The sequence below is a fragment of the Anomaloglossus baeobatrachus genome, chromosome 1 (genome assembly GCF_048569485.1).
Source record: "Anomaloglossus baeobatrachus isolate aAnoBae1 chromosome 1, aAnoBae1.hap1, whole genome shotgun sequence".
Lineage (NCBI taxonomy): Eukaryota > Metazoa > Chordata > Amphibia > Anura > Aromobatidae > Anomaloglossus > Anomaloglossus baeobatrachus.
The window spans coordinates 489,345,789-489,489,967 of record NC_134353.1 but is presented as its reverse complement, the minus strand read 5'-3'; positions in this window follow the sequence as shown (position 1 = coordinate 489,489,967).

The following is a 144,179-nucleotide window of genomic DNA, read 5'->3' as shown; positions in this document are numbered from 1 at the left end:
GACCGGGAGTCATTGTTTTGGTATGGTGGCTCTCGGTTTCCAGGATGTGGCAGGCACGGGGTTCTGCCAAAGTGTGGGGGTCAATCCGTGGGTGATTGGCACCTCGTCTCTGGGTCGGTGTGTTGCGGCCGGGGACAGGGGGAGTAGTAGTTAGTGGACTGGGCCTACCCCGGGGGTATTGTAAATGTGATTGTCTATTGTTACCTTTATGTGGTTGTTTTGGGTCGCCCGTTGGACGGCGTCCCTAAGGTACTAGTTTGTAAACAATAGGCAATAAAAGGCTGCTGTGGCCATTTCAACCAAGTCGCATGCAGTCCGTGTGTTTATTCTTAGAGGAAAAGGGGGTTTGGTTACACAGACATCACGACCGGAGAATCCTCCCTCAGCTGGTCAAGAAAGCCACGGACCCACTTGGGGGGGTGGGGCGACATGACCAAGGGGGAGGTAGGGAGTGATGGGGTTAATAGGGACAGTTGGGTGTATGCCTAATATGGCATTGGGGGATGGTCTTAGCCTGGGAGGAAGAGGAGGAGCAGGGAAAGGGTTAGTCTGGGAGAGGAAGGAGTTACCTCCTCTTCTGCTTCCGGACGCCGAACAATCCCCGCCCACCCTCCCTTTGTGTTGTTATGTGGGGGAAGTTTTTTTTTTGGGTAGTTGGGATACTCTTTGTCACAGCAGCGGGGGGGGGTAGGTCTGGTCCAGAGGTTTGGAAGTGATTGGTGGCTGGACCGGGAGTCATTGTCTTGGTATGGTGGCTCTCGGTTTCCAGGATGTGGCAGGCACGGGGTTCTGCCAAAGTGTGGGGGTCAATCCGTGGGTGATTGGCACCTCGTCTCTGGGTCGGTGTGTTGCGGCCGGGGACAGGGGGAGTAGTAGTTAGTGGACTGGGCCTACCCCGGGGGGTATTGTAAATGTGATTGTCTATTGTTACCTTTATGTGGTTGTTTTGGGTCGCCCGTTTGACGTCGTCCCTAAGGTACTAGTTTGTAAACAATAGGCAATAAAAGGCTGCTGTGGCCATTTCAACCAAGTCGCATGCAGTACGTGTGTTTATTCTTAGAGGAAAAGGGGGTTTGGTTACACAGACATCACGACCGGAGAATCCTCCCTCAGCTGGTCATTCAATCTCACTAGTCCCTTATTGGCCGAGTTTGGACCATAAAGTCATTAAAGTTCTTATTGGTATATGTTACAGATACTAATAGCCAGGTCATCACCAACTGGATATGTTTCTGGAGTTGTCTTAAAAGCCAAATATGTGAATCAATGAACATGATATTACTTATGCCAAACTTTAATTCTACCAGAAAGAGAAAAAAAGTACATCTACATTGAAGCTACAGAATAAACATATATTTATTAAATCTACAGTGTGATTGTCCTTATTTTAGTGTTCTAGTTTATAAAAGGATCCAAAGGATCTTATCTTTTTAGACTCTCTTGTAACAGGGTTGGTGCCTCAGGATTGGAGGATTGCTGATGTGGTACCGATATTTAAGAAAGGTAAGAGGGTAGATCCAGGCAACTACCGTCCAGTAATCCTGACATCAGTAGTATGCAAAGTTATTGAGGGCATTTTAAGAGATGACATGCAAAAATATATTAGAGAAAATAATATAATAACTGACAGACAGCATGGATTAATGAAAGATAAGTCGTGTCTAACCAACCTGTTGGGGTTCTATGAGGGGGTAAATGCAAACCTGGATATTGGTAATGCAGCTGATGTGATTTATTTGGACTTTGCAAAGGCTTTTTTTACTGTACCACACAATAGCCTTAAGCGGGCTTTACACGCTACGACATCGCTAATGTCGTTGGGGTCACGGAATTCGTGACGCACATCCGGCCGCATTAGCGATGCCGTTGCGTGTGACATCGATTAGCGATTTTGCATCGTTGCAAAACAGTGAAAAATCGCTAATCGGCGACACGGGGGTCCATTCCCAATTATCGTTACTTCAGCAGTAACGAGGTTGTTCCTCGTTCCTGCGGCATCACACATCGCTGCGTGTGACGCCGCAGGAGCGAGGAACGTCTCCCTACCTGCCTCCCGGCCGCTATGCGGAAGGAAGGAGGTGGGCGGGATGTTACGTCCCGCTCATCTCCGCCCCTCCGCTGCGATTGGGCGGCGGTTCAGTGACGTCGCTGTGACGCCGCACGGACCGCCCCCTTAGAAAGGAGGCGGTTCGCCGGTCACAGCGACGTCGCCGGACAGGTAAGTATGTGTGACGGCTCTGGGCGATGTTGTGCGCCACGGGCAGCGATATGCCCGTGTCGCGCAACAGATGGGGGCGGGTACGCACACTAGCGATATCGGGACCGATATCGCAGTGTGTAAAGTAGCCTTTAGGCTACGTGTCCACGGTAGAATGTTGCTGCAGATTTTTCTGCATGAAAATCCGCGGCTTTCCCGCAAAATCCGCACCTTTTCAAAAGTGCGGATTTGCCGCGGATTTACCGCGGAATTGCCGCGGATTTTGGTGCGGATTTTTTTTTTCCCAATTCTGAAGCCAAAATCCGTATCAAAATCCGCAACAATAATTGACATGTTGCAGATTTTTCCGGATCAAAATCCGCACCAAATCCGCCACGGAAAAATCCGCAGCATGGGCACAGCATTTCCAAAAAGCCATAGAAATGGCTGGGAAGTGCCGCTGCTGCAGATTTTCGGGAAATCCGCGGCTTTTCCGCGAGAAATCCGCGGCAAAATCCGCGCATTTTCCGCAGCGTGGACACATAGCCTTAGGCTGCTGTGATTGGGTGCAGTGAGACAGCTGTCACTCAGCATGGGGGGCGTGTCTGACTGCAACCAATCATAGGCGCCGGTGGGCGGGGAAAGCAAGGAATACGAGATTGATTAATGAGCGGCCGGCATATTCAAAGTAATTGTTGACGCGTATTCTCTGCACAGCTGTTCCTCGCCACGCTGGTGATCGGGGAGCGGTAAGTATGAGACAGGGCTTCTCACTTCAGTCACTCGGGGGATTAGCGGTCACTGGTGAATCCTTCACAGGTGACCGCTAATCAGTATGCGGCACACAGACAGAGCCGCGGCATGACAATGAAGTCGGGTGAAGTTCACCCGAGTTCATTCTCATCGCGCAACTCTGTCTGCTGTCAGCCGACATGTATCAACGACATTGTGCGACACACAAACGGACATTCCACACGGACATTCCACGTACACATACACAGGCATTTTACACACAAACACGGACATTTTACACGTGCACACGGCTCGCATACGCCATCACACGGATGCCATACGTACCGGAGAAACGCCCCAAAAAAACGGAACACGGACCCGAAAAAAGGACCGTAAGATACGTATGTTTTTTTTGCGGAAGTGTGTTTTAGGCCTAAAGAAGAAATGCTGACTTGCAATGAACACTGGCAAGCAGCCTGCATTCACAGGAGGTTTTTCATGACAGGGAAAGGGGTCATCAGTATACCCCTGGCTGTCATGACAACCCATCGGTGCCCCGCGAATCACGTCACAGGGCCGCCGATGGGAGCATGAATGATTGACAGCTAGATTTAACTAGATAACAGTGGCGGGTGGATCTTCCATTTGCCCTCCGCTGTTAAGGCCCTGTCACACACAGAGATAAATCTGCGGCAGATCTGTGGTTGTATTGAAATTGTGGACAATCAGTGCCAGGTTTGTGGCTGTGTAAAAATGGAACAATATGTCCATGATTTCACTGCAACCACAGATCTGCCAAAGATTTATCTCTGTGTGTGACGGGGCCTTTACAGGCACATATTGGCTGATCAGATCAGCCGACATAGGCAGATAATGGTGTGGGCTCAACGTGCGAGCACACACCAGAGGGCGGGATAAGACCTTGGACGTACCAGTATGTCCAAGGTCTTAAAGGGGTTAAAGTTGAAGGTAGATTTAAGTCCATCAAGTTCATTTTGTAGCTTAACATGTTGATCCAGAAGTATATCTCCACATTAGGGGAGACATTCCTTCCCGACTCCACATACAACAATCAGACTAGTTCCCTAGACCCACGCCCTATCACAGAATCTAGTGCACATAACCAGTAATATTATATTTTCAAGAAAGGCATCCAGGCCTCTCTTAAATTCTAGTAATGAATCAACCATTACTACATTATGTGGCAGAGAGCTCCATAGTCTCACTGCTCTTACAGTTATGAATCTGCATCTGTGATTATGATTAAACCTCCTTTCCTCTAACCGTAGTAGATGCCCCCTTGTCACTGTTGTAGGCCTAGGTGTAAAAAGATCATTAGAAAGAGCTCTGTGCCGTCCCCGCATGTATTCATACATTGTAATAAGATCCCCTTAAGCCTTGATTTTTCCATACCAAATAACTCTGAATTTAATAACCTACCTTGGTTATTGCAGTCCACCTATTCCTTTAATAACCTTGGTTGCTCTTCTCTGCACCCACTCTAGTTCAGCTTTGTCCTTCTTATACATTGGAGACCAAAATTGTATTCAGTAACATAACTGTGGTTGCACTAGTGACTTATATAGGAGTAAAAAAACTATGTTCTTCTCGTAAACATCTATGCCTCTTTTCATGCATCCCATTGTTTTATTAGCCTTGGTAGCAGCTGCATGATGCTGGTCAGTATAGTTCAGTCTGCCATCCACCCATACACCCAAGTTGTTTTCAGTGACAGTTTTACCGACTATTTTACAATTAAAGGGAATCTGTAGCAGGTTTTTGCTACCTTATCTGAGACCAGCATACTGTAGGCAAAGAGATTCTGAATCTAATTATGTATCACCTAGATTACTAGCTGCAGCCGTTCTGACATAGTGCAAGGTATTAAAAGGGCCTCTCAATAAATTAGAATATCATCAAAAAGTTAATTTATTTCAATAATTCAATACACAAAGTGAAACACATTTATTATATAGAGTCATTGCACACAGAGTGATCTATTTCAAGTGTTTATTTCTGTTAATGTTGATGACCACATAATCAACACACTCCTCCACAGCGGCTCTTACAGCTGGTATTTCCCCAGAGCAGTGGTGCTCATTTACCTCCAATACTAGATCCTGTTAAGAGGATTTATTTCCATTATTTCCCCACTATTAGACAGTGTTTCACCTGAGTTGATTTGTGGATGCCAGTCCTCCCTTGAATCATCATACAGATCTAATAGCAACTGTACGAGTAAGACCAGTAATAGGTAAAAATGTCACACTTAAGGTGACCAGGTTAAGCAATTCCAGCACTGTATGTTTAAACCTTCACTTTATTAAAGAAACACTGCATTTCCAAATCCAGGAGTGTTGTCACGGCCAGGTGGACGGGCAGACCCAGGAGGTGGATCCACTGGGCCGAACTCCTAGATGGTAGTAAAGAGTCCGGTAGCTGGAACACTATAAACAGCAGAACAGTCCGTGCACACGAGTATAGCGGAGAAGTCCCTGGGACCACGGAGTCACGGGTGGTAGTCCGGGTGACGCAGCTCAGGTTCGGAAGCCGAGATGACGTTAGGCGGGGTCCGGAACCTTTGGAGCGAGATGACGGGTCACCGCAGGGATCCGAGATGGTGCGGACTGTCAGGATGGCAGATGGACAGCGTTCGGGGTTCAGGATACGGCAGGACTGGATGGCAAGGCAGGCACGGCTCTACAAGAGAGATAGGTGAGTATATGCACAGAGACACCAGGAGACCTGACTCCTAGCTTAGGAAACACGAAGATCAGGCCCCGCCCCCTTGGACAATAAACCCCTTTATACCCTGTACCTGTTTAGCCTCATTTCCTGTTAATGGACGCTGGCCCTATAAGAAAGGGTCAGTGACCGCGCGCGCGCCCTAATGCGCATGCGCGCGGCTCGGGTGCCAGAAGCCAGGGAAGGAAGCTGAGAGGAGGACGCAGGGGAGCCGGCCAGGGCCTGGGAAGCCGTCGGGCGCCGGGATCGGAGACCAGGGGGCCTGGGAAGGACGGGCCCCGGAGGCTGGGGAGCGGGGAGCGTGGCAGGTGAGCCGGGGAGCGGGACTGAGGACCCGGGGAGCGGAGCAGAGGACCCGGGGAGGGGAGCCGAGGACCCGGGGAGCGTGACAGTACCCCCCCCCCCCACGCCCCCCTCCCCGCAACCGGGACATGAAGGCACGTATCAGAGGAGTGCCCACGTTCTCCCTGGGCTCCCAGGACCTATCCTCAGGACCATACCCCTCCCAGTCCACCAGGAAGAACTGTCGACCTCGTACGGTCTTCATGGCCACGATATCCCTTACCGCATAGATGTCGTCATCGGCAATAGGAGGAGGAGCCGGACTGGCAGCAGCGGAGAAGGGACCCAGGACAACCGGCTTGAGCAGGGAGACGTGGAATGAGTTGGGTATCCTCATCGTGGCCGGGAGCTGTAGCTTGTAGGAGACCTCATTGATCTTGTTGAGGACCTTAAACGGCCCAATGTAGCGAGGGCCCAGCTTGTATGATGGTATCTTCAGGCGGACGTACTTGGAAGCAAGCCAGACGAGATCTCCAGGAGAGAAACACGGAGGGTCCAGACGTTTCTTGTCTGCGTGTCTTTTCATCCGCAGGGAAGCACGTCCAAGGGACGCTTTGACAGAGTCCCAAATGTTTGCAAAGTCACGGGCTACAGTATCTGCAGCAGGGACATCCGAAGAAGGGGATACAGGCAATGGGATGGAAGGCTGAAGTCCGTAAACGACATGGAAGGGAGAGCTGGAGGACGACTCACTGATGTGGTGGTTGTGGGAGAATTCAGCCCAAGGAAGAAGAGCGGACCAGTCGTCGTGATGGGCGTTAACATAGTGACGTAAGAAAGAGGTCAAGATTTGATTGACCCTCTCTACCTGGCCATTAGACTGAGGATGGTATGCAGATGAAAAGTCCAGTGTCACTCCCAGATGTTTACAGAGAGCCCTCCAGAAGCGGGAGGTGAACTGAGTTCCTCTGTCGGATACGATGTGTAATGGAAAGCCATGCAAACGGAAGATGTGTTGTATATAGGCGTCCGCGAGTTCCTGAGCAGAGGGCAGTCCAGCCATAGGGACGAAATGAGCCATTTTAGAGAACCGGTCCACCACGACCCATATGACTGTGTGTCCGGAGGACAATGGCAAGTCCGTAATAAAGTCCATTGCTATGTGTTGCCACGGAACTGAGGGTATCGGCAGAGGCAGAAGACGGCCATATGGGAGGCGTTTGGGCGTCTTGTTCCTGGCACAAGAGGAGCAGGCGGATACAAAAGCAGCGACGTCCGTGCGAAGGGATGGCCACCAATAATGACGTACTATCGCACCCCATGTCTTTTTCTGACCAGCATGACCGGCTGTTTTCGAGGCATGACCCCAGTGTAACACTTTTTTCCTGTCTACCTCAGAGACATAGGTCTTCCCGGGCGGTATCTGGGCCAGGGTGACAGGGGCCACCGGAATGATTTTACTAGGACAAATGATGGGTTGGGTAGTCTCTTCCTCCTGCTCCATGGGCATGAAAGACCTGGACAAGGCATCAGCGCGTACATTCTTGTCCGCGGGTCGGAAGTGAAGCTGGAAATCAAACCTGGCAAAGAATAGGGACCACCTGGCTTGCCGTGGGTTCAGACGCTGAGCGGACCGTAGGTATTCCAAGTTCTTGTGGTCCGTGTAAATAATCACGGGGTACACTGCACCTTCCAGGAGGTAGCGCCATTCCTCCAAAGCCAGTTTGACTGCCAAGAGCTCTCGGTCACCGATGGTGTAGTTGCGTTCAGGCGCTGAGAAGCCCTTGGAGAAGAATCCGCAAGTCACCATCTTCCCGGAGGAGGATTTTTGCATGAGCACTGCTCCGGCTCCTGAGGAGGAGGCATCCACCTCCAAGGTGAACTGGCGGTTTAACTCCGGACGGTGGAGTACAGGAGAGGAAGCAAAAGCCCGCTTCAAAGAGCCAAACGCGGCGTCGGCCGCAGGTGACCAGTCCTTTGGATTAGCCTCCTTCTTAGTCAAAGCGGAGAGAGGAGCAGTCAAGGCCGAGAAGTGAGGGATAAACTGGCGGTAGTAGTTGGCGAATCCCAGGAAGCGTTGGATTGCCTTCAGTCCAGAAGGAGGAGGCCAGTTGAGAATGGCGGAGACCTTCTTGGGATCCATCTGCAGTCCAGTATCAGAGATGATGTACCCCAGAAAGGGGAGAGAAGACTGCTCAAAGACACACTTCTCATACTTTGCGTACAGACGATTCTCTCTCAGTCTTTGTAGAACCAGCTGTACGTTTTGTCTGTGGGTTTGGAGGTCTGGAGAGAAGACAAGGATGTCATCTAGATACACTACCACACAGATGTAGAGAAGGTCCCGGAATACGTCGTTCACCAGTTCTTGAAAGACGGCAGGAGCGTTACACAGGCCGAAGGGCATCACGCAGTATTCATAATGTCCATCGCGCGTATTAAACGCGGTCTTCCATTCGTCACCAGAGCGGATGCGTACCAGATTGTAAGCACCCCGAAGATCCAGCTTGGTGAACACACGAGCTCCTCTAAGCCGGTCAAACAATTCGGGGATGAGCGGCAGAGGGTACTTGTTTTTTACGGTGATTTGATTCAAACCCCGGTAGTCTATGCATGGGCGTAAGTCGCCCTCTTTCTTCTTGACAAAGAAGAAACCTGCTCCAGCAGGAGAGGAGGATCTCCGAATGAATCCCCTAGCCAGGCTCTCTGAGATGTAAGCAGACATGGCCCTTGTTTCGGCTGGAGATAAAGGATATATCCGTCCTCGTGGTGGTGTTGTTCCTGGGAGCAGGTTGATGGCACAATCGTATGGACGATGTGGCGGCAGTACCTCGGATTCCTTTTTATCAAAGACATCTGCAAAGGACCAATAGGCCGAGGGCAGCCCCGGTAGGTTCTCTGGAACCGGAGGTCGTCGGATGGGTTGTATGGACTTTAGGCACCTCTCATGACACGAAGAGCCCCATCGGGTGATTTCGCCAGTGCCCCAGCTGACTGATGGTTCGTGTGTCCGCAACCATGGAAGTCCCAGCAGGATCTGATGGGACATGTGTGGGAGGACGTAGAAAGCGATGTTCTCGGTGTGAAGGGCACCGATACGCAGTTCGACCGGCCTGGTGATCCAGGTGATGGTGTCAGAGAGGGGTCTCCCATCCACAGAGGCAATCACTAGGGGCTTGTCGAGTGGAATAACAGGCACCTGGTACGTGTCCACCGTGGCCTGCTGGATGAAATTGCCTGCTGCCCCGGAATCGAGGTAGGCATCAGCCGTGAACCGCGTCTCTCCCGTTGTCACTTGCACTGTCCATGTAACCGGGTCAGAGAGAGTCCCAGCACCTAGGGTGGCCTCTCCTACCAACCCTAGGCTTTGGAGTTTCCCGGCCTCTCTGGACAGGAGCGTAGCAGGTGTGTGCCCTCACCGCAGTAAAAGCAGAGACCCTTGGCGAGCCGCTCTGCTCGACGTTGTTCAGACTGCCGCACTCGGTCGATCTGCATGGGCTCGTGGACGGGGACCCCAGCTGTCGATGACTGAAGTACGTGGGTTTTCTGCGGAGGAGAGGAATGCCGTACCGGACGTCTCTCACGGGACACTTCCTTGGATCGCTCCTGAAAGCGAATGTCCACTCGAGTTGCTAGGGCAATCAGGGCATCCAGGGTGGTCGGTACGTCACGACCCGCCAGCTCGTCTTTAATTCGCCCTGAGAGTCCTTCCCAGAAGGCGGCGGTTAGGGCCTCGTTGTTCCACCCGAGTTCTGAGGCCAGGGTGCGAAACCGGATCGCGTATTGACCCACCGTCAGAGTCCCCTGACGTAACCGGAGAAGAGACGAAGCAGACGCGGAGGCGCGTCCGGGCTCATCAAAGGTACCACGGAATGCCTGCAGGAACTCCTGGATGTTCGTGGTCACAGGATCGCCCTTCTCCCACAAGGGGTTCATCCACGCCAGTGCCTCACCCTCTAGATGGGACATGATGAAGGCGACCTTGGCTTGGTCGGAGGCAAACAAATGCGGCAGCTGCGTGAAATGGAGGGAGCATTGGTTTAAGAATCCCCTGCAGGTCTTGGGGTCTCCGGCGTACCGGGGTGGTGAAGCCAACCGAAGTCTGGTGGTATCTGAAGAAGTCGCCACAGGAGCTGGATCCGTGGATTGACTAGTGGAAGCCCGGGATGTTGAAGTCGTAACTGCCACTTGTAGCGTGTTCAGGCGGGCGTCTACAGAAGACATGAATTGCAGCATGCGAGTCTGTACTTCACGCTGGCGTTGGAGTTCCTCCTGTACGGCTGCTAGTGCTGCAGCGGGATCCATGGCCTGATCTTACTGTCACGGCCAGGTGGACGGGCAGACCCAGGAGGTGGATCCACTGGGCCGAACTCCTAGATGGTAGTAAAGAGTCCGGTAGCTGGAACACTATAAACAGCAGAACAGTCCGTGCACACGAGTATAGCGGAGAAGTCCCTGGGACCACGGAGTCACGGGTGGTAGTCCGGGTGATGCAGCTCAGGTTCGGAAGCCGAGATGACGTTAGGCGGGGTCCGGAACCTTTGGAGCGAGATGACGGGTCACCGCAGGGATCCGATATGGTGCGGACTGTCAGAATGGCAGATGGACAGCGTTCGGGGTTCAGAATACGGCAGGACTGGATGGCGAGGCAGGCACGGCTCTACAAGAGAGATAGGTGAGTATATGCACAGAGACACCAGGAGACCTGACTCCTAGCTTAGGAAACACGAAGATCAGGCCCCGCCCCCTTGGACAATAAACCCCTTTATACCCTGTACCTGTTTAGCCTCATTTCCTGTTAATGGACGCTGGCCCTTTAAGAAAGGGTCAGTGACCGCGCGCGCGCCCTAATGCGCATGCCCGCGGCTCGGGTGCCAGAAGCCAGGGAAGGAAGCTGAGAGGAGGACGCAGGGGAGCCGGCCAGGGCCTGGGAAGCCGTCGGGCGCCGGGATCGGAGACCAGGGGGCCTGGGAAGGACGGGCCCCGGAGGCTGGGGAGCGGGGAGCGTGGCAGGTGAGCCGGGGAGCGGGACTGAGGACCCGGGGAGCGGAGCAGAGGACCCGGGGAGGGGAGCCGAGGACCCGGGGAGCGTGACAAGTGTGCTGCAATCTATATATTTCTGGATGTAGAGGGGCCTAGGACACCCCTTTTTGCATGCACCTCCGAGTCCAAAATCTCTGTGCACGCCACTTTTTCCTTAATAATGATGATTATTGCTTACAGCCAATAAAAACCCAAAAGTCATTATCTGAGAAAATTAGAAAAATTACCACAAAACACCTGCAAAGGCTTTCTAAGCATTTAAAATGGTTCCTTAGTCTGGTTCAGTGGGCTCCACAATCATGGGGAAGACTGCTGACTTGACAGGTGTCCAGAAGGCAGTCATAGACTCATTCCACAAGCAGGGTAAGCCACAAAAGGTCATTGCTGAAGAAGTTGGCTGTTCACAGAGTATAGAGCATATTAATGGAGATTTGAGTGGAAGGAAAAAGTGTGGTAGAAAAAGGTGCACAAGCAACCGGGGTACCCGCAGCCTTGATAGGATTGTTAAGAAATGGCCATTCAAAAATTTGGGGGAGATTCACAAGGAGTGGACTGCTGCTTGAGTCTGTGCTTCAAAAGCCATCACACACAGACATATCAAGGACATGGGCTACAACTGTCACATTCCTTGTGTCAAGCCACTCATGACCAATAGACAATGCCTGAAGTGTTTTACCTTGGCCAAGAAGAAAAAGAACTGGACTGTTGAACAGTGGTCCAAGGTGTTATTTTCATATGAAAGTAAATTTTGCATTTTATTTGTAAATCAAGGTCCCAGAGTCTGGAGGAAGAGTGGAGAGGCCACAATCCAAGCTGCTTGAGGTCTAGTGTAAAGTTTCCACAATCAGTGATGGTTTGGGGATCCATGTCATCTGCTGGTGTAGGTCCACTGTGTTTTATCAAGACCAAAGTCAGTGCAGCCGTCTACCAGGAAATTTTAGAGCACTTCATGCTTCCCTCTGCTGACAAGCTTTCTGGAGATGGAAATTTAATTTTCCAGCAGGACTTTGCACCTGTCCACACTGCCAAAAGTACCAATATCTGGTTTAATAATTTAATATCCATGCCATGCCGCAGTGATGCAGTAATTCATGCAAAAGGAGCCCCGACCCATTACCCAGACATTAATGTACTTGGATGTGAAAAATAAGAAATAGTCCAAGAACAACTTCTAATGACTTTGTGAACATGCAAGAAGAAAGAGATACTGTGATTTACAGATACAGTAAAAAAAAGCAACTGGGGACAAAGATTTTATGTTTAGTAGCGATGGGCGAATCCGAACTGTGAAGTTTGGGGTCTGTACCAGATGCCTAATGTTTAGTGTCTGTGCACAGACACCAAATACAGACTTCTCAAGGAAGTCCATGTTACTGTTTAGGTTCAGCCACCCAGATAACAATAGTATTTAAAAAAAAGGAAAAAGAAAGAAAATCAAGAATAAAGCAGGGCAGTTATACTTACCGACCTTCCCTACAGCTGGAAGGCTATGTGCGTACGCTGCGTAATTTCATGCGTTTACGCTGCGTATTGCACTGCAGTGTAAACGCATGCGTCCTGAGTCCCCAGCACAATCTATGAAGATTGTGCATAATCCATCCGCATGTTGCGTTTGAGAGCGCAGCGATTTGCATGCTGAAATTTTGATCAAAATCGCTGCGCTCAAAAAAGCAACATGTCACTTATTTTGTGTGCTTTGGATGCTGCTTCCACTCTGTCTATGGGAGAGGCAGCATCCAGAGCGCATGAAATCGGCATCTATTCTGCAGACACACTGCATCCATTACACAGTGTTTCTGCAGCCATTTGAATCGCACATGCACTGCCAAATCGCTGCAGATTTTTCAGCATGGACACTATGCAACATGCGCACATAGCCTAACACTACTGCCAGGTCCACTCATTACCTCTTATACAGTTGAAACCAGATGTTTACATATATAACACTATCTAAAAAGACACATATGCATGTTTTTCTCACTATCTGACATGAAATCAGAATAAACCTTTCCCGTTTTAGATCAATTAGGAACCAAAATTATTTATATTTGTCAAATGCCACAATAATGAAAGAGAGAATGTTTTAAGGCATTTTTATTACTTTCTGCAAAGTCAAAAATTTACATACACTAAGAGTTCTATGCCTTTAAACAACATATGATGATGTCGTGTCTTTGTAAGCTTCTAATAGATTTAATGGCAATATCTGAGTTAATTAGCAGTAGAAGTCCCAGAAATTTCGAGCTCCCCCCTGAAGTCCCAAAAGAGGGTCAAATGACCCTTAAGGCCACGTCTCACTAAGCGACATTGCTAGCGACATCGCTGCTGAGTCACGTTTTTTGTGACGCAACAGACACCTCGCTAGCGATCTCGTTATGTGTGACATCCAGCAAGACCTGGCCCCTGCTGTGAGGTCGCCGGTCGTTGCTGAATGTCCTGGACCATTTTCTTCAAAGGTGATGTCCTGCTGGGCAGGACACATCGCTATGTTTGACACCGTGTGACAGGGTCCCAATGATAGCAGAGATCGTTATACAGGTCGCTACTGCGACCTGTATCGTTACTGAGTCATTGGTAAGGTCTGCCTGTGTGACATCTCACCAGCGACCTCCCAGCGACTTACCAGCAATCCTTATCAGGTCGCATCATTTTCAGGATCGCTGGTAAGTCGCTAAATGTGACGGGGGCTTTAGTCCAAACTGACAACTCTGATGGCTCCAATTAGCATCCTTTCCTTTGTAAATGTGGCCATTGCCTGTGGAATCTGCTGGGGGCAATTGTGTTGATCCACCTCAACAAAGGTCTTGTAAGAGAGTGTAAACAAAAGAATGTAATTCGACCCGTCTCTGGGTTCCAAAGGTAGAAATGTTAAATGACCCCTCTCTGGGACTTCTAGTGTTAGAGACACCTGTGGATGTATTATGAACACTTGAAACATACTGCATCTGTGTAGCATCATGGGAAAGTTAGAAAAAAATCAGTCAAGATCTCAGGAAGAGAATTATGGACTTGCACACATCTGGTTCATCCTTAGGTGTAATTTCCAGATACCTGAAGTTGCCTCGTTCATCTGTACAAACAATTATAGACAAGTACAAAAAAAAAACAAAAAAGATGGCAATGTCCAGCCATCATACAGCTCAGGAAGGAGACAGGTTCTGTGTACCACAGATGAACGTGCTTTAGTCAGACGTGCATATCAACCCAAAAACAAAAGCAAAAGACCTTGTGAAGATGCTGGCAGAATCTGGTAAGATTATGTCATTATCCACAGTGAAACGAGTACTGTATCAAAAAATATTAAAAAGCCAGATTAATGTTTTCAAATCGCTGGGGAATCAATCACTCGGCACTCGCGACTCAGTCTAGGCTGCACGTCAATTCTGTGACGCCCCCAGGGGTTCAAAGTTCTCACCAAACATCTAGATAAATTCCTTAAGGAGGTCTGTTTTACAAAATGGGGGTCACATGTTGGGGAGCTCCACTGTTTAGGCACCTCAGGGGCTCTCTAGATGCAACATGGCGTCTGCTAATGATTCCAGCCAACTTTGCAGTCAAATGGTGCTCCTTCCATTTCGAGCCTTGCCATGTGCGCAAACAGTTGATTTCCACCACATATGAGGTATGTGCATACTGAGGAGAAATTGCACAATATATTTTATTATGAATTTTTTTCTTGATACCCTTGTGGATAAAAAAAAGCTATCTGATTGAAGTAACAATTTAGTGGTGAAAATGTATTTTTTTTATTTTCACGGCTCAAAGTTATAAAATCCTGTGAAGCACCCGGGGTAGTCACCAAAAACATCTAGATAAATTCCTTGAGGGGTCTAGTTTCCAAAATAGGGTCACTTGTGGGGTATTTCTGTTGTTTAGGTACCTTAAGGGCCCTACAAATGCAACATGGTACCTGCAATCTTTTTCAGCCAAATTTGCTTTCCAAAATTCAAATATTGCTCCTTCTGTTCCAGGCCCTCCCATTTGTCCAAATAGAGGTTTGTGACAACATGTGAGATATCAGCACACTCATAAGAAATTGGGTAACAAATGTTGGGTTCCATGTCATTGTGTGTGTCTAAAAGTGAATAAATTGGGTCGAGCAACATTTTTAGGTAAAACGATAATTTTAGTTTTTTTTTCATTCCACATCGTTTTAGCTCCTGTGAAGCACTTGAAGAGTTAATAAACGTCTTGGATGTAGTTTTGAGTACTTTGAGGGGTGTAGCTTTTAGAATGGTGTCACTTAAGCTTGAAAAATGCAAAACTTTTGTCATATTTCCGATTTTTCACAAATAAAAGGAAAAAATATCATCCTAAATATATAACTATCCTGAACTACTGAACTGAAATATTTCACAAAAAATAGTGTCAGAATCATTGGGATTCGTTGAAGTGTTCTAGAGTTATAACCTGTGAAAGTGACACAGGTCAGAATTGCAAAAAATGGCCTGGGCATTAAGTACAAAATTGGCTTTGTCGTTAAGGGACAAAGTCAATGTTTTGGAGTGGCCATTACAAACCCCTGATCTCTATCCTATTGAGAATTTATGGGCAAAGCTGAAAAGGCAGGTGCGAGCAAGGCAACCTACAAGCATTGCTCAGTTACACCAGTTCTGTCACGAGGAATGGGCCAAAATTCCTACCAACTATTGTGAGAAGCTTGTGGAAGGAGATCCAAAATGTTTGACCCACCTCATACAGTTTAAGGGCAATGGTACCAAATACTAATGAAATGTATATCGACTTTTGACTTTGCAGAAAGTAATAAAAATGCCTTAAATCATTCTCTCTCTCATTATTCTGACATTTTGAAAATATAAGTAATTTTGGTTCCTAATTGACCTAAAACAAGAAAGTTTATTTCATGTCAGATAGTGAGAAAAACATGCAGATATGTCTTTTTAGATAGTGTACATAAACTTCTGGTTTCAACTGTACATATTCACTATTCCCCCAACAACCGTCAGTCCCGGCATCTGTGATTGGTTGCAGTAAGACTGCACCCCCAACCAGTGTGACAGCGTCTGTGATTGGTTGGAGTCACACACGCTGTAGTGGTGTAATAATAAATAATAAAATAATTTGTTCAGGTTGTGTTTATTTCTGTTCACTTTCAGGATTAGTAATCAGGAGTCACATAGACCTTAGCCATTACTAATCGAGGGCTTAGTGGCAGCTATGAGCGTTCTCATTAACCTCTTATATTAATTAGATTGCCACCGCACCAGGGCAATCAGGTTAAGCTGAATAAAGTGTCGGAATTGTTGCATCTAATGGATATGACAATTCTGGGCTGCTGCAGGCTGCTGTTTTTAGGCTAGGAGAGGCCAAGGAACATGGCCCTCATGCTGAGAATACCAGCCCCCAGATGTCAGCTTTATCTTGGTTGTGTACCAAAATTTGTGGGGGAGGTCTGTTTTTAAAAACTATTTATTTAAATATGTTAAAAAAAAAGCTTCATGCTGTCCCTCTTATTTTGATACACAGCCAAGAAAAGCACAAAGCTAGGGGCTGCAGTCTGTAGCTGTATGCTTTAGTTATGCTGTGTATCATAATAGGGGGAAACCTATGCCAATTTTTTATTTATTTATTTTTACATCGCTGTAGGGACGCAGACAGCATGTGTGATTCCAACCAGTCACAGTCGCATGGACTTACAGCAACCAATCACAGACGTCGGGACTGACGATGGGCGGGGAAGTGACTATGTATGAGAGTTAATTATGAGACCTGGAAGCAGTATGACTGCCGTACGGGCCACTTGGTAAGTAGAACTGTCCTGCTTTTCAGCCCCCTATCCCTATACCTTTCTGCTACCTTTTACAGCCAATGTTTGGGTAGCCAAAAGACTTATAGGGGGTTTGGTGTTCGGGCAGATGTTCGGATTCAAGCCAGTACCAAACCGGACTTTTTTTTAAGTCCGGCTGGACCCGCCGAACCCGAACATGTGCAGGTTAACCTGTGCAGATTAGTCCACCTTTATACATGTAGAGAAATGTTCTCATGAAAGAAAACTGTTTGGCCTTCATGTCCAACATTATATAGTAAGAAAAAATGACGAGGCTTTCACGCCAAAGAACTCAATTGTGAAGTATGGTGCCAGCGTTACGTTGTGGAGTGCTTTAATGCAGGAGGGACTGGTGCATTTCACAAAATTGATGGTATTATGAAGAAAGAATATAATGTGGAGTAATTGAAGCAATATAATAAGGCATCAGTGATGAAGCTAAAGGGAATCTGTCACCAGGGTTTTGCTACCCATCTGAGTGCAGCATAACGTAGAGAAAGAGACCCTGATTCCAGCGATGTGTCACTTACTGAGCTGTTTGCTTTCATTTTGATAAATCCAGTGTTTTCTCTGCTGCAGATCTAGCTGATATACAGAGCTCATGAATATGCTGGACTTCTGTGCCGCCCCAGTGTCAGCAGCCGGTGCTGCTTAGATCCAGATCTATGGTACGGCTCGAGGGGTTCTCCGGACCTGGGGGTCGCGTAGACACTCCGAATAAAAAGGGACGTATTTATATGGGATTGGTTGAAAAATGTCTGTGACGCCAACCACGGTGTGTGGTGAGATGTAGCACCACCGCTGCCGTTGCGGGGCTCCCGGGGACATTGGGCTGGTAGCTGGATGTTAACCCCTTCATGGGTAGGGATGGATGTCCCGGGGCCCAGTGTCTCTATGCTGAGGATGGTGATTGCAGAGGACGGCGCACCCGGTCAGGCCGGGGATGTTACGGTCGAATAAAGCACACAAGTCCTGTGGTAAACGAAGGTGATGGTGGCCGGCTGCCGCAGACAGGTGTATCAGGTCCCACACCCGGGCTAGTAGTCAATGCCTTTCTCCTCTGCACTTTGTGTTGCTCTAAGATAGACTTCCCGGTGTGTAACACGGGGAGTCCGCTCCCGGTCCTTTGGTTGGGAGCCATGCCCGTCTGACGCTGACCCTTGGGATCTACGGACCCTGGCGGTTGTCCTATCCCTCTCGGTGGGTGGTTGTCTACTTTTCGGGACTTAGGTTGGGACAGGACCTAAAATCCTGCCCTCAATTGGTTAATTAGCTAGGCCGTTGGTGCCGGTCCTGGCTTCAGGGTCCAAGTCCCCTCTCTGTGCACGGTTTCCGGGTCGGTTCTCCGGTGTCGGCACCGGCGGGCTACAACCCTGTCCCGGTCCACCTCGGATCTCCGGCAGCCGTCTTCCTGTCTCCTGCTGGTACTGGCTACTGTCTGCCACCTAGCCATGGTGTCAGGACTCCGACCCTAGCACCTGTCAGCTTGCAGTTCAGGCCTTGACTGCCTGAGCTCGCCTCCTTCACTCCACTCTGAACCTGACTCTAAACTTATCTCTGACTGTTTTTCCTGCCTGGGGTCCTCCAGACCCCTAGGTGGGCATTCCCTTACCACCTGGTCCCGCCCACTGGTGTGCCTGTTCTACCCTGAGGGGGGTGACTAGGGTTTCAGGTCGGCTGATTTAACCCTTTGTGTTGTGCGGGGGCCTATGTATACATCTACCTGGTTTTCCAGGGCATTACACTACCTGGCAGCATGCCAAGTAGTCCTCTAATGATACTCTATTGCTAATTAAATTGTGATTTTATCAAAACTACACTAAGCAGGCCAGTAAGTGAAAAATCGCTGGAATCAAGAGGTTAGGTGCCTCTGAGATTAGGTGGCAAAAACCTAGTGACAGGTTCCTTTCAAAACTTGACACAAATGGACACTGGTTTAAGAGTTTAAGAGTAATAAAATAAAGGTAATGATATGGCAATCAAAAAGTCAAGACCTTGATCCCATAGGCAATAAATAGGCACAACAGATATAGCATGTGTGAGTAAGGAGGCCCTCAAACCTGACTCTGGTACGTCTGTTCTGTGAAGAGGAATGGGCCAAAATTCCAACAACTAATTGTGAGAATCCTCTGGAGGCTTCTGGAACTGTCTGACCTACATTAAACAATTTAACCCCTTGGGGTAATAGCCATTTTCTTATTTCTAATGTAGCTTTCCAGGAGCCATAACTTTTTTATTTTTGGGTGAAAGCCATATGAGAACTGTAAGATGGTCAATGTTAAAATCCTGGAGAGTAGAAATGAGTGAATCCCCCACGGTGGTTCGGTTCACCAAACAAGGGGTGTTTTCACGAACCTTTATCGAACCGAACTTCGAACCTTTATCGAACCTTTCTAAACCCCATTGGCTTCAATGGGAGGTCAAACATAAGGCACAGAAAACACCTTTAGGGGGGTCGAAAAGCTTCCTAAACATCAAAATTATGTTTTACAGTTCAGAACCACTGTTTTGGCATAGCAATTAGCTTCCTAGGCTATTGACAGAAGAAATATAGAGGTGGATGAGACACAGATATAGGGCTAGTTCTCACATACCCCTGCCAGTACAGACAAGACACAACTTTGAGATCTATGTAGTACTTTCGACATTAAAAATCCTTCCAGCGATACAGTGGTACAATAGCATCAATTGATCCCCTCTAATTGCTACAGAGAATCCTGGCACTACTCACAAGACATAAGTTTCCCTCCACATTTTATAGTCTGGACATTAAAAATCCTTCCAGGAACACAGCAGTACAATAGCATAAATTCCCCCCCTCTACATGACACAGTGAGCGATCTAGGTCTTTTGGTCACACAATCCTAGCTACCCACCAGAAACACTACCAAAAAGACATAAGTTTCACCCCCATTTTGGAGTCTCAATATTAAAAATCCATCCATGGACACAGCGGTACAATAGCATCAATTGCCGCCTTCCCCATAAGGCATTAAAATAGTGTGACGCCCTGGACTAGCCAGGTAGTCACAGGTAGGCCCTTGCACAAACACCAGACCCCTAACAAGGTAACAGCAGAAAACCTAAAAACCCTGAGTCACCCCTCTCAGGTCTTGACGTTCACACCAGGGGGTGGAGCCAGGCAGTTGGCCACGCCCACCGAGGAGTTTGGATAGCGTGAGGCAGAAAAAACACAACAGATCAGTTTTGGATGTGAAAGAGAGTAGTAGTAAAGAGTAAACGTCTGTCAGGGGTCTGGGTCGTAGCCTAGATACCCTGTGGTCAGGAGGTAGACGGTGGTTGCCGCCTGCAGGAGCCGGGAAGGCAGCTGGTGGAACCGTAAGGGACCGGGACAGGGTAGTGGCCCGCCGGTACTGAACCGGGGAACCAACTGGAACCGGAGCACCAGGAGGGGTACTCAGACCCAGGACGAGGTCCAGAAGCCACTGGACCACGCCGAATTTACTGATTGAGGTCTGGACCTTAGGTCCTTTCCCGTCCCAAGACCCGAAAGACGGCAACAGCCCACCGAGGGGGATAGAAAGCCACCGCACAGGCAGAGAGATCCCATGGGCCAGCGCCTGCGGGCAAACGGGTTCCCCGACACACATAAAGCCGGGGAGCGGACTACCATCGCTGAAGCGTAGGCAGTCAAATTCTACAAAACAAGGTGCAGGAGAAAGGCGGGAACCACCGAACCGGGTGGGGGACCAAGCGCAGCCGGCTGCGGGCACTGACCACCATCCTTTTGGTTTACCAGAGACTCCGGTGTATCTGTCATAGTGAGTACAACAGTGCCCTCGGGCCGCGCACCGCGCCGCACCAACACGCTCGCACCTCGCGACCACCGGGCCCCGGGACCATCACCCCCTGCCCACGGAGGGGTCAACACCAGGCTGCACAACACCGGCCCCAGTAGTCTAGTTAACGGCAGCGGTGGTGTCCATATTCACCACAACCCGTGGGTGGCGTCACAAACTTACATCCCTAAACACCACGGCCCCGGCCGTGAACATCCCTACCGAAGATCACCCTCCTTCACGTAGCGCCAGCTTCCCTTTAGAGCGACGTGACCCCCAGGTGCCGGAGGTGCTCGAGCCACCCACCGAACGAGCCCGGACCCGAGCGGCTCGGCTGCAGCCGAGCGCGGGGCGGTACAATGAAAGGGAGGTATGGTACGTGCAATACACTGGCCTGTGGGCCGGCATTACAAACAGAAAAAGAAAGACATGCTACAGTGACCGCTCTAGGCCTCTTGGTCACAGAATCCTGGCACTAACCACAATACATAAGTTTTATCCCCATTTTGTAGTCTGGACATTAAAAATCCTTCCAGGGACCCAGCGGTACACTACCATCAATTTCCCCCTCCCCATAGGGCTTTATAAGAGCAGGGGGGTGCGGTCCATGAAACACACAGACTGCGGGCCTTTAATCGTTTTTTAGATAAAAACATGCATTAGTGGCAGGCATAGGCCTCTGTTACCAAGAACACTGGCAGTAATCTCTACACAACATTTGGAGATACATCTTGTAGTCTCTGCCTTCCAAAACAGCAGTACAGTACCATCAATTGCCCCCTCCCTCACAGGGCTTTAAAACCCTAGGGAGTTATGGTGCATGCAACACAGGCTGTATACCGGTATTTTAATTTGAAAAAGTGAGCACACACCAACCGTGCCTTCTACAGCAGTGCATTCAGGATATAATACTGCCCTAGAAATTGCTGTACAACCAGGTTGATCCATGCAGTGCATATGTTATGTCACCCAGACATAGTGTCACGTAGCCGTAGTGCCAATGTGGCGCCCTGGACAAGCCAGGGGCCACAGGTAACAACACACACACACCCCCCACCCCCAGCAGTTTCACAGCAGACATCCCCAGTGAAACTTGATTCCTTTCCTCTGGCTCAGACTGACACACCAGGTGGGCGGAGTCAGGAGATGGAGACGCCCACCCAGGAGTTAGCTGGCCTGAGGCAGGAAACAAGCCCAGACAAGTCGAGGAGAGAGAGAGAGAGGAGGTCTGCAGAGAGGCAGACGCAGACTGGGGCCTAGGATTGGAGCCTAGGGCCCTCGTGCAGCAGAGAGTCAGGCAGACGGTAGTGGCCGTCTGCAGGGAGCCGGGGAGACAGTTGGTAGAACCGTAGGTAGCCGAGGCTGGGCGGTGGCCCACCGGTACTGAATCGGGGAGCCAGCTGGAAGCCGGAGCGCAGGAGGAGTGTACGGAAGGTGCAGGAGAGGACTTACACCACCAAACTGGGTCAGGGGAAAACACCGCAGCGTCTGTGGGACCCGTCCATCCAGCCGAGTGTTTTACTAAGAACTGTGTCCTGATTTCTGGCTGAGTGAGTACCACTGTGCCGTGCGGCACAGCGCTGCCCCTGCGACCCTGCACCTCACCAGGCCCCGCAACCTACCTGCCATCATCCCCAGCTTCCCCATCACCGGGCCCCGGGACAACCAACCCCCTACCCACGGAGGGGAGGACTAACATCTAGCTGCTCCCTGTCACCGCTCCCGGGATCCCCATACAGAGCAGCGGTGGTGTCCACACAATCACCACAACCGTGGGTGGCATCACGGACAATAAATCTCCCTTACCAAATCCCCTTTTACTGTGGAGCCTGGGATTACAGACCGGGTCACGCCACCGTGATACCCACAGAAGTGACCCCGTGGCCCGGATCTGAGTACCCCCTGATCCACGGGCGACACATATGGCGTCACGAACAGGATCTTACCGCTCTGCCGTCTGGTAGAGGTGCGCCTTGTTACTGCCGGAGGTGTCCGGCCGGAAAATTTCAGAAGCCGCCATCTTTGGCGCGAAGAGTTCCCGCTCGAGCGTCTCCTCGAGTAGTGGAGGCGCGAAGGCCAAAACCCTGCCCCCTGAAGAAGGAAGTGCTAAAAAGAGACTAAGGGGGATGGGATGGCGTCCGGCCGCATGTGAACCGCGGCTGTGGAAGCAGGGACGCCAGGACTCTGCCAGTGTTTGGTTCCTGGAACACCGCTGCACGAGATGTCCCGTCCGTCCAGGCCCGGCTAAAACCTCAGTGCCCGTGCCCGCGAAGTGGCAGAAGTGACCCCGTGGCCCGGATCTGAGTACCCCCTGATACACGGGCGACACACCGCCACTTAGTTTGCACACTAATCCACTACAGACAAGACCCAACTTCGAGACCCATCTTGGAGCCTTGAGATTAAAAAACCTTTCAGGCAGACAGCAGAGCAGTATAGTAGCATCAATTGGCCCCTCCCCATAGTGCCTTAAAACACCAGGGAGTTATGGTCCATGCAACACATAGGCTGTGGGCCAGTATTTTTTTTTAAATCAAGACATGCATTAGTGGCAGGCGAAGGCCTCTCTTTCCAATAACACTGGCAGTAACCTCTCTACAACATTTGGAGACACATCTTGTAGTCTCTGCCTTCCAAAACAAGCAGTACAGTACCATCAATTGCCCCTCCCCATAGGGAATTGCCCCCTCCCCATAGGGCTTTAAAACACCAGGGAGTGACTTCCGGTTCTGGCACTGAGGATGTAGGACGCGAGGTGAGGAGCTCCTGCACCTGCAAGAGACCAAACTAGGGGCCAGGGATAGATCTGTGTGCATCAAACACCCCAAAAACAGACAGCTGCTAGATGATATCTGCCCCTGTACGAGACCTCCCCGAGAGAACGTCCTTCACCAGATTGGGGCCCGAAAAGGAGGTTGGAGATTGTGTGACCTAGCCTGGGAGGCTGGAAAGCTGAGCAGGAAATTGGCTGAGGATCTGGCAGACCAACGTGGGGAGAGACTGGAGGCGCCCCTCATCCAGAACCCCTGCTGTGGGGACTGCCACTGATACACCCCTGCTTGATCAATTTATACTGCGGAAGGCAGTGAGGGGAGAGTGAATGCAGCAGTGCAGGACTGGAGCCCAACAGAAGGAACTGAGGTCGGAGACTGAGCCTGGATCTGGGGTAGGTTGGGGTCTCCCCCTATCCCCCTTTGGGCAGTACCACAAGCGCAGATTGTCAGACAGCTGGATAAGGTTCCCTGTCGGTGTCCCCCTGCCCCCCCGGGTCATGCCAAGTGTGACGCCTTGGACTAGCCAGGTAGTCACATACATACCAACATACACACCCCCACCCTAGGCAGTTACAACAGTCAGACAAAAACCCTTGTTGCCTCCCTCCAGGGCCTGATGTCCACACCAGGTGGGGCGGAGCCAGGCAGTTGGCCCCACCCACCGAGGAGTTTACAGGCCTGGAGGCGGGAAAAGTGTCAGTTCAGTCTTGGAGGTGAAAGTGAGAGGAGTCAACACTTGAGGTGTCTGGGTAGGAGCCCAGGCACTGACAGCAAGGTTGGCAGACGGTGGTGGCCGTCTGCAGGAGTTGGTGGAACTCCGCAGAGCCGTAAAAACCGGGGTCGGGCGTCGGCCCGCCGATACCGGACCGGGGAATGGAGTGAAGCTAAGCACACAGGCAGGGCCATCGGACCCCGACCAGGCTTGGAGCCGCCGTCAATAGTCAAATCCGAGTGTGACAGGAACCCCAGGGGTTTCCTAACAACCAAGTCCCGATTAAAGGCAACCGTCCACCCAGAGAGGATATACAGCCACCGCCACAGGCTAGAGATCCAAGGGCCAGCGCCAGCGGGCAAAACGGGCTCCTACGGCACCTATACGCTGGGGAGCGGACTACCGGTGGGCAACCACAGGGGTCAGAACATTTCTAAAAGGTGCAGGGAAAGACAGCCACCATCAGCCATACGGGGAGAGCACAACAACAACACTGCAGCCAGCTGCGGGACCCATCCATCCGGCCGTTTTGGTTTACCAACGACTCTGTCAGTGATTGTCTGAGTGAGTACACCAGTGCCGTCCGGCACCGCAGCGCGCAGTCCCTGCACCCCAGCCATCCGTCCTCCCCGTTACACCACCGGGCCCCGGGATCACCAACCCCCTACCCACGGAGGGGACAACATCCTAGCTGCACCCTACCATCTCTCCCCGTTACCAGCAGCGGTGGTGCCATCATCACCACGTCCCGTGGGTGGCGTCACGAACAATCTCCCTAACCAAAGCATCCCTTTTCACTCACGGGCGAGGAGCGCTGGTCGAGTCCCCGGGTCCGGTGCACCGCTCAAGCCACTGAGCAGCAGCAGCAGAAGCTCCGGACCCGAGCGTGGTGAGCGCGTCCCCACCGCCCGCGACACAAGCTGCATCCTTACCTTGTGACTGGTGATGTAGTTTATACCCTTTCCCGCTTTCGTTTACAATGGTCTGGACTTTTCCCCAAGCTTAATGATAAACTGACTGACATAAGAAGTCTTTTAAAATTGCCAAATAAATACCCCTTATTTATCCTAGATTAGCTCAATGAACTATGACAACAAATGCATATAAAACATTTTTATTAGTACAAAAAGTCATTTAGAGCAATAAAGGGGAACATAATTATTACAAGGTAGTATAATAAAACCAAGTTCACACAGACACAGGAGGGTGGAAGAAACCCCCCACCGGTCTACACATCAAATATGTAAGCATAGTATCTTTGGACCATGTACTTGCCACATACAGAAAAATAGATGAATTCCCAGTTAGAATAGCTACAAACCTCTCTGTTACTGCGTTAGTAAAGTACTGCACATCACAGCCAGAGAGTTACTACTATAGTGGGGCAAAAACACATAGTGGCATACAGGTACACAAAGCAAATACTATGCAAACTGCTTACCAGAAGTAAAACGTGTAGACAGGTGGGGGGACAAGTCCCAACATGTGTTTCGTGTGTTGCTTCGTCGGGGGACGTGTTGCTACGGACGTACGGACTTTACACTCACTGACAGAAGGTCTGTCGCTTATCCATGTTATATAAATAAAAGCTTATAACCTGACTTTAAATTCATCCATTGGTTTTATAAATTACTCTTTTGAAAGCTGAAACCCTCCCAAATTTGGTATAGATTATGAAAATAAAGTTGCTGCAAAGCTGAAATATTGATCATTTAATGAACACAGAAAGGTCAGATTTTGGCAAGACAAAAGTTTTGTGGTCAGAGAAAGTAATGTGAAATTCAAATAAATAATTAACTTCTAATACAAAGATATGTTGCATAACATTGGTAAATGAAGTTGTGGTGCTATTAGAGCCTTATTTAATATTTTGTGTGACTTCCATGAGCTTGAAGGACTGCATCCATGCGGTTCAACAATGATTCATACAATTTATTAATGAAGTCATCAGGAATAGCATAGAATGCAGTCTTACATGCCTCCCAGAGTACATCTAGATTATTTGGTTTTGTCTTCCAAGCTTCCTCTTTCAACCTACCCCAAACATGCTCAATTATGTTCATGTCTGGTGACTGGGCTGGCCAGTCCTTGAGCACCTTGATCTTCTTTGCCAGGAGGAACTTTGTTGTAGGGATGGATGTATGAGATGGAGCACCATCCTGCTGCAGAATTTGACCCCTTTTATGATTGGGAATCTAAGAGGTAGGTAATACGTCTTGATATTTTAGCCTATTGTTATTGCCTTCTACCTTGCAAATGTTTTGCACACCCCCATACTGAATGTAACCCCAGACCATGATCTTTCTACCACCAAACTTAACTATTTTCCGGTTGTATTTTGGATTCATACGGGCTCCAGTAGGTCTCCTGCAGTATTTGCAGCGGCTGTGGTGTAATTCAACTTAAGATTCATCAGAGAAATCCACTTTCTGCCACTTTTCCAGCGTCCATCTGTTTAGCAGGCTGTGGGACTTGGCAAATGCCACACGGTTTTTTAATTGCCTTTTCTTTAGTGCTGGCTTCTAGGCACTGATTCGCCCATGGAGACCATTTCAAGACAGACTCCTACAAACTGTTCTAGTTGACACAGGGACTTGAGGCGACTAGGCCTGTTGGAGCTCTGCTGCAGTGGAAGAGGGTCTGGCTTTGGATTTTTTAACTAACAAACGTTCCTCCTGAGCAGTTATCTTGCGGGGTCTGCTGTACCTGGGCTTGTCAAAAACATCTCCAGTCTCTTCAAATCTTTTTTTAATTCTTTGTACTTGACACTGAGGTCTCCGTGGACAATAACTTAAAAACAAAGTTGCGGTGGAACAAAATCACTACCCCTGCATGTCTCCCCTGTGCTGTCGAACCCACTACTGTCCCCACCTAGAATCTATTACAGTGAACCTGTCACCAGATTTGGTGATTATAAGCTGCGGTCTCCACCAGTGGGTTCTTATATACAGCATTCTAACATGCTGTTTATAAAAGCCCATGCCGCTGTATAGAACATAAAAATGACTTTATAATGCTCACCTAAACGGTCGGTTCGGTGCAGAATGGTCATGGGTGTCTCCGTTCTCCGGGTGCGACACCTCTTCTTTCGGCCATCTTTATCCTCCTTCTTCTGGAGCCTGGGTGCATGACGCGTACTACGTCATTCACACAGGCCGGCACTGAGGTCCTGAGCAGGGCAGATCAAAGTATCGTAGTGCGCCAGCGCAGGACCTCAATGCTGGCACGTGTGCATGACGTAGCACCTGTCATACACCCAGGCTTCAGAAGAACATGGACAAAGATGGCCGAAAGAGGAGGCACCGCAACCAGAGAACGGAGACATCCATGACCATTCTGCACCGAACCGACCGTTTAGGTGAGTATTATAAAGTCATTTTTATGTTCTACACAGCGGCATGGGCTTTTATATACAGCATGTTAGAATGCTGTATATAAGAACCCACTGGTGGTGACCGCAGCTTATAGTCACCAAATCTGGTGACAGGTTCACTGTAATAGATTCTGACAACAGGGGATATTCCAGGTAGATCCAAGGAGACGTACATCAAAGTAATACCAGAGCAAGGCAAAGACCCCTAGGAGGCTGGCTCCTACAGACCCATTTCACTTATTGACTTAGACCAAAAGATTATATAAAAAAAAATGGCGGACTGCTTAGCAATGGTGCTCCCTCAATTAGTGAAGCCGGCTTAGGTGGGATTTGTTAAGGGAAGAGCTGCAGTTAAAAACATAAGAAAAGTCTTAACAGTTTTGGATGAGGTAGGTTGACAGCAACATTCAGAAGACAGACCAGCCCTCCTAAAGGGTGCTTTACACACTGCGATCTCGCTAGCAAGATCGCTAGCGTGCGTACCCGCCCCCATCGATTGTGCATCACGGGCAAATCAATGCCCGTGGCGCACAACATCGCTCTGACCTGTCACACTACTTACCTGCCTAGCGACGTCGCTGTGACCGGTGAACCGCCTACTTTCTAAGGGGGCGGTTCGTTCGGCATCACAGCGACGTCACTAAGCGGCCGCCCAATAGAAGCGGAGGGGCGGAGATGAGCGGGACGTAACATCCCGCCCACCTTCTACCTTCCTCATTGCCGGCGGCCACAGGTAAGGTGAGGCGCCTCGTTCCTGCGGTGTCACACATAGCGATGTGTGCTGCCGCAGGAACTACGAACAACAACCTACCTGTAGCAGCAACGATATTTGGGAACTGGACAGCGTGTCAACGAGCAACGATAAAGTGAGTATTTTTGCTCATTAGCGCTCGCTCGTACGAGTCACACGCACCGACGTTGCTAACGAGGCCGGATGTGCGTCACGAATTCCGTGACCCCCAACGACATCGCGTTAGCAATGTCATTGCATGTAAAGCGACTTTAACTCTTGATTCAGGGAAAGCATTTGATAACACTAGTTGGGAGTGGCTGGGGTGACGTTGGACTCGTTCAATTTAAAAGGTAAATTTAGAACATTTTTGGATTGGGTGTACAATAGTCCTACAGCTAGAGTACATACACCAGGATTCCTCTCTCATCCTTTTCACTTGCACAAGGGCACCAGACAGGGATGTCCAATGTTGCCTGTTGTGAATGTTAGTTATGTTTTGGCTGCTGGGAGGCTCCCTCTGGTGGCCAGGAATGGTTTGGACTTGGACCAGGTGTGTTGTGCAGTGGGTATTTCCTTTGCTAACTCTCTGCTTATTTAAGTCCTGGTCTGATTGCAGGCTGTTGCCGGATGTCAGTTGTTCTTTGTATCTCCAGCCTGCTTAATCCTGCTTTAGGCTTTGTGCGCACTAGTGCGTTTTGCCCGCGGATTTACCCGCGGATTTGCCGCGGAAATTTCTTGAGAAATGTCTGCAATCTTTGTGCAGACATTTCCCAGCAAATTCTATGATAAAAAAAAAAGCTGTGCGCACTGGTGCGGATTTTTCTCAAGAAATTTCCTTGAGAAGAATTTCTCGAGAAACTTTCTTGAGAAAATGAACATGTCCATTATTTCCCCAGGTACCCTGCGGATTTCGGCAGTACAGCCTGCAAAAATCCGCAGGGAACCACCCGCGGGCAAATCGCGGCAATTCCGCGGCTAATCCGCGGCAAATCCGCGTCAAATCCGCATGCGGATTTGGTGCGGATTTTTTACGGAGGTCCGGAAATCTTTCACACCCAGAAGTTTCTCAAGAAATTTTCTTGAGAAACTTCACATTTCTAGTGCGCACATAGCCTTACACCACATCTACTCCAGATAAGTGCTTGCTCTTTATTTATTGTCTGGTTCTTTTGCTTATCTGGGTTTGTCATTTGTTGTGGTTGGTTTCAGTTTATTTCCTTCCAGGGATTTTCCCCCTCAGTGAATTGTTGATGAACTCCCTGCAGTTCTGTGTGGAGTATAGCTCCTTTGGGTCCATGTGTTTGTGGCTTGTTGAATTTGTTATAATTCTTGTTTTTTGTTCATTGGTATGACAAGGGCACCTGGTATAGGACGGAGTTCAGATCGAGCGATCTGAGGGCTTTTTGTACTATCAGGAAGTTGGTATATTGCAGGGTTTTTCTCTGGTCACCATCAGTCCCTTTCCTGTCCTTTCCTATTTTAGTCAGCGGGGGCCTCACCTTTTGCTAATCCTGTCATCTACCTGTGTATTGTGTTTTTCCTATATCACCGCAGTCTTTGAATGTGGGGGGCTTGCTATTCTTATCTATTTTCTGAGGCAGAGAGTTATTCATCTTTCCTACCTTTAGGATAGTTAGTTCTCCGGCTGGGTTTGCGGTGCACAGGTTGTTAGTTCACCCCTTGGCTACTTCTAGTTGTGTTGGTTAGTAAGGGGATGGCGGCCAGATTAGTTGCCAATGCTCTTGTCACCTTTTGCCAATGATTCGTGGTGGTCTTCCATGGTTCCGGATCATAACAGTACATCCGGCCAACAAATTTAAAGGGTACTCTTAAGAAGGGAAAAAAAAAAAAAGGTGCTGAGAAAATATTTTTTTGGGGTTTTTTGGGGGGTTTTTCCTCTTCTTCCTTGGGTTCTGTGGAAGATTTCTTTTTCTAGCATGGATGAATTGGGTGAGCGTGTTGCTCATCTTGATGCTAAGGTTCATCATATAGAGTCTTATCTTGCACAGACTCCCCTTGCAGAGCCTAAGATTCCTGTTCCTGAATCTTTTTCGGGAGATAGGGCGAGATTTTTGAGCTTCAAAAATAATTGTAAATTATTTTTTGACCTGCGCCCTAAGTCCTCAGGGAATCCCGTACAGCAGGTTAAGATTGTCATCTCCTTGCTGCGTGGTGACCCTCAGGACTGGGCCTTCTCTTTAGCGTCTGATGATCCGATTCTCAATGATGTGGACTCCTTTTTTCAGGCCTTGGGATTATTATATGACGAACCCAATATTGTGGACCAAGCAGAAAAGGTCTTGTCCTTAACTCAGGGTTTGGATTCTGCAGAAACGTTTTGTCAGAAATTTCGAAAGGGAGCGGTCCTTACCAAATGGAATGATGATGCGCTTGCGGCTCTTTTTCGCAAGGGTATTGTGGATGCTGTGAAGGATGTAATGGTAGGATTTCCCGTCCCTTCTGGTCTTGATGCCTCTATGACCTTGGCCATTCAGATTGATAGGCGTTTACGTGAACGCAGGAAGATACCTGCTGGTTTTGTGCCTGTGGAACAGCCTTTGGAGCCTATGGAGTGTGATAGGGTCCTTTCTAATGCTAGTCGGCAGGGGTTCAGACGGAAGAATAGACTGTGCTTCTATTGTGGAGACGCTTCTCATAACATCTCTGTCTGCCCTAAACGTGAAAGGAGATTGGCTACTTCTGTTACTGTGGGTTCTTTGCAACCAAAGTTTCTTTTGTCTGTCACATTGATTTGCTCATTGTCTTCCTTTTCTGCATTTGCCTTTGTGGACTCAGGGGCAGCGCTCAATTTGATGGATTTTGGGTTTGCTAGGGATTGTGGTTTCCCCATGGTTCCTTTGCGAACTCCTATTCCTTTAAGTGGCATTGATGCTACCCCTTTGGCAGAACATAAACCCCAATTTTGGACCCAGGTGTCTATGAGAGTTGCACCAGCGCATCAGGAAACTTGTACATTTTTAGTATTTCATAATCTACAGGATACCTTGGTACTGGGATTTCCGTGGTTGCAGACCCATAATCCGGTTCTTGACTGGAGATCCTTGTCGGTAGCTAGTTGGGGTTGTCAAGGTGTGCATCAGGACCTTTCCGTGTCATCCACGTCTGCTCAGGCAGTTGACGTTCCGGCCTTCTTGTCTGATACCCGTGATGTATTTAATGACCAGGAATCTGATTCTCTGCCCCCACACCGGGACTGTGACTGTGCCATTGAGTTGGTGCCTGGTTGTAAATTTCCCAAGTGGCGGATTTTCAACTTGTCTGTGCCCGAACATGATGCCATGCGGTCATACATCCGGGAATCATTGGAGAAGGGGCACATTCGGCCCTCATCTTCTCCTTTGGGTGCCGGCTTCTTCTTTGTTGCTAAGAAAGATGGTTCGTTGAGGCCTTGTATTGATCACCGTCTTCTTAATAAAATTACGGTTAAATATCAGTACCTTTTGCCTCTGATGTCTGATCTGTTCTCTAGAGTGCAGAGTGCCAAATGGTTTACGAAACTGGATCTCAAGGGTGCGTATAATCTCATCTGTATTAAGGAGGGTGATGAATGGAAGACGGCTTTTAATACTCCTGAGGGGCATTTTGAGTACCTAGTGATGCCTTTTGGGCTCACTAATGCACCCTCCGTCTTCCAGGCCTTCATGTATGATATTTTTCGGGACCTTATTGGTAAATTTTTGATTGTGAATTTGGATGACATCTTGATTTTTTTCTGATGATTGGGACTCTCATGTTGGGCAAGTACGGGATGTTTTTCAGATACTTAAGGATAATGCACTGTACGTTAAGGGGTCAAAGTGCCTCTTTGGGGTGCAAAGGATTTCCTTTTTGGGCTTCATCCTGTCTCCCTCCGCTATCGAAATGGACCCGGTTAAGGTTCAGGCTATTTACGACTGGGTGCAACTGACTTCTCTAAAATCCCTGCAGCGGTTTTTGGGGTTTGCTAATTTTTACCGTAAATTTATAGCCAATTTTTCTGCCATTGTCAAACCTCTGACGGATTTGACAAAGAAGGGAGCTGATGCGGAGCATTGGACCCCTGAGGCTATTGTGGCCTTCCAGGAGCTTAAAAGGCAATTCACTTTTGCCCCAGTTCTGCAGTAACCTTATGTGTCTCGCCCATTTCAAGTTGAGATCGATGCTTCAGAGATCGGAGCAGGTGCTGTTCTGTCTCAACGAGACGCTACTTCGGGTAAACTTAAGCCCTGTGCCTTTTTCTCTCGGAAGTTTGCTCCTTCTGAACGGAATTATGATGTCAGGAACCGGGAATTATTGGCTATGAAGTGGGCATTTGAAGAGTGGAGGCATTGGTTGGAGGGGGCTAGGCATCAAGTTGTGGTGCTTACGGACCACAAGAATCTCATCTATCTGGAATCGGCCAAGAGGTTGAATCCTCGGCAGGCCAGGTGGGCTTTGTTTTTTACCCGGTTTAATTTTGTGGTCTCTTTTTTGCCGGGCATTTTTTGCTCCAAATTGGGTGTTCAGCTGTCTTTCTCCTCGGCGTTTCATCCTCAGACCAACGGTCAGACTGAAAGGGCTAACCAGACCCTAGAGACCTATTTACGGTGTTTTGTTTCTGCGGATCAGGATGACTGGGTTTCGTTTTTGCCTTTGGCTGAATTTGCCCTTAACAATAGAGCTAGCTCTACCACATTGGTGTCCCCCTTTTTCTGCAATTTTGGGTATCACCCTAGGTTCCTCTCAGGGCAGCTTGAGGCGTCTGACTGTCCGGGGGTGGATTCGGTGGTCAATAGAATGCAGCAGATTTGGGGGCAGGTAGTGGATAAATTGTTTCAGTACCAAGAAACTGCCCAAAAGTTTGCCAACCGGCGTCGGACTGTTGGTCCCCGGTTTAAAGTAGGGGACATGGTGTGGTTGTCCTCTAAAAATATTCCTATGAGAGTTCCATCTCCTAAATTTAAGCCCAGATTTATTGGACCTTATAAGATTTCGGAGATTATTAATCCTGTATCTTTCCGTTTGACTCTGCCTGCGTCATTTAAGATTCACAATGTCTTCCATAAGTCCTTGTTGAAGAAATATGTGGAGCCAGCAGTTCCTGCAGCAGCGCCTCCTGACCCTGTTTTGGTACAAGGGGATCTGGAGTATGAGGTTGAAAAAATTCTGGATTCCCATCGCAGTAGGCGTCAGCTTCAGTACCTTGTGAATTGGAAGGGTTATGGGCAGGAGGATAACTCTTGGGTCGTGGCTTCTGACATTCATGCGGACAGGTTGGTTCGCGCCTTCCATCATGCTCATCCCGAGCGACCCGGTGGCGTGGTGGGAGGGTTCGGTGACCCCCTCCTAAAGGGGGGGGTACTGTTGTGCATGTTAGTTATGTTTTGGCTGCTGGGAAGCTCCCTCTGGTGGCCAGGAATGGTTTGGACTTGGACCAGGTGTGTTGTGCAGTGGGTGTTTCCTTTGCTAACTCCCTGCTTATTTAAGTCCTGGTCTGATTGCAGGCTGTTGCCGGATGTCAGTTGTTCTTTGTATCTCCAGCCTGCTTAATCCTGCTTTACACCACATCTACTCCAGATAAGTGCTTGCTCTTCATTTATTGTCTGGTTCTTTTGCTTATCTGGGTTTGTCATTTGTTGTGGTTGGTTTCAGTTTATTTCCTTCCAGGGATTTTCCCCCTCAGTGGATTGTTGAGGAACTCCCTGCAGTTCTGTGTGGAGTATAGCTCCTTTGGGTCCATGTGTTTGTGGCTTGTTGAATTTGTTATAATTCTTGTTTTCTGTTCATTGGTATGACAAGGGCACCTGGCAAAGGACAGAGTTCAGATCGAGCGATCTGAGGGCTTTTTGTACTATCAGGAAGTTGGTATATTGCAGGGTTTTTCTCTGGTCACCATCAGTCCCTTTCCTGTCCTTTCCTATTTTAGTCAGCGGAGGCCTCACCTTTTGCTAATCCTGTCATCTACCTGTGTATTGTGTTTTTCCTATATCACCGCAGTCTTTGAATGTGGGGGGCTTGCTATTCTTGTCTATTTTCTGAGGCAGAGAGTTATTCATCTTTCCTACCTTTAGGATAGTTAGTTCTCCGGCTGGGTTCGCGGTGCACAGGATGTTAGTTCACCCCTCGGCTACTTCTAGTTGTGATGGTTAGTAAGGGGATGGTGGCCAGATTAGTTGCCAATGCTCTTGTCACCTTTTGCCAATGATTTGTGGTGGTCTTCCATGGTTCCGGATCATAACAGTTGCCATTGCTATTCAACCTGGCCATAATCCCCTCTGCTAGATATATGAGGAGTCGGATCTATTTGATGGAATCAGAATAGGCAAAGGTAAAGTTAAGATTGCTCTTTTTGCGGATTGCTTCATACTATTTCTGTCAAGATCACTTGAACAGCTGAGGAGGATCTTTGACTTTATTCAGAAATTCAGGGAATATTCAGGCTATAGGATTAACATCAACAAAAGCGAACTTCTAGAATTAGAAGACAAAAGGAGCAATGGGTCTGGAACTACGTGTTTCAAAGTCATACATAAGGTATTTGGGGATAAAGATAGGGAGGAGACCAGACCAACTCTACTCACTTAGTTACACCCCCCTGATAGGTAAAATATTGAGAGAACTACAACGGTGGCATCACCAATATATCTTCTGGGTAGATGTCACCTGGACAAAATAGTTAGCTTTGCCAGATTCATATAACCCTTGCAAACCCTGTCCCTGATTTTAAAACATTTAGACATAAATAGACTAAAGAAGGCCTTTACACATTTTATTTGGACAGATAAAAGACCCGAATTGCACTAGAAAAACTGATGCTATTGAGAAGTGAAGGCAGGGTTAATTTTCCAAATATATAAGCTTATAATATTGCCTCTTTATTTAGACATGTAGTGACCTGGATATACGACACTACAAGGGGCAGCTGATAAGTCTTTGGCTTTGTGACCATTTTTTGTTTCTATGCTAATGATTGTTACATCACATGAAAGCTTTATGTGTCTAATATATGTTTTCAAAATTTTGTGTTTGTAGCTTATGGCAACAGTGTTATACGTATGCGGGAAAACAAAATGGCGGAGTCTAATTCTATAGTCACAGCAACTGAGAGCAGAGTGATAAAATTCTTGTTTCTGCAAGGAAACTCTGCAAAAGATATTCATGGCGATATGTCGCAGACATTGGGGGATCAAAGCCCTTCATATTCCATAGTTAACAACTAGGTTGCCAAATTTAAAACAGGCCACTTCAGCACCAATAATGAGGAACGTCCTGAACGACCGAGAGTGGTTGTTGTTCCGGAGATCGTCGATGCTGTGCAATAGCAGACACCATGGGAATTTCACGTGAATATGTTTGTGTCATTATCCATGAACATCTGGACATGAGGAACCTATCTGCAAAGTGGGTCGCCAAATGTTTGACAACAGATCAGAGAAGCATGCGAGTGAAAACTTCCCGGTCAATTTGTCTGCATTTCCGGACTGATAACAACTTCCTGGATCGACTGGTCACTATGGATGAGACCTGGATTTATTTGTATGAGCCTGAAAACCAGGAGCAGTAAAAAGAGTGGAGGCACAGTAGTTCTACTCATCCAAAGATGTTCAGGGTGCAAAAATAAGCCATTTCAGTGATGGCATCTGTGTTCTGGGATAAAGAGGACGTGCTGCTAGTGGAGTACCATCAAAAGGGTTCCACCATCAATGCAAGGTATTAGATTGAACTTTTGGACCAATTGAAGGCAGTTCTGAAGGCCAGAAGGTGCGGCTTGTTCCTGCAAGACAACGCCTCCGCTCGCACTGCACAAGCTGGCAGAGTTGGGCTTCCAGCTGGTTGAGCACCCACCATATTCACCAGCTCTAGCTCCCTCCAACTATCATCTGTTTCCAAGCCTGAAGAAACACCTCAAGGGTACCAAATTTCACACCATTTCTGAGGCCATGGCTGCTGCAGATGCCTGCTTAGGAGGCACAACCGAAATCTTTCATTTTGCTAGGTTTACAGAACTTGGAATATCGATGTAAGAAGTGTGTTGACATCAGTGGAGAGTATGTGGAATAAATGTAAAATTTCATCATCCTATCTCATTTCTTTCTGGATAAAGCTAAAGACTTATCAGCAGCCCCTGGTAGTTGCTACTCAAACACACATCTACAATGACAGTTAGCCGACCCTTGGAACCTAATCGCTCTTACCCACACTAAACAAGCCAAATTGTCACAGCTGGTGAAATCCTGCTTTTTACTAAATGACACCACAATATGTTGGAAAATAGTGAGCAAATCCTTTCAGCTTCCCTTTCTCGTTTCCAAACATGTCAATATTTGGTCACCCTGAATTCACCCAAGGAGCTGAAATTAAGAGGGTCATTGACTGGAGCAATGATCAATTACGGACAGAAGGGTCCATTATATGCCAGGAGCAGGAGCGTACATGGAAATCAAGGGTCCACATAGCAAAAGTATGAATGGGCCACCCCCCCTCCCGAATAATAAAAAAATACAATAAAATGTTAACGTAATAAACAGTATATATGTTACTGAAGGGCCATACAAGTTACTGGGGAGCCAGTGGGGGGGCATACAAGTTACTGGGGGTGCATATGTGACGCCATGGCCTATCAGGTCATCACAGGGTATTGTGCAATCTGCCCTTCTGCACAGTATCCAACCTCCTTGGTTACGGATCCTGGTCCTTTGGTGTTGTTAACAGCTTAGCCAATCAAAATCCTAGGAACACTTCCCACTTTAACCCACCAGACACACTATTCAGGGGCCTGAAGGGAATAGGGCCGCCCACATGGGGCGTTCATAAGGGGAGAGTGAGGACAGTGACAGTTGAGCAGGGAGAGTTAAGCAGTGGAGTTGAGAGAGAGTGGAGCAGAGGAGTGGAGGTGAAGTGACTCTCTGGGAGAGAGAGGTCACGGAGCAGGGCTCCTGAGTACTAGGTGGCAGACGTTGGTCTGGGCCTAGTAGGAGCTGGAACCCCGGTCGCAGGGGACAGTGTCAAAGGGCACGGACTGCCAAGGAGGGCGGCCGGTAGCCTTGAGCTATCACCGGGCAGGGGCCAGGGCACGACGGGGTACGTGGATCCCAGGTCTGAAAGTACTTCACGCGTTACGGTAATTTACCCGACAGGGCTAAAGACTTCAAGTGGGATGGGACTTTCCCACTACAGTCCAAAGAAATCCTATGCGGGAACCCTGAGAGCAAGCTCACTCATTGGCCATACAGGTGAATAGGGTCCGAAGAGTTTTATACCGACAGGTCCAACAGAGATGAAGGTGCCAAGGAAAGGGGCACAGGCTAACAGCAACACCAAGGGCACGGACCCAAGCGTGCTCCCTACCGGCTGCAGTGGTGCTCAGAATTCTGGTTTACAAGCTGTCAGTGTAGTTATTCCAGGACTGAGTGAGTACATTGAAAACCCCTGTTCCTATTACCAACGGCACACAAAAGAACCATCCCAGCATCAACGGGCCCTGGAACATGAACCCCCTACCCACGGAGGGATTAAACATCAGGCTGCCACACCATCGTCACCGGGCTCCTCAATGGCAGCGGTGGTCCCGTACAATACCACGCACCGTGGGTGGCGTCACAAACTTTCCAAAAAACCCCTGTACATACACCCCCTCTTTTAATCGAGTGGCCGCTCAACCCACGGGTCCGGAGACCCCTCGAGCCACCGCAGATCTGGATTCGAGCAGCAGCGGTAGCCCGGCTGCTGGCACGGGGGTGGTACACATATACAGTTAGGTCCAGAAATATTTGGACAGTGACACAAGTTTTGTTATTTTAGCTGTTTACAAAAACATGTTCAGAAATACAATTATATATATAATATGGGCTGAAAGTGCACACTCCCAGCTGCAATATGAGAGTTTTCACATTCAAATCGGAGAAAGGGTTTAGGAATCATAGCTCTGTAATGCATAGCCTCCTCTTTTTCAAGGGACCAAAAGTAATTGGACAAGGGACTCTAAGGGCTGCAATTAACTCTGAAGGTGTCTCCCTCATTAACCTGTAATCAATGAAGTAGTTAAAAGGTCTGGGGTTGATTACAGGTGTGTGGTTTTTCATTTGGAAGCTGTTGCTGTGACCAGACAACATGCGGTCTAAGGAACTCTCAATTGAGGTGAAGCAGAACATCCTGAGGCTGAAAAAAAAGAAAAAAATCCATCAGAGAGATAGCAGACATGCTTGGAGTAGCAAAATCAACAGTCGGGTACATTCTGAGAAAAAAGGAATTGACTGGTGAGCTTGGGAACTCAAAAAGGCCTGGGCGTCCACGGATGACAACAGTGGTGGATGATCGCCGCATACTTTCTTTGGTGAAGAAGAACCCGTTCACAACATCAACTGAAGTCCAGAACACTCTCAGTGAAGTAGGTGTATCTGTCTCTAAGTCAACAGTAAAGAGAAGACTCCATGATAGTAAATACAAAGGGTTCACATCTAGATGCAAACCATTCATCAATTCCAAAAATAGACAGGCCAGAGTTAAATTTGCTGAAAAACACCTCATGAAGCCAGCTCAGTTCTGGAAAAGTATTCTATGGACAGATGAGACAAAGATCAACCTGTACCAGAATGATGGGAAGAAAAAAGTTTAGAGAAGAAAGGGAACGGCACATGATCCAAGGCAAACCACATCCTCTGTAAAACATGGTGGAGGCAACGTGATGGCATGGGCATGCATGGCTTTCATTGGCACTGGGTCACTTGTGTTTATTGATGACATAATAGCAGACAAGAGTAGCCAGATGAATTCTGAAGTGTACCGGGATATACTTTCAGCCCAGATTCAGCCAAATGCCGCAAAGTTGATCGGACGGCGCTTCATAGTACAGATGGACAATGACCCCAAGCATACAGCCAAAGCTACCCAGGAGTTCATGAGTGCAAAAAAGTGGAACATTCTGCAATGGCCAAGTCAATCACCAGATCTTAACCCAATTGAGCATGCATTTCACTTGCTCAAATCCAGACTTAAGACGGAAAGACCCACAAACAAGCAAGACCTGAAGGCTGCGGCTGTAAAGGCCTGGCAAAGCATTAAGAAGGAAGAAACCCAGCGTTTGGTGATGTCCATGGGTTCCAGACTTAAGGCAGTGATTGCCTCCAAAGGATTCGCAACAAAATATTGAAACTAAAAATATTTTGTTTGGGTTTGGTTTATTTGTCCAATTACTTTTGACCTCCTAAAATGTGGAGTGTTTGTAAAGAAATGTGTACAATTCCTACAATTTCTATCAGATATTTTTGTTCAAACCTTCAAATTAAACGTTACAATCTGCACTTGAATTCTGTTGTAGAGATTTCATTTCAAATCCAATGTGGTGGCATGCAGAGCCCAACTCGCGAAAATTGTGTCACTGTCCAAATATTTCTGGACCTAACTGCACACATTATGAATTAATCTTTATCCTAGCCAGGCTCTACGTCTACCAGTCCAGTAAGTAGACTATTATACCAGGCCCGGCTCCATCTGCAGAGCACCAGTCTAGGCAGTGCTGTGTGCCTGTGCTGCTGTCTTGTGAATATGTGCGATGCACTGAGCAGCGCACTGCCTGACTCGCTCTGAGCACCGCAGCACCTGATGCCCGCTGAGCACCGCAGTGCCTGACAGTTGCTGAGTACGCTCGCTGAGCACCGCAGTGCCTGTTGCTCGCTGAGCACCGCAGTGCCTGATGCTCTCTTAGCACCGCAGTGCCTAACGCTCGATGAGCACTGCAGTGCTTGCAAACAGTGGAATCAGCTGCAGCCAACAAACCAAACTCCAGATTAAACAGGACTAAAAAATAGTCCTACCAAAGTGTCTCACAGTAATTAGTGATACATTTACTGTAGTACCAGAATGCTACCTCAATTCAAATCTCATAAAAACACTATTTATTGAAATTCATTAAAATTCAAAAAGTTCCACCTGTGAGAAGATACAACACACACAAAAAACATAATCCCAGGACCATGGGACAGCTCCAAGATATCAGCCCAGAGGAACAAAACAATTATTCCATAATTAGTATCAGTAATAACCCTGCCAAGGTATAAGATCTAAATGACCCTCACTCTCTCTTTCCTCTACCTGCCAATGGAGGTGCAACATAAAGTCACAATACACCCTAAAGGTAATGAGGTGCCCCCATTCCTCGGCGGCTTTCCCTTCTATGATGTCCCTAGTCTCCCTTGTGTTATAATATAGTCTAGGGGTTATAGCTTCAATTGTCAGGAAAGATAGGAATAATAAACTTATCTGAGAGATACTTGAGTCAAAGAATAGTAGTCCCTCAGCAGTAGAGTTGAGCGCGGTTCGTGGTTCGTGGTTCTCCAGTTCGCGGCTCGAGTGATTTTGGGGCATGTTCTAGATCGAACTAGAACTCGAGCTTTTTGCAAAAGCTCGATAGTTCTAGAAACGTTCGAGAACGGTTCTAGCAGCCAAAAAACAGCTAAATCTTAGCTTGGTTTCTGCTGTAATAGTGTAAGTCACTCTGTGAATCAAACTATTATCACATTTCAGTGTATAGTGTGCGTGAACAGCGCCTTCAGATCACTGCTGTTTCTATAATGGCGATCGCCATTTTTTTTTTTTTTTTTCTTGTCTTCCTTCCCTAAGCGCGCGCGTCTTGTGGGGCGGGCCAGCATGTCAGCCAATCACAGACACACACACACCTAAGTGGACTTTGAGCCAGAGAAGCAACGGCATGTGTGATAGGATCTGCATGTCACATGTCCCTGCATTATAAAACCGGACATTTTCTTCACGAACGCCATTATCTGCCTTCTGCGTCTTTGGTGTCAGACATCAGTGTCGCAGCTCCGTCCTCCTGAGTCCTATAGCCGATACAGCTGTATGCGCTGCATACACAGCGTTAGACAGCTTAGGGAGAGCACATTCTAGCAGTCCTTTTAAGGGCTCAAAGCGGCAGGGTCAGAGCCATAAGTGACAGGTCCTGCAAACAGCAACAGCGTCTGTGTAGCCCAGGTCAGGGATTTCCTCCCTGCATTTCACCATTAGGAGGGAATAGAAAGGCAGGCTTCCATTCCTCTACCCAGAGCACCACAATCCTGCCACTGTACCCTCTTGTCCTCTGCACACTCCAACTCATTCTAAGTAAGCCATTATACTAGCAAACACTCAGTGTACCTAGTGGCATCCTAAACGTGGCTATTGGACTTTGCTATAGTCCCACTAGTGCAAAGACATTAGCAGAGCACATCTGCCTGCATTGCACACTCCAAGTTTTTTAAACTAAGCAATTTTACTAGCAAACACTCAGTGTACCTAGTGGCATCCTATACGTGGCTATTGGACTTTGCTATAGTCCCACTAGTGCAAAGATATTTGCAGAGCACGTCTGCCTGCATTGCACACTACAACTTTTTTAAACTAAGCAATTTTACTAGCAAACACTCAGTGTACCTAGTGGCATCCTATACGTGGCTATTGGACTTTGCTATAGTCCCACTAGTGCCAAGACATTTGCAGAGCGCATCTGCCTGCGTTGCACACTCCAACAAATTATAACTAAGCCATTATACTAGCAAACACTCAGTGTACCTAGTGGCATCCTATACGTGGCTATTGGACTTTTGTCAATTTACAGTATTGGAACGTTATTTGCAGCACGTCTGCCTGCATTGCACACTCAAACTTTTTTAAACTCAGCCATTATACTAGCAAACACTCACTGTACCTAGTTGTATCCTAAACGTGGCTATTGTACTTTTGTCAATTCACAGTATTGGAACGTTATTTGCAGGACATCTGCCTGCATTGCACACTCAAACTTTTTTAAACTCAGCCATTATACTAGCAAACACTCACTGTACCTAGTTGTATCCTAAACGTGGCTATTGTACTTTTGTCAATTCACAGTATTGGAACGTTATTTGCAGGACGTCTGCCTGCATTGCACACTCAAACTTTTTTAAACTCAGCCATTATACTAGCACACACTCACTGTACCTAGTTGTATCCTAAACGTGGCTATTGTACTTTTGTCAATTCACAGTATTGGAACGTTATTTGCAGCACGTCTGCCTGCATTGCACACTCAAACTTTTTTAAACTCAGCCATTATACTAGCAAACACTCACTGTACCTAGTTGTATCGTAAACGTGGCTATTGTACTTTTGTCAATTCACAGTATTGGAACGTTATTTGCAGGACATCTGCCTGCCTTGCACACTCAAACTTTTTTAAACTCAGCCATTATACTAGCAAACACTCACTGTACCTAGTTGTATCGTAAACGTGGCTATTGTACTTTTGTCAATTCACAGTATTGGAACGTTATTTGCAGCACGTCTGCCTGCCTTGCACACTCAAACTTTTTTAAACTCAGCCATTATACTAGCAAACACACAGTGTACCTAGTTGTATCCTAAACGTGGCTATTGGACTTTTGTCAATTCACAGTATTGGAACGTTATTTGCAGCACGTCTGCCTGCCTTGCACACTCAAACTTTTTTAAACTCAGCCATTATACTAGCAAACACTCACTGTACCTAGTTGTATCCTAAACGTGGCTATTGTACTTTTGTCAATTCACAGTATTGGAACGTTATTTGCAGGACGTCTGCCTGCATTGCACACTCAAACTTTTTTAAACTCAGCCATTATACTAGCAAACACTCACTGTACCTAGTTGTATCCTAAACGTGGCTATTGTACTTTTGTCAATTCACAGTATTGGAACGTTATTTGCAGCACGTCTGCCTGCATTGCACACTCAAACTTTTTTAAACTCAGCCATTATACTAGCAAACACTCACTGTACCTAGTTGTATCCTAAACGTGGCTATTGTACTTTTGTCAATTCACAGTATTGGAACGATATTTGCAGCACGTCTGCCTGCATTGCACACTCAAACTTTTTTAAACTCAGCCATTATACTAGCACACACTCACTGTACCTAGTTGTATCCTAAACGTGGCTATTGTACTTTTGTCAATTCACAGTATTGGAACGTTATTTGCAGGACGTCTGCCTGCATTGCACACTCAAACTTTTTTAAACTCAGCCATTATACTAGCAAACACTCACTGTACCTAGTTGTATCCTAAACGTGGCTATTGTACTTTTGTCAATTCACAGTATTGGAACGTTATTTGCAGCACGTCTGCCTGCATTGCACACTCAAACTTTTTTAAACTCAGCCATTATACTAGCACACACTCACTGTACCTAGTTGTATCCTAAACGTGGCTATTGTACTTTTGTCAATTCACAGTATTGGAACGTTATTTGCAGCACGTCTGCCTGCATTGCACACTCAAACTTTTTTAAACTCAGCCATTATACTAGCAAACACTCACTGTACCTAGTTGTATCGTAAACGTGGCTATTGTACTTTTGTCAATTCACAGTATTGGAACGTTATTTGCAGGACATCTGCCTGCCTTGCACACTCAAACTTTTTTAAACTCAGCCATTATACTAGCAAACACTCACTGTACCTAGTTGTATCCTAAACGTGGCTATTGTACTTTTGTCAATTCACAGTATTGGAACGTTATTTGCAGGACGTCTGCCTGCATTGCACACTCAAACTTTTTTAAACTCAGCCATTATACTAGCAAACACTCACTGTACCTAGTTGTATCCTAAACGTGGCTATTGTACATTTGTCAATTCACAGTATTGGAACGTTATTTGCAGCACGTCTGCCTGCATTGCACACTCAAACTTTTTTAAACTCAGCCATTATACTAGCAAACACTCACTGTACCTAGTTGTATCCTAAACGTGGCTATTGTACTTTTGTCAATTCACAGTATTGGAACGTTATTTGCAGCACGTCTGCCTGCATTGCACACTCAAACTTTTTTAAACTCAGCCATTATACTAGCAAACACTCACTGTACCTAGTTGTATCCTAAACGTGGCTATTGTACTTTTGTCAATTCACAGTATTGGAACGTTATTTGCAGGACGTCTGCCTGCATTGCACACTCAAACTTTTTTAAACTCAGCCATTATACTAGCAAACACTCACTGTACCTAGTTGTATCCTAAACGTGGCTATTGTACTTTTGTCAATTCACAGTATTGGAACGTTATTAGCAGCACGTCTGCCTGCATTGCACACTCAAACTTTTTTAAACTCAGCCATTATACTAGCAAACACTCACTGTACCTAGTTGTATCCTAAACGTGGCTATTGTACTTTTGTCAATTCACAGTATTGGAACGTTATTTGCAGCACGTCTGCCTGCATTGCACACTCAAACTTTTTTAAACTCAGCCATTATACTAGCAAACACTCACTGTACCTAGTTGTATCCTAAACGTGGCTATTGTACTTTTGTCAATTCACAGTATTGGAACGTTATTTGCAGCACGTCTGCCTGCATTGCACACTCAAACTTTTTTAAACTCAGCCATTATACTAGCAAACACTCACTGTACCTAGTTGTATCCTAAACGTGGCTATTGTACTTTTGTCAATTCACAGTATTGGAACGTTATTTGCAGGACATCTGCCTGCCTTGCACACTCAAACTTTTTTAAACTCAGCCATTATACTAGCAAACACTCACTGTACCTAGTTGTATCCTAAACGTGGCTATTGTACTTTTGTCAATTCACACTACTGCAAATCTATGTGCAGCACCTCTGCATGACAACCTCGTGCTCTGTTTTTAATAAGCTATAATGATAGCACAAAATACTGCCATTTTGTGGCATCATAGAACTGGCTGTTGTATTCCATTAGTGCCCCACTGGTGACAAGCTATTTCTAGCACCTCTACATCACACCCTCATGCACATTTTGCTACGCTAATGTTATAGCAAACTCATGGAATTCATTGCTGCATTTCATAATTCGGAGGGATAGAAAGTCAGGCTTCCTTTAGCTTTTCCTTCTGTTCATAGACAGCATCTCCAAGACAAATTTCCCCTCCACGTCTAAGTGTGGAGAGGCAGCTAGTGCGCATGCGTGTGCCGATGTACCCCAGCTGCAGCATAATTACAGTGTTTCGCCTAGTGAGTATGCTCAGCCTGACTGTGCCATTCCTGACGCTAAGTTTTCATTTCGGGATACAGCGCATGCTCCCACACTAAGTGTGAAAAGCCTCTTTGCACAGGTGCTTGCATTCCGTGCCGGGTATAAGTCCTGTTTTGGGCATAGACACCATGCTAAAGCTGATAGTCTTTTTTCAGAGACTGTATTTCATGCTACTGAGCATGCTCAGGCACTTCCTGCATCAGAGACTAGGTCCGGTAATGAACTCTTTGGCCCTGGCCCTGATGTGGGGGTCCCATATAGACCACAGGGCATCAGGTGTACTCCCAAATGGCTTGCAGAGGCCCACACCTATGACTTGTCACCGCATTATTGATGCTCAGACGATGACTGGTGAGGTGTTTGGGTCATGGCAGCCATGAGGTCATCATTGAAGTTGCGTTTCCAAATAGGACGCTAGTTATGCCACTCATGACGTGTCACTCTACTTTTGTCTCCAGGAGGTGCATTGTGGTTCACCCTGGTTTGGGGCGGACCCAGGTTATAAAAGGGGCTGGAGCCAACAAGGAGGTGCGCAGTCTTCTATTATGCTCTGAAAGAGCACACCTCCATGTGTTGAACCCATTGCGGCTTTAGGCCAGAGGTAGGCAGGGATCGGGTGGTGGATGCAGGCCACCACCACAGTTGGTAACGCAGAACGGTTAAGACCAGCTCCTGTCCTAACAGTCCTGCTTGTGCAGCCCAGTGGCATTAACAGGCCTGCTGCTGCTGATGCGCCTGCTGTCCACAGGTGTGGCCCCTACGCACACGGTCAGCGTACTCAATGGCCCCTGTGTTGTTAACAGGGAGTTCCTGGGCTGGGTGGGCATGTGGACCCTGTGACGCTAACAGGGCTCACAGTCTCCAGATCCGAATGGCGTCTAACTCGGTTCAGGCTACTATTAGTTTCATAGCCACACAGCTCTGTATCCTCCACCAAACCTTCAAGTTGCCAACCTCTCCTTTTCCAACTGGGAGCACGGTGGACACTGACTGCTGATGGGGATATATACCTTTCTCTTTCTTTTCTTATTAATTTTCGTTATATAGCGGTCACAGATTATATACCACTTTATCCAAATCTGCCAGTCCCACTGTAACAGATGTTGTTTCTTCAGCAAATGTTACAGTTGCTTAACCACCAAATCCACGGACCAAAACTTTTTTCCCCTTTCCAACACACCTGTTCCCCTTTCCAACAGCATCTGTCCTTTTTCAACTCATTTTGGGATATGACCAAAAGTGCAACTGTGCAGGGACACCGTACTCAACGCCATCTCAGCACAGCAGCCATCCCTCGGTCCCTCCGATGTGGACAAGTAAAAGACCATTTCCTCCTATCCATGACAAAGCGTTGAGATTCACTCTGTGCAGCACTGGTGTTTAGTGGACAAGTAGATCTAAGATTGCGTACCACATTCTGCAGATACTCCTGTATACGTGCGTCTATTTCTATGGCAGGAATTAGTTCGCCAAATTTTGTCTTGTACCGGGGATCTAACAGTGTGGCAACCCAGTATTCAGGATTAGTTCAAATTCATACAATCCGAGGGTCATGTAGGTAGTGCAGCAAGAAGGCGCTCATGTGTCTTGTGCATCCAGGAGGACCAAGTCCTTGGTGTGTTGGTGGCAGAGAGGTGAGAATCGTGCATCCTTCCTCTGCCCTCTCCCCCCAACCTCGCACAACCGAAATGTGAGCAAGCTCTCACTCATCTGCTGAGTCTTCCATGCCCATCGCCATCGCCATCGTCCTCCATTTCTTCATGGGCTCCTGCACTTTCATCAACACTTTTTGCTGATACTATGCGCCCTTGTTAATCCCTCTCCCTCACCATGACTGCCGCATAGGTGCCGCTGACCATCTGGACCTCGTAGATCTTGTTATCCCTTCCGCATATGACTCCTCCTGTACTTCCTCCCCTTCCTCTTGTCCCAACACCTGACTCCGAATAATAATTACAGTGTGCTCCATCATGTAGATGACCAGAATTGTCACGCTGAGAATGACATTGCCAGTGCTAAACATCTTCGTCGACATTTCAAAACTGTGTAGCAGGGTACATAGGTCCTTGATCTGACACCACTCCAGCAGCGTGATCTGCACCACCTCTGGATCAAGTTATCCCAGGCTATATGTCTTACCGTATTTCAGCAGGGCTCTGCGGTGCTGCCACACACGCTGCAACATGTGCAGATTCCAATTCCTGCGTGTCGAAACATCGCATTTACGGCGTTTAACTGCCAGACCCTAAGACTTCCGGAGTGATGAAAGTTGTTGAGCTGCTGTGTGCGCACGATGGAAGTGAGCACATAGCGAGCGTGCCCACTGCACAAGGCCATGTAGGCCGTGATGGTGTTTTAAAAATTGCTGGCGAATTCGGTTCAACACGTGAGCCCTAAAAGGCACGTGTGTCACATTGCCCTGAGGATGGCCCGCAGCCAGGTTTGCATCATTGCCGCACACGGCTGTTAAGTCACCAACGGAGTCCGCTCCGTCAATTTGTACTCCGGTCGCCAGGTGACAACGTGTTCCTTTCATGAATAGTGCTGATGATGGGAGAGTAGTCGATGCCAGCGGCGCAGGTGGACGCAGGTTATGCTCACCCACTGGGCTGCATTACCTTGACAGATGCAGAATCTCTGGCTGAATGTAGCTGGTGGGTATCTCACAGATGAAATACCATCATTCAGCTACAACCAATGGGAAGACACCACACCCTTTTTTATGCCCATCCTGTCTGCAGACCACTGCCAGACATAGCTATGAACCTCTGGTTAATTTTACCCCCAGTTCAGTTTTATGATTTTGTGTGCTTGTTACCTGACTACTTTTCCTGCTTGCTGTTTATGTACCTTGTTGGCCGATACGCATTTCACCTCTGCTTGTTTTCTGATTCTTTCCTGGCCGTCCCATTCTGTTCCTGTTCCTCAATTAATGTTTTGACCCTGCCTGACTACTATTCTCTGTAATAGCGGTGTGACTCACATTTCCCATACATTTCAAAGTAAAACTTTGACCGCCTGATGGCATTGAGCTCTGCTGCCAGCATAGTAAGGAGGTGTGTGGTAGTCCTTGTGCGCAGTTGCAAGGAAGGGTGGCCTGACCACACAGGGTTTGCGCCAAGGTAGAGGACCCACACGAGGTTGAAGAGGCAGAAGCAGTGTATTAACTTCTACATACAGAACAAGGATTGAAACAACTCGTGGGGACGGCAAGACTTGTACAGCAGACCCTTCTCCATCTCTCACCATAGTTTGCCAGTGCCCAGTCAGTGACATGTAATGACCCTGTCTATGCTTACTGGTCCAAGTATCTGTGTTGAAATGCACCCTGTCGCACACAGATTTTCTCAAGGAAGTGGTGATGTTGTGTGCGACATGCTGGTGTAGCGCGGGCATGCTTTTCTTGGAGAAGCAGTGGTGATTGGGCATCTGGTACTGGGGCACAGCGACAGACATAAGGTCTGTAAAATCCTGTGTGTCCACTACGCGTAAAGGCAGCATTTCGGTAGCCAACAGCTTACAGAGGGATAGAGTCAACCACTTAGCTTTGTCATGGGTCGCAGTAAGTGGCCTTTTATTTGACCACATCTGAGGGACAGAGATCTGGCTGCTGTCTGTAGACGGTGTTGAGTAGGGTGTCCCTGGAAAAATGCAGGTTTGTGAGAAAAGTGCAGGCGGAGACATGATGTTGCCTTCATCTTGCCTTCAGATCTGTTCATCTTGTATCATTTTTAAAAAACACAGCAAGCAAGGGTTACTCCAAGCGGAGTCTACCTTTTTTCCCCAAATTGGGCACACAGACACCCCATCAGTGGCAGGACTTGTGCCCTAGTTGCAAACAGGATGTTTTGATTTGCATCAAGCACATTCCAAATCCACAAGCATTTACTCTCCCCAGGATGACACAGGGGTAGTAAATTCCTTCTGGATCCATGACTTGTTCATTTTGATGAACGTCAGTCTGTCCACATTGTCACTGGACAGACGCGTGCGCTTATCTGTCAGCACACACCCAGCAGCACTGAAGACACGTTCAGAGACAACGCTGGCAGCTGGACACGACAAAATCTTCAAGGCGTAACTGGAGAGCTCTTGACATTTTTCTAGATTTGAAGCACAAAAGGAGCAAGGCTCCATTTGCAAAGTAATTGCATCGATGTTCATTTGGAGATACTCCTGTATCATCCTCTCCATCCGTTGACTATGTGACACACTTGATGTCTCTGGTGGCCTTGCAAAGGAGGGTCTAAAAAAATTATGAAAAGATTCCATAAAATTGCTGTTACCAGCACCAGATACGGTCCTACTGGTACGGGTAGACTGTTGAAGATGACGAGGCCGTCCCATGTTTGTCAAGTTACAACTGGGAGAATCACTCCCTTCACCTGCACGGTTGTTTGGTGGAAAAGCCGAGCTAAGATCGAGTAACAGCTTCTGCTGATACTCCTGCATACGTGCGTCCCTTTCTATGGGTGGAATTATGTCACAAAATTTGGACTTGTCCCGGGGATCTAATAGTGTGGCAAGCCAGTAGTCATCATCACTTCTAATTTTGACAATACGAGGGTCATGTTGGAGGTAGTGCAACAAGAAGGCACTCATGTGTCTTGCGCAGCCATGCGGACCAAGTCCACGCTGTGTTTGTGGCATAGAGGTGCTAACCGTTCTTTCTTCCTCTGTCATCTCCCCCCAACCTCTTTCAACTTAAATTTGACCAAGGTCCCCCTCATCAGCTGAGTCTTCCATGTCCATGGACAGTTCGTCCTCCATATCTTCATGTCCTCCTGCACCTTCCTCAACATCTCGCCTGCTACCATGCGCCCTTGTTGATCCCTGTCCCCCATGGTCCCATGCCTGCCGCGTTGGTGATGATGAACATCTGGACCTTGGTGATGTTGTTGTGTCTTGCGCATATGAATCCTCCTGTAGTTCCTCCCCTTCCTGTTGTCCCACCCCCTGACTCCGAATAGTGTTTAGCGTGTGCTCCAGCATGTAAATGACTGTAATCGTCATGCTGATAATGGCATTGTCAGCGCTAAACATATTCGTCGCCATGTCGAAACTGTGCAGAAGGGTGCATAGGTCCGTGATCTGAGATCACTCCATCAGGGTGATCTGCCCCACCTCTGCATCTCGTTGGCCCAGGCTATACGTCATGACGTATTGCACCAGGGCTCTGCGGTGCTGCCACAGTCGCTGTAACATGTGGAGAGTTGAATTCCAGCGTGTCGCAACATCGCATTTCAGGCGATGAACCGGCAGGCCGAAAGACTTCTGGAGCGATGCAAGTCGCTCAGCTGCGGCGCTTGAACGGCGGAAGTGAGCACTGCAGACAGTTTCCGTGCCCTGGTCAGAAGGCCATCTAGGCCGGGATAGTGTGTTAAAAATTGCTGGACAACAAGGTTCAACACGTGAGCCATACAAGGCACGTGTGTCACCTTGCCCAGGCGAAGGGCCGCACCCAGGTTTGCAGCATTGTCACACACGGCCTTACCAGGCTGCAGGTTGAGTGGAGACAACCATTTATTAAACTCGGACCGCAGAGCTGACCACAACTCCTCAGCTGTGTGACTCTTATTCCCAAGACATGTCAAGCTAAAGACCGCCTGATGCCGTTGCGCTCTGCTGCCAGCATAGTAATGAGGGGTGCGTGATTCCTTCTGCGCAGTGAGAACGCTGGTGGCCTGACCAGGCAGGCTTGGGGTGGAGGTGGAGGACCCAGATGAGGTGGAGGATGCAGAAGCAGTGGCGGAACTTGGACAGACAGAGGATTGACACACAAGTCGTGGGGACGGCAAGACTTGTGCAGCAGACCCTTCACCATCTATCACCATAGTTACCCAGTGCCCAGTCAGCGACATGTAATGTCCCTGTCCATGCTTACTGGTCCAAGTATCGGTGCTGAAATTCACCCGTTCACACACAGAGTTTCTCAAGGAAGCGGTGATATTGTGTGCGACATGCTGGTGTAGCGCGGGCACACCTTTCTTAGAGAAGTAGTGGCGACTAGGCATCTGGTACTGGGGCACAGCGACAGATATAAGGTCTCTAAAATCCTGTGTGTCCACTAGGCGGAAAGGCAGCATTTCTGTAGCCAACAGCTTACAGAGGGATAGAGTCAACCTCTTCGCTTTGTCATGGGTCGAAGGAAGTGGCCTTTTATTTGACCACATCTGAGGGACAGAGATCTGGCTGCTGTGTGTAGACGGTGTTGAGTAGGGTGTCCCTGGAAAAATGCAGCTTTGGGAGGAAAGTGCAGGCGGAGACATGATGTTGCCTTCATCCAAAGTTGGTGCTATCGATGTCTGAGAGAGCTGTACACACTCACTTGTTTCCCCTTCCAAACCAACTGACGACCTACCAAGCAAACTGCCTGTTGCGGTTACAGTGGTGGAAGTTGTGGGTGGAAAAACAGGTGTGACAGCTGTCCCCACAGTCCTAGAAGATGACGAGCGCGCGGATGCCCTGGAAGGGGCAGGCGGTGGATGGTTGGCTCCACTAGGCCGCATTGCAGCACGGTGAGCTTCCCACCAGGCCATATGATATTTATTCATGTGACGATTCATGGAAGAAGTTGTCAAACTGCTGAGGTTTTGACCTCTACTAAGATAACCATGGCAAATGTTACAGATCACATAATTTGGCCGATCTTTTTTTATGTCAAAAAAGGACCAGGCTAGGCAAGGCTTAGAGGCCATGCGACCTGTTGATCCACCCCGAATAATGCTCAGAGGCAGAGTGGTGGCTGAGGATGCAGTTGTAGACGTGCTACCAGTGCTCCGACTGTGTCCAGGAAGGCGCCAGGTTACTTCGACGTCGGTTGCATCCTCCTCCACCGCCTCTATTGACCTCCTCGAGTGTCTGACTGTGGGTTGACAGTAGGTGGGATCTAGAACTTCATCATCAATTGTTGTGTTTGCACTCCCCTCCCCCTCAGACCGAGTTTCTTCTTGCCCTGACCGAATATTTAAGTTGTCATCCCAATCGGGTATCTGCGTCTCATCTTCATCAGTATGTTCCTCATTGCCTATAACCACAGTTGTTGGAAAGGCAGCATTTTGGTAGCCAACAGTTTGCATTTTATGAAAGTCAACCTCCAAGCCATGTCATGCCCTTCTAAAAGCATGTATAACACAGCGAGGGGACTCCAACCACAGTCTCCCTCGTTGCCACTCACTGGGCCACACACACCCCACTTCACTGGCATCGGTTGAGCCCCCTTTTGAAAAAGAAAAAGATGCTTTGCATGAAGCACTCTCAAAAATACGCGTGCCTTTCCCGTCCCCTGGCTGACCCCGGGGAAGAAAAGTCCTCTGAGAGCCATGACTTGTTCATCTTGGTTCTTTTAGAAACACAGCGAGGGGACTCCAACCACAGTCTCCCTCGTTGCCACTCACTGGGCCACACACACCCCACTTGACTGGCATCGGTTGAGCCCCCTTTTGAAAAAGAAAAAGATGCTTTGCATGAAGCACTCTCACAAATACGCGTGCCTTTCCCGTCCCCTGGCTGACCCCGGGGAAGAAAAGTCCTCTGAGAGCCATGACTTGTTCATCTTGGTTCTTTTAGAAACACAGCGAGGGGACTCCAACCACAGTCTCCCTCGTTGCCACTCACTGGGCCACACACACCCCACTTGACTGGCATCGGTTGAGCCCCCTTTTGAAAAAGAAAAAGATGCTTTGCATGAAGCACTCTCAAAAATACGCGTGCCTTTCCCGTCCCCTGGCTGACCCCGGGGAAGAAAAGTCCTCTGAGAGCCATGACTTGTTCATCTTGGTTCTTTTAGAAACACAGCGAGGGGACTCCAACCACAGTCTCCCTCGTTGCCACTCACTGGGCCACACACACCCCACTTGACTGGCATCGGTTGAGCCCCCTTTTGAAAAAGAAAAAGATGCTTTGCATGAAGCACTCTCACAAATACGCGTGCCTTTCCCGTCCCCTGGCTGACCCCGGGGAAGAAAAGTCCTCTGAGAGCCATGACTTGTTCATCTTGGTTCTTTTAGAAACACAGCGAGGGGACTCCAACCACAGTCTCCCTCGTTGCCACTCACTGGGCCACACACACCCCACTTGACTGGCATCAGTTGAGCCCCCTTTTGAAAAAGAAAAAGATGCTTTGCATGAAGCACTCTCAAAAATACGCGTGCCTTTCCCGTCCCCTGGCTGACCCCGGGGAAGAAAAGTCCTCTGAGAGCCATGACTTGTTCATCTTGGTTCTTTTAGAAACACAGCGAGGGGACTCCAACCACAGTCTCCCTCGTTGCCACTCACTGGGCCACACACACCCCACTTGACTGGCATCGGTTGAGCCCCCTTTTGAAAAAGAAAAAGATGCTTTGCATGAAGCACTCTCAAAAATACGCGTGCCTTTCCCGTCCCCTGGCTGACCCCGGGGAAGAAAAGTCCTCTGAGAGCCATGACTTGTTCATCTTGGTTCTTTTAGAAACACAGCGAGGGGACTCCAACCACAGTCTCCCTCGTTGCCACTCACTGGGCCACACACACCCCACTTGACTGGCATCGGTTGAGCCCCCTTTTGAAAAAGAAAAAGATGCTTTGCATGAAGCACTCTCAAAAATACGCGTGCCTTTCCCGTCCCCTGGCTGACCCCGGGGAAGAAAAGTCCTCTGAGAGCCATGACTTGTTCATCTTGGTTCTTTTAGAAACACAGCGAGGGGACTCCAACCACAGTCTCCCTCGTTGCCACTCACTGGGCCACACACACCCCACTTGACTGGCATCGGTTGAGCCCCCTTTTGAAAAAGAAAAAGATGCTTTGCATGAAGCACTCTCAAAAATACGCGTGCCTTTCCCGTCCCCTGGCTGACCCCGGGGAAGAAAAGTCCTCTGAGAGCCATGACTTGTTCATCTTGGTTCTTTTAGAAACACAGCGAGGGGACTCCAACCACAGTCTCCCTCGTTGCCACTCACTGGGCCACACACACCCCACTTGACTGGCATCGGTTGAGCCCCCTTTTGAAAAAGAAAAAGATGCTTTGCATGAAGCACTCTCAAAAATACGCGTGCCTTTCCCGTCCCCTGGCTGACCCCGGGGAAGAAAAGTCCTCTGAGAGCCATGACTTGTTCATCTTGGTTCTTTTAGAAACACAGCGAGGGGACTCCAACCACAGTCTCCCTCGTTGCCACTCACTGGGCCACACACACCCCACTTGACTGGCATCGGTTGAGCCCCCTTTTGAAAAAGAAAAAGATGCTTTGCATGAAGCACTCTCACAAATACGCGTGCCTTTCCCGTCCCCTGGCTGACCCCGGGGAAGAAAAGTCCTCTGAGAGCCATGACTTGTTCATCTTGGTTCTTTTAGAAACACAGCGAGGGGAATCCAACCACAGTCTCCCTCGTTGCCACTCACTGGGCCACACACACCCCACTTGACTGGCATCGGTTGAGCCCCCTTTTGAAAAAGAAAAAGATGCTTTGCATGAAGCACTCTCAAAAATACGCGTGCCTTTCCCGTCCCCTGGCTGACCCCGGGGAAGAAAAGTCCTCTGAGAGCCATGACTTGTTCATCTTGGTTCTTTTAGAAACACAGCGAGGGGACTCCAACCACAGTCTCCCTCGTTGCCACTCACTGGGCCACACACACCCCACTTGACTGGCATCGGTTGAGCCCCCTTTTGAAAAAGAAAAAGATGCTTTGCATGAAGCACTCTCAAAAATACGCGTGCCTTTCCCGTCCCCTGGCTGACCCCGGGGAAGAAAAGTCCTCTGAGAGCCATGACTTGTTCATCTTGGTTCTTTTAGAAACACAGCGAGGGGACTCCAACCACAGTCTCCCTCGTTGCCACTCACTGGGCCACACACACCCCACTTGACTGGCATCGGTTGAGCCCCCTTTTGAAAAAGAAAAAGATGCTTTGCATGAAGCACTCTCAAAAATACGCGTGCCTTTCCCGTCCCCTGGCTGACCCCGGGGAAGAAAAGTCCTCTGAGAGCCATGACTTGTTCATCTTGGTTCTTTTAGAAACACAGCGAGGGGACTCCAACCACAGTCTCCCTCGTTGCCACTCACTGGGCCACACACACCCCACTTGACTGGCATCGGTTGAGCCCCCTTTTGAAAAAGAAAAAGATGCTTTGCATGAAGCACTCTCAAAAATACGCGTGCCTTTCCCGTCCCCTGGCTGACCCCGGGGAAGAAAAGTCCTCTGAGAGCCATGACTTGTTCATCTTGGTTCTTTTAGAAACACAGCGAGGGGACTCCAACCACAGTCTCCCTCGTTGCCACTCACTGGGCCACACACACCCCACTTGACTGGCATCGGTTGAGCCCCCTTTTGAAAAAGAAAAAGATGCTTTGCATGAAGCACTCTCAAAAATACGCGTGCCTTTCCCGTCCCCTGGCTGACCCCGGGGAAGAAAAGTCCTCTGAGAGCCATGACTTGTTCATCTTGGTTCTTTTAGAAACACAGCGAGGGGACTCCAACCACAGTCTCCCTCGTTGCCACTCACTGGGCCACACACACCCCACTTGACTGGCATCGGTTGAGCCCCCTTTTGAAAAAGAAAAAGATGCTTTGCATGAAGCACTCTCACAAATACGCGTGCCTTTCCCGTCCCCTGGCTGACCCCGGGGAAGAAAAGTCCTCTGAGAGCCATGACTTGTTCATCTTGGTTCTTTTAGAAACACAGCGAGGGGACTCCAACCACAGTCTCCCTCGTTGCCACTCACTGGGCCACACACACCCCACTTGACTGGCATCGGTTGAGCCCCCTTTTGAAAAAGAAAAAGATGCTTTGCATGAAGCACTCTCAAAAATACGCGTGCCTTTCCCGTCCCCTGGCTGACCCCGGAGAAGAAAAGTCCTCTGAGAGCCATGACTTGTTCATCTTGGTTCTTTTAGAAACACAGCGAGGGGACTCCAACCACAGTCTCCCTCGTTGCCACTCACTGGGCCACACACACCCCACTTGACTGGCATCGGTTGAGCCCCCTTTTGAAAAAGAAAAAGATGCTTTGCATGAAGCACTCTCAAAAATACGCGTGCCTTTCCCGTCCCCTGGCTGACCCCGGGGAAGAAAAGTCCTCTGAGAGCCATGACTTGTTCATCTTGGTTCTTTTAGAAACACAGCGAGGGGACTCCAACCACAGTCTCCCTCGTTGCCACTCACTGGGCCACACACACCCCACTTGACTGGCATCGGTTGAGCCCCCTTTTGAAAAAGAAAAAGATGCTTTGCATGAAGCACTCTCAAAAATACGCGTGCCTTTCCCGTCCCCTGGCTGACCCCGGGGAAGAAAAGTCCTCTGAGAGCCATGACTTGTTCATCTTGGTTCTTTTAGAAACACAGCGAGGGGACTCCAACCACAGTCTCCCTCGTTGCCACTCACTGGGCCACACACACCCCACTTGACTGGCATCGGTTGAGCCCCCTTTTGAAAAAGAAAAAGATGCTTTGCATGAAGCACTCTCAAAAATACGCGTGCCTTTCCCGTCCCCTGGCTGACCCCGGGGAAGAAAAGTCCTCTGAGAGCCATGTCCACATTGTCAGTGGACAGACACGTGTGCTTATCTGCCAGCAGACCCACAGCAGCACTGAAGACAGGTTCCGAGAGAACGCTGGCTGCAGGACACGACAAGATCCCCAAGACGTACGTGGCGAGCTCAGGCAATTTATCAAGATTGGAAGCCAAGAATGAGCAGGGCTCAAGTTGCACAATAATGGCATGTTTCCTTGCATATACTCATATATCTGTGTGTCCTCCTCTTTTTCCTTGTCCAGCTCTTTTGTTTTCGCATGAGTATATGTCCTTGTCACTTTCCCATGTGTTGTGAGTTGTTTGTGACCTTTTGGACACCTTTGAGGGTGTTTTCTAGGTGTTTTTCTGTGTTTGTGATTGCCTGCCATTGTTTCCTATGCAGTTCGAGTTCGGTTCGTCGAACGTTCGACGAACCGAACTCGAACGGGAGGTCCGTTCGGCGAACCAACCTCGAGCCGAACCGCGACCGGTTCGCTCATCTCTACTCAGCAGTCCTTTTTCATAATGTAGAGGCGTCCGGGCTTTCCATGGTCCTCAACCCAATAACATAGATTCACATAGTCTCAACGCGTTTCTCCCCATAATATTAGTTAGGGTTCATCAGGAGACAAATGAAAAATAACTGGCCCAATCGCCTGATAGCTGTTAAGGGGGCTACTCATTCAGCAGCACACACCTCTCCATGTGGATATATATAATGGGAGACTAGGGACATCATAGAAGGGAAAGCCGCCGAGGAATGGGGGCACCTCATTACCTTTAGAGTGTATTGTGACTTTATGTTGCACCTCCATTGGCAGGTAGAGGAAGGAGAGAGTGAGGGTCATTTAGATCTTATACCTTGGCAGGGTTATTACTGATACTAATTATGGAATAATTGTTTTGTTCCTCTGGGCTGATATCTTGGAGCTGTCCCATGGTCCTGGGCTTATGTTTTTTGTGTGTGTTGTATCTTCTCACAGGTGGAACTTTTTGAATTTTAATGAATTTCAATAAATAGTGTTTTTATGAGATTTGAATTGAGGTAGCATTCTGGTACTATATTGATTTTCTACCTACGCAATAGGTTTCTAAGTGTTTAAATAAGCTGATACATTTACTGCCAAGATAAAATAAATTAAATAATACAAACCTATAAATGTCTACCTTTTTTTTTCTAGTAATGCTCTGACAAAATAGTCATACAATTACCGAATAACACACACTATATAGTGTTAATGAACAGCATCCACCATACCAAGACCAATAATACTAATATACCATATTTTTCGGACTATAAGACGCACTTTTTTCCCCCCAAATGTTGGGGGAAGGTGGGGGGTGCGTCTTATAGTCTGAATGTAGGGCTGCGGGGAATAAGGGTGCTGCAGTGGTGCGGGTCATCGGGGGCACGAGCAGGCTGCAGCAGCACCTGCCGTGACCACGTGGGCCTGCTCATTACATATGAACGCCCATCCTCCCGCCCATCTCTCAGCGCTGAAGCCGGCACTGACAGGTGGGCGGGCTGATGGGCGGGGGTGCGCGCATATTAAACAGCCTGCTCGCATGATCACCCCTGGTAACTACAGCCTGGAGTGATCATGTGCGGCTGTATTCACTGCCCCTCTGCATCATGATCAGCGCGGGGTGCAGTGAATCAGTATACTCACCATTCCCCTGCAGGACCGCGATGTCCTCCTGTCTGCCGGCCGAACTGTGTGGAGACAAGCGGTGCTCACAGCGATGACGTCATCGCTGTGCGCACGTGTCCACACAGCCACGCCGGCACAGACAGGAGGACATTGCGATGCTGCAGGGATCGTGGCTGGCTCCACACAGCGCTGCCGGCACAGACGGAGGAGGGGGCGATGCTGCGTGGAGCGTGGAAAGGTGAATATAAATGTTTGGGTTTTTTTCTGTGTGTGCCACAGGATGCAGGACATATTGCAGGATGGGGGTATATGAGCAGGATGATGGCATATGAGCAGGATGATGGCATATGAGCGGGATGATGGTGTATATAGAAGAATGATGGCGTATATAGCAGGATGAGAGCACATACCAGGATGGGGGTATATAGAAGCATGCGGCCATATGCCAGGATGGGGTATATAGCAGGACAGGATGCGGCCGTATACCAGGATGAGGTATATAACAGGATGGGAGTACATACCAGGATGGCAGTATATAGCAAGATGGGGCTATACCAGGATGAGGGACATTATATATATATATATATATATACTAGAAGGTGGCCCGATTCTACGCATCGGGTATTCTAGAATTTACGTATTGTGTAGTTAATGTATGATTTTTGTTATATATATATATATATATATATATAGATGTTGTTGTGTGTAGTTACCAAGTGTTTGTGTAGGGGCTGTACATGTTCTGGGTGTTGTCTGGGTGTAGCGGGGTGTGAGAGCGGTGTTGTTTGTGTGTTGCGTTGTGTGTCGTTATTTGTGGAGCGCTGTGTGTCTGTATCGTTGTGTATGTGTGTTGCGCGGTTTGTGTGGGTGTGTGTGTGTGTTTTGGGGGGAGGTATGTTTTGTGCAATGTGTGTGTTGTGCGGTATGTGCGTATATTTGTGTGTGCCGCGGTGTTTGTGTGTTGGGTGTTGTGTGTCTGCTGCATTGAGTGTGCGTGTGAGTCTGAGTGTGCGAGTGAGTCTGAGTCTGAGTGTGAGTCTGAGTGTGAGTGTGAGTGTGAGTCTGAGTGTGAGTCTGAGTGTGAGTCTGAGTGTGAGTGTGAGTGTGAGGCTGAGTGTGAGTCTGAGTGTGAGTGTGAGTGTGAGTGTGAGTCTGAGTGTGAGTCTGAGTCTGAGTGTGAGTCTGAGTGTGAGTGTGAGTCTGAGTGTGGGTCTGAGTGTGAGTCTGAGTGTGAGTCTGAGTGTGAGTCTGAGTCTGAGTGTGAGTGAGTCTGAGTGTGAGTCTGAGTGAGTGTGAGTGTGAGTGTGAGTGTGAGTCTGAGTGTGAGTCTGAGTCTGAGTGTGAGTGTGAGTGTGAGTCTGAGTGTGAGTCTGAGTGTGAGTGTGAGTGTGAGTGTGAGTCTGAGTGTGAGTCTGAGTCTGAGTGTGAGTCTGAGTGTGAGTCTGAGTCTGAGTCTGAGTGTGAGTCTGAGTGTGAGTCTGAGTGTGAGTGTGAGTGTGAGTGTGAGTCTGAGTGTGAGTCTGAGTGTGAGTGTGAGTGTGAGTGTGAGTCTGAGTCTGAGTCTGAGTGTGAGTCTGAGTGTGAGTGTGAGTCTGAGTCTGAGTCTGAGTGTGAGTCTGAGTGTGAGTCTGAGTCTGAGTGTGAGTGTGAGTGTGAGTGTGAGTCTGAGTGTGAGTGTGAGTCTGAGTGTGAGTCTGAGTGAGTGTGAGTGTGAGTCTGAGTGTGAGTGTGAGTCTGAGTGTGAGTCTGAGTGTGAGTCTGTGTCTGAGTCTGAGTGTGAGTGTGAGTGTGAGTGTGAGTCTGAGTGTGAGTCTGAGTGTGAGTGTGAGTCTGAGTGTGAGTCTGAGTGAGTGTGAGTGTGAGTCTGAGTGTGAGTGTGAGTCTGAGTGTGAGTCTGAGTGAGTGTGAGTGTGAGTGTGAGTCTGAGTGTGAGTCTGAGTGTGAGTGAGAGTGTGAGTCTGAGTGTGAGTGTGAGTCTGAGTGTGAGTCTGAGTGTGAGTGAGAGTGTGAGTCTGAGTGTGAGTGTGAGTCTGAGTGTGAGTCTGAGTGTGAGTGAGAGTGTGAGTGTGAGTCTGAGTGTGAGTATGAGTGTGAGTCTGAGTGTGAGTGTGAGTCTGAGTGTGAGTCTGAGTGTGAGTGTGAGTCTGAGTGTGAGTCTGTGTCTGAGTGTGAGTGTGAGTCTGAGTCTGAGTGTGAGTCTGTGTCTGAGTGTGAGTCTGAGTGTGAGTGTGAGTCTGAGTCTGAGTCTGAGTGTGAGTCTGAGTGTGAGTCTGAGTCTGAGTGTGAGTGTGAGTCTGAGTGTGAGTCTGAGTGTGAGTGTGAGTCTGAGTGTGAGTCTGAGTGAGTGTGAGTGTGAGTCTGAGTGTGAGTCTGAGTGTGAGTCTGAGTGTGAGTCTGTGTCTGAGTCTGAGTGTGAGTGTGAGTGTGAGTCTGAGTGTGAGTCTGAGTGTGAGTGTGAGTCTGAGTGAGTGTGAGTGTGAGTATGAGTGTGAGTGTGAGTCTGAGTGTGAGTCTGAGTGAGTGTGAGTGTGAGTGTGAGTGTGAGTGTGAGTCTGAGTGTGAGTCTGAGTGTGAGTGTGAGTCTGAGTGTGAGTGTGAGTGTGAGTGTGAGTCTGAGTGTGAGTGTGAGTGTGAGTCTGAGTGTGAGTGAGAGTGTGAGTGTGAGTCTGAGTGTGAGTGTGAGTCTGAGTGTGAGTCTGAGTCTGAGTGTGAGTCTGAGTGTGAGTGTGAGTCTGAGTGTGAGTCTGTGTCTGAGTGTGAGTCTGAGTGTGAGTGTGAGTCTGAGTGTGAGTGTGAGTGTGAGTGTGAGTCTGAGTGTGAGTCTGAGTGTGAGTCTGTGTCTGAGTCTGTGTCTGAGTCTGAGTGTGAGTCTGAGTGTGAGTGTGAGTCTGAGTGTGAGTCTGTGTCTGAGTGTGAGTCTGAGTCTGAGTGTGAGTCTGAGTGTGAGTCTGTGTCTGAGTCTGTGTCTGAGTCTGAGTCTGAGTGTGAGTCTGAGTGTGAGTGTGAGTCTGAGTGTGAGTCTGTGTCTGAGTGTGAGTGTGAGTGTGAGTCTGAGTCTGAGTGTGAGTCTGAGTGTGAGTCTGAGTGTGAGTGTGAGTGTGAGTCTGTGTCTGAGTCTGAGTGTGAGTGTGAGTGTGAGTCTGAGTGTGAGTCTGAGTCTGAGTGTGAGTCTGAGTGTGAGTGTGAGTCTGAGTGTGAGTCTGAGTGAGTGTGAGTGTGAGTCTGAGTCTGTGTCTGAGTCTGTGTCTGAGTGTGAGTCTGAGTCTGTGTCTGAGTCTGTGTCTGAGTGTGAGTCTGTGTGCGTGTGAGTCTGAGTCTGTGTCTGAGTCTGTGTCTGAGTGTGCGTCTGAGTCTGTGTCTGAGTCTGCGTCTGAGTGTGCGTCTGAGTGTGCGTCTGAGTGTGCGTCTGAGTCTGAGTCTGCGTCTGAGTGTGCGTCTGAGTCTGCGTCTGCGTCTGAGTGTGCGTCTGAGTGTGTGTCTGAGTGTGCGTCTGAGTCTGCGTCTGAGTGTGAGTCTGAGTGTGAGTGTGTGAGTCTGAGTGTGAGTCTGAGTGTGCGTCTGAGTCTGTGTCTGAGTGTACGTCTGAGTCTGTGTCTGCGTCTGAGTGTGCGTCTGAGTGTGCGTCTGAGTCTGCGTCTGAGTCTGCGTCTGAGTGTGCGTCTGAGTCTGAGTCTGCGTCTGAGTGTGAGTCTGAGTGTGAGTGGCGGCCAATCCGTGCGGGGGGGTCGGATCCGAGGCGAGGCGAGCGGCCAATCCATGCGGGGGAGGAGCCGAGGCAAGGCGAGCGGCCAATCCGTGCGGGGGGGCGGGGCCATGGCGAGCCCAGCGGCCAATCAGCTTTGTGTCACCGTAAGGACACTTAGTGTCACCGTAAGGACACAATTTTGGAGCATGACAGACAGACAGACAGACAGACAGAATAAGGCAATTATATATATAGATATATATATATACACACAAGGCAGGAGGATCATTACCAGGATGGGGTACCTTAGTAGAGAATTTGGGGACATTACTCCCATAATAGTGTCAACAGCAGATCCTCGCCCCATCACAGTGTGTCATGACTAGAGATGAGCCACCGCCCTAGAGTTCGAGTTTGATTCGTCGAACAGAGGACAAGTTCGTCGAAAGTTCGACAAACGTTCGACGAACCAACTCGAACTCCATTGAAAACAATGGCAGGCATACACAAACACATAAAAACACATTATACATGTACACATACAGTTAATAAACATTGCCATTACACTTACAGGTCCCCGCGACGCGTCCTGTACTCTGTCTCCCACCTCTTTTCCTTCTGATAATCGCTGCATCCTCCCGATAACCAGCACTGATGATACGACCTTTCATGATGTCAAAATAGCATGTGACCAGTCACGTGTCTATTATCTCATTGGCTACAGACTGGTCACATGGCTAGATGTCATGCTAGGTCCTGTCAGTGCATCTCTCCAGTACGCGGTGCTCATTTGTGCATCTCCGTGTACCGGCGAGATGCTCTGGCACATGGTCGGCTTCCCCGTTCCTGCATGTGTAGTCAGCTCACATGCAAGGACCGGCTGCCACAGCAGGTGAATTGCGGAACCGGGAATCACGTGATCGGAGCACCGATGCTATAGTAACCACCTGTCAGAGTATTTTAGCAATGGTGGCAGCGGTGACATCACCGCTTACAGCCCGCAGCCTCTGCTAACTCTCACTGAGTGATTAGACTGCACGGAGCAGCAGCGTCTTCCTCCCATACAGTGCTGTCTGATGTAGCAGAGCTGCATGGGTTGAAGGAGAAAGAGGACAGAAGACCAGGATCGGTGAGGGATGACAGGGAGTAATAAACATGGAGTCTCTAAGTGTGTCTGCGTATTTATTTCTAAGGCCAGAATCACACTTGCTAGTGCCTCGCGTGTAACTCGCGTGAGTCTCTCATGGAGAACCCGGCTTGGCCGCACACTCCTCTGACAGGAGCGGGTCGGTTGCATGTATCTCTATGCAGCTCAGACGCTCCTGTATGCATAGTGTGCGGCCATGCCGGGTTCTACCATGAAAGACTCGCGCGAGTTACACGCGAGGCACTAGCAAGTGTGATTCTGGCCTAATAAAGTATTTTTTCTCTGTGTGGTGTCTTTTTTTTTAACCCTTTATTGGAGATTCTTAATGGCCGGGTCAAACTTGCCTGACATTAAGAATCTCTGGCTTAATACTAGTTAGTAAAAGAAAGCTAGTATTAACTCATTATTACGCAGCAAGCCACTCGGCTTCAGGGCTGCTGGAAGAGTTGGATACAGCGCCAGATGATAGTGCTTCTATGAAACCGCCATTTTCTGGGGCGGCTGCGGACTGCAATTGCAGCAGAGGGGCTCAGAAAGCTCAGGCCAACCTGTGCTGCGGATTCCAATCCCCAGCTGCCTAGTTGTACCTGGCTGGATACAAAAATGGGGCAAAGCTCATGTCGATTTTTTTTTATTATTTCATGAAATTCATGAAATAATTATAAAAAGGGCTTCCCTCTTTTCTTAGTTCCCAACCGGGTACAAGGCAGCTGGGGGTTGGGGGCAGCCGTACCTGCCTGCTGTACCTGGATAGCATACAAAAATATGGCGAAGCCCACGTAATTTTTTTGGGGGCAATAAACTCCTGCATACAGTCCTGGATGGAGTATGCTGAGCCTTGTAGTTCTGCAGCTGCTGTCTGCTCTCCTCCATACAGACAGACAGCAGACAGCAGCTGCAGAACTTCAAGGCTCAGCATACTCCATCCAGGACTGCAGCAAAAAGAAAAAAATATCCAGCAGTAGCGTCTTCATAGGTAAAATATTTTTCTTAAAATTCCATTTTATTGAAAACTAATTAAAAAACATAATGCAGCAAGTTATAAACGTGGTTAACGCATTTCGGAAGTTAGACTTCCTTAACTATAACCATAACAACAATGGTTATGATTAAGGAAGTCTAACTTCTGAAATGCGTCAACCGCGTGTTTATAACTTGCTGCACTGTTTTTTAATTAGTTTTCAATATAATGGAATTTTAAGAAAAATATTTTCCCTATGAAGACGTTGCTGCTGAATATTTTTTTCTTTTTGCTGCAATCATGTTTGAGCCTCCCTTATTCCATGCACCATCTGACCTTCTCTAGAACATGAATTTACAAGCATAATATCATACGGTAAGCTGTATTTTTTCTTTTTTTACTTGTGTCCATCCAGGACTGTATGCAGGAGTTTTTGCCCCCCAAAAAAATTACGTGAGCTTCGCTATGTTTTTGTATGCTAGCCAGGTACAGCAGGCAGCTACAGGCTGCCCCCAGCTGCCTATTTGTACCCGGCTGGGAACCAAAAATATAGGGAAGCCCTTTATCCTTTTAATTATTTCATGAATTTCATGAAATAATTAAAAAGAAAAATGACATGTGCTTCGCCCAATTTTTGTGTCCAGCCAGGTACAACTAGGCAGCTGGGGATTGGAATCCGCAACGCAGGGTGCCCAAGCTTTCTGGGCACCCCTGCTGCGAATTGCAGTCTGCAGCCGCCCCAGAAAATGGCACTTTCATAGAAGCGCCATCTTCTGGCGCTGTATCCAACTCTTCCAGCTGCCCTGGTGACGGGTGGCTCGCCGGGTAATAATGGGGTTAGGGCTAGCTGTATATTATCAGCTGGCCCTAAGCCCTAAATTCATGGTGCCACGCCAATATTAGACATGGCCACCATGAATTTCTAGTACAGAGTAAAAAAAACACAACACAAAAAAATATTTTTATTAGAACTAAAACACAACACAATTAGTGACTCCATCCTTATTGAAATAAAGAACCCCCCTCCGCAGTAATCCTGGGTCAAGGGTCCCGCGCCATCCAATCCAGATCCAATATCATCTGATCGTTTGCTGGAAGGCAAAGCAATCAGATGATGTGTCAGGTTCAAGGGTCTAAATCACATGACACAGCAGCTAATCTGTGCAGACTCCTGTCCGACAGCAGCAGCTGATAGTTTAGCCAGCCGGGCGGTAAAAGGCCGGCCTCACCGCTCGACTAATAGTGTCAGCTGATTCCGTCAGGTGATTGCATCAGCTGATCATCGCCAGGTTTTAGAGAGAGAAAAGAGAAGAGAGAAAAAGAGAAGAGAGAGGGAGTGAGAGAGAGAAGAGAGAGACAGATGAGGAGACAAGAGGAGAGAAGAGAGAGAGAAGAGGAGAGAAGAGAGAGAGGAGAGAGAGGAGAGAGGGAGAGAGAGAAGAGAGAGAACGAGAGGGAGAGAATAAGAAAGAGAAAGAGAGAGGAGAGAGAGAAAGAGAGAGCAATAGAGAGAACAAGAGAGAGAGAACAAGAGAGAGAAAGAAAGAAGAGAGAGAAGAGAGAGAAGAGAGAGGAGAGAAGAGAGAGAGGAGAGAGAAAGAGAGAGAAAGAGAGAGAAAGAGAGAGAGAACGAGAGGGAGAGAACAAGAAAGAGAAAGAGAGAGGAGAGAGAGAAGAGAGAGAGAGCAATAGAGAGAACAAGAGAGAGAGAACAAGAGAGAGAAAGAAAGAAAAGAGAGAGAAGAGAGAGAAGAGAGAGGAGAGAAGAGAGAGAGGAGAGAGAGAAAGAGAGAGAAAGAGAGAGAAAGAGAAAGAACAAGAGAGAGAACAAGAGAGAGAGAACGAGAGAGAGAACAAGAGAGAGAACAAGATAGAGAGAGAACAATGGAGAGAGAACAAGAGAGAGAGAGAACAAGAGAGAGAAAGAGGGAGAAGAGAGAGAGAAAGAGAGAGAGAAAAAGATAAGCGAGAGAGAACAAGAGAGACAAAGAGAGAGACGAGAGAGAGAAGAGAGAGAGGAGAGAAGAGAGAGAAGAGAGAGAAGAGAGAGAGAAAGAGAAAAAGAGAGAGAACGAGTGAGAAAGAGAGAGAGAACAAGAGAGAGAGAGAACAAGAGAGAGAACAAGAGAGAGAGAGCAAGAGAGAGAAAGAGAGAGAAGAGAGAGAAGAGAGAGAAGAGAGAGGAGAGAGAGAGAGAGAGACATAGAGGACTGGAAGAGTCAATTAGAGAACTCCCAGAAACTCACCATCTACCGGTCACTGCGGAGGGAAACCACTCTGGCCCCATATCTGGAAAGGTTACGCCACCCCAAAGACAGGGAGACCCTGAGCCTGTACAGACTGAGTTCCCACAGCCTAGAGGTGGAAAAAGGGCGGCACCGACAGACATACAAGCCGCGAGAGAAGAGACTGTGCCAGCACTGCCAGCAGGGGGCTCTGGAGGACGAGGCGCACTTCCTGCTGCAATGTGACAAACACTCAGCAGTGAGAGCCTCCCACTTCCAGAAATTTACCACCCATACCCCGGACTTTCCATCCATGGACGAGGACATGAAACTCCGCTTCCTACTGGGGTAAGAGGAATCAATGGTGGAGATCGCCGCCCAATATGTCACCACATGTCATAAGCTGAGAGGAACATAAGGCCCCTAAATGGACTTTCAGAGCCCAAATTGTGACCCCTACTCCCCATAACCCTGATCCCCTCACACCACACTTACTGTATTTCTCTTGCTTTGGCAACACTAATTGTATTTTGGTCCTGCCAATAAAGCATATTTGAATTTGAATTTGGAATTTGAGAAGAGAGAGAGAGAAAGAGAGAGAAAGAGAGAGAAAGAGAGAAAGAGAGAGAAGAGAGAGAGAACAAGAGAGAGAGAGAACAAGAGAAAGAGAGAGAAGAGAGAGAAAGAAAGATAAAGAGAGAGAGAGAGAGAAAGAGAGAAAAAGATAGAGAGAACAAGAGAGAGAGAACAAGAGAGAGAAAGAGAGAGAGAAAGAGAGAGAGAACAAGAGAGAGAGAGAATGAGAGAGAGAGAGAACAAGAGAGAGAAGAGAGAGAGGAGAGAGCAATGCAGCCTCATTCCGTGAACTGCTCCGATTTTAGAGGTGTGGCCCACGGCTCACAGCTGATGTCCGGCTCCTCCCCTCAGTGCATAATTGAAGTAAATTAAATTATAATTATAAATAAATAAATAATTTAAATTCTTTACCGGGGCGGCCGGGACTTGAACTTGTGAATGCTTCTTAGGCAGGAGCTCTAACCATTGAGCCACTGGCTCTAATGAGAAACATACATTTGATAATCTTGATGTCTGCATTGCAGAATGAAGTCTCTGGTGACAGCGTGGCTCACTTCAGCTGCTACGTGAAGAGGACACAAAGTGCTCGTGTTCTACGGGGCTTCCTGCCATCTTCATGTAGCAGAGCTGACAGTGTTGTGTGGATTACTTCGGACCTGGATTGTTGTTTGGGGATTAATAAAGAGGTAAATGAGGTGTTTTTTTGCCTTTTATTCCAAATAAAGGATTTTTTTCGCTGTGCGTGTTTCTTTGCTTTTACTTACGGGTTAATCATGGAAGGTGTCTCAGGGGACGCTTGTCATGATTAACCCTGTTATTACCCTGATTGCCACCGCACCAGGGCAGTCCCAGGACAGTCGCATCTAATGGATGCGGCAATTCCGGGTGGCTGCTGGGTGATATTGTTAGTGTGGTGGGCTCCTCATAACGTGGCGCTTCCCATCCTGACAATACCAGCCTCCAGCCATGTGGCTTTATCCTGGCTGGTATCAAAATTGGGGGGATCACATTTTTTTTTTATTATTATTTATTTATTTATTTTACTGCACGATATAGACCCGCCTGCCGGCGGCTGTGATTGGTTGCAGTGAGACAGCTGTCACTCATCGTAGGGGCGTGTCGTACTGCAACCAATCATGGGCAGCGGTGGGCGGGGAAGGCACGGAATACGAGATTGAATAATGAAGCCGCAGCCATTTTCAAAAGAGGAAAAGCCACCGGAGATTTGTGACAGCCGTGCAGCGAGGCGCCCATGATCGGTGAGTAGGAAAGAGAGAGGGATTGTGCTGGGGACGCAGGACGCATGCAAAAACGCAACGTGCACACATACTTACTGTGAAAAGCCATGCTTTTGGTGATAGAACCGTTCTCGAATGTAACTCGAACTGACGAAATTTTAGCAAATCGTTCGAGTTCGTCGAACGACTTGAACACCCCCCCAAAATCACTCAAACATGAAATTGGCGAACCTCGAACCTCGAACATTGCTCATCTCTAGTCATGACCACATTTTTTGCTTAAAATTTTATTTTCCTATTTTTCTTCTCTAAAACCAGGGTGCGTCTTATGGTCCGGTGCGTCTTATAGTCCGAAAAATACGGTATATTGCAAAATAATGCAGCTACACCATGACTAGATATTAGCACCACATAGAGTCTGAATATAACCACCGTCCTGTTACTGAGCAAAGGCCACTGAACAAAGACCAGTGGGTTAACACCGCAACTCCCCCCCAAAATCTGCAGTATGTGAACTTGGCCTAAAGTAGCAATGTCCACCTTCATGCCCCTCACCACACACACACACACAATGTCCATTTTCACATATCTCTCCCATATAATAGTAACGATTATGACCTTCTTTATAGTCTTAGGTACCATAATAAATCACTGCAAGCACAGGGATAATACACACAGTGATGTCACAGTACAGGGATAATACACACAGTGATGTCACAGTACAGGGATAATACACACAGTGATATCACAGTACAGGGATAATACACACAGTGATGTCACAGTACAGGGATAATACACAGTGATGTCACAGTACAGGGATAACACACAGTGATATCACAGTACAGGAATAATACACACAGTGATGTCACAGTACAGGGATAATACACACAGTGATATCACAGTACAGGGATAATACACACAGTGATGTCACAGTACAGGGATAATACACAGTGATGTCACAGTACAGGGATAACACACAGTGATATCACAGTACAGGAATAATACACACAGTGATGTCACAGTACAGGGATAATACATACAGTTATGTCATAATACAGGGATAATACACACAGTGATGTCACAGTACAGGGGTAATATATACAGTAATCTCACAGTACAGGGATAATACACACAGTGATCTCACAGTACAGGGTTAACACACACAATGATGTCACAATGCAGGGATAATACACACAGTGATGTCACAGTACAGGGATAATACACACAGTGATGTCACAGTACAGGGATAATACATACAGTGAAGTCACAGTACATGGTTAACACACAGTGATGTCATAGTACAGGGTTAACACACACAGGGATGTGACATGACACTTTCTTTCTGTAGTGTTACAGGGCGACATTTGTACATCCTAATACTCACCTGCTCCTGTGCTATGAGAGACCATGTTAGTAGCAGCCTCCGGCCTTCCTGTTACGTGCACTTCCTGTTAGTCCTCCTGGCTGTGTTCAGATCCTGTCCTTTGCTTTTTCTTTCTATTCCTTCTGTTCTTGCTTCTCCTCATTTGCTCTGCTCATTCTCCCTCTTTTCTCTGCTTGCAGTGCTCAGGTCTCTGCTCCTTCTGTCCTGTTTAGTTTTCCATATTTTCTTTTTTCCCGCGCTGTACTGAACAAGCTCCACCCCCTTTCCTGATTGGGTGTTCCCCTGGCAGCTCTCACACCTCTCTGTTTGGAAGAAGATGCTGCCGGCCACTTCCTCCTTTTCAGCAGAGGCCACGTGGTGTGCTGTGTGGGCGAGTCTGCTTCTCTGTGTTGCGGTAGAAACAGTGCGGGCCCCCTGCGGCCTTAATCAGCTGCTTGGTGACCGTCCCGGGGCAGTCTGTCCATCCTGGGAATATAGAAAAGTGAAATCGCAGACACAGCGGGCAGCCATCACGGGTCCCCCTCAGGTCACGGGCCCCATAGCAGTAGCAACTAGCGTGGCCTGCCTCTATTGACGGTACACCACTGACCAGTAGGAAAAACGTTGGATGTCTCCACAAGAAATTGTGGACAAATTAAAGATAAATAGTAAGCCTTTCATGCAGGTCTTACAGCTTCAGTCTTTTTGTCAGTCCGGGCTCAGACAGTTGAAAAAGGAATCTGTCACTCATGCCTTAGATGACCGTGTAGGCCCCGCGCACCCAAATGGCGAGTATCACTTCAATATACAGTACCATAAGGCATACATTTTTTAAATTAAAACAGAGCAAAATGTTCAGAACATGGGAGAGATGGAGTGGAGATTTAGGGATAGCTGAGACAATATTACAAGGGTGGGAACGGGTAAGAAAATCCATCATGTGCGAGGGATGGAGAGAGACTTATTTTAATCTCATGCACACAGCGTTATATGGCTTTAACATCCCACCTTCCCATAGCTGCCCTGGTTGGATTACAGCATGTCCTAAGTTTGTGGTGCTCTTTATGAACCTTTGGCATGGGGTGTGAGAATGCACAGAAATAGTGACATACTGGAAGCGAGTAAAGCGGGCTTTACACACTGCGACATCGCTAGCCGATGCTAGCGATGTCGAGTGTGATAGCACCCGCCCCCATCGTACGGCCGATATGTGGTGATCGCTGCCGTAGCAAACATTATCGCTACGGCAGCGTCACACACACATACCTGCTCTGCGACGTCGCTGTGACCGGCAAACCACCTCCTTTCTAAGGGGGCAGTTCGTTCAACGTCACAGCGACGTCACTATGCGGCCACCCAATCAAGGTGGAGGGGCGGAAATGAGCGGGACGACATCCCGCCAACCTCCTTCCTTCCTCATTGCTGGCGGGACGCAGGTAGGGAGAAGTTACTCGTTCCTGCGACGTCACGCGTAGTGTGCTGTAGCAAGAACAAGGAACAACATCGCTACTGCAGCAGGAACGATAATTAGGAAGAGGGGGGCATGTCACCGATTAGCGATTTTGAATGGTTTTGCGATGATTCAAAATCGCTAATAGGTGTCACACGCAATGACATCGCTAACGCGGCCGGATGTGTGTCACAAATTCCGTGACCCCAACGAGATCGCTTTAGCAATCTCGTAGCGGGTAAAGCCACCGTTAGGGACTAGATTCAAGCATGTTGGGGAATGAAACTTCCACAAACACCACAGGCTCTGCTCTTTCACCAACTGCGTTCCCCTGAATCTAAGTGACAAATGTAAAGATTCCTAGAAACATTAACACATTTTTAGTAGTGGCTCTTCGTGCTGTGTTTAGCGAGTGGTTTAAACCGAACACTCCATCAATGGGAGCAATAATATCTCAAATGAAACATCTATTGGGACTAGAACTGAGAGGAGTAAAGAAAAATCAGCAGGAAAAGTTTTTCCGCTGTGGAAAAAGTTAATTGAATTTCATTATGGTCCTCAGGAAATCCTGAAAATAATTAGCCCTTTCCGCCATACAGAATGATATTGTCTGGAAGACCTGGGAGGGTCATTGGGGTCTTATGACCGTCATTAGACACTTTGGCCGGAGTCACACTTGCAAGTGCCTCACGTGTAAGGCTGGAAACACATCTATGCGAGTAAAATCGGTCCGAGTTGGCTGAAAAAAACTCGGCTGATTTTAGTTCACGTTAGGTCAGAGTGCAATGCAAGTGCGATGCTTTTTTTTTTTAATTTAATGACTTGCCTAGCGTGTGTAATGCGTGTGTAATGCATAGGGGATCCGTTTTTACTATGTCATCTGCCATTCAGCTCTGCTACATGGCCACTGACAGCAGCCACAGACAGCCATGTAGCAGAGCTGAATGGCAGATGACAGCAGACACAGACAGATCCGCACGATCTGAATGAACTCGGGTGAACTTCACCCGACTTCATTGTCATGCCTCGGCTCTGTCTGTGTCGCGTCCTGATTAGCGATCACCCGTGAAGGACTCACCGGTGACCGCTAATCCCCTGAGTGACTGAATTGAGCAGCGCGAGTAGCGCTGCCGTCACTCAGGTTACCCGCGGCCAGCTGGATCCTCCCCCTGTGACCGCAACTCACCTGTGACTTCATCGCTGTCACTCGGGTGACTTGCTGTCACTGTTGGAGGATCCAGCGGTGGCCGCGAGTAACCTGACTGACATCAGCTGATCGCGATACTCACCTCAGTTGCTGCATGGAGCTGACTGGAGTGGCGGTGTCTTCTGCAGCTCCTGTCACCTTCATGTAGCAGAGCTGAGAGCGTCGAGGGACCTCCGTGGAGTACGTCGGACAAGGATGGGTTTTTTAGGTACTTAATAAAGTGGTGAACAAGGGTCTTTGTTATTGTTTATCATTTCAAATAAAGGATTTTTTCACTGTGTGCATTTATTAACTTTAATTTACAGGTTAATCATTGGGGGTGTCTCATAGATGCCTGCAATGATTAATCTAGGATTTAGTGGCAGCTATGGGCTGCCATTAACTCCTTATTACCCCGATTGCCAACGCACCAGGGCAAATCGGGAAGAGCCGGGTACAGTCCCAGAACTGTCGCATATAATGTCTAAATGTATAAAGACGAAAGGACGTAACCCTGAGGTAATCAACCTCTCCAATTTGGTGCTGACCAAACCTCAGATTGAGGTTTTGAGTCTTGGCTTGAATTTTGCCCCTAACTATGATTTTATTTTTTTCACAGTGATCAAGGACTTGCACCTCTTCTCCCGGAAGTTAGTGTTGAAAAAATTGCATGCCAAAAGAAGTTTGGACATATCTCCCCTATCTGATGCCGAAGTAGAGGCTATCTCTATTCTTGAGGAATTGGATGAATCCTCCCCACAAACGGTAGGGGTCAATGAAATAAACTTTCCCACCTCAATATATCCCCGTTCCACCACTTTCCCCCCCCTTTTCGATCTGCCCGGAGGTTGAGATTTTTTGTAAGCTGGTCTCTGAGGATCTTAAACAACTGACTAAGAGACATACGAGAGACAATCTCACCTCAGATCAACGGAGAGCCTTGAAAGAACTGAAAGAGCTTGATGATGTTATCATCAAGCCGGCAGATAAGGGGGGAAACGTGGTGGTGTGGCCTCGTCATATGTATGAGAAAGAAGCCGGCCGCCAACTTCGTGACCGTCATACATATGTTCCCCTGACGCATAATCCACTTGGTGGTTTCATGATAGAATTGTATGACATCCTTGACAGGGCCTTCAGACAGGGCATTATTACTAAGAAGGTACTGGATGGTCTTACTATTAAATGCCCTGTGGTACCAACCTTCTATCTTCTTCCCAAGGTCCACAAGGACCCCGTCTGCCCCCCGGGGCGTCCGATTGTCTCGGGCATTGGAGGGATGTGCGACCCAGTTTGTAAGTTTATCGGACATTATTTGTATCCACTGGTGGAAACGCTGCCCTCCTATGATAATCTTTATACACATGCATCGACCATCAACATGGTTTGACAGCAGTCAATTACTTTCTGAGCATGAGCAGTCTGGACGTGCAGTTGTGTCGGTTGATTAATGACTTGTTAGAATTTATTCTGACACACAATTTTTTCACATTCAGGGATAAGTTCTTCTTGCAGAGGCAGGGGACCGCGATGGGGGCGGCCTGTGCGCCCTCCTACGCTAACCTCTTCCTGGGTTACTGGGAGAGGGAGGTGTTTGGAGGTGACGCACAGACCGATGCCCCCGTCCAACTATGGATACGATATATTGATGACGTGCTGATTCTGTGGGGGGGCACCTCAATTGAGTTGGAGAATTACATCTGCTCCCTCAATAAGAATCAGTACGGCATCAAACTTACCCATAAATGCCATGCTGCGGAGATTGATTTTCTGGATGTGAAATTGATTGTACATCCTGACCGTTCCCTACAAGCTGACATGTTCAGAAAGGAGACCTCGACCAATGCATTGCTCCATGCTACCTCCAATCACCAGGCCTCCACGATACGAGCAATACCTGTAGGACAGTATCTTCACGCCCGAAGAATCTGCTCGACAGAGCAATATTTTGAAGAACAAGCTACGGATCTTAGAGCTAGATTCTGGGAGCGAGGATACTCACACCGTACCATAAAAATGGATATAATCGGGCCAAAAATGCCAGGAGACCTGAGTTGTTAATTGGAGGAAAGAAGAGGGATAAAGAGGAAGGGCTGATTAGGTTCATAACAACTTTTAATAATCAATGGGATGACATCAGAGAGGTTTTGAAAAAACATTGGACCATCTTAAAAACAGACAATGTACTGGGTCCCAAACTTTCAAATGCACCCTTAATGACATCAAGAAGGGGGAAAAATTTAAAGGATCACCTAGTACACAGTCATTATACACTCAAAACTCAGCCTCTCTTTAACATACCAAGGACTAACTGGGGTTTGTTTCCCTGCGGGTCATGTTTGGCGTGTCGTAACATGACACGGGCTGACACTTTTATGTCATCGGATGGGGGTAGGACATTCAAGGTGAGACATTACATTTCTTGCCGTACCTCGAATGTCATATACTATGCCAGATGCACATGTCACCTCATTTACGTTGGACTCACATCACGCGAGTTCCGTAAACGTATTAGAGAGCATGTCAGGGACATTGTGGCGGCCCGTGAAGAAACAAATATTCATCTTCTAAAGACCATACCCCGCCACTTTAAGACTCATCATAGATGCAATCCTGATGAATTAAAGTTTATGGGGATTGACGTCATACACTTAGGAATACCAGGTGGTGATTATAAGAAGGCCCTAGCGAAACGTGAATGCGAGTGGATCGTGAGACTGGATACAGTCTCACCTAAGGGATTAAACGAGAAGCTTAGCTTCTCACCATTTTTATAGAGATCCACCATCCACTCGCGTCCCCTGCATCAGGGCACTTCTATTTGTCCCTGGGCCATTAACATGGTAGTTGAGCTTTCTGTATGTATTTATAGCTCCATTAATCGGATAATCGATGTCCCTATCGGTAATCGGTGTTTTTATCTCATTTCTTCCTTTCATGTTTGTTTTCTTCTTCTGTGTGCACTGTTTTTAATTGTTTTTCTTTTGGATTTTTATAGGTCCTTTTCACTTTAGTTTGCCATGCGAGTGGCTCCTCGATCCACTATTTGTTTATCTTTTGAATCAAGCCAAGCTTTTTTTCAACATACACAGTGTTCGGTCATCATCAAGCGTCAGGAGTGTTGATATCGGTGTACAAGTTGTGGGATTCCTTTGTGTATGTCTTTTTTATGCATGTATACAATTATTGTACCTTGCTTTAAACGGATCACAATTACATGATTCCTTCCTGTCTCTGGTATCAGTGCATGTAGGTGTACATGTGTGCATACATGTGTTCTGCATGTATGGTTCTGTTGTACATGTGTAGTGGGATGTTCAGATGTGTATATATGTGCCACTATGGATGCATCGCTTTGCATGTTGGGTTTATTGATGTGCACATATGTACACATTTTTGTGTGTTTTTGGGGAACATGAGGATCTTTTTATTCTTTGCACATGTATTTGGAGGGGTGTATACATGTATGTTTTGATTTTAATGATCTAAACACATGAATTTCTATCATGTGTGCACCTCCCTCTATATATATATATATATATATGTGAGCAAGGATGGTTGACCTTAGGGAGATCAACATCCACCACTGCGGAGACACCATCACGTGTTTCTCAACGCAGTGATTCTAGAGCAATGCCCCCTGGGAAATATTCAAAGCAAGAAGGCCTGCGGAGACACCATCAAATGTTTCTCAACGCTGGCAGGAAACTAGCCAGGTCTTTCACCGGGAAGGAACAACCACGGGAAGGGCAGTCTCCAGTCAAGGAGACCACCTATGCCAAACATGGTATCCATCCACAGACAGCCATTTCGGGGTATTTGCCCCTCATCAGTGTGGAGTAGGAATCTGGCTAGTGGGACATTGCCTAGTAAAAGACTATGTGAGCAAGGATGGTTGACCTTAGGGAGATCAACATCCACCACTGCGGAGACACCATCACGTGTTTCTCAACGCAGTGATTCTAGAGCAATGCCCCCTGGGAAATATTCAAAGCAAGAAGGCCTGCGGAGACACCATCACATGTTTCTCAACGCTGGCAGGAAACTAGCCAGGTCTTTCACGGGGAAGGAACAACCACGGGAAGGGCAGTCTCCAGTCAAGGAGACCACCTATGCCAAACATGGTATCCATCCACAGACAGCCGTTTCGGGGTATTTGCCCCTCATCAGTGTGGAGTAGGAATCTGGCTAGTGGGACATTGCCTAGTAAAAGACTATGTGAGCAAGGATGGTTGACCTTAGGGAAATCAACATCCACCACTGCAGAGACACCATCACGTGTTTCTCAACGCAGTGATTCTAGAGCAATGCCCCCTGGGAAATATTCAAAGCAAGAAGGCCTGCGGAGACACCATCACATGTTTCTCAACGCTGGCAGGAAACTAGCCAGGTCTTTCACCGGGAAGGAACAACCACGGGAAGGGCAGTCTCAAGTCAAGGAGACCACCTATGCCAAACATGGTATCCATCCACAGACAGCCGTTTCGGGGTATTTGCCCCTCATCAGTGTGGAGTAGTGGACCTGGCTAGTTTCCTGCCAGCGTTGAAAAACATGTGATGGTGTCTCCGCAGGCCTTCTTGCTTTGAATATTTCCCAGGGGGCATTGCTCTAGAATCACTGCGTTGAGAAACACGTGATGGTGTCTCCGCAGTGGTGGATGTTGATGGTGTCTCCGCAGGCCTTCTTGCTTTGAATATTTCCCAGGGGGCATTGCTCTAGAATCACTGCGTTGAGAAACACGTGATGGTGTCTCCGCAGTGGTGGATGTTGATCTCCCTAAGGTCAACCATCCTTGCTCACATAGTCTTTTACTAGGCAATGTCCCACTAGCCAGATTCCTACTCCACACTGATGAGGGGCAAATACCCCGAAATGGCTGTCTGTGGATGGATACCATGTTTGGCATAGGTGGTCTCCTTGACTGGAGACTGCCCTTCCCGTGGTTGTTCCTTCCCGGTGAAAGACCTGGCTAGTTTCCTGCCAGCGTTGAGAAACATGTGATGGTGTCTCCGCAGGCCTTTTTGCTTTGTATATATATATATATATGTGTATGTGTATGCGTGTATGTATGTGGATGTATATGCATATGTATATATGTGCATGCGCTTTAATGATCTGCTGTGGGAGATCTATATTTATAAATCTTTACTAACTACACGTCTCCCCTTCCTAATCTTATTTTCCTCTTTTCCCTCTTCCTTTCCTCCGTCTGTTCCTCCTTCTGCCCTTACTGATGGCTCGAGCCGCGGGTGCTGTGTAGTGCGCATGCGCGCACTCACGCTCCTGTCACTTACATTTGATGGTGTTGTTCAGGGCGCGCGCCTCCACTCTCCTCCCCCCTGTGTGCGTTCCCGATGGCCTCCGTAATGCTGACACCTTGCGTCACCGCTGCAGAGCCGGAAGTGACGCGACCGGGGGTGCGGCTGTGGACACGTGCACCGTGATCTGGACAAGACTGACACCTTTCCCGACCTATCAGCACCTATGGCTTGGTTTTAAAACTCCACCTATCTAGGCACTCATCATTGGCATTCTCACTTGTGTACTTCCCTCCTTATAAAGCTTGAGGCGAGACGCGTAGGGGCACACGCTGTGTGATCTCACTGGCTTAGTCTGACAGATGGGTAAGCAGCAATTGGCTGAACATTTATTAACTCTGAAATGCTCCGGATAAACTTCTTTGTTGGCATGTACTGATGTAGCCACTTATACTGTACATGGTGATATAAGGAGATTTCTACTATTTAAATCTGGAGAGTGTTTGTTTTTCACTTCTGAACCTCCATCTTTTTCAGCCATGCTGGCTCACCCTGCTATCCCCATGGCATTACTCTGATACATGATTTACTTCAGTTCCATGGGTTACTTCATCTTTGGCCTGTTATACTTTACATGTTCGGGTGAATGTGCTACATTTTTCTGTCCTCATTTCCCTGTGTTCCTTAAAACACTGTATACTCTTATATTCATACATTTTGGAAATCCAACCTGTTTTTATATATCGTACAATAAAAATGTCTTTTATATGCATTAACTAAGGTTGTGATATGGATTTATTATGACTTTTCTATGCACGTTGAGTCCTTTTGCTCTTTGGTTTTCAGTATATAGGTCAAGGACGTGCTTGAGCGGCCACATGATAGCCGCATATGTGTTTCCACGACAGCAGATTTTTCTATTTACGCATATAATGTATGCGGCAATTCTGGGCGGCTGCTGACTGATATTGTTAGGTTGGGGGGCTCCCCATAACGTGGAGCTCCTCATCCTGAGAATACCAGCCTTCAGCCGTATGGCTTTATCTGGCTGGTATTAAAATTGGGGGGGACCGCACGCTGTTTTTTTTAATTATTTATTTATTTATTTTACTGCACAGTATAGACACGCCCACCGGCTGCTGTGATTGGGTGCAGTGTGAAGCTGTCACTCCGCGTGAGGGCGTGTCTGACTGCAACCAATCATTAGAGTTGAGCGCGGTTCGCGGTTCGAGGATCTCCAGTTCGCGGCTCGAGTGATTTTGGGGGCTGTTCTAAATCGAACTAGAACTCGAGCTTTTTGCTAAAGCTCGATAGTTCTAGATACGTTCGAGTACGGTTCTAGCAGCAAAAAGCAGGGCTTTTTACAGCTACAGTGTGCAGGAGCCATCGCTGGCAGCCTGCCAGAAGCTGGTAACCAAGATAAACATCGGGTATCCAAGCAAAGCGCTTTGGTTAGTAACCCGATGTTTATCCTAGTTACGTGCAGGAAGCCCACACTTCCCCGCTCAGCTCACTCCGCCCCCTCCTGCACGCAGCATGTACACACACACTCACACACACACACACGTCCCCAGCCATGCAGTCCACGACACTGACGTCCTCCTGGCACTCTGTACACATGGTCCCGCTCGGCCTACCTGCGGTGATGAAGTCCCGACCTCAGCGCTGTCACTGTCCTCAATGGCCGCCGCTTGTCATATCACCTTCTCTCGCTTCCAACCCGAGACTGACTAGCGGTGACGTCACGGGCCTCTCGCGATACTTGGCTGTGAAGGCGGCGGTCATTGAACTCAGTGACAGGTGCTGTCAGCAGTGCAGGAGATCAGCGCAGGTAATGTACCTCGCTGACAGCAGCACTTGTCATCCCCTGCAGTGACCTGGGCTGACCCATTGATGTTAGCTCAGGTCACTGCACTGCTCTCCCAGCCAATGGGGAACATCCTGCTCTTCATTGACTGGGACAGTGTGGATCGTCATGGCAACCCCTTGGATTACACCAGACTTGGATTTGTTTTTCTTTCTAATAAATTGGTTAAAAAGGGAATGTATTGGGGAGTGTTTTTTCAAATAAAAATGTGTTTGTCGTCTATTTTTTTTTATTACTGACTGGGTTGGTGATGTCCGGTATCTGATAGACGCCTGACCTCACCAACCCCAGGGCTTGGTGCCAGGTGACATTACACATCTGGTATTAACCCCATATATTACCCCGTTTGCCACCGCACCAGGGCACAGGATGAGCTGGGGCGAAGCACCAGGATTGGCGCATCTAATGGATGCGCCACTTCTGGGGCAGCTGCGGCCTGCTATTTTTAGGCTGGGGAGAGTCCAATAACCATGGACCTCCCTAAGGATTCTCCCCCTTGAGAAAGCATTAGTACCGTCGCGAAACGCGCATTGGTGGTGATCCCTCTTACTCGGGTATGTGCATTATGTCTTGAATATTCTTATGCCTCTAGCCATGGGGTTTTGTGGGTGTTTTTCTGATTAGTCATGGTAGTTCTGGGGGCCTGCCCTTTTATCCTATTGCACTCGCACTTTATTGAGAGATATGCTATATATGGTTAGGTATCCTCTACTACCATGGTATATACCTTCGATTAGTCTTGGGGACCACACTGTGGGGCACCGTAATGTTACTATTGTAGTATTCCTATATTCCATCTGTGACCATATTATTCTTTAGCCATTTGGTGATTTTTTTCACCTCTTACTCGGCTATTGTTGTACTTGTATATTTTTGGTCACCTCCTCCACGGCTATATACTAGGTCATTGTGTTCCATAGTGTGTACCATACATGTACTGGCCCATGTTTATGTACATTTTTGTTCTCTCCCACGACATGGTTAGGTATCCTCTACTACCATGATGTATACCTTTGAGCAGTCTTGGTGATCACACTGTGGGGCACTGTAATGGTACCATTGTAGTATGCATATATTCTATCTGTGACCATATTATCCTATAGCTATTTGGTGATATTTTTCACCTCTCACACGACTATCGTTGTACCTGTATATTTTTGGTCACCTTCTCCACGGCTATACACTGGTCATTGTGTCCCATTGTGTGCACCATACATGTACTGGCCCATGTTTATGTACATTTTTGTCCTCTCCCACGACTATTGAAGGTTGTATTGTTCATCCCCTTTTTGAACACTTTGAGTGTACTAGGCGAACTATTCCCACCTCTCCCACGGCTATTGGTTATCATCTCTGCACTATTATTCCATGCCCCATTGACCTTATGGTAGTTGTTTTTATACTTGTATTTTTGCTGTTTTGCCTGTCCGTCATTTAATAATAAAAATTACTTCTTTGCACAAGATACTCTTTGTCCTCCGTCTTTGCATTAATTGCGAGTAGTGCATACATGCTTCCAGTATATTATTGTTGGTTGCATGTTCACCGTATGGCTCATGTATTGGGATTTTTTTCTCATATTTTTAGGCTGGGGAGAGTCCAATAACCATGGAGCTCCCTAGTCTGAGAATATCAGACCCCAGCTGTCTGCTTTACCTTGGCTGGTGATCCAATTTTGGGGGGACCCCTACGTGTTTTTATTTTTTAATTATTTATTTAATTTAAAATAACAGCGTGGGGTGCCCTCAGTTTTGGATTACCAGCCAAGGTGAGGCTGCCAGCTGTGGTCTGCAGGCTGCAGCCGTCTGCTTTACCCTAGCTGGCTACAAAAATAGGGGGAACCCTACGTCATTTTTTTTTTTTCATTTTTTTGGCTAAATACAAAGCTAAGCACCCCTTATAGTGCCACATGAAAGGCACCAAAGGGTGCAAAATTACAAAATGCAGGAGAGTGGGACATTATGTGTCTTTCTGCCATTATAATGACAGAAAAGACTGATATGAAGTGTACAAGCACAGGAAAATCACCAGAGCGCTCTACGCTGTGAAAAGCAGTAGAAAATGGCACTGGAGTGAACATGTGACCGCCTCACGTAGGTTGAAGCTAAGGATCCTGGGTAAATTTATGTATTTTCCCTCCTTCAGTTTTTTTGCAGTACACAAAAAAAACGGAAGGCACACGGATGACAAACAGATGACATATGGACCATCTACCGAACGGAAACGGATGCCACACGGATGCACCCGTGAAAAAAAACGGACTGTTTTTTGCAGACCACAAAAATTGTTCGGTCGTGTGAATGTAGCCTTATTCTGATCTGCCGTTTATAAACAGCAGGCAGAAATAAGTGAATAACGCCCCCCAGCGTCAGAAAATCTCCGGGGTTTCAGGGCTAGCTGAGACCCTGGAGATCATGATTCAGGACGGTTTTTCCGGTCCCCGCTCACGTGATCACAGGTATACACCGTACACCGATGATCACGTTACAGTAAATGACAGCGCCGGTAAAAAATTATTTATCTCCCATCTGGCATGAACAAACATGATAAACCTCCTCCCCGGTCCAGCTTATTCTTACAATTGCCTTGCTCTTTCTAATCGATTAATCTTAAAATCTGAGTGAGCTCTTCAGCATTAAATAGTCTGTTCTAAGGACTGGGACATTACCTGTGCCTCTGTGAACTGTGTGTGCGGGATGTGATCAACTCTCTGATCAGCAGTCTGTACCAGCGGGGGCAAAGGCTTAGCATTGCTTGTATAGCGGATAGAAAAATGAAAAAAGGTTGCAGTTAAAGCATTAGAGCTGATTTGTTAGAGGACCACGGTAGGGTCAGAAGGTTAATAGAGTATTTAGGGGGGACTGTTGAGGAGGACCTTTCCATCAAATACTTAATTAACCTCTTGACAAGGGATTGTGGGAAATATGTCGATTTGCCTTACATAATTCAGGTTTCAGATCATACACATGACACAGATATAAAGATGGCTGACATTGCCTGTTTCTCCACACCTTGCCTGGAATGCAAGGAATGTCCAGATGTAAGAAGATACCATATAAGGGAAGACCCCTGGTCAAGCTAGAAGACCAACCCAAAGATCAGATGACATTACAGACCAAACCATCCAGCATGGATCCACCAGATGACGTCCCTCCCATCGCCATCACCATGGATCCATCCAATGATGTCATAGACCCGCCTACAATGACGCCTACCAATCAGCTCATGGACTAACACATTGTTCGACCCACTGACCAATGAACACATCCGGACATGGCCCTTTGCAAGGTTATATCAGAGCAAGCTCAGTTGTAATAAAGCAGAGCATGGGCTGACTTCTGTCGAGGAAAGATGCATATCCGACTGTGTCTGATCTCATTTTTCAAGCATGCACTCGATCCACACCAATTTGGCCAGGCAGTAGGCAACTAGTGATCTCTGGTTAAGACTTCACCTTAACAACATCACATGAAAGCCTTATGTGTCTAATACAGTTAGGTCCAGAAATATTTGGACAGTGACACAATTTTTGCGAGTTGGGCTCTGCATGCCACCACATTGGATTTTAAATGAAATCTCTACAACAGAATTCAAGTGCAGATTGTAACGTTTAATTTGAAGGTTTGAACAAAAATATCTGATAGAAATTGTAGGAATTGTACACATTTCTTTACAAACACGCCACATTTTAGGAGGTCAAAAGTAATTGGACAAATAAACCACGTTTATTAACATGTACGTTTTGTGCTTTTTTCGCCAAAGTGCCCCCCCTGATGCCCTCCCAGAAATCCAAGATGGCCGCGCGCACAGCAGCGCGCCGGCCGCATTCACCCTACTCCTCTGATTTCTGTCGCATGTGCCATGACACATGCGACAGAAAACTTCTCCCCAGGCCCTGCCAGGTCACCCCCTATAACCCCACCGGTGTTCCCCGGTGTCCCACGGTACCTGTGCATCGTTGATCCCCCCACGGCCCTCTCCTTCACAATAGACGCTGCCGCATGCACAGAGCGGCTGTCAGCTCAGCTTCCTGTGTTCAGACACAGTGAGTGGTGGTTATGCATCTGTAAGCTAAATGGGCGGCACGGTGGCTCAGTGGTTAGCACTGCAGTCTTGCAGCGCTGAGGTTCTGGGTTCAATTCTCACCAAGGGCACCATCTGCAAGGAGTTTGTATGTTCTCCCCGTGTTTGCGTGGGTTTCCTCCGGGTACTCAGGTTTCCTCCCACACTCCAAAGACATACAGCGCTATGGAATTAATAACGCTATATAAATGAATAAATTATTATTATTACTGCAATGCCCTGCTCATGAGGTAAGGAACATAATTGATCAGGAGAGCTATATACTACTTTTCCAAATGGAGGGATTTGCTTTTATAGTTTCCCTGCTGAACGACTACCAAACATGAGAGTCCATTATACGCCACAAGAAAACACATCTAAATAGCGAGCTCTGTTGTTAAGTATTCATTCAGCTGGATAACTGGACTTAAAGGGGTATTCCATCTCCAAGATCCTATCCCCAATATATAGTAGGTGGAATAGCAATAATATCAGCAAATACCAATATTTGGAAATGTAGAATAGTTCTCCTGATTAGGCATGCCCTTACCTCATGAGCAGGGCATTGCAGCTTTGGTAGCAACCATTACGACATGGACTCTGCTGCTGTGGACCCGGGGAGAGTGGGTGCAGATTCATTGCACCCACACTCCTCACATGAAGGGTCTGCACTCCTAGAAAATGGGGGATACGTTCCCTGAGTGTCTCCCCCCATATTCTAGACGGTCCAGAGTCGTCGTGGGACCCCTTTATTTTTTTTCTTACAATAAATTGGTGAAAGAGGAAATGTTTTGGGGACTGTTTTTTCAACTAAATTTCTTTTGTCGATTTTTTTTTTGTTAGTACTGACAGTTTATGATGTTGGGTATCTAATAGACGCCATGACATCACAAACTGCTGGGCTTGATCTTAGGTGACTTTACAGCTAGTATCAACCCGATTTATTACCCCGTTTGCCACTGCACCAGGGCACGGGATGAGCTGGGGTGAAGCGCCAGGATTGGCGCATCTAGTGGATGCACCACGTCTGGGGTGTCTGCGGCCTGCTATTTTTAGGCTGTAAAGGCCCAATAACTATGGACCTTCCCACCCTGAGAATACCAGACCACAGCTGTCCGCTTTACCTTGGCTGGTGATCCAATTTGGGAGGGACCCTACTTTTTTTGTGTAATTATTAATATTTATAAAATAATTATAAAAAAGAGCCTGGGGGGACCTCCACTTTGGATCCCCAACCACGGTAAAGCTGCCAGCTGCGGTTTTCAGGCTACAGCCGTCTGCTTTACCCTAGCTGGCTATCAAAAATGGGGGGACCCAACGTCATATTTTTTTTAACTATTTTTTAAATAGAAAAAATTAATGGGCTTCCCTGTATTTTGATTGCCAACCAAGGTAACGGCAGGCAGATGGGGGTGGCAACCCATAGCTGTCTGCTTTATCTGCGCTGAGAATCAAAAATACCGCGGAGCGCTACGTCATTTTTTTTAAAGATTTATTTTTACAGCACTGTGATGTCCAGCAATCAAAATACAGGGAAGCCCATTTTGTTTTTAGTTATTTAAATAAATAATTAAAAAAATATATATGGGCTCCCGCTGCATTTTTTTGTATTGGTAGCTAAGGGTAATCCAAGCAGCTACTGGCTGCTAACCCCCACTGCTTGGTGTTACCTTCACTGGCAATGGAAAATCCAGGGAAGCATTTTTTATTTTTTTTGCCAAAAAACTACAAAAAAAGGACGTGAGCTTCGCCATATTTTTGTATGCTAGCCAGGTATAGCAGGCAGGTGCTGGAAGAGTTGGATACAGCGCCAGAAGATGGCGCTTCTATGAAAGTGCCATTTTCTGAGGCGGCTGCAGACTGCAATTCGCAGCAGTGGGGCCCAGAAAGCTCAGGCCAACCTGTGCTGCGGATTCCAATCCCCAGCTGCCTAGTTGTACCTGGCTGGACACAAAAATGGGGCGAAGCCTACGTCATTTGTTTTTAATTATTTCATGAAATTCATGAAAAATTAAAAAAAGGGCTTCCCTTTATTTTTGGTTCCCAGCCGGGTACAAATAGGCAACTGGGGGTTGGGGGCAGCCGTACCTGCCTGCTGTACCTGGCTAGCATACAAAAATATGGCGAAGCCCACATAATTTTTTCAGGGGGCAAAAAACTTCTGCATACAGTCATGGATGGAGTATGCTGAGCCTTGTAGTTCTGCATCTGCTGTCTGTCTGTATGGAGAAGAGCAGACAGCAGTTGCAGAACTACTAGGCTCAGCATACTCCATCCAGGACTGTATGCAGAAGTTTTTTGCCCACCAAAGAAATGACGTGGGCTTCGCCATATTTTTGTATGCTAGCCAGGTACAGCAGGCAGCCACGGGCTGCCTCCAACCCCCAGTTGCCTATTTGTACCCGGCTGGGAACCAAAAATATAGGGAAGCCCGTTTTTTTTAATTATTTCACTTATTTCATGAAATAATTAAAAAACAAATGACATGGGCTTCGCCCCATTTTTGTGTCCAGCCAGGTACAACTAGGCAGCTGGGGATTGGAATCCACAGCACAGGTTAGCCCAAAGTTTCTGGGCGCCTCTGCTGCGAATTGCAGTCCGCAGCCGCCCCAGAAAATGGCGCTCTCATAGAAGCGCCATCATCTGGCGCTGTATCTAACTCTTCCAACAGCCCTGGAGCCGGTTGGCTTGTTGGGTAATCATGAGTTAATACTGGCTTTGTTTTACTAGCCAGTATTAAGCCAGAGATTCTTAATGTCAGGCACGTTTGACCCGGCCATTAAGAATCTCCAATAAAGGGTTAAAAAAATCCACCACACAGAGAAAAAATACTTTAATAGAAATAAATACACAGACACATTAGAGACTCCATCTTTATTACCCCCTGTCAGCCCTCCACGATCCATGGTCTTCTGTCTTTCTCGTTCAACAAATGCAGCTCTGCTCCATCACTGCTGCATGGTGGAAGATGCTGCTTCACGTGCAGCCTTCACTCCGTGAAGGCTGCAAGGGAAGCAGCGTGCAGCCTTCACTCCGTGAGAGATCAGTGCTGCTGGCTGCTGGCGGTGACAGACGCGTTACCATAGCAACAGGGCTCCGATCATGTGATTCCCGGAGCCGCGGTTAGCGGTGACGTCACCGCTAACTGCGTTGCTATGGCAACGGTGATCTCCGTTAATGACCGGCTGTGTCAGCCGGTCCCTAACGGAACGGGGAGTCGACCGTGTGCTAGAGCATGTCGCCGGTACACGGCGATACACAAATGTGCACCGTGTACCGGAGAGTGCAATGACAGGTCCTACATGACGCATCATAGTCATGTGACCAGTCTGTGGCCAATGAGATAATAGCCACGTGACTGGTCACATGGCTATTTTGACGTCACGATAGGTCCTGCATCATTGCTAGCAGTGCTGGTCACCGAGAGGATTCAGCGATCATCGGATGGAATAGCGGCAGGAGACAGAGTGCAGGAGGGATCGCGGGGACCGGTAAGTGTTATGGCAATGTTTATTAACTGTATGTGTACATTTATAATGCATTTTTATGTGTTTGTGATTGCCTCCCATTATTTCCTATTGGTTCGAGTTCGGTTCGTCGAACGTTCGCTGAACTGAACTCGAACGAGACCTCCGTTCGACGAACCGAACTCAAGCCGATCCACGGCCAGTTCGCTCATCTCTACCAATCATAGGTGCCGGTGGGCGGGTAAAGCAGGGAATACGAGATTGTTTAATGAGCGGCCGGCTTTTTCAAAAGAGGAGAAGCCGCCGGAGCAGTGTGAACGCCGTGCAGCGCCGCGCTGGTGATAGGGGATTGGTGAGTATGAGAGGGGGGGAGAGGGATAGACCGACATGGACAGAGAGTGAGGGACAGAGATAGTGACCGACCGACAAACCGACCGACAGAGAGAGAATAGAGACCGAGAGGGAGGGACCGACTGACATAGAATAGTGATTGACAGACATTGTGACACATCACTCATTTCCAGTGTTTTAGGAAACATGCGATAAATGTATTTAGAAAATTGGATGTCACTAGGATGGTGTGAGTGCCGTCCCGTGACATCCGATTTTTTACACGCTCCCATAGACTTGCATTGGAGAGACTCGCAGTAGAAACTCGCAAAAAAGCAGCATGCTGCGATTTTTTTCTCAGTCCGATTTGGACTGAGAAAAAAAAATCGCAAATGCAAGCTGAATCATTCACTAACATGTGTCCGATTCCAATGCGAGATTTTCTCGCATTGCTCTACTGCGAGAAACTCGCAAGTGAGAAGCAGTCCTAACTCGTGCAAGTCTCTCACGGAATCACCAGGCATGGCCGCACACTCTCCGGACAGGAGCGGGTCGGTTGCATGTAGCTCAATGCAGCTGAGATGCTCCTGTCTGGAGAGAGTGTGGCTGTGCCGGGTGATTCAATGAGAGACTTGCACGAGATACAAGCGAGGCACTTGCAAGTGTGACTCCGGCCTTAGTGTGTATCACATGGAGATGGTAGTTGACACCATAGCAGGAACATAATTGAGGAAGGGTTCACACTTACATTCGTATTCTTTGTTTGTGATACCATCTTTTCTTTTTTCTTTCTTTGCGACATTTACAGATGCATTGACGAACAAATCAATCTCATGTATGCTGAGGTTTACTATTTGACCATGCAATTGATTGTTTTATTTTCTGTTATGTTTAAAAATTTGAATAAAAAAGATTTTAGAAAAAAAAAAACACCAGGAAGTTACAGTCCCTGCAACACAGGCTGTGGGCTGGTATTTTTTTTTTAACTCAAGACATCCATTAGTGAGCCAGTGGCAGGCGTAAGCCTCTGATTCCAAGAACACAGACAATAACCTCTGCACAACATTTGGAGACACATTTTGGAGTCTCTGCCTTCAAAAACCTCAGTAGAGTGGCATCAATTGCCCCTCCCCATACGGCCTTAAAACACCAGGGAGTTACAGTCCATGCAACACGGGCTGCAGGCCGGTATATTTTTTTTTTTAAACAGTGAATACATGCATTACACCATTTTTCACCAGTGAAGAATGTTGTGTAAAAATCCAAGAATTTTGGTAGTCCTAAATTCTTGGCAAAACCTCATTGATGACAAATTTGAGTGGGACCAAACTACTGGGCTCATGAGGGGCTGATCAAAGGAGAAGGAAGCAGTGGATGCGATTGATTTCGTGGACAGTGGTTGGGTAGGCATGGTAGTCTGCATTAGAATGCAGTGAGATTGCCACAGTAATGCATGTTGTTTGTGCATGTTTTGGGTCATGCATGTAGTCATCACATTTACTCAATTTTTTCATTTTTTTAATGTGACCTAATAAACTTCAAGATTTTTAAAGACAATGGTGCTGGATTTGTTTCCCTCCCTGTTTTTCCTTCTAAGGATTTTTTTTTTTTAAGACCACCAATAAAACGTGTCTGTACCCAGAGCGCTGTTTTTCATATTTTGTAAAGGCAATTAAATTTTCCAAGATGCAGTGTGTAGATACTGCACTATTTGTTTTTAAGACCACCAATAACACATGGCTATACCCAGAGCGCTGTTTTTCAACCAATAGGAAAATGTTGCTTCCTGATATCAGCTTTGTTGGCTGAGGCCCCGTCCCTTCTGGTCACATGGGTATGACCTCACGACAGGTCCTGGAAGTGAAACATTACATCAATTGTATAATACTTATGCTAATTCTAACAGGGGGAGGGGCTATGAATACCCCCAAGATATTATCTGCTACTTAGCTGCTGTCACTCAAAAAGCTGCCGAGTTTATAAGCTTTACTTTCTTGGATTTCAAAACATATACATCCGAGCTGACCACTAAAGGTGTGTATAGAATCAGCCTGATAGTGCCAATATAGCCCTGGCTTTAGGTTATATACAACAGTCCTGGTGATTGGTTCCCTTTAAAAAAGATGAGAGAGGCCTGTATTGACAGGCCTCTCTCTTCTTTTTAAGTGCGAGAACTTGCACAATTGGTGGCTAACTAAATACTTTTTTTCCCCACTGTATATTTTAACACTATTTAGCCTTGAGTATTATTGACATATTATATTTTCTCTGCGGTTCGATATGATCACTTTTGCTTTTGCACAATAAATTACTTTCTAAAATATTTTTTTTTTATTTTGGTCACCATATTCCAACACTCATGCTTTTTTATTCCTCTGGAAATGGAGCTGTATGAGGGCTTATTTTTTGTGCCGGACAAGCTGAAGTATTTATAAGTACCACATTTTGATACATACTACTTTTTTCATCACTGGGTTTTGTAATTCAACAATGTTTGTTTTTTTTAATTTAAATGGTAAAAAAATTCAGAAATTAGTAAAAAATAATAAAAAAGAGTTGCTTTTGTTGCCATTCACATTTTAGGTAGCCCGTTTGTTCTTTTTAGAACCTTTCGGCCACAAAGCTTTCTTTAAAGGTCACTCAGTAGGATGGCACCACAGACATGGAGGTCTCCTGTGATGTTAAACCTATTCAGAAATATAAGAAAACCTATTTGAGTATAAAGAGTTGTATATGAGTATAGGAGCCAAAATGCACCAATAAATTTAAAAATAACTATTTTTCGTTTTATAAGACGCACCCCAAATTTAGAGATAAAAAAAGGTAAAAAAAAAATGGGGTCCGTCTTATACTCCGGTGTTGTCTTACCAGAGGGGGGCAACAGTGCTGGTGGAGTGGAGTCACAGGAGGCAGAGGTTGTCCTGGCAGCGGCAGTCAGTGGTGGCAATGACGGGTCAGTAGTGAAAGCTGCGGTGATGGCTCATTGATAGCAGCGGCGGTGACGGCTCAATGGTGGCAGTGACGGTGACAGCTCAGTGATGGCAGCGACGGTGACAGCTCAGTGGTGGCAGTGGCGGTGACAGCTCAGTAGTAGCAGCGGCGGCGATGGCTCAGTGGTGGCAGATGTGGTGACGGCTCAGTGGTGGAGCAGGCCGATGCGGTCTGTCCCAGTTTGTCCACGGTCCCAGTTCAAGTGATGGCACCCGGAGCGGCGCATGGGCAGATGGAGCTGTCCTCCAAGGGCTCCATCTGCGCACGTGCTGACTCCCAGAGCGGCGCGTGCGTTGATGGAGCTCTCATCCTAAAGCTCCATCTGCGCATGCGCTGACATCCGGCGCCATCAATTGAAACCGGGACCGCAGACACACTAGGACACCCGCCGCACAGCCACTGCAGTCCGCACAGCCGCACACACAGGGTGGCAGCCAGCAGGTCGCCCGCCCACCCGCACAGAGAAGCAGCTGGCCACTGGGACAGAGAGGCAGCCCCACCGGTACTCTATATTCAGATTTCAAGACGCACCCCCCTCATTTTCCTCCCATATTTTTGGGAGGAAAAGTGCGTCTTATAATCTGAAAAATATGGTATATACAAATGTGTATTCTCAAAATCAATAACACATATATTCTTTATTAAATAACAATAATTAAAAACATAAAAATAGACATTCAAAAGTCAGACATAAAATACTAAAGGTGTGAATGGAAGTCAATGCAGGGTTATAGTGAGTGCAATCGCAGTATTAAGGACGAATACTCAAAAGATACAAGTCAAAATAGCAAGTGCTGTGTAAGTTAAAGCCCTTTAACCCTTTAATGACTTTTGACATACATGTGACTCGCCCACCCCAGGGTGGTAGTCAGTGGTGGCGGGGCCCGACTCCGTGACCCTGGCGGGGTCAACTAATATGGCAGTTGTGGGGATAGAAATTAATAATAAAGTTTGTGGAATATTCGTGACGCCACCTGTGGATTGCGGCTATGGAGCCGCCGCTGCTGAATGGAACCTCCGGGGCTGATGGATTAGCAGCTGGGATGGTTCTGCTCCCCACAGGTGGAGCGGTACCCCGGGGCAACCGTTGGTGCTTATTAAAGTCTATGGTGCTTTTGTGGATGGTGCAGTGCAGGGCGGAATAAAGGAGGCAACACCAGAGGGTGCAGTTTCAAGGTTTTACTCACTGTTTCATGGCTGCAGCGAACTGATCGCCCACTGGTGTGCTGGGATCTCCTGTCAGGGACCTTCGCCGATCCCGGGTGGTCCTGAAAGTAAATGCCGGTGCACCCTTGGTTGTGTCTCCTTCCTAGACTGGCTTCAAAGCCTCAACCTTTGTAGATAAACTTGTATCGGCCTCCACTGTAGGTTCTGGTCAAGAAGGCTTGCCTGAATGGAATCTTGCCCTCTTCCCAGGGGATCTACGGTGGGAAGTGGCCCTGGGTGCTTGCAACCACCCTGGGCCTTCGGTACTTACTTTGGAAATGTCTTTCTTATCTTGGTTTCTAGGGACCATCCCTGGATGCAGCCTGATCCCTCCACCCGATGTTCTAGTGGAACAGGCCACGAGCTTGAAAGCTTTTCAGTGGCCCTGGAATCCTTTCTCTTCAGTCTGTGGTGTCACCTGGGCCTAGCTGGGCCCCAGGGTCTCCACCAGGAAGCTTCACTCTCCATCACTTTTCTGAGGTATCAACCTCTCTCTCCTTCCAACTCCTCAATTCTCCCTCTCACTCCCGACTCTCCAACTACTCCAACTAACAACTCTGTCTTACTGCACTTGAACTTCCTGTGTCTGCTCTTTCTTGCTGTTGGCTCCTCCCACTTTCCCTGTTGCTAGGCCCCACCCTATGGGAGAAGAGATGGGTCTTACGGCCCCCCCAGCATGCAGCATGGGGGGTAGCTGCCACTATTCCCGGTCCCAAAATATGCCTAACAATGGGTGTAGTGTGAATTTGCCTGTGAATAGGCGTTTACTCCTGTCCTTACCCAGGATGGGACATCACACCTCTGGCTGAGGTGCACTGTCTCTGTGGCGACGGAAGCCTCAGGGGCGCCACACATGTGCGTCAAAAGTTGTGTCCCTGCTTTTGATGCGGACTTGCATGCCTAGCCCGCATCTTTTCCTGCACATGATGGCTAATTTAACAGATGTTTAAATCCCACTGTCAATCTCTGACATCATTTTGACCGGTTATGACTCTGGAATGCTTAAATAGATCCTGATGATTCTGAGAATGTTTATTCATGACATATTGTTGTTCATGATAATGGTAAATTTAGGGCAATATGTTTTGTGTTTATTTGTGAAAAGATAAATTTGGCGAGAAATTAGAAAATTTTGCAATTTTAAAACTTTGAATTTTTATACCCTTAAACAAGAGAGTTAATAAATAATATTTCACACATGTCTACTTTACATCAGCACTATTTTTCAAACATCATTTTTTTGTTAGGAAGTTAGAAGGGTTCAAAGTTCATCAGCAATTTCTCAACAGAATTTACAAAACCATTTTTTTAGGGACCACATCACATTTGAATTGACTTGGAGAGGCCTAGGTGACAGAAAATACCCAAAAGTGACAAAAAAAAACTGCATGCCTCAAAGTACTCAAAACCACATCCAGGAAAAATTTTAATTGTTTAGGTGCTTCACAGGAACCAAGGCAATGTGGAAGGAAAAATTAAAATTTTACTTTTTCCCACAAAAAATGTTACTTTAGACATAAAACTTTGTAGTTTCAGAGGGGGAACAAGACAAAATGCACCATACAATTTATTGAAAAACATCTCCTGAGTACGCAAATACCCCATATCTGGTGGAAATCTACTGTTTGGGCGCACTGCAGGGTTTAGAGGGGAAGGAGTGCCATTTGAAATGTTGCATCAACATATATTGAGAACTATAATTTTTCTTTTTTGCAGACAGGTGATACAGACATGAGGGAGCAGGGGGAGCGGAGCACAAGGACCTTGTGCTCCGCTCCCCCTGCTCCCTCATGTCTGTATCACCTGTCTGCAAAAAAGAAAAATAAAATAGATTTCTTGACACCGCAGAGTGCTGCCAAAACTTCTCTTTTTTATGATATTAGTACTTGCTCTGGCTTCTTGGCATATAGCACCACGGTAGTTCAGGACTTCCACTTGCCGTCAGCTGTTTTTTTCAACCAAGTCCAATGTGAGGATACAGCAGCTGATCTGCACTTCAAGCACCCACAAGGCGGGCTCTACATGGAATTGAGCCAAAGGACTTTATTGCAGCATTTTCCACAGAGTGGTAAGCAGTGCAGTGCACAACTTCTGTTTTTTTGCCGACATTTATTTACCATCAGCGGTCAGGAACAGGTTAAAATACAGAGCTGAATATTGTACATGTTGAGGAACAGAAGTTTCTTAAACAGCAGGTGGTTGACAGCAGCAGAATCCCCTACACCATGGCTTTACCTGTTCTGCTGGTGATTTAGTATCCTAGCAACAAGTACTTTACCCTGTCTACTGGTTTATATGTATACTGTCCAAAAGTAGTTTTCTTTGCTCCCAAGAAAATATAAATAAAATCAGGGTTCATGAAGTAATTTCTATATTGCTATTTCGACTGTATTTACATCAAGTTCCCAAAAGAAAAGAACAGTATCCAGCAGGCACCCTCTTTGGTATTCTGCACCTGTGTTGCCCCCGCCTTAATGAAGCGATGGGACCCTTGACGTTGGGTTACAAGCTTACATATTTTGGCCAAAATATGGACCGATACCTCACATTATCAATTATCATTTTATATCATTTTCTATTGCACAATTTTCAGCAGGAGGCAGACGAGCCCCTTTTGGGGTGTCTGTCCTGTGTGTCAATGCACTTATATAGCGCTGGGCAGCCCGCCTTACCTAATAGTATGGGCGTCATCAATTTATCAGTGAGCTGTAAGCCAGAAACTGTGCATAACATGTACCTGTGTGACTGGTACCCTATGTAAACCTCATTAGTGTGCATGTGTAATACCAGCAGCCCCCCCTCCATGATATGGTAGGTTGAGAGTGGTTGTCTCATCGGTATTCTCCACCTGTGTTGCACCCCCATTTATCATAGAGGGCTGGCTGCATCCTGCGAGTGCATTTGCTGTTTGACCTGTTGGCTAATGGCTGTTTTTGGTGAGTTTTTCCGCAACTACAGCTCTTTAACTATTTAAGTGCTACTGTGAATCACATACTGCCTCCCACTGGCCTTCCTCGCTAGGTGGTAGTAGGATACCAGTGGATTACTATGGCAGCCAGGGTCTTCCTGGAGGCCTCAGTTGCTGAAAAGGGACACATCTGAAGCTCAGCTATGGATTGAGCTTCAAAAGTGACAATGAATTATACTATATAATATAAAAGTGTATATAGTATAAGTGATGAAATGATTGAAATTTAAAGTCCCCCTTGAGGATTAAAAAATAAGGCAAAAAGTTTTAAAAAATATAAAACAAGTTAAAATCATCCACCTTTAGGAGTTTTAAAATAAATAAATGAAAACCAGAAAAAACAAATATAATTTGTATTATAACATTTACAAAAGTCTGTTTTTTCAATATATAGAATTATAGAAAACATACAATGAATACCGAAATCAAACATAAAATATAAATGCTTGATTTTTTTTCTTCTCATATTTCTTGGGGGGTTTTTGGTATGCTTTAGATTAATTGCGGTTTATAGGGTGGTGGCCTCTTTTGACGTATTTTTACAATAATAATGGTATTGCTACATTCCTAAAAGTCCACTCTATCAAAATGAAACATTATTGAAAGTATACAATGAATGCCAAAAACAAAACAAAAAATCAAAGTGCCAGATTTGTAGTTTTTCAGTCACTGCAGATCAACTAAAAAATGCAATATAAGACATCATGCTCTCAATGCAAAAAACATAAGCAAACAAGCCCTCACACATCACTATCTAGTTGCTTTTCTGCTTTTTGTGACAAAAAAACTTTTTAAAAAGAAAAATACACTCAGTTTGTGATTTCAAGCTAACCTCATAAAGTATTTTCCTATACCTCTTATACATGATGATATGTTTTTGTTTGTTTTTTTTTTATCTTCCTGAGGACTTGGCAGAGTCTAGAACAAGAGATGACCATTTTGACCTAAAGACTCTTTCCACAATTCATTTATAAGCACCATATTGTCTTTCTCCGAAGTGTCCAAGGATTAGTTTTCACCATGACAATACCAGGCTAAATGTTGCTTGTGCTACTGTGAGCTGCCTGTGTGGCCTAAATATTGTACTATTGCAATTACAAAGGGAGCTGCCAGCAGTGGATCTTGATGATTTTGAATCCATTTTCTTTCTTATTTGCATATCATTAACATGTTTATCCATCCTGTGATTTCCATAATTACAACACTTTTCCTTCTTCGTTTTGCAATTTCAATGTTGACGAGTGTATATAAAAAGTAAAGGCCGATTTACACGCTGTTATATCGTGACCGATATCACTAGCGTGGGTACCTGTTACATCTCGTGGCTCTCCTGAGGCAAGGACTGAGGCAGTCTCCCATTCCTTGCCTGCCACGAGCACTCATTCTCAGCAGCGCCGAAGGTCTGCCAGACTGCGCAGTGTGCAGGAGATACCTTCTCAGAGAGGCAGCAGAAGGGTGACACCTAGTGGTTCTCCTGTTACAAGGAGTGAAGCGGTCTCCCATTCCTGGCCTGCCGCAGACTCTCCTGCTCAGCGGCCCCGAAGGTCTGCGAGGCTGCGCAATGTGCAGAGGTTTACTGCTCAGGGAAGCAGTGAGATTCCCGTTATCTCTCCACATTGTGAGACCGAGGATCCCGCCTCTATTTCCCAGAGGCAGGAGGGTGAGCATGTGCAATGCGTGGTGGGTCCTGATTCGCTCACTGACGTCACACGGCTTGATGACAAGGCTGGTGACGTGGTGAATCCTGACTGGCCAGGCTGGGACGTCGTGGACCCTGATTGGGTCAAGTCCGTCATCTTCGCCTCGCGCCCGCCCTCGGGTGGAGCTGCACCTCCTTAAAAGCTCCCCCTGCCATCATGACGGCGCGCGACCGTCCTTCTATGTTTGGATGTCTGGCAGCGTGCTGCCACGCCACTGCTCAGGCATTACTGTCTCTTGTGGGCTTGGCCCTTGCTGCTCCGGCAGTACCTCGTTTGCAGGCCGTGTTCCTGCCTTGCTGCTCCGGCAGTATCCCCTTCAACAGGCCGTGTTCCTGTCCCAGGTGAGCTCCTCGAGTCTCCACCGGACTCACCTGGTTATTGAAAGCACACGTGCGTGGGCACCTCTGTGCTACCCTCGTGCCATATTCTCGTGACTTCCACTGGCACACGTGTGTGGGCACCTCTGTGCTTCCCCGTGCAACAGGTACACCGAGCCGTGAGATCCATGCCATACAACCCTCACGGGTTAGGGCAGATCGGTGTACATAGATCGTCTGTGACATTCCAGACGATCGCTAGCAGCAACCCGCTCACTCTTCACCCACCATAGCGGCGGTCCCTTACACCGCACAGTGGACCTTGACCGGCGGAAGCTGTCCATTTCCCATCTTGGCACGCTTCCCCGGGTCCCCCTCGTAACATTACGGTCGCGCCAAAGGTCTGGCTATGGCTGAAGAGCAGCAGCAGTTGCTGCGTTATGTGCAGCAGTTGGAGTCACGATTGGCAGCAGTGGAGCAGTCTTCCTCCGATAAGACTACTCTGACGACAGTCGCCACCCAGGCGGCTACCCAGGCTGTGCTATTGGGCGGAAGGTCTCCTCGCCTTGCGCTTCCAGAGCGCTTTAGCGGCAACAGCTCTGAGTGCCGTGGTTTTATAAACCAGGTTACCACCTACTTAGAGCTGTCCGCGACTCTTTACGCTACCGAGAAGGCGAGGGTAGCCTTCGTCCAGTCCCTGCTCACAGGGAGAGCGCTGAAGTGGTCCACGCCGTTGTGGGAGCGCGGAGATCGTGTGGTGAATAACTTACCAGCTTATCTTGGGGCCATGAGAATGGTGTTCCTCGGGCCTCAAGTCACCCACGACTCCGCACTGCGCCTCCTACGACTTCGGCAAGGGTCCGCTTCAGTCGGGGACTTTGCGGTACACTTTAGGACACTTGCCGCAGAGCTAGACTGGCCGGATAAGGTCCTTGTCCCTGTGTTTTGGGAGGGCCTGGCAGGGTTTGTCAAAGACGCACTGGCCACGCGTGAGGTGCCTGCCACTTTAGAGTCCTTGATTCAGGTTGCCTCTCGCATAGGCATCCGCCAGGCGGAGCGAAGGCTCGAGGTCTCTTCAGCACCCACGTCTTCTCGGCCTAAAAAGCGTCTGCCTCCCGTCTTCCATCAGACAGGTCTCCCAGCCAGTCCTGTAGGCGACTCCGTGGAGTCAATGGAGGTGTCCAAGGTGGTCTCCTCTGCCCCAGGTTCTCGGTCTTGTGTCATCTGCTTTTCCTGTGGGCAGAGGGGACACATAGCTACCCGATGTCCCAAAACCGTCGGGAAAAGACAGCGTCTAGTTTCTATCAGAGGGGGGACTCTAGACGCTACCTCTCCCTCTAGGTTGACTATCAGCGCCCAGTTGCAGTTCGGCACTACTCTCTTCTCTGCCCTGGCTTGCTTGGACTCAGGCGCTGAAGGCAATTTCATCTCGACCTCACTGACAACCCGATACTCAGTTCCCCTGGTTCTGTTGCCCAAGCCACTCAGGGTTCGGGTAGTTGACGGGTCCATACTACTCGATCCTATCACCCAGATCACCATCCCTCTCAGGATGGATATACCACCGGGACACCATGAGCAGGTGTCCTTCCTGGTGCTTCCAGGGGGGACGGATGAGATCCTACTGGGCCTTCCCTGGTTGAGACAGCATGCTCCTATACTCAACTGGGCAACAGGGGAGATCTCATCCTGGGCAGGATCCTGTAGAGAGCACCTCGTGACTACCGAACCACCCGCTACCATTAGGTCGGTAGGGTCCTCAGGGAATACAGAGGGGCCGGGTTTACCGACACCTTATGAGGCCTACAGGGATGTCTTTTCAAAAAGGGCGGCAGATACTCTTCCTCCCCACCGGCCATATGATTGCTGAATAGACCTGAAGCCAGGCTCCGAGCCCCCTAGGGGCAGAGTGTATCCACTCTCTGCGCCAGAGACGGAGGCTATGTCCAAATATATTTAGGACAGCCTGGCGAAGGGGTTCATTCGCAAGTCTATTTCACCGGCTGGTGCAGGGTTCTTTTTTGTGCAGAAGAAGGAAGGGGATCTGCGCCCCTGTATCGATTACAGGGGATTAAATGCAATCACGATCAAGAACAAATACCCTTTGCCCCTCATTACTGAGCTATTTGATCGATTCCGCGGGGCAAAGGTCTTCACAAAGCTGGATCTACGCGGGGCGTATAATCTAGTGCGAGTCCGAAAGGGCGATGAGTGGAAGACCGCCTTCAACACCAGGGACGGTCACTACGAGTATCTAGTAATGCCCTTCGGACTCTGCAATGCCCCCGCCGTATTTCAAGACTTTGTGAATGACATTTTCCGGGATTTGTATCTTTCCGTGGTTGCATACCTGGATGACATTCTTATCTTCTCCCCCGATCTTACCACCCATCGGAGGGATGTCATCCGAGTACTTAAGAGGCTCCGTACCCATTCGCTATATGCTAAGCTGGAAAAGTGCGTTTTTGAACGGGAATCCTTGCCGTTCCTGGGGTACATCGTGTCCAGTCAGGGGTTAGCAATGGATCCGGGGAAGTTGGAGACAGTGATGAACTGGCCTGAGCCCCGCTCGCTGAAGGCGATCCAGCGATTCTTGGGGTTTATCAATTATTATCGCCAGTTCATTCCCAACTTCTCGACGGTGGCAGTACCCATCATTGCCCTTACCCGCAAGGGCGCTAATCCCAAAGCATGGACACGAGAAACGGTAGAGGCATTTCACACTCTCAAAACTCACTTCTCCAGAGCTCCCATCCTTCATCGTCCAGACATCTCCAAACCCTTCCTACTGGAGGTAGACGCCTCTTCGGTCGGTGCAGGTGCAGTCCTGTACCAGAAAAACGAACGAGGAAGGAAGCATCCTTGTTTCTTTTTCTCCAAGACCTTTTCTCCGGCCGAGAGGAACTACTCCACAGGGGATAGGGAGTTACTGGCGATGAAACTAGCATTCCAGGAATGGCGGCATCTCCTGGAGGGTGCGAAGCATCCATTTGAGGTATTTTCTGACCACAAAAACCTCACATACCTCCAGACAGCACAACGCCTGAACCCAAGGCAGGCCCGTTGGTCTTTATTCTTCTCCCGGTTCCGCTTTATTATCCGCCACCTGGCCGGTGAGAAGAACGTACGGGCCGATGCCTTGTCACGTTGTATGGTTGTGTTGGAGGAGGACGAGGAGGAGCCTCGTCTTATACTACCCCTGGACAGCTTGAGGATGGTCACTCCCACTTCTTTGGACCAGGTGCCACCTGGCAAGACCCTCGTTCCCCCTGAACTACGGAACGAGGTGCTATCGTGGGCCCATGCCTCCAAGGTTGGGGGTCACTTTGGGGTCAAAAGGACCAGAGACCTGGTGACCAGGCATTATTGGTGGCCGAGACTACCCCAGGACATACAGGAGTATGTGGGAGCCTGTATGTCGTGTGCTCGGAATAAGCCGTCCCGGCAGAGACCGGCAGGTCTTCTTCACCCACTGCCAGTGCCGGATCGTCCCTGGGAAGTGGTAGGGATGGACTTCCTGGGAGATCTGCCCAAGTCAGCAGGGCACAGGGTCGTATGGGTCATCACGGACCACTTCTCTAAAATGGTCCACTTGGTGCCTCTCCCACGACTCCCGACGTCACGTGCTCTCGCCACCTTGTTCATTCGGCATGTATTTAGGTTGCATGGCATGCCTGACAAGGTGGTGAGCGACCGGGGTCCCCAGTTCGCGTCTCGCTTCTGGAGAGAGCTCTGTAAGCTCCTGCAGATAGAGCTGAACATCTCCTCCGCATACCATCCCGAGACCAATGGACTAGTGGAGAGGACTAATCAGACCTTGGTAACTTACCTCCGCCATTTTATATCCGCGCACCACGACAACTGGGCTAACCTCCTTCCTTGGGCCGAATTTGCCATTAACAATTCGGTCCATGAATCCTCTGGCCAGACTCCGTTCCTACTCAATAACGGACAACATCCCAGAATCCCGGTTCCGATGCCCATTACGTCACCCGATACTAGAGTGGAGGATTGGGCGACCAAGGCCCGGGAGATCTGGGATGACACCCAAGAGGCTCTTAAAAGGGCTAAAGACCGGATGGTGACAACGGCTGATGTTCGCCGCCGCCCTGCACCATCCTTCGCCCCTGGTGACCTAGTATGGCTGTCCTCTAAGAATGTTAACCTACGGGTACAGGCAGCCAAATTCGCCCCTAGGTATCTGGGTCCGTTTAAAGTACTACAGCAGGTAAACCCAGTGGCATATCGACTCCAGCTCCCTCCACGCTGGGCTATAACCAACACCTTTCATGTGTCCCTCCTGAAACCCGTACGACTTAATAAATTCTCGGGGTCCCTGCCGGCTCAAACCGACTCCCCGTCAGACGACCCTGAGGTGGCAAAACTTGTGGAGACAAAAGTCATACAGGGCAAGAGGTACTACATCGTGGAGTGGGCTGGCCGTGGTCCGGAGCATAGATCCTGGGAGTTGGAGGATCATATCCGCGCCCCGGGTTTGATAGCGGCCTTCGAGCACGGACAGGGGGGGGGCCTAGACGGGGGGGGTAATGTTACATCTCGTGGCTCTCCTGAGGCAAGGACTGAGGCAGTCTCCCATTCCTTGCCTGCCACGAGCACTCATGCTCAGCAGCGCCGAAGGTCTGCCAGACTGCGCAGTGTGCAGGAGATACCTTCTCAGAGAGGCAGCAGAAGGGTGACACCTAGTGGTTCTCCTGTTACAAGGAGTGAAACGGTCTCCCATTCCTGGCCTGCCGCAGACTCTCCTGCTCAGCGGCCCCGAAGGTCTGCAAGGCTGCGCAATGTGCAGAGGTTTACTGCTCAGGGAAGCAGTGAGATTCCCGTTATCTCTGCACATTGTGAGACCGAGGATCCCGCCTCTATTTCCCAGAGGCAGGAGGGTGAGCATGTGCAATGCGTGGTGGGTCCTGATTCGCTCACTGACGTCACACGGCTTGATGACAAGGCTGGTGACGTGGTGAATCCTGACTGGCCAGGCTGGGACGTCGTGGACCCTGATTGGGTCAAGTCCGTCATCTCCGCCTCGCGCCCGCCCTCGGGTGGAGCTGCACCTCCTTAAAAGCTCCCCCTGCCATCATGGCGGCGCGCGACCGTCCTTCTATGTTTGGATGTCTGGCAGCGTGCTGCCACGCCACTGCTCAGGCATTACTGTCTCTTGTGGGCTTGGCCCTTGCTGCTCCGGCAGTACCTCGTTTGCAGGCCGTGTTCCTGCCTTGCTGCTCCGGCAGTATCCCCTTCAACAGGCCGTGTTCCTGTCCCAGGTGAGCTCCTCGAGTCTCCACCGGACTCACCTGGTTATTGAAAGCACACGTGCGTGGGCACCTCTGTGCTACCCTCGTGCCATATTCTCGTGACTTCCACTGGCACACGTGCGTGGGCACCTCTGTGCTTCCCCGTGCAACAGGTACACCGAGCCGTGAGATCCGTGCCATACAACCCTCACGGGTTAGGGCAGATCGGTGTACATAGATCGTCTGTGACATTCCAGACGATCGCTAGCAGCAACCCGCTCACTCTTCACCCACCATAGCGGCGGTCCCTTACACCGCACAGTGGACCTTGACCGGCGGAAGCTGTCCATTTCCCATCTTGGCACGCTTCCCCGGGTCCCCCTCGTAACAGGTACCCACCCCCATCGGTTGTGCGACATGGGCAAATCGCTGCCCGTGGCGCACAACATCGCCCAGACCCGTCACACTACTTACCTGTCCTGCGACGTCGCTGTGACCGGCGCACCGCCTCCTTTCTAAGGAGGCGGTTCATTCAGCATCACAGCGACATCACAGCAGCATCACTGAACCGCCGCCCAATAGAAGCGGTGGGGCGGAGATGAGCGGGACGAACATCCCGCCCACCTCCTTCCTTCCGCATTGCGGACAGGAGGCAGGTAAGGAGAGGTTCCTCGTTCCTGCGGTGTCACACGTACCAATGTGTGCTGCCGCAGGAACGAGGAACAACTTCGTTACTACTGCAGCAATGATATTAGAGAATGGACCCCCATGTCACCGATGAGCGATTTTGCACGTTTTTGCAATGATGCAAAATCGCTCAAAGGTGTCACACGCAACGGCATCGCTAAAGCGACCGGATGTGCGTCACAAATTCCGTGACCCCAATGAGATCGCTTGAGCAAACCACTATAGGGTCCCACATACAAAACTGAGACAGCTTTGCAGCATCAAACCACCAAATGGCATAAACTAGATGGCAGACTAAATCTATGTGTCTGACATTGTATGCTTATCAATTATCATTTTTATCACTTTTAATCATATACACTGAACAAAAATACAGTATAAAACACAACACTTGTTTTTGCTCCCATTTGTCATGAGCTGAACTCTACGATGTAAGCCTTGTTCTATGTACACAAAAAGCCTTTTTCTCTCTAATATTGCTCACAAATTTGTCTAAATCTGTGTTAGTGATCACTTCTCATTTGCTGAGATAATCCATCCACCTCACAGGTGTGCCATATCAAGATGCTGATTAGACAACATGATTATTGCACAGGTGTGCCTTAGGCTGGCCAGAATAAAAGGCCACTCTAAAATGTGCAGTTTTATCACACAGCCCAATGAAACACGTGTCGCAAGTTTTGAGGGAGAGTGTAATTGGCATGCTAACTGCAGAACTGATGCCCATGAACTGAATGGTCATCTCTCTAACATAAGCCATCTCCAAAGGCATTTCAGAGAATTTTTCAGTACATCCAACCGGCCTCACAAGCACAGACCATATGTAACCACAGCAGCCTAGGACCTACACATCCAGCATCTTCACCTCCAAGATCGTCTGAGACCAGCCACATGGACAGCTGCTGCAACAATCGGTGTGTGTAACCAAAGATCTTCTGTACACATTGCCAGAAACCGTCTCAGGGAAGCTCATCTGCATGCTTGTCATCCTCATTGGGGTCTCCACCTGACTGCGGTTCATTGTCGTAACTGATTTAAGTGGTCAAATGCTCACTTTCGGTGGTGTCTGGCACATTGGAGAGGTGTTCTCTTCACAGATGAATCCCGGTATTCACTGTACAGAGCAGTTGGCAGACTGTGTGTATGGTGAGTGTGAGCCCTTTGATGATGTCTCCATTGTGAATTGAGTGGCCCATGGTGGTGGTGAGGTTATGGTATGGTCAAAGAACACAAGTGCATTTTATTGATGACATTTTGAATGTATAGATATACAGTGAAGAGATCTTGAGGCCCATTATTGGGCTATTCATCACCTCATGTTGCCACATAATAATGCACTGTCCCAAGGACACAAATCTCTGCACAATTCCTGGAAGCTGAGGACATTCCTGTTCTTGCATGGCTAGCATAGTCATCAGACATGTCACCCATTTAGCATGTTTGGTATGCTCTGGTTCGGCATATATTGCAACGTGTTCAGGTTGCTGCTAATATCCAGTAACTTGGTACAGCCATTGAAGAAGAGTGGTCCAACATTACACAGGCCACAATTAATAACGGATCAACTCTATGCGAAGGAGATGTGTCGTACTGTACTGCGTGAGGCAAATGATGTTCACACTGGTTTTTTTACCCCTCCATATTGTCCCAATACTGTAAAACTGCACATTTTAGAGTGGCCTTTTATTGTGGCCAGCCTAAGGCACACATGTGCAATATCATGCTGTCTAATCAGCATCTTGAAATGCCACACCTGTGAGATGGATTATCTCAGGAAAGCAGAAGTGATGATCAGTAACACAGATTTACACAAATTTGTGAACAATATTTGAGAGAAAAAGCCCTTGTGTGCACATAGAAAAAGTCTTGGATCTTAGAGTTCAGCTCATGACACATAGGAGCAAAAACAAAATTGTTGTGTTTATATTGTTGCTCAGTGTATTTAGTAGCGGATGTCATTATAGTCAATAAAGTCACTGAGGCAATTTTGATTTATGTTATGTAACAAATCCTGCTATCGTCAATTATTCCTATAGTGGAAATGAATTAGTTGAATTGAAGAATGCAGATATGAAGAGAGCCTTTCTAAATTCCAATGACAAGCAGCCTCAAATGAATGAAATTATATGTACAAATACCTACAGTTGTTTAGAAGTGGGAACAACAAGTTCAGCAGTTCTACAAAACATTTACTGCTTGTTCATAAAATATAAACCACTCAGGCAGTAATTCTGTTATCTGTATCTAACTTCATGTACAGAGCTGCTGAGCCCAGTCATTGGCCAAAGTAGTTCTAACGTCCCTCTTACAGAGGAGTGAGAGATGCAGTAATAAGGCTGTACACCAGGTGGCACTGGGGATACATAGAGACTGAGGGAAGTCAGGCAGGCCAGGGTCAGAACCGAGAGGACACGGAGAGACAGGGAGCAAACAGGAGAGAGGTCGTAACACAAGCCGGAGGTCGGGTAACCAGGAGCGAAAGTATGAACACAAGGGCCAGACAACAGAGTAGTCAGGAGAGAAAGCCGGGGTCAGGAGCCAGACGGGAATGGAGAAGTCAGAGGGGAGTAGACAGAGTACCAAGATCAGTCACTACACCAGGAGACAGACGCTTGCAGCCACAGAGCCAGAAAATAATACAACTGGCAGAGTTCTGGAGGAGCATGCTCAGTAAAGAAGCCTCAGCAATTACCCAAAAGGTGGAACACCTGAGCAATCAGAACCTCCCAGAACCAACCTGGACTCCAGTATAGTGACCAAGCTGTTAGATCTGTAAGTGCCGCAAAATATCTCCTGGTCTTTGTGATGCTCTGGACAGAGAACGTGACAGTAGTAATATGTACGGTTGATGTGATATCACCACTGCAGCCTATAAACAAAATCTTGAGTCGGGGAGAGTGACTTTCAGCCTATTTGTTGGGTCATGACGTCTACACAGGCAGATATGCAGAGCTCAATCATTGTCTGCAGCGTTGTCAACATGACGTGCTGCGGACAAACAACAGAGACTAGGGCAGTAGTGTAGAGCCGGCGTTGGGGAGAGTAAAGGCCCTGTCACACAGAAAGATAAATCTGTGGCAGATCTGCGGCAGATCTGCGGCAGATCTGTGGTTGCAGTGAAATTGTGGACAATCAGTGCCAGGTTTGTGGCTGTGTACAAATGGAACAATATGTTCATGATTTCCCTGCAACCACAAATCTGCCAAAGATTTATCTCTATGTGTGACGGGGCCTTAAGTAATATTCATCTTATTTTTTTTAACTATCCAGCTTATAGACAAATGTTTTCTGAAAAGAGACAACCCCTTTAAGTACAAGGTACTTTTTGATACATGATGGTCTGTTTTTCAGAGATAAAAACGTTCAGTGTTTGTACAATAACTACATATTCAGTAATTCTTGTTTTTATGTTGGTTTTGTTTATTTTGCTAATTATAGGAAACACTTGTAAACTCATTTTCTTTCAACTTTGAGCTTTTTCTAGATGTACGTGTGGCCACATTGACTACTTTGTTTTCCTAATCAGCGTGCTTATTATCTGAAGCTCCCAACTGTGCCTGCGGTGGATCTAATTTCAAGTGTTTCTTCACAGCTATACTTAGCATTTTTCAGAATACATTCCAAAAGACTCTATGTTATCGCATTGTCACAAGATGTGTAGACAATATCTTATGGGCTTTACAAATTCTACAGTAGTGTTGAGGTGTCTTACTTCTAATTACAAGCACAATGGAAGAGGTGTCCCATGTATGAAGCCTTGAACTCTTGCCAATCAAACTCAACAAGTCATACCAGCAAGAATATGCTAAGAACCTCCAAATATACTATCTGTATTTGATTCATTTTTGTTTTATACGAGAAAATAGTACTGCTTGAAAGAATATACGCATAATTATTGCTGGTTTGTAAGCATTGTAGAAATTGGACTACTAATAGTTATGCATTAAACGTCATGCACTGTGTGCAAACAATACGCTTTAAATTTTCTTCACTTCACATAATTTCCCCTTTAGGCTATGTTCACACAGGGCATCTTTTATTGCATTTTTGGTGCATTTTTGAGGTCAAAAAGATGCACCTAAATGCATTAATTTCCTTCTCCCAGCAAAGTTTATGAGATTTCTATTTTGCTGTCCACACAGGGCATCTTTTTTTGGCTGCGTTTTTGAAGATGCAGCATGTCAATTCTTTTTGCGTCTTTGCCAGCAGTTTTAAGCACTTACAGTCAATAGATTTGACTTAAAAAATGCTTTTGGTAAAATGCGGTAAAAACGTTGCAAAAAATTGAAAAAACGCATGCCTTTTTTGATGCGTTTTTGCCGCGAGTGTGGTTTTTTTGTGTTTTTTGGGGCCAAAACGTTGCATCTTAAGATGCACTGTGTGAACATAGTCTTAAGGCCATGTGCGCACTAGAAAGTGCTTTTTTCTTAAGGAAAAACCGGACCCTCTTAACCCCTTAAGGACGGAGCCAGTTTTGTCCTTAATGCCCAGGCCATTTTTTGCAATTCTGACCAGTGTCACTTTATGAGGATATAACTCTGGAATGCTTCAACGGATCCCAATGATTTTGACATTGTTTTTTCGTGACATATTGTACTTTATGATAGTTATAAATTTAGAACGATATTTTTTGCTTTTATTTGTGAAAAAATCGGAAATTTGATGAAAATTTTGAAAATTTTGCAATTTTCAAACTTTTAATTTTTATGCCCTTAACCCAGAGAGTTATGTCACACAAAACAGTTAATAAATAACATTTCCCACTTGTCTACTTTACATCAGCGCAATTTCTGAAACAAAATGTTTTGGGGTTAGGAAGTTAGAAGGGGTCAAAGTTCATCTGCAATTTCCCATTTTTTCAACAAAATTCACAAAACCATTTTTTTAGGGACCACATCACATTTGAAGTGACTTTGAGAGGCCCAGGTGACAGAAAATACCCAAAAGTGACACCATTCTCAAAACAGCACCCCTCAAAGTACTCAAAACCACATCCAAGAAGTTTATTAACCCTTCAGGTGCTTCACAGGAACTAAAGCAAAGTGGAATGAAAAAAAGCAAAAAATAAAATTTTACCTAAAATGTTGCTCTACCCCAAATTTATTCACTTTTAGAAGAAATAACACAACAAAATGAACCCCAAAACTTGTTACCCACTTTCTTATGAACGCGCCAACACCCCACATGTGGTCAGAAACCTTTGTTTGGACAAATGGGAGGGCTCGGAACAGGAGCAGCAATATTTGAATTTTGGAAAGCAAATTTGGCTGAAATAGATTGCGGGCACCATGTTGCATTTACAGGTCCGCTAAGGTACCTAAACAGAAGAAACCCCTCACAAGTGATGCCATTTTGGAAAGTGGACCCCTCAAGGCTTCTATCTAGGGGTATAGTGAGCATTTTGGATCCACAGGTACTTCACAGATTTTGATAACGTTACATTGTCACATTGAAAATTTTCATTTTTTTCTAAAAAATGTTGCTTTAGCATCAATTTTTTCACTTTTTCAAGAGGTAATTCCAAAAACTTCACCCCAATGTTTGTTACCCACTTTTTTATGAGCGCGGTGATACCCCACATGTGGCCAAAAACCTTTGTTTGGATAAATGGGAGGGCTTGGAATGGAAAGAGCACCATTTGAATTCTGGAAAAGTTGAAGTAAATTGCGCGCACCATGTCACATTAGCAGGGTCCCTTGGGTACCTATACATCAGAAACCCCCCACAAGTGACCTCATTTTGGAAACTAGACCCCTCAAGGATTTTATTCAGGAGTATAGTAAGCATTTTGAATCCACAGGTACTTCACAAAAATGTTGCTAGTACACAGTGTCAGCCTTCCTGCAGAGATGTGAGTGTTGTCCACGGGAGAACGCAGCTGCCCATGCCCACGATTTGGGTTCAGGCTGCTGTGGACTTTGGCTCTATTCTACCTGCAGAAAACACTCATCTTCGCAGCATAAATTGACATGCTGAGGCTCGGGAAGCTGCGCCACAGGTCGGTTTATGCTGCAGAGAAAAGAAACACAGTGGGCACGGGATTTCTAAAAATCCTTCCACTGTGCTTCTACTGCACAACGCAGCGTTATGGACGCAGGGAAAACACTCTGCGCCCAAAACGCTGCAAACCCTGATTTTGGGCACACAGCGTAAAATGCTACAATGGATGAATGGATAGATGTCAAACATATATATAATGTCCACCCCCCTCTGCAGATTCTAAGCTGGCGCGCTTTAGTGCCTTTCATGTGACACTAAAGGGTTCCTAGCCTTGTATTTAGCCCAAAAGAAAAAAAAAATAATTAAAATAAATGACGTGCGGTCCCCCCTATTTTTGATAGCCAGCTAGGGTAAAGCAGACAGCTGTAGCCTGCAAACCACAGCTGACAGCTTCATCTTGTCTGGTGATCAATTTGGAGGGCTCCCCAAGCTGTTTTTTTTTTTTAATTATTTATAAATAAATAATTAAAAAAAGAAAACAAACGTGGGGTCCCCCCAAATTAGATCACCAGCCAAGGTGAAGCTGACAGCTGGGGTCTGGTATTCTCAGGATGGGAAGAGCCATGGTTATTGGACTCTTCCCAGCCTAAAAATAGCAGGCCGCAGCCGCCCCAGAAGTGGCGCTTCCATTAGATGCGCCAATTCTGGCGCTTCGCCCCAGCTCATCCCGCGCCCTGGTGCGTTGGCTAACGGGGTAATAAATGGGGTTGATACCAGATGTGTAATGTCACCTGGCATCAAGCCCAGCAATTAGTTATGTCACGGCGTCTATCAGATACCCGACATAACTAATTGACAGTAATAAAAAAAAAAATTGACAACAAAAAAAAATTTATTTGAAAAAACACTCCCCAAAACATTCCCTGATTGACCAATTTATTGAAAAGAAAAAAAAAAATCCGCTGTAATCCATTTGGACGTCCCACGTCGATTCTGGACCTTCTAGAATAAGGGGGACACGTTCAGGGAACGTATCCCCCATTTTCTAGGTGTGCAGACCCTCCATTTGAGGAGAGTGGGTGCAAAGAATCTGCACCCACTCTCCCCGGGTCACAGCTGCAGACTCTGTGCAGCAACAGCCAGCGTCCTGAACACAGGAAGCTGACAGCCGCGCTCTGCACATGTGACCGGCGTCTGCTGTGAAGGAGCCGGAGGAGGGGGCCGCGGGGGAACAGCGCTCCGACAGGTATGTATGACACCGGGGGACACCGGGGGACACCGGGGGGGATAGGGGGGGAATCCGGCAGGGCCTAGGGAGCAGGTTTCTGTCGCATGTGTGATGGCACATGCGACAGAAACCATAGGAACAGTGTAAATGCGGCCGGCGCGCTGCTGTGATCGGCGGTGCGCGCGGCCATCTTGGATTTTCGGGAGGGGGTTGGGGGTCGGGGGGGGGGCACTTTGGGGATACTGAGGGGACCGGAGGGAACCGAGAAAGAGATTTATCTCCCATCTGGCATGTTTGATCATGCCAGATGGGAGATAAATCATTTTTTACCGGCGCGGTCATTTACTATAACTTGATGATCGGTATACGGTGTATACCGGTCATCAGGTGAGCGGGGACCGGAAAAACCGGCCCGAATCATGATCTCCAGGGTCTCAGCTACCCCCGGTAGCTGAAACCCCGGAGATTTTCTGACGCTGGGGGGCGCTAGACCCTTTTTTCTGGCCGCCGTTTTAAAACGGCAGAAAGGAATAAGTACCCTTTTTGGTGCCGTTTTAAAACGTAACGTGGTCGTAATGGGGTTAAAGAATCCCGTACCCGCTGTAAAAAAACGCACCAAAACCGTAACGAAATCCGCATGCGGTTTTACCACAGTTTGCTGCGGTTTGCCGTGGATTTTGTGCGGATTTGCCGCAGATTTACCGCGGATTTTCCGCAAGTTGGTCCCCACGGATTTTAACCATTATCTATGGCAAAAACTGCAGGTATCTGCGGGAAAGAAGTGACATACTCATTAATTCCGAAGGGGAAAATCCGCGGGTAAATCCGTGGGTATAAAAAAACGCAGTGTGCGCACAGCATTTTTTAAAACCCATAGGACTTGCTGTGGAATGACTGCAGCAATGTTAGACACATTTTCTGCAGCAAATCCATGGCAAAATCCGCGGTAAATCCACAACGTGCGCACATAGCCTAAAGCAGCATAAAGGAAGGAAGTTGCAGCCATAGAAAGTCATTTTGAAGATATGAAGCTTAAGGTCCAGTCACACTAAGCAACTTACCAGCGATCCCAACAACGATAGGGATCGCTGGTAAGTTGCTAGGAGGTTGCTGGTGAGATGTCACACTGCGACGCTCCAGCGATCCCACCAGCAACCTGACCTGGCAGGGATCGCTGGAGCGTCGCTACACAAGTTGCTGGTGAGCTCACCAGCAACCAGTGACCAGCCCCCAGCGCCGCGTGGAAGATGCTGCGCTTGGTAACTAAAGCGGGCTTTACACGCTACGACATCGCTAATGCGGAGTCGTTGGGGTCACGGAATTCGTGACGCACATCCGGCCGCATTAGCGATGCCGTTGCGTGTGACATCGATTAGCGATTTTGCATCGTTGCAAAACAGTGAAAAATCGCTAATCGGCGACACGGGGGTCCATTCCCAATTATCGTTACTTCAGCAGTAACGAGGTTGTTCCTCGTTCCTGCGGCATCACACATCGCTGCGTGTGACGCCGCAGGAGCGAGGAACGTCTCCCTACCTGCCTCCCGGCCGCTATGCGGAAGGAAGGAGGTGGGCGGGATGTTACGTTCCGCTCATCTCCGCCCCTCCGCTGTGACGCCGCACGGACCGCCCCCTTAGAAAGGAGGCGGTTTGCCGGTCACAGCGACGTCGCCGGACAGGTAAGTATGTGTGACGGCTCTGGGCGATGTTGTGCGGCACGGGCAGCGATATGCCCGTGTTGCGCAACAGATGGGGGCGGGTACGCACACTAGCGATATCGGGACCGATATCGCAGTGTGTAAAGTAGCCTTAAGGTAAATATCGGGTAACCAACCCGATATTTACCTTGGTTACCACCGCACAGAGCTACACGTGCAGAGAGCAGGGAGCAGCGCACACTGAGCGCTGGCTCCCTGCTCTCCTAGTTACAGCACACATCGGGTTAATTACCCGATGTGTGCTGCAGCTACATGTGCACAGAGCAGGGAGCAGCGCACACTGAGCGCTGGCTCCTTGCTCTCCTAGTTACAGCACACATCGGGTTAATTACCCGATGTGTGCTGCAGCTAAATGTGCACAGAGCAGGGAGCAGCGCACAATGCTTAGCGCTGGCTCCTTGCTCTCCTAGTTACAGCACACATCGGGTTAATTAACCCGATATGTGCTGCAGCTAAATGTGCACAGAGCAGGGAGCAGCGCACAATGCTTAGCGCTGGCTCCTTGCTCTCCTAGTTACAGCACACATCAGGTTAATTAACCCGATGTGTGCTGCAGCTACATGTGCACAGAGCAGGAGCCGGCACTGACAGTGAGAGTGGAGGAGGCTGGTATCGAAGGTAAATATCGGGTAACCAAGGACAGGGCTTCTTGGTTACCCGATGTTTACATTGGTTACCAGCCTCCGCAGAAGCCGGCTCCTGCTGCCTGCACATTTAGTTGTTGCTGTCTCGCTGTCACACACAGCGATCTGTGCTTCACAGCGGGGGAGCAACAACTAAAAAATGGCCCAGGACATTCAGCAACAACCAACGACCTCACAGCAGGGGCCGGGTTGTTGCTGGATGTCACACACAGCAACATCGCTAGCAACGTCACAAAAGTTGTTCGTTAGCAGCGATGTTGCTAGCGATGTTGCTTAGTGTGACGGGGCCTTAAGTCTTCTGGTCCCTCAGTCACCAACTGTATACATACACTTCCTAATCTTTTCTTCAGCTTCTTTTCCTTTCAGCCTTGTGTATGTAATTCCTCAAATTCCTCTTTTTCATATTCCTATATTCCTATGCTTTCTTTGCTAAGTGATGTTAATTTACAGTAAGCAATTCCAGAGCTGGATTTCCCATTAGGCACAGTAGGCACTGTGCCTAGGGCCTACACATTTTTTTAGGGTCTAAAAGCTGTAGAAAAGAAATATCTTAAGATAAAAGAAAATAATGCGAATTAATACATTTTTATATGATTTTCATGGGAATTTCCAATAAAGTAGAAGCATACAGTATTTGAAAAAATATATAGAAATTACTACAGAACTAATCAAGGCAGTCTCTTACGGCTTCTCTTCTCACTTAAGTCATTGATGATGTCTTCAAATTCCATACTTTGTGTCAATTCACTTTGAATGCACAGAAGAGCCAAAGATGATAGACGATCTTGACCCAGGGGTGAGCGTAAATAGTTCTTAATGTGCTTCAGCTTAGAAAATGACCGTTTCCCTTTGGCATTAGACCCAAGTATCGATAAATTCTGAAAGCAATTTGAACATTGGGAAACTGGAAGTCAGCTTATCTTTAATTTGAGATCTCAACACTTGAAGAACAGACTTTTGTCCTTCTACAAAGTAGAAAGCATTAGAAACTCATCAACAAAATCCTCCTCCGAGTCTGATGAATACATGTTGACTAACATACGTGACTTTAGTTAAATTTCATCTCTTGATATGGTCTTGTCTGTGAGGAAACTGAATGTATCACGTCATTCACTGTATGTGTCGCGGGCGGAGGGGCGCACTCGCCACGCTCGGGTCCGAGGCTTCTGCTGCTGCTGCTCGGTGGCTCGAGCGGTGGGCTGGACCCGGGGACTCGAGCAGTGCTCCTCACCCGTGAGTGAAAAGGGGTGGTTTGTTTGGGGAGATAGTTCGTGACGCCACCCACGGGACATGGTGATGATGGCACCACCGCTGCTGGTGACGGGGATCCCGGGAGCGATAGTAGGGAGCAGCTAGGATGTTGTCCCTTCCGTGGGTGGGGGTTGGTGTTCCCGGGGCTCGGTGATGATGGCAAGGCCGGGCATTACTGGAGATTCCTCCGGTAGCCAGTCCGACGCTGGTCAGCCATATGAACTAATAGTGTGCAGATATCATTGACGTTTTTTCCAAAGTTCTAACAGCCTTATAATGTATTTAAGTTATTGTGCCGAGGGTCTACGAGACCTAAATCCGGCAGTGTCTTCAGGATAGATGGGAGAGTTTATAGCTGAGGCAAAGTACATGTATGCAGGAGACAAGGGTGAGATGCCAATCATTTGAGACAAAAGCGTGGTGGGTTGAGGGCTATTTTAATCTTGTGAAACGCACATCTGTGTGGATACTGAGGATCCTCTTCGGAGTGTGCAATCCCTATTGCACACTGAGATTATGTCTTGCACTAACTCAAGCGCCAATGCTAGATTCCTCTAGTAGGGATAGTGCCTTCCCATAGATGATAGAGGAGGGGGGGGGAGTGCCTGGGAACACTTACTTCATCATCTATAGAAGAGCAGGGACGCTCAGCCAGGAGAACTGATGCCATTTTGGGATCTTCTGGCACGAGCAGCGAGGAGGCTGAGCTCCTATGGAATCATGTTATTGTTAGGGGGGCTGTCTGATAATAATCTAAAGGAGTATCAGACAGTCAGGGTCCACCGTGCAAAGACTTTGCTGCAGACTATGGCAGAGTGCAATACCTCTGTTAACTCACAGAAGGATATAATAAGTAAGTAAAGCAATTCCTCCCTTACTTGGAGGGTGTGTGGAATGATCTCTGTTAATAATCACAGAGGCAAAGGCAATGTGTGCGAAATGGCACCTACCTAGGTCCGCTCTTCTAGTGGTGCAAAAGAGACGAACAGCAGCGTAAGCCGCACAAAGCTCCTACCTGCGTTCGCTCCACTAGTGTGCGAGGACACGAACCACTAGATATGGCACCTGCCTAGGTCCGCTCTTCTAGTGGTGCAAAAGAGACGAACAGCAGCGTAAGCCGCACAAAGCTCCTACCTCGGTTCACTCCCCTAGTGTGCGAGGATACGAACAACTGCCAGATGCAGCTGCTTGGATCGACTCTTGAGTCCGATCCCAAACCTCTCTGGCATTAGTTGCCCAGTCGGCCACAAGAGGAGGAGGTGCAGCAGCGGGAAACGGTACCGGTACCCTAGGGTGTTGCCCATTATTGAGTACGAACGGTGTCTGCCCAGTGGCCTCAGCCAGCGAATTGTTAAGGGCAAATTCTGCCCAGGGTAGGAGGGAGGACCAGTTATCGCGGTTCTCAGCAACAAAGTGTCGAAGGTATATAATCATAGATTGATTGGTACGTTCAACCAAACCATTGGTCTCCGGATGGTATGCCGAAGAGAGATTCAACTCAATTTGCAGAAGGCTACAAAGATCTCGCAGCGTAAGCCGCACAAAGCTCCTACCTCTGTTCACTTCCCTAGTGTGCGAGGATACGAACAACTGCCAGACGCAGTATAAGGAACGTTACCCTAGCGGCAACGTCCACCTACGAGTCGAATCACAAGGCCCAGCCAGACCATGTGCCTCAGGCACCTGCCTATGTCCGCTCCCCTAAGAGGTAAGGATACGGACAGCAACCGAAGCTGTAAGGTATAAGAACGCTACCCTGCCAGTAGCGCTCACCTAGCAAAGACAGAGGAATGCCTAGAGGAACGCGCACAGAGCGTCTACTCTTATGCATGAACCAAGAGGACTGAGCGCCATGCGGCGTGTGTCAGGGTCTTATATAGACTCTGTGCCTCATCCAAGATGGAGGACACCAGAGTCAATCCGCTGCCAGAACGACAGGAGTGACGTCATGCTGGCCTATCACCGAGCAAGGCGTCACAAGCACATGACCAGCGACCAATCGGCATAGAAGGTGTCAGAGACATGTGACCTCGTGTCAGCGATGATGTCACCCGCACATGTGCAATGGCTCCAAGATAGGACTTAGTCTCCGGCGCTCGCACATGTGCAGTAGCAAGAAATCTGGACTTAGTCTCCAGCGCTCACACATGTGCAGTAGCAAGAAATCTGGACTTAGTCTCCAGCGCTCGCACATGTGCAGTAGCAAGAAATCTGGACTTAGTCTCCAGCGCTCGCACATGTGCAGTAGCAAGAAATCTGGACATAGTCTCCAGTGCTCGCAGCAACCGTAACAGTTATACTCCCAAGTGAGGCACAAGATTGGTGAAAACTGATTAGTATGGGGTTCGTCTTCCTCTTTGCTGGCATTGGTAGTAGTTTAACAGCAAATTACAGGGTCAGGAAGGTTATCAAACCGGTCCAGGGACGGGACCTGCAGGTCATGCGACCTCACTTCTCCATAGTCAGACACACCCCCTATAGTTTATGATTAGCAACAATATTTTTATTTAAAAAGATGACTAAAGACGGCCTTTCACCTGTTGGAGCATGTTAAACAATCCACACCATGGAATAATGGCTGCAGAGCTGAATAAAACATTTTTTTAATTTTTTAATTATTCATCTTCTCTAGAGGCATGTATTCCTTCCCTTGTATGAAGCTTTGTAACTATTAACTGTAGGGTTATGCAGGTGAAAAAATAAAACATGTCCTGAAAAGGTCAGTATAACATGCCTTCTGTGAGATATAATCAAAGCCAGCTCTTCTTTCAGCCCTTATCTTTGCACAGCCTGTGTAGTATAGAGCAGAGCTGAGTGTCATTACATCAGCTTTACTGTATGTGGAGGTGTTCGGAATCACACTCAGCTCTGCTGTACTCTATTATCACTGAAAACGACCTACAATCATGAAATCCACTAATCTTAAAACAAATCGCTGGCTTATCTGAACTATAGGATTAAAATTTAACTTTTATTGGTCTATTAAAATTTGATGTTCTCTACACAGAAGGTCCAAAGGTCAGGTCTCACCATTAATCTTGACTTTTAGTATAAATTATTTTATGTATGAATTGGTTTCCTGTGAAAACATTTACTGTTTATTTAGACACACATGATTTCTGCAATATGTTTTATTATTTTGAGAAATTTTGTATATTTATATATTTTTATTGATTAATGAGTAAATATACATATATTCATATTGATCTCATGTTGGTAATACAAAGTGTTATGTAATATAAAAATACAGCTATTCTATAGGGTGCTTTACACGCTGCGACATTGCTACCGATATATCGTCGGGGTCACATCGTTAGTGACGCATATGCGGTGCCGGTAGCGACATCGCAGTGTGCGATACCAAGGAGCGACGATCAACGATCGCAAAATCGTTCAAAAACGGTGATCGTTGACACGTCGCTCTTTTCCTTAATATCGCTGCTGCCACAGGTACGATGTTGTTCGTCTTTCCTGCGGCATCACACATCGCTATGTGTGACACCGCAGGAACGACGAACATCTCCTTACCTGCGTCCACCAGCAATGCGGAAGGAAGCAGGTGGGCGGGATGTTATGTCCCGCTCATCTCCGCCCCTCCGCTTCTATTGGCCGGCCACTTAGTGACGCCGCAGTGACGTCGCTATGACGCCGAAGGCACCTCCCCCTTGAGGGAGGGATTATTCGGCGGTCACAGCGACGTCGCTGACAAGATATGTGCGTGTGACGCTGCCGTAGCGATAATGTTCGCTACAGCAGTGAGCACCAAATGTTGCACGAACGACGGGGGTGGGTACTATCGCGCTCGACATTGCTAGCAATCGCTAGCAATATTGCAGTGTGTAAAGCACCCTTAAGAGTTAAAGAAATGAAGAAACAGAAAAAACATTGTAAGCTGATTCTGATTGTTTTGCTATAATGAAGTTCACTTGGATTTCTACCACACCTCTACCAGTATTAAACAGTGCTGTTTGATATATTTGTATGCTATTTTGAAAAAGTCGTTAGAGACGCAAGCCGAAACACGTCATAGTGCATGTATTGGAAACTTGGAAAAATGAAAATAAGTCACAGATAAGAAAGAATAATTGTGAGTGCTGATTTCTGAGACATTCTATATATTGACTTGCCAGCTTGCTTTTTTCTTGCACCATGACCAGAAAGCATGCCTGGCTGACTCTTTTGTGTGAACATTTGATGGTTTTCTTCAGGTTCGAGGACCCAATACTATTATATTGCACACGTTAAGAATGTTCTCCTACAGTGAAGCACAAGCTCAGGACATTGTGTCACAAATTGCAATCCCCGCTGATTTTTTTAAATTCCTCCAGCTGAGATTTAGAGATTTAGAAAAAGAGATAAAAAATATAACCTCTTTAGAGCTTTATGGAACACTGGTGGAATATCATAGAATGGAAAGGATTCCACAAGTAGAGATGAGAGAACCTTTCAAAGTTTGGTTCGCTGATCTTTGGCCAACTTCTCGATGATCGCCAAAAGGGTCCCTGAACAGTTCGTTGAATGTTTTCCAACCCCATTGGATTCAATGGGAAGCAAAACTAAAGGCAGAGAAAACACCTTTAGGGGGATTGAAAATCTTACAAAACAGCAAAGATACGTTTTACAGTGCTGTTTTGGCACAGCTATTAGCTTTCTAGACTATTGACATAAGAAATAACAAGGTGGATGAGAGACAGACGTAGGGCTGGGGCTTCCACACTCCTGTCAGTACAGACAAGACACAGCTTGGAGACCCATCTTGAAGTCTTTATATTTAAAAACATTTCAGACTGACAGAAGGACAGTGACAGCAATTGCACCCCCCCCCAATTCCCCATAGTGTTTTTGCACAGTAATCCAGTATGGCCCATGCAACAAACAGGATGTGGCCTGGCATTTCCATTTTAAAAATCAAGAAATGGATGAGTGACAGGATTAGGCCTTTTGCTCCCACACGCCTGCCAGTACAAATAAGACACAACTTGGAGACCCATCTTGGAGTCTTGATATTTAAAATCATTTCAGGCAAACAGCTGGACAATGGCATCAGTTGCAGGCCCCCCCTTGGCCCCAGAGTGTCTTTGAACAGCAGTTAGATCTGGTCCCTGCAACACACAGGAGTTGGCCTGGCATTTCCATTTTTAAATGTGAGCAAACAGTGACCATGCCTTCTACAGCAGTGCCTCCAGGCGGGGATGGTGGCTTAGAAATTGCTGTACAACCAGGTTGAGGAGGTGAGCCATACAAGGCACATATGTGATGTCACCCAGGCAGCACCGCCACCAGGTTTGCACCGCACAGAGCCTTCCCTGGCTCTAAGTTCAGTGGAGACAGCCATTGATCAAACTTGGCCTGGATAGCGTTGCAATACTCTGCAGCTGTGTGACTGCGATATCCAATGCATATTAATTTCAGCACTCGATGATTGCATTGAGCACTGGATGAGCTGTACGGAGGTGGGGAGGATTCTCTCTGCACTTTTCGAATGCATATTACACTAAGGGAAAGGTTTAAGGCACACAGGTGGAGGCCCTGGAGGAGGTAGAGGAAGAAAAAGCAGTGTAGGAAGCAGTAGATCCAGAGTAACCTAGTGCCCAGTCAGCAAGATGTATTGTCCCTGGCCATGCTTGCTCGTCCAGGTGTCAGTGGTGAAATGCACCCTGGGAGACAGAGTTTTTCAAGGAAAAGGTAATGTTGTCTGCGACATGATGGTATAGCGTAGGCACAGCTTTATTAAAGAAGTAATGGTGACTAGGCAATTGGTACTGGGAGAATGCCACGGCTATCAGCTGTCAGAAACCTTCTGTATCCACTAGGTGGAAAGGCAGCATTTTCATGGCCAACTGATTGGATATGGTGAAGTTCAAGCTCTTAGCTTTGGCATGTGTAAGAGGAAATAATCTTTTCCATAACCAGAACTGCAGGGCCTCACTCACCCCGACTGTAGTTAGTAAACAAGTGGAGGTTCTGCGGGCGGAGACCAGGGTAAGAACAGTTTCGAGGGTGACAGATGAGGAAGAAGCATCAGATTCGGTTGAAGGGGCATCAGGTGGTTGGGGATGCCCGCTAGGTTGCATTTTTGTGCAGTAAGATTCCCAGACTAATGTATGCTGGTTGGTCATGTGACGATTCATGCATGTGGTAGACAAATTATTTGTATTTCTGCCTGTACTGAGTCCTTTTTTTACAAAGTTTGCAGAGAACGTGAATTGGGTCATCCATTCCGGTCACAAAAAAGGCCCAACTCTTGCCACCCATGCAAAATGTCGACCTGCAACCGCTGTCGGACACAGCCAAAGTTGTGGCTGAGGATGCAGAGGTTGTCCTGGTTGCATCCCTTAGTGTCTGTGCAGGAAGCACCTTGTCTTCCTCCTCCTCCACATTATCTGCTGAGCTACTTCAGCTGCATGTCTTTGGGTTCACACCAAGTGGGATCTACAACTTCATCACCATCCTCTCCGTTGTCCCACTCTTCACCCTGACAGTCATCCTCTTCCTTTAACATTAAGGAATAACGTTTGGAACTCCATTCTATGTCTGAACTGGGTGCAAAAAACCTAAAAAACATCACTATGGGGAGATAAGGTATGCACTCCAGTGACTATGGAAGGGGAATCCATGGAATAGCAGAAACTGCTGTGTGAATACTAACATGAAAAATTCAATAGCTATTTGTAAGAATGAAATGTGAAAAATGGAACCTGCATTACTGCCATGAATATATGAACAAAGAGAAATTTAGCTACTGAATTGATCAATGCAGAAGAGCCCCAACACTACGCCAAAGTATTTCTCTACGTTGGGGTCCCTAGCTTGTGTGTGTCCTCTCATGCAGTTAAAAAACTTACCGTGTATGGGACGCTGAGACCCAGGCTATATATGCGTATAATGTGGATTGGCAATAGGTGTGTATGGGGAGGGTTCACAAACGAAAAAACTACTAACATTAAGGAATAACGTTTGGAACTCCATTCTATGTCTGAAGTGGGTGCAAAAAACCTAAAAAACATCACTATGGGGAGATAAGGTATGCACTCCAGTAACTATGGAAGGGGAATACATGGAATAGCAGAAACTGCTGTGTGAATACTAACATGAAAAATTCAATAGCTATTTGTAAGAATGAAATGTGAAAAATGGAACCTGCATTACTGCCATGAATATATGAACAAAGAGAAATTTAGCTACTGAATTGATCAATGCAGAAGAGCCCCAACACTACGCCAAAGTATTTCTCTACGTTGGGGTCCCTAGCTTGTGTGTGTCCTCTCATGCAGTTAAAAAACTTACCGTGTATGGGACGCTGAGACCCAGGCTATATATGCGTATAATGTGGATTGGCAATAGGTGTGTATGGGGAGGGTTCACAAACGAAAAAACTACTAACATTAAGGAATAACGTTTGGAACTCCATTCTATGTCTGAACTGGGTGCAAAAAACCTAAAAAACATCACTATGGGGAGATAAGGTATGCACTCCAGTGACTATGGAAGGGGAATACATGGAATAGCAGAAACTGCTGTGTGAATACTAACATGAAAAATTCAATAGCTATTTGTAAGAATGAAATGTGAAAAATGGAACCTGCATTACTGCCATGAATATATGAACAAAGAGAAATTTAGCTACTGAATTGATCAATGCAGAAGAGCCCCAACACTACGCCAAAGTATTTCTCTACGTTGGGGTCCCTAGCTTGTGTGTGTCCTCTCATGCAGTTAAAAAACTTACCATGTATGGGACGCTGAGACCCAGGCTATATATGCGTATAATGTGGATTGGCAATAGGTGTGTATGGGGAGGGTTCACAAACGAAAAAACTACTAACATTAAGGAATAACGTTTGGAACTCCATTCTATGTCTGAACTGGGTGCAAAAAACCTAAAAAACATCACTATGGGGAGATAAGGTATGCACTCCAGTGACTATGGAAGGGGAATACATGGAATAGCAGAAACTGCTGTGTGAATACTAACATGAAAAATTCAATAGCTATTTGTAAGAATGAAATGTGAAAAATGGAACCTGCATTACTGCCATGAATATATGAACAAAGAGAAATTTAGCTACTGAATTGATCAATGCAGAAGAGCCCCAACACTACGCCAAAGTATTTCTCTACGTTGGGGTCCCTAGCTTGTGTGTGTCCTCTCATGCAGTTAAAAAACTTACCGTGTATGGGACGCTGAGACCCAGGCTATATATGCGTATAATGTGGATTGGCAATAGGTGTGTATGGGGAGGGTTCACAAACGAAAAAACTACTAACATTAAGGAATAACGTTTGGAACTCCATTCTATGTCGGAACTGGGTGCAAAAAACCTAAAAAACATCACTATGGGGAGATAAGGTATGCACTCCAGTGACTATGGAAGGGGAATACATGGAATAGCAGAAACTGCTGTGTGAATACTAACATGAAAAATTCAATAGCTATTTGTAAGAATGAAATGTGAAAAATGGAACCTGCATTACTGCCATGAATATATGAACAAAGAGAAATTTAGCTACTGAATTGATCAATGCAGAAGAGCCCCAACACTACGCCAAAGTATTTCTCTACGTTGGGGTCCCTAGCTTGTGTGTGTCCTCTCATGCAGTTAAAAAACTTACCGTGTATGGGACGCTGAGACCCAGGCTATATATGCGTATAATGTGGATTGGCAATAGGTGTGTATGGGGAGGGTTCACAAACGAAAAAACTACTAACATTAACATATATTCATGGCAGTAATGCAGGTTCCATTTTTCACATTTCATTCTTACAAATAGCTATTGAATTTTTCATGTTAGTATTCACACAGCAGTTTCTGCTATTCCATGTATTCCCCTTCCATAGTCACTGGAGTGCATACCTTATCTCCCCATAGTCATCCTCTTCCTGGCCTGACATCACAGCACAGTACGCGTGTGCCTCCAGTATCTGAGTCTCATCATCATCACCTCCACCACTGGGGGTTAACATCTGTTGACGAGGGTCTGGATCCTACTCGGACCTGACTTTGTCTGGGCCTAGATCCAACTGACAAACATTTTGGGCATCATTGTGGATGCTTTGCTCCTCTTCAGTCTGTGAGTCTTCAGAGCAGACCTCTAATTCCCATGGGATAGAGTTTGTGAATAGCTCTGCAGACTCGCCCATGTGTGGTTCTCCATAGTCAGTTGGGCAGTTGGAGAGTTGTGATGCGAGGAGTAACAAGTGTAATCGGGGTGGCACCTCTGAGGAATGAACTGTGTGTGATGTTGAAGTGTATGAAGAGGAAGAGAGACCACTTGATGCAATGCTTGCTTTACACTAGCACATGCGGTTTTATTTACAAGTTGCAGCGATGGGCTGCTGCCAAAGAAATGGAGTGGAGAAGCCCATCCAGTAACGGATGTTGTTTTCAGTTCTCATGGGATAGGATGAGCCGTTGTTTGCTCAGTAGAGCTTTGATTAACATTAGAACATACCCCACGTACACCTCGAACACCCTGCCTATTCTCCCTTCCACCACGACCTCGTGATTTACCATCCATGTTTGTGGAGCTGTGCGGTGCGCTGTCATTAACTCCTTATTACTCCCATTGCCACCACACCAGCGCAATCGGGAAGAGCCTGGTAAAATGCTGGGATTGTCATATCTAATGGATGCAACAATCCTGGGTGGCTGCAGACTGCATGTGGTTCTACTTATTTTAATACACAACCAAGATAAGCGCATGGTTGGGAGCTGCAGCCTGTAGCCATATGCTTTATCTATGCTGGTATCATAATACAGGGGCCCCTACGCCAATTTATTTATTTATTTTTATGCCATGATATAGACCCACAGACAGGGTCTGTGATTACAAGCAGTCAGACGCTGTCACACAGACTGGGGGCGTGTCTGACTGCAACCAATCACAAACACTAGGACTGCTGGTGGGTGGGGGAAGCAGTGAATATGAAAGATGGTAAATGAGCGGCCTTGGAAGAAGAATGAGTGGCTTGAAATCAGTTACAGCCACGCCAGAGACTCGGTAAGTAGAGCACGTTTGGTCTAATCTCCCTATCCCTTCTACTACTATTTTTAAGCATCAGATTTTGGTCCCCATAGACTTATATGAGAACCGGCCGGCCAGATATTTGGGATCAATTTCGGGCCAGAACATCTTTTTTTGTCTGGTTAGACAGACCTATCACTAGTAGCACTACCTATTAAGATGGTTCTCTGGCAAATTTTTTGCAGATTCTAAAAAGTAGCAATACCTGTTGAGGTAGTTCACTGGCAAATATTTAGCAGGCACTGTAAAGTACCAATACCTATTAAGATATTTAACTGCCACTTTTTTAGCAGGTACTAAAAAGCACCAATACCTATTGAGATGGTTAACTTGCAAATTTTTAGCAGGTACTGTAACGTACCAATACCTATTTAGATCATTCACTGGCAAACTCTTTAGTAGTCACTCACAAGTTGCAATCCCTATTTATATCATGAAATGCCAATTTGTGGCACATATCTTTCCATATATTCTACACTATCGCTCTGCTATCTATCTACCTAAGCTAACTGTCTAGCAGCAGCGGCCACAGCAATCAAAAAAATGGCGCTGCATGTCCATATTTTATATTTAGTGAGACATGTGACTTGGGCAGCAAATGCCACAAAAACCCTTGGGTCTGAACCTTGTAAATGTTTTCTGATTGGCTACAAGAACATCCACAAATAAAGTTAAGAAAAAAAGTGTGCCACTCCTCTGGCCTCTCTCCACCCCCTCACATCATTAACCTTTACATGACATTGAATGTATTGGGTACATCATGAAAGTCAGTGCTATTCTGACCATGACGTACTCAGTTCCTGCGCTGTATCCCCGAGATTGTCACCGGGTGTGCAGCTTATCTTGTAGCCGAGACCCAGGACTCCCTGCCAGGAGTGGTCCCCACACAGCTTCCGGCAGTTAAGCCCTGAAAATGCTGTGATCAATCGTGATCACAGCATTCAGGTGGCAGAGAGAGGGATCGCTTACCGCTCCCTGGTGATCAAGTCCCTGTAATGCTATCACAGGGACCCGATCGTGCCATGGTAACCCTGGTTCGTAGTCATGATGACCCAGGGTCACTGAACTACGGAGAACCTCACAGACCATGCTGGATCCATGTTGTGTGAGTCGAAGTGTCAGTGCTGCTGACACTTATAATCCACTGTAGTGATCAAGCATTTTAAATGTGATGTGGTCCCTAAAAAAATGGTTTCGCAAATTGTGTTGGAAAAATGAGAAATTGCTTTGAACCCTTCTAACTTCCTAACAAAAAAAAAATATGTTTAATAAATTTCACTGATGTAAAGTAGACATGTGGGAAATGTTATTTAGTAACTATTTTGTGTGAAATAACTCTCGGATTTATGGGTATAAAATATCAAATTAGAAAATTGCTAAATTTTCAAAGTTTTCAGCAAATTTTTGATATTTTCACAAATAAACGCAAAAAATATTGGCCTAAATTTACCACTATCATGAAGTACAATATGTCACAAAAAACAGTGTCAAAATCACCGGGATCTGTTGAAGTATTCCAGTGTCAAAGTGACACTGGTCAGAATGGCAAAAAATGGCCTGGTCATGAAGGGGAAAGCCATGTTCTGGAGTAAAGGGATTAAACACATCCCCCGTTCATCATACAGCACCCCAATCCTATCCAGAAGCATCATATATTATTAGAAAAGCATTTTGGAAAATGAACATAGCCCATCATTACTGGGTTTTCCCAAAGCTGCTTGTGTACACGAACCGGATAGGTACCGAATTTGAAATTGGCGAACCAAACAAGTTCACTCATCTCTATTCACGAGATCTGAGAGTGACTCTAAATGTATGATTCCACTTGCATATGACTCGTGCGAGTCTCTCATCAATATCACCCAGCACGGCGCACAATCTCCTGACAGGAGCGGGTCGGCTGCATGTATTTCCATACAGCTGAGGCGCTCCTGTTAGGAGAGTGTGCGCTGTGCCGGGTGATACCAATGCGAGACTTACATGAGTCATACCCAAGTGGGATCATGCCATAAGGGTACGGTTCCACTTGTGCATAGTGTGTTAAGGGGGCATAATTTTACGGTGATGCAATCCAAGTTGTACATCTACACCTTACCACTGTCTGTATCCAAATCATGAGTCACTATAGCATGCTACTCATTCATACAAAGACCAGTAAGAGATATACACTGATCTACGTTGAACATATGACTGGTTTAATTACGGAAGTTCACATACATTTAAAGAAATCAGTTGGCTAGGAGCCAAGAATACGTAACACATCTCCTATTAGGTAAACTGTAAAAAGAGCTTATTCTGAAATATATGTATACTGTATACGTGTTTCCTCATTTATATTAAGCTAAGTCAGCATGATTCACTTATCACATGAAAGTCCCAGAATGTCTGGTGAGTCTTATGATGTTTGCTGCATATAGGTGTGGTACATATTTCAAGCGCCATCTTAAGTCTTGTTTTTGGATATCTTCATATAATTCTTATTACTCATAACAGATCATAATCATGTCCATAACAGCGTCTGATGTGAGAGTATCAGAAGTGATATGCTATTGACCCTCTGCTGCGAGCATCAGCCGAGGGTCATGCGACAAATATGTGATCTTACGATTGTATCACAGGTGCGGAGAAGAGGGAGGGAGCACTTTCTCCCCATCGCCCCCCAGCCTGTTTCTGCGTATAACACACTGCGGTAGACTTGTATGGGGGTGCGTGAGACGAGAATCACAGCCAAACTCACAAATACTGCACACAATTCGCTAATATCCTAAACAAATGTTTGATGGATCTAATGGTGTTAACTGAAAAAGAATTCAAACAATTAAAAGGGGTAGAAGGATACTTTTACAGAATGAAATAAAAATGACAATAAGAAAAAATTGTAACAAGCAAAGTTCCTCTTAAAGTAAAAAATAAAAAATAGGACCCATTAGTAGCAACATATGGAGAGTGAGGCTAGGTGTACAGCAAGACGTGTGATGATGAGAGAGATAATGTACATATCAGAGTCACATGAGCAAACAAGTATAAAAAAGCATGACAAATAACAGAGACGTTGAGAAGTGTACCAGATTGCCATGAGGAACTGGCTAAAATTAGAGTCGCTGAGTGTCTGCAGAACACAGGAATTTTCAGTAGACCTGTCGGCTGGAATAGGTGCTGGTCCAAGAGGCCAATCAGTAAGTACAACAAGGAGCCTAGCAGACGTGTCAGAGCGCCGTGTCTTGGCAGCGATGCAGCACAGGCACTCTAAGTAAGAAGAGCGACTGTGAGCGTCCGTGGTAGACATGGAAACAAGATTAAAGGCCGACGTGTACTGCAAAGATGGCTCAAGATGCAATCCCACATAACAAAACAGTTTTCTGTCATTAAGCAAAAACAATGTTTCATGCTCTATTGGAAAAAGGAAAAGACATATAATATGAATAGACAAAGATATCATTAACTGTAGGCAGCAATGCTTTGCATTGGCATTAAACAAAAATATCAACAAATATAGCCAGTCTTAATAGGATACATTGACAGCAAATTCACTTTTTTCAGAACTATAGTAGGTTACACAAAGGCCTGTAGCAAGTCATACTCTCTATGAAGACCTCTGGGGTCAGGGTTTGTAATTCATGAATCCAAAATTCCTCCCTTTGTTTCAGCAACCGGAGGTGGTTACCACCCCTTATCTACACTACATCCCTTTTTATGTTTCCTGGTTCACATCTACCCTTCCCTTTAGCACTAATCCAATTGTACTGCTATTCCCAATACTGTATTCCATCATGAATTCATCATATTGTGTGTATATGTTCATCTATTCATAATGTACAAAGTGAATGCCAATTGATACCAGATTGTACGTTTTTCAATTTTGTTATATAGAATGAGCGTTACTTTGATGGCCAAAAGAAGATAATCATATTCAGTCCTCTATTGAATTTGTGACAAAACATCACCATCTGCCAGAGAATTATGGTAGGTAGGTTCACCAAGAACCAATCTGTAAGGAGTGTGTTTCCTCGAGGGACGAGTTAGGAGGGGACACCAAATCAGGTTACATCTGTGGTACAGTTGCCAAATATAAATGGCTGGACCGGCAGCAGGAAGGCAGAGTTGGTGCCAAGATTATCAGGGAAATTGACGTGTGCCAATCATAGCAGGCCTGTGTCCTCTGCAAATCAATCATCTGAGAGCACACTGAGCCTAGAGGAATCAAAGCCTGAATATCATTGCCAAAGGAACCTGAAGCCTGCATACCACTTGCCAAAGGAACCTAAAGCCTGCAAACTATTTCCAGAGAACCTGGAACCTTGATATCATTGACAGAGGGACCCGAAGCCTGCATTACATTGCCAAAGGAACCCAAAGACTGCATACCGTTGCCAGAGGAACACGAAGATCGAACATTGTTGCAAGAGGAACCTGAAGGCCAACACTGTTACTAGAAAAGTATCAGCTTACATGATCAAGCACTGAAGATTGGACATCGAGAGCCAGGGACTGAGAAACAGACATTTGTTCCAGAACAGCATCCAAATGAGCCGACCCATTACTTCCCGCCTTGCGTATAGTACTGAGAGACAGAATAGCTAATTAACAGAGTTAACTGTTGGTGTAGTGCATTGCCATGCAACTGAGCCATGTTTAAACACAACTGAGACATGCTTAGTGAACCAACGTCCACCGACATAAGAGAGTCTATGAAAGTCTTACGTTTCCCTGTTTCATGGCATATTTTGACCCTTGAAGGGCATCTCTGATGCTACCTTGAATAGAGATTAGCAAACCTGTCAAGGTTTGGTTTGTGTTCGCCGACTTTCCCCGTGTTCAGCGAACAGCTTGACAAGCATATCCAAACACCTTTGAATTAAATGGGAGACAAACCTTATGTGTTAGTATACCAACAAAGTGACTAGAGTAAATAGCAATAATTAAAATTATTTTATTGAAGACATTATTAAAAAGCATTTTTTATAAAAACAACATTTTATGAAAAAATAGAAAAAGGGGATGTTTGCCAATAAACAACCTTCCAATCACAGCTTCACATTACATATGTGTGTAATCCAGAAATAACACTGATATTCACTTCAGATTATGGTGCAGAAAAAAGGGGTTTTTTTTTTATTAATAAATATGCTAAAAGCAAGAAAAACTCCTAAGCAATATTGCACAGTCCCAGGGAAAATTATTGCACAACCCCAGGAAACAACGTGAATGTGTGAATAATAAAATTAAAATTTTAAAATTTTATTTTATTATTCACACATTCTTTTTTTCACACATTTTTTCCTTGCTTACACTCATACACAGTCAGTTTTATTACTATTATTATCATTATATTATATGCAGATGCATGTGTATACACATCTTTAATATTTTTGTCTATATTAATTAACACTATCACTATATTTTGGTATATCTATTATTACTTGTTTCCTTCTATGTGATCCCTATATTATATGCTGCCTTCCATCTATTAGACACTGTGTGGCCTGTTCCCCTGCGTCTCTCCCCTTTGGGAGTGGGGCAGCGACTCATGCTGCACACTGTTGATCCGGCAGTGTGCGCTCTGCCTCCGGCTCACGTGACCGTTACCATGCCCATGCGTCCTGCGCACGCTTCCCTCCCCTCTGTGTTCAGAGCGGGCGGAAGTGACATTGGACGCCGAAGCATGTGTTTCCGGTGCGGGGTCGGGAGCACGAGCGCCGACGCTACCGCCTAGGTGAGTGATATAAAAATCCCTGTACACACAACCTTCGCTACCCTCACGAAGAAGCCCTAGGCGAAACGGCCGTCAGGGTATTTGTCTTTCCATCTGCTCCCACTATGGTATTTGGCAGTCAGGCATTTGTCCTTTTGTGACTGCTTGTGTATTCCAAATTTTTCCTCCTCACATTTACCTTTAGCTGGCACCTCTTCCATAGATTTTCCAGCCAGTATTTCTCTCTGGACAGCACTAATTCTTTTTAATGGATTTTGTTGTCACTGCCCTCTTATTTGTATCCCTTTGGGCATTTGTATTTTTTGTTTATATGGGTAAGTGAACTTCAATCTTCCTCTATAATATAATCTTCTGTCCAGAAGTAAGCCATTTTTGGCGATAAGGTTTATAATATGTAATGGGATCAACAATTCAGACTGCATCATTAATGTAGAAATGGATTTGAATACTGTTTCAGCAATTGCCCACAAGGGGGCAGTGTCAGACTGTGCAATCACAAACACAGAGCTGGGAAATCCCCTACTGAAGCTTATGTGTGAAAACCAGGAAGAAAAAAAAGTGCGGGAAGGTTGTTCAGCTCCAGAGCTCAGCCAGAGGAGAGCTGCGTGTGGTCTCCCTGAACAGAGGGCTCTTTTGCCACCGGAGTCTTGGAGAAATCACCCTGTGGAAGTGGTTTCTGCCATTCCCGGTCTGCAGGACTTTGTTTTCACCAAGGATCTAACCGGACTGCAGAGCATCGCAACCAGAGTGTAAGTGCAAGGGCTGTGACCTCCCTTCTTCTGCTCGGCGTGCCCCGGGACTAAAAGACTGATTAGAATCCGTTACCAGCGGGGGAAGATCAAAGGAAAAGACCGAGGAGCTGCATCCCTTCAGCGCTGCACAGGGACCCATCATCGTGAGACTACAGGCCTGCGACGTGGGAGCGGCATCTTCTTCCGGGATAGACTGGTACGTGATTGTAGGGAAAGTTAGGGAAAGTTGCCGCCATTTCTTTGTTGTTGTTTTTCCTTTCTTCTTGCTGCGTACCCGGAAGGAGTGAAAATCTAGGGACTCCACCATACTCATGTGCGCAGATAGTTCGGTTGATTGTATTATAAATATGTTTCCTAGTAAAGAAATGTTACTACCGGTAAAATCTGAGTATGGGGATTTTGTTGGAATAGAGCATACACACACACCCGCGGCCCTACCACCGGTCGCTTCATGTGGCGTAGTCGGCAGGATGTGTGACCAACAAAATCATCCCCCGGTAGTAACTTATAACCGGACAGCTCCCCCGCCGTCTATTGTCAATCAGGTGAGGAAGTTTGACGGACGGAACTATCCTGTAACTGAATGGACTGAACAACTTAAGATAGTGGGGGAAATGTATAACACTGATCCTAAGACCTTAGCAGAAATGGCCATGCTAACATTAGAAGGGGAAGCGTGGACGACAGTCAGGCTGGAGACGGTTAGGGGCCAGCGTACGTTGGATGACTTGGTGCGGGTGCTGGAGAACACCTATGGGCCGACCACATATGCGGGAACATTGCGCTATATGTTCTTCCGGCGTACTCAACTCGAGTCGGAGGACATTCCTCAATATGCCAATGCCCTTCAAGTGCTACTAGAACAAGTCGGTAGAAACGAAGAACAGATAGCTAGTACGGGTACCCGTGACCTGGTGTTGAGAGATCAGTTCGTGACCGGATTGAGAGACCCGTACCTTAACCGCTCATTGCAAGATCTACTCCGGATAAGTCCGGCCTTTACGTTCGCTGAGGTCAAACAAGAAGCTATAGAACGTTCAAGGGGACCTGTCGTGGAGACACAGACATATACCGCGGCTTGCAGGTCCATATCTGGTATCGGGACTTCGAACAGCAACACGGAAGAACTGAAACAGATGGTGGCAGTGGCAGAGTTGCAGAAACAGGTGTTACAGCTCACCTTAGACCAACAGGCGGGCCGGCAAGCGAGACAACAACCCAGCCGGCCGATGGGAAGATGCTGGACATGCGGCGATCCCCGCCATAGAGCCAACCGTTGCCCCCAGAACTTTCAAGCTCCTCCACAGTCCGATCTACCAGAACCAGCAAGTCATGTCCCACAACAGTGGCCGCCTTTAAACTAGACGCCCCTGCCAAAGAGGCTCACTCGGCAGGGGATGCCAAAGAGAAGGGTGTAGGAAAACAGAGCCAGCCACGGAACAAACTTGCATCAAATAGCCCCACCCTGGAAGTATTACTGGAAGGGATCGCCGTACAAGGGTTAATGGATACTGGGTCTCAGGTATCCACCATCTCCGAGCAGTTCTACGAAGAATGTCTAAAGCCGCGGGTTGCCTATGACCCTGATACCGCCATCAAGATCAAAGCAGCCAATAATCTACCCATTCCGGTGACGGGAGTTGCCTGGATGAACACCGAAATCTGTGGCCAAGATCTCGGGAAGAGAGGGATAATCGTGGTCAGGGAAGGCTTTGGATCAGAAACGCCCATGATTATTGGGATGAACATCTTGAAAGACCTGAATCTGGTGTTGTTTACCAAGAAGGGGCCCAAGTACTGGCAAGAAGTGACCGCACATAGGGCCACCCGCCGTGCCTTTCAGCAAGTGGTCCGGACCTGCAACCTCCAGCGAATGACAGAAGAACAACTGCCGCTGGCCACGGTCACCGTACCCCGCCATACTAGGATCACCTTACCAGCTGGGAAAGAGACAGTTATCTCACTACCCCTTAGCACCATGAGACAGCTTGAAGGCGTGGAGGTGCTGATTGAGCCGCGCTCCCCGAAGGAAGGGAAGCTGAATCCACTAGTCGCTCGAACTCTAGCAGTAGTGAGAAAGGGAAGAATTCCTGTCAGGCTGGGCAACACGGCTAACGTGAGCGTTGACCTAGAAGCCGGGACACAGCTCGCCCAAGTCTACGCTCTAACCGAAGAGGTGAACCCTATGAGCCCCCTCCAGTTTGTACCGTCTACAGAGGGAGATTGGACAGTGACGGTCTCTGCCATGGCCGCTGTCGCGGGTGACACCAACGCGGGGCGAGAACTACGAGAGAAGTGTCAGTTGGACGTATCCCAATACTCCAAACGGGAGGTGTCCCAGGTGGAAGAGCTACTTCAAGAGCATCAGGCGTCCTTTGCCCGGCATGACACCGACTTTGGGTGCACCACCAGTATCAAGCACGAAATCCCCACCGGTGACACTGCTCCTATCCGTGAAAGGTACCGCCAAATTCCTCCCCAGCAATACCAAGAAGTGAAAAATCTCCTGAATTCCATGTTACACGCGGGAGTGGTACGAGAAAGCCAGAGCCCCTGGGCGGCACCGGTAGTGTTAGTCAAGAAGAAGGACGGATCCCTGAGATTCTGTGTGGACTACCGCCGTTTGAATGCTTGCACCATCCGGGACTCGTACCCTTTGCCAAGGATCGAAGAATCCCTGACAGCCCTGAAGAAAGCCAAATACTTCTCTTCGTTGGATCTGGCCAGCGGATATTGGCAGGTACCTATGCATGAGAAAGATAGAGAGAAGACTGCTTTCATCTTACCCATGGGCCTGTACGAGTTCGACCGGATGCCCTTTGGTCTGAACAACGCGCCGGGGACTTTCCAGCGGCTGATGGAGCGCTGCTTGGGAGACTTCAACTTCGACTTCACCCTCATCTACCTGGACGACATTGTAGTCTATTCGGCCACATTTGAAGAACACCTGCAGCAGCTGGGCCGTGTGTTCAGTAGGTTGAGAGAACATGGCCTGAAGTTGAAACCCAGCAAGTGCCGTCTTCTGCAGCCCGAGATCAATTACCTGGGCCACCGGATCTCAGCCGAAGGTGTCCAGCCATCTTCAGAGAAGATAGCCGCCGTACGGGATTGGCCGCAGCCCACAAACGTCAAGGAGGTCAGGGCTTTCCTGGGGTTGGCCGGCTACTACCGCCGGTTCGTCAAAAACTTCGCCCGACTTGCTGCACCCTTGCATGACCTGCTTCGAGGGACCACCAACAGCCCCAGAGGACGACCCATCAGCTGGGGACCCAGCCAGGAAGAGTCCTTCCAAGCCCTAAAGGGTGTCTTAACGTCTCCCCCCATCCTGGCATATGCGGACTACAACCTGCCCTTTCAACTACACACCGATGCCAGTCTACAGAGTCTAGGGGCAGTGCTCTCACAGGTACAAGAAGGCAAGGAACGGGTCATAGCCTATGCCAGTCGGTCCCTACATGAGGGCGAGAAGAACCCCACCAATTATAGCTCGTTCCGGCTGGAGCTGTTGGCCCTAACGTGGGCTATGGCGGAGAAATTTGCAGGGTACCTCACGGGGACCGAAGTACTAGTCCTGACCGATAACAACCCGTTGGCCCACTTAGAAAATGCGAAGCTCGGAGTCATGGAGCAGCTCTCCAAGTTCAATTACAAGATCAAATATAGGGCTGGAGCTGAGAATCAAAATGCGGACAGCCTGTCTAGAGTGTCATACCCCTTACTCAACCGAGACCGGGATGAAGAATTAGAAGGGGACGAGACGCCTGACTTTGCAAAGCTCGCCCAACAGATGGTGGATTACCGCCAGTTCGTTGTGGGCGAAGCTGGAACTCCAGTGGGAGTCGCCTTGCCACCCCAGGAGTGGTGCAGGATCCAGGACCAGAACCCTGAATGGGCTCTACTCAAACAATGGGTGAAGCGGCAGCAGAAGCCTCCCGCCGATATACGGGCACGACTGTCTACCGGGACCTTGACCCTGCTCAGTCAGTGGGACCGGCTGATTCTGAGAGAAGGAGTGCTATATCGGAAGGTTCTCTTGTCGCACATGCTAGAGGAATGCACACAAGTTGTGGTGCCTGATCAATTGGCCCGTGAGATGGTGGCCCAAGCCCACAAAAGGAATGGACACTTCGGAATAGACAAGACCTTTCGGTGGATTCAACAGTCCATCTATTGTCCGGGGCTCCGCAAGCTGGTTGAAGACGTCTGCCAGACCTGTCGCACCTGCGAACTACACAAGTCCCCTGAGCAGCGTGCACCTGTTCAGACAATTAAAACATCCAGGCCCCTTGAGCTGTTGATGGTGGACTATCTGCTGATTGGGACGGCGAGCAGTGGCTATCAGTACTGTCTAGTCATGGTGGATCACTTCACAAAATTCGCTGTCGCTGTCGCTACCAAAGACCAGACGGCTGAATCGGCTGCTCGGGCCATCTGTCGACAGTTCATCCATGTCTACGGGTGCCCGGAGAGGTTGCACTCCGACCAGGGGGCTTGTTTCGAAGGCCGAGTCATCGAAGAGCTGCATCGGATGTATGGGATCCAGAAGTCGAGGACCACTCCTTACCACCCACAAGGGAACGGTGCATGTGAACGCTTCAACCGGACCCTACTCCAGCTGATCCGCACCTTGGCCGATGATAAGAAAGACCAATGGCCCCAATTCCTTCCTGATCTAGTATGGGCCTACAACAACCAGGTCCACTCTGTGACTGGCTACACCCCACACACCCTTCTCTTTGGCCGCCCCGGAAAAGGGGTCCATGACCTGAACCTATTCCGCCCTGGAGATGATGTCTGCCATAACTACCCCTCCTGGCTAAATGCTCACCGACAGAAGATGGAGACTGTACACCGGCTGGTGAGCCAACAAATCCGGGGCCAGATACATGCTGACCCACTCCCCGTGCAAGAGCAGCCCTTGAAGTTGGGACAGCTAGTCCTGCTCCGTATCAAGAAGCCCCAAGGGAAACTTCGAGCCAAGTGGGAGACTGAGGTCTACCGGGTAATCGAACGCCCCTACCCCAACGGGCATGTATACCGAGTGCAGGGTGAAGACAATCGCAGCATCCGCACTGTGCATCGAAATATGTTGCGTCCCTGCCGATCACAGCCTGACTACCCTACCACAGTACCCGGAGGGGGTGACGCTACCAACACGACTGACGTCACGGACGTTTCCCAGCATAGTGATCACATTGACTCTGAGATCGGTGACCCACCTACACAACCCAGTTCTTCCCCCGGAGTGCTGACTGAAGTGGGGCGTAAAGACAGTGACAGGGAGGGGAACAACTGACCCTTGAGACGCACTGACCGCACTACTGCTGGGATCCCGCCCGGGCGGTCTTACAGGGACCAGTATGTATGGCCCACTTCTCAACCAACCCCTGTGACATCTGCAGTCATCGCTGCCTGGGAACCGACGGTAGTTGACAGGGACTGCCAACCTTTAAGTGGGGGGGTATGTAATGGGATCAACAATTCAGACTGCATCATTAATGTAGAAATGGATTTGAATACTGTTTCAGCAATTGCCCACAAGGGGGCAGTGTCAGACTGTGCAATCACAAACACAGAGCTGGGAAATCCCCTACTGAAGCTTATGTGTGAAAACCAGGAAGAAAAAAAAGTGCGGGAAGGTTGTTCAGCTCCAGAGCTCAGCCAGAGGAGAGCTGCGTGTGGTCCAGGGACTCCACCATACTCATGTGCGCAGATAGTTCGGTTGATTGTATTATAAATATGTTTCCTAGTAAAGAAATGTTACTACCGGTAAAATCTGAGTATGGGGATTTTGTTGGAATAGAGCATACACGCACACCCGCGGCCCTACCACCGGTCGCTTCATAATATATACTTGCTTGTGATTTCCTTGCATTTATGGGAGAGTGCAATATTTATTTGTCATCTTGAGGTTCTATAAACCACTGATTGTCTCCTTCTCATTTGTTTCCTGGGGTTGTGCAATAATTTTCCCTGGGACTGTGCAATATTGCTTAGGAGTTTTTCTTGCTTTTAGCATATTTATTAATAAAAAAAAACAAACCTTTTTTCTGCACCATAATCTGAAGTGAATATCAGTGTTTTTTCTGGATTACACACATATGTAATGTGAAGCTGTGATTGGAAGGTTGTTTATTGGCAAACATCCCCTTTTTCTATTTTTTCATAAAATGTTGTTTTTATAAAAAATGCTTTTTATTAATGTCTTCAATAAAATAATTTTAATTATTTCTATTTACTCTAGTCACTTTGTTAGTATTCTTGGATTCTAGAGTTAGCGTTGTTGTGATTGGGCCATTAATTTGGTTTTCTTATGTGTTAGTAAATGGTAGAGAGGCTGGTGTTAATAAAGGCTAGGGGGGCTGGTGTTAGTAAGGGTTAGGGGGGTTGCAAAAGAAAGAAAATAAGGAATAAAGCAAGATAGCTATATTTACCGAGTCTCCCACGTGGCTGTCACATTGCTTCCGGGTCCACTCATTAACCATCGTACATATTCACTACTTCCCCCTTCCCACTAGCAGTCCCAGTGTCTCTGATTGGTTACAGTCAAACTGTACCCCAACCTGTGTCACACAGCGTCTGTCATTAGTTGGAATCACACATGCTGTCTGGGTCTAATGGAAAGTTACCGAAAATAAATAAAAATTGGCTTAAGGTTCCCTGGATAATATTACCCAGCACAAATAAAGCAGACAGCTCTAGACTGCAGGCCCCAGCTGTGTGATTATCTTGGCTGTGTATCAAAATAAGAGGGACTCCATGCGGGTTTTTTAAAAAATTATTTAAACAAATAGTTTTAAAAAATGGCGTGATGTCTCCTCCAATTTTCATTTCCAGCCAAGATAACACCAACAGCTGAGGGCTGGTATTTTCAGGCTGGGGAGGCCCATGGTTATTAGCTCCCATAATCTAAAAATAGCAGCCCGCAGCCACCCAGGATTGTTACATCCATTAGATGCAACAATCCCGACACTTTACCCCGCTTATCCTGTTTGCCCTGGTGCAGTGGCAAACGGGGTAATAATAAGGAGTTAATGACAGCTCAAAGTTGCAACTAAGCCCTAGATTAGTAAAGGGAGGCATCTATTAGATCCCCATTACTAGTCTGTAAGTGAAATGAAATAAACATAAACGACAACAAAATTCTTAATTTGAAATAAAATACAAAAAAACACCCTCTGACGTAATCCATACGAGGTCCCATGATGATCCCAGCTCTGCTACATCCTGCAGCATACAGGTACAGAATATGACTGTCCACTGCGGCTGCAGGCAGAGACTGACTGAGCCGCGGCTGTGAAAGGTGACATCAGTGATTTTATGAGCGGCCACAGCTGGAGGTTCCCACAGTACCCCAACTGTGACCGCAGGTAAACTGACAAACATCTTTGATGTTTGTGTTTATTTCTTTTCACTTACAGTATTAGTAATGGGCGGAGCTCATAGACACCTCCCATTACTAATCTAGGGCTTAGTGGCAGCTGTGAGCTGTCATTAACCATTTACATTACCAGGTAAAGTGCCTGGATTGTTGCATCTAATGGATGTGACAATTCTGGATGGTTGCAGGCTGCTATTTTTAGGCTGAGAGGCCCAATAACCATGGGTCTCCCCAGCCTGACAATAACAGCCCCCAGCCGTCGGCTTTATCATGGCTTGGTATCAAAATTAAGGGGAACCGCATGCTGTTCTTTAAAATTATTTATTTAAATAATTAAAAATAGAAACAAGTGTGACAAATCATAGACACTGTCACACAGAGTGGGGGCGCAGTCTGACTGCAACCAGTCACAGACGCTGGAACTGACGGTGCGCAGGGGAAGCAGTGAATATGTATGATGGATGATGAGCGGACCCAGAAGTAGTATTACAGCCATGCAGAGACTGGTAAGTATATCCTGATTTAAACATTTTGCTTCCTTTTTTGTGTTTACAGTTATTTCTCTAGCCAATCACAGACATGCCAATACTTGACATGGCTCTGATGGGGCCGGAAGTGGATGGGCTTCTGCGATAGTGTAACTTTGAAAAGTTACCGAATGAAGCCGAACTTTGCCAATGTTTGAGAAAAGTGTTTGTGAATCTGATCCAGACCCAAATGAGCCAAGGCTTGTGCCAAATTTGAGATTGGCAAACCTTTTTCAGACAAATTTGTTTATCTCTACCCTGACCGAAGGACCGGGGTTGGATTATTGCTAATTGAATTTATTTGTAATTATCTTCACTGATTTCACATACTGGATCAGTGTAACTGTGAAACTTGCAAAGTGTTATTTAATTTCCTTTTCTTTGTCATTCTTCATTGCCTGTTGCTTACCCATTGCCTCTTCATCTTCCTGTTCCCACCTAATAATAACCCATTGAAGTCACTACTGAGTAGTCCATACTGCGTGTTGCATTCCTCGCCTCTGTATAACACATATGTAGGCCTTGTTGATGCTTGTTTTATGCCAATCCAAATTGTTGCTGCCTACAGTTGATGATAGCTGCACAAAATCATATCTTGTGTTTTTTCCTTTTTCAACACAGTCGAACATAGTACATTTTTGCCTAATGCCAGCACACTGTGCAGTGTCTCTACAGTACGTCAGACTTTAATTCTGTTTGAAAGTTTACCACGGACGCTTGTGGCTGCTCTTCTCACTTACTGCACCTCTAACTGTGACACATGACCTCTACCCAGGGCCGGTGTCAGCACCAGGGCAAGTGCCAGAGACCTGGATAGATGAAAGGGCCCACTCGCTGTCGTCAGGAACAGTGATGTATTCTGCGGCCCTCGGACCGAAATCTGGGGACCACGGTGCTAAGGTCGGCAGTCGCACTTTGCTGGCTGCCAGCCCTTTAAATCCACACTTAAATGCACTGTTCATTGAAGTTTATCTGTGGGTGGAGCTAGTGCGCAATGTGCTCCTGTCCCACAGATGAAGAGGAGCCCCCGCGTCAGCATCCCCATATCCTCACCCACCCTCTCACTTCCATTATACGCCTGCTTGTTAGTGTCCGCGTATCATCTCAGCCTCCTAACACGTGATTATTTTAATTTTTCTCCCGGTTGCTGACATCAGCATTGTAGTAATGTGTATGTCACCCCCAGAGCTTACTACCCACCCAGAGCTGAATGCCCCCCAGGGCTGATTGCCCCACAGAGCTGAATACCTTTCCAGAGCTGATTGACCCCCCAGAGCTGAATACCTCCAGATCTGAGTGCTCTCCCAGACCTGTATGCCCCCAGACTTGTGTGCCCCCCCCACCCTAGTAACATGTACAGTGGGGAAAAAAGTATTTAGTCAGCCACCAATTGTGCAAGTTCTCCCTTAAAAATATGAGAGAGGCCTGTAATTTTTATCATAGGTAGACCACAACTATGAGAGACAAAATGAGAAAATAAATCCAAAAAATTATGTTGTCTGATTTGGTGAAAAATAAGTATTTGGTCAATAACAAAAGTTCAACTCAGTATTTTATTATATATCCTTTGTTGGCAATGACAGAGGTCAAATGTTTTCTGTAAGTCTTCATAAGGTTGGCACACAGTGTTGGTGGTATGTTGGCCCATTCCTCCATGCAGATCTTCTCTAGAGCAGTAATGTTCTGGGCCGGTCACTGAGCAACTCCCTCCAAAGGTTTTCTATGAGGTTAAGATCTGGAGACTGGGTAGGCCACTCCAGGATTTTCATATGCTTCTTACAAAGCCACTCCTTCATTGCCCTGCCAGTGTACTTGGGATCATTATCATGCTGAAAGACCCAGCCACGTTTCATCTTCAATGCCCTTGCTGATGGAAGGAGGTTTGCACTCAAAATCTCACAATATACAGTTAGGTCCAGAAATATTTGGACAGTGACACAATTTTCGCGAGTTGGGCTCTGCATGCCACCACATTGGATTTGAAATGAAACCTCTACAACACAATTCAAGTGCAGATTGTAACGTTTAATTTGAAGGTTTGAACAAAAATATCTGATAGAAATTGTAGGAATTGTACACATTTCTTTACAAACACTCCACATTTTAGGAGGTCAAAAGTAATTGGACAAATAAACCAAACCCAAACAAAATATTTTTATTTTCAATATTTTGTTGCGAATCCTTTGGAGGCAATCACTGCCTTAAGTCTGGAACCCATGGACATCACCAAACGCTGGGTTTCCTCCTTCTTAATGCTTTGCCAGGCCTTTACAGCCGCAGCCTTCAGGTCTTGCTTGTTTGTGGGTCTTTCCGTCTTAAGTCTGGATTTGAGCAAGTGAAATGCATGCTCAATTGGGTTAAGATCTGGTGATTGACTTGGCCATTGCAGAATGTTCCACTTTTTTGCACTCATGAACTCTTGGGTAGCTTTGGCTGTATGCTTGGGGTCATTGTCCATCTGTACTATGAAGCGCCGTCCGATCAACTTTGCGGCATTTGGCTGAATCTGGGCTGAAAGTATATCCCTGTACACTTCAGAATTCATCCGGCTACTCTTGTCTGCTGTTATGTCATCAACAAACACAAGTGACCCAGTGTCATTGAAAGCCATGCATGCCCATGCCATCACGTTGCCTCCACCATGTTTTACAGAGGATGTGGTGTGCCTTGGATCATGTGCCGTTCCCTTTCTTCTCCAAACTTTTTTCTTCCCATCATTCTGGTTCAGGTTGATCTTTGTCTCATCTGTCCATAGAATACTTTTCCAGAACTGAGCTGGCTTCATGAGGTGTTTTTCAGCAAATTTAACTCTGGCCTGTCTATTTTTGGAATTGATGAATGGTTTGCATCTAGATGTGAACCCTTTGTATTTACTTTCATGGAGTCTTCTCTTTACTGTTGACTTAGAGACAGATACACCTACTTCACTGAGAGTGTTCTGGACTTCAGTTGATGTTGTGAACTGGTTCTTCTTCACCAAAGAAAGTATGCGGTGATCATCCACTACTGTTGTCATCCGTTTACGCCCAGGCCTTTTTGAGTTCCCAAGCTCACCAGTCAATTCCTTTTTTCTCAGAATGTACCCGACTGTTGATTTTGCTACTCCAAGCATGTCTGCTATCTCTCTGATGGATTTTTTCTTTTTTTCAGCCTCAGGATGTTCTGCTTCACCTCAATTGAGAGTTCCTTAGACCGCATGTTGTCTGGTCACAGCAACAGCTTCCAAATGCAAAACCACACACCTGTAATCAACCCCAGACCTTTTAACTACTTCATTGATTACAGGTTAACGAGGGAGACGCCTTCAGAGTTAATTGCAGCCCTTAGAGTCCCTTGTCCAATTACTTTTGGTCCCTTGAAAAAGAGGAGGCTATGCATTACCGAGCTATGATTCCTAAACCCTTTGTCCGATTTGGATGTGAAAACTCTCATATTGCAGCTGGGAGTGTGCACTTTCAGCCCATATTATATATATAATTGTATTTCTGAACATGTTTTTGTAAACAGCTAAAATAACAAAACTTGTGTCACTGTCCAAATATTTCTGGCCCTGACTGTATGGCCCCATTCATTCTTTAATGTACACTGATCAGTCGTCCTGGTCCCTTTGCAGAGAAACAGCCCTAAAGCATGATGTTTCCACCCCCATGCTTCACAGGAGGTATGGTGTTATTTGGATGCAACTCAGCATTTTGTGTCCTCCAAACACGACGAGATGTGTTTCCACCAAACAGTTCTACTTTGGTTTCATCAGACCATATGACATTCTCCCAATACTCTTCTGGATAATCCAAATGCTATCTAGGAAACTTCAGACGGGCCCAGAAATGTACTAGTTTAAGCAGGGGAACACTTCTGGCACTGCAGGACCGGAATTCCTGGCGGCGTAGTGTGTTACTAATGGTAGCCTTTGTTACGTTGGTCCCAGTTCTATGCAGGTATCATTCACTAGCTTCCCCCATGGGGTTCTGGGATTTTTGCTCACCGTTCTTGTGATCATTTTGACCCCATGGGGTGAGATCTTTTGTTGAGCTCCAGATCGAGGGTGATTATCAATGGTCTTGTATGTCTTCCATTTTCTTATTATTGCTCCCACAGTTGATTTCATCACACCAAGCTGCTTGCCTATTGCCGATTCAGGCTTCCCAGCCTGGTGCAGTGCTACAATTTTGTTTCTGTGTCCTCCAACAGCTCTTTAGTCTTAACCATAGTGGAGTTTGGAGTGTGACTGTTTAAGGTTGGGGACAGATGTCTTTTATACTGATAACAAGTTCAAACAGGTGTCATTACTACAGGTAATGAGTGTAGGACAGAGGAGCCTCTTAAAAAAGTTACAGGTCTGTGAGAGCCAGAAATCTGGCATGTTTTTTAGTTGACTAAATACTTATTTTCCACCATAATTTAAAAAAAAAATCTTGCCAAATCAGACAAGGTGATTTTCTGGATTTGTTTTCTCATTTTGTCTCTCATAGCTGTGGTCTATGATGTCAATTACAGGCCTCTCTCATCTTTTATAAGTGGGAGAACTTGCACAATTGGTAGCTGACTAAATACTTTTTTTCCCACTGTATGCCCCCCATCCCAGTAATGTGCATGCCTCCCAGAGCTGAGTGACCCTCCGAGTTGAATGCCCTCCCAGACTAGTATGCCCCCCACACAACAGTAATGTGTATGCCCCCCAGTGCTGTATGCCTCTACCCCATGATATGTCTGCCCCCCAGAGCTGAATGCCTCCCCCAGAGCTGTATGGCCTCCAGAGCTTTATGCCTTCCAGTGCTGTGTGACCTCCACCCTAGTAATATGTATGCCCCCCAGTGTTGTATGTGTCCCCACCCCAGTAACATGTATGCTGCCCAGTGCTGTATGCCCCACCTCAATATCGTGTATGCCCCCCAGAGCTGAATGTCCACTTCAGTGCTGTATGCTCTCCCACCCCAGTAGCATGTATGCCGCTCCAGTGCAGTATCCCCCCACCCCAGTAATGTGTATGTCCCTCTAGCATTGTATACCCCCTACCCCAGTAACATGTATGCCTCCAGTGCGATTTGACCCCACACCAGTAATGCTAGTATGCTCCCCAGAACTGAAAGCCCAACCCCCAGTAATATGTATGCCCTCCAGTGCTGTATGCCCCAACCCCAGTAACGACTATGCTCACCCCAGAGGTGAATTCCCACCCCCAGAGCTGTATGCCCTCCAGAGCTTTATGCCCCCCAGAGCTGTATGCCCTCCCAGTGCTGTATGATGCCCCACCCCAGTAACATCTATTCTCCCATTGCTGTATGCGTACCCACCCCAGTAACATGGTTGCCCTCCAGTGCTGTATGCCCCCACCCCAATAATGTGTATGCCACCCCAGAGCTGAATGCCCACCCCCATTGCTTTATGCTCTCCCACTCCAGTAGCATGTATGCCACTCCAGTACTGTATCCCCCCAGTAATGTGTATGCCCCTCCAGCGCTGTATGCTCCCCACCCCAGTAACATGTGTGCCCTCCAGTGCTGTTTTCCCCCACCCCAGTAATGTGTATGCCCTTTAGTGCTGTATGACCCTACCACAGTAATGTGTATACCCCCAGAGCTGAATGCCCACCTCCAGAGCTGAATGCCCACCATCAGAGCTGAATGCTCACCCAGTGCTGAATGCCTCCCCCCCAGTGCTGTATGCCCCAACCTCAGTAACATGTATGCCCAGCCCCAGAGCTGAATGCCCCCCAGTGCTGTATGCCCCAGCTCTAGTAATGTGTATACCCACCCCAGACCTGAATGCACCCCCCCAGAGCTGAATGCCCCCAGTGATGTATACTCCCACACCCCAGATGTATGCCCCCCCAGTGCTGTGTGCCCCCACCCCAATAACGTATATGCCTCAACACAACTGAATGCCCACCCACAGTGCTGTATGCCCCCAGAGCTGTATGCCTCCCCACCCCAGTAGCATGTATGCCCCCATTAACTTGTATGCCCCCAGTGCTATATCCCACTCTGAGAAATATACCACCCAGAACTGTATGCCTCCCCACCCCAGTAATGTGTATGGCCCCAGTTACGTGCATGCTCCCCCAATAATGTGTATGCCCCCCAGCCTCCCCTGTGATATATATAGCCACCAGCCTCCTCTGTAATGTTTATAGTGTAACCCCCAGCCTCCCCTGTGAAATATATACAGTAGTCTCATTGTGTTCTGTGTGAACATGTCTGTTAAAATGACGGCCATCATGCAGCGCGACCTGCAAGGCCACATGCCCGGGACGAGCTGGATGGGAGACAAGAGTAGGTGAGCGAGGCTGGCTGATGGGTTCCCCATATTAAAATATCTCTAATGTGTATGTGTGTGTGCGCATGTATGATGTGTATATCTATTGTATGTATGTCAGTGTATATGACTGTGTATATATTTATGTTTGTTAATATGTATATTTGTGAATTTGTCTTCAAATATGTATATGTACTTATTCTTGTGTATGAATCTGTGTATATGCGTGTCTGCATGTGCATGGGGCCCACATAAACCTGGAGTCGGCCCTGCCACTAACCACTACCTGTTCCTTTTGATTAACCAACACCTCATCCCGCCGTGAGATCTATTTAAAGTTCCTGAGTACTGCAGACACTCAGTGACTTAGTGCTGGATACTGCACACCTGCACTGTTCTGAGTCTGAGTCTGAGTCTGAGTCTGAGTCTGCAGTTCTCAATGAGAATCCGTTCCAGTGCTTACCTTCTCTGTTATTTGTCATGCTTTTCTACACT